The sequence below is a fragment of the Gossypium hirsutum genome, chromosome A09 (genome assembly GCF_007990345.1).
Source record: "Gossypium hirsutum isolate 1008001.06 chromosome A09, Gossypium_hirsutum_v2.1, whole genome shotgun sequence".
Taxonomy (NCBI): domain Eukaryota; kingdom Viridiplantae; phylum Streptophyta; class Magnoliopsida; order Malvales; family Malvaceae; genus Gossypium; species Gossypium hirsutum.
The window spans coordinates 78,918,395-79,033,620 of record NC_053432.1 but is presented as its reverse complement, the minus strand read 5'-3'; the positions used below and the strand labels follow the sequence as shown (position 1 = coordinate 79,033,620).

General features: G+C 33.1%; 11 protein-coding genes, 1 long non-coding RNA gene and 2 pseudogenes across 39 annotated transcripts; 7 read left to right on the top strand and 7 right to left on the bottom strand.

Moving 5' to 3' along the window:
- Positions 1–7,802: 7,802 nt before the first annotated feature.
- On the bottom strand, positions 7,803–8,688 carry LOC107930166 (60S acidic ribosomal protein P1). The gene is made up of 3 exons (XM_016861746.2): positions 8,519–8,688; positions 8,331–8,425; positions 7,803–8,228 (listed from the first exon to the last, which is right to left on the bottom strand). The coding sequence occupies exons 2-3, from the start codon at positions 8,397–8,399 to the stop codon at positions 7,959–7,961; spliced, it is 339 nt and encodes a 112-aa protein (XP_016717235.1). The 5' UTR covers positions 8,400–8,425; positions 8,519–8,688; the 3' UTR covers positions 7,803–7,958.
- Positions 8,689–10,722: 2,034 nt separating this feature from the next.
- LOC107930254 (serine/arginine-rich splicing factor SR34A) lies at positions 10,723–15,317 on the bottom strand. 14 transcript variants are annotated; one of them, XM_041076987.1, is made up of 14 exons: positions 15,058–15,280; positions 13,894–14,758; positions 13,685–13,807; positions 13,453–13,518; positions 13,295–13,369; positions 13,103–13,208; positions 12,963–13,009; positions 12,821–12,878; positions 12,346–12,395; positions 12,200–12,256; positions 11,623–11,690; positions 11,429–11,500; positions 11,268–11,322; positions 10,723–11,012 (listed from the first exon to the last, which is right to left on the bottom strand). In XM_041076987.1, the coding sequence occupies exons 3-14, from the start codon at positions 13,769–13,771 to the stop codon at positions 10,992–10,994; spliced, it is 762 nt and encodes a 253-aa protein (XP_040932921.1). In that variant the 5' UTR covers positions 13,772–13,807; positions 13,894–14,758; positions 15,058–15,280; the 3' UTR covers positions 10,723–10,991. The 14 variants fall into 14 exon arrangements, with proteins under 14 accessions (XP_040932921.1, XP_016717341.1, XP_040932927.1 ...); XM_016861852.2 differs by having other exon boundaries at positions 13,894–14,561; XM_041076993.1 differs by having other exon boundaries at positions 11,429–11,497; positions 13,894–14,561.
- Positions 15,318–18,985: 3,668 nt separating this feature from the next.
- On the bottom strand, positions 18,986–26,325 carry LOC107930270 (interaptin). 5 transcript variants are annotated; one of them, XM_016861880.2, is made up of 17 exons: positions 25,826–26,325; positions 25,285–25,351; positions 25,159–25,209; positions 24,846–25,077; positions 23,751–23,849; positions 23,584–23,639; positions 23,204–23,315; positions 22,455–22,634; positions 22,082–22,345; positions 21,514–21,714; positions 21,232–21,432; positions 21,025–21,150; positions 20,651–20,950; positions 20,453–20,551; positions 19,931–20,364; positions 19,782–19,836; positions 18,986–19,192 (listed from the first exon to the last, which is right to left on the bottom strand). In XM_016861880.2, the coding sequence occupies exons 3-16, from the start codon at positions 25,176–25,178 to the stop codon at positions 19,803–19,805; spliced, it is 2,358 nt and encodes a 785-aa protein (XP_016717369.2). In that variant the 5' UTR covers positions 25,179–25,209; positions 25,285–25,351; positions 25,826–26,325; the 3' UTR covers positions 18,986–19,192; positions 19,782–19,802. The 5 variants fall into 5 exon arrangements, 4 of the variants coding, with proteins under 4 accessions (XP_016717369.2, XP_016717371.2, XP_016717368.2 ...); XM_016861882.2 differs by having other exon boundaries at positions 24,846–25,001; positions 25,826–26,323; XR_005901321.1 differs by lacking the exon at positions 25,285–25,351 and having other exon boundaries at positions 19,560–19,836; positions 24,846–25,001.
- Positions 26,326–34,284: 7,959 nt separating this feature from the next.
- Positions 34,285–39,385, bottom strand: LOC107930278 (metal-nicotianamine transporter YSL3). Of its 4 annotated transcripts, none has more exons than XM_016861894.2 (10): positions 38,724–39,385; positions 38,555–38,617; positions 38,053–38,448; positions 37,766–37,938; positions 37,526–37,623; positions 37,269–37,403; positions 36,984–37,173; positions 36,789–36,903; positions 35,596–36,482; positions 34,285–34,751 (listed from the first exon to the last, which is right to left on the bottom strand). In XM_016861894.2, exons 3-10 carry the CDS (start codon positions 38,417–38,419, stop codon positions 34,494–34,496), a joined length of 2,223 nt encoding a protein of 740 aa, XP_016717383.2. In that variant the 5' UTR covers positions 38,420–38,448; positions 38,555–38,617; positions 38,724–39,385; the 3' UTR covers positions 34,285–34,493. The 4 variants fall into 4 exon arrangements, with proteins under 4 accessions (XP_016717383.2, XP_016717385.2, XP_040932919.1 ...); XM_016861896.2 differs by having other exon boundaries at positions 34,285–34,765; positions 38,724–39,304; XM_041076985.1 differs by having other exon boundaries at positions 34,609–34,768; positions 38,724–39,304.
- Positions 39,386–44,699: 5,314 nt separating this feature from the next.
- On the top strand, positions 44,700–46,126 carry LOC121206257 (uncharacterized). 2 transcript variants are annotated; one of them, XR_005901320.1, is made up of 3 exons: positions 44,700–45,116; positions 45,203–45,338; positions 45,695–46,126. It is a non-coding gene; the product is annotated as an uncharacterized lncRNA (long non-coding RNA). The 2 variants fall into 2 exon arrangements; XR_005901319.1 differs by having other exon boundaries at positions 45,203–46,126.
- Positions 46,127–62,127: 16,001 nt separating this feature from the next.
- Positions 62,128–66,159, top strand: LOC107930281 (outer mitochondrial transmembrane helix translocase). Its single transcript, XM_016861900.2, has 5 exons — positions 62,128–62,696; positions 63,945–64,245; positions 64,815–64,973; positions 65,131–65,426; positions 65,844–66,159. Exons 1-5 carry the CDS (start codon positions 62,487–62,489, stop codon positions 66,069–66,071), a joined length of 1,194 nt encoding a protein of 397 aa, XP_016717389.2. The 5' UTR covers positions 62,128–62,486; the 3' UTR covers positions 66,072–66,159.
- Positions 66,160–67,732: 1,573 nt separating this feature from the next.
- On the top strand, positions 67,733–73,307 carry LOC107930185 (vacuolar protein sorting-associated protein 26A). Of its 2 annotated transcripts, XM_016861770.2 has the most exons (11): positions 67,733–67,909; positions 68,002–68,076; positions 68,242–68,316; positions 68,432–68,504; positions 68,813–68,857; positions 69,640–69,751; positions 70,060–70,126; positions 71,126–71,170; positions 71,301–71,356; positions 72,619–72,794; positions 72,899–73,307. In XM_016861770.2, the coding sequence occupies exons 1-11, from the start codon at positions 67,907–67,909 to the stop codon at positions 73,078–73,080; spliced, it is 909 nt and encodes a 302-aa protein (XP_016717259.2). In that variant the 5' UTR covers positions 67,733–67,906; the 3' UTR covers positions 73,081–73,307. The 2 variants fall into 2 exon arrangements, with proteins under 2 accessions (XP_016717259.2, XP_040932918.1); XM_041076984.1 differs by lacking the exon at positions 67,733–67,909 and having other exon boundaries at positions 67,996–68,076; positions 68,422–68,504.
- Positions 73,308–73,739: 432 nt separating this feature from the next.
- LOC107930279 (molybdate-anion transporter) lies at positions 73,740–78,210 on the top strand. 2 transcript variants are annotated; one of them, XM_016861898.2, is made up of 9 exons: positions 73,740–73,908; positions 74,066–74,218; positions 75,574–75,718; positions 75,817–75,985; positions 76,390–76,660; positions 76,827–77,092; positions 77,178–77,393; positions 77,520–77,622; positions 77,818–78,210. In XM_016861898.2, exons 2-9 carry the CDS (start codon positions 74,068–74,070, stop codon positions 77,868–77,870), a joined length of 1,374 nt encoding a protein of 457 aa, XP_016717387.2. In that variant the 5' UTR covers positions 73,740–73,908; positions 74,066–74,067; the 3' UTR covers positions 77,871–78,210. The 2 variants fall into 2 exon arrangements, with proteins under 2 accessions (XP_016717387.2, XP_016717386.2); XM_016861897.2 differs by having other exon boundaries at positions 73,766–74,218.
- Positions 78,211–79,136: 926 nt separating this feature from the next.
- On the bottom strand, positions 79,137–88,181 carry LOC107930223 (MAG2-interacting protein 2-like; annotated as a pseudogene).
- A 2,105-nt stretch (positions 88,182–90,286) lies between these two features.
- On the top strand, positions 90,287–96,637 carry LOC107930167 (U-box domain-containing protein 44). Of its 2 annotated transcripts, XM_016861748.2 has the most exons (6): positions 90,287–90,560; positions 90,724–90,836; positions 91,258–92,630; positions 93,442–93,745; positions 94,169–94,662; positions 95,553–96,637. In XM_016861748.2, the coding sequence occupies exons 3-6, from the start codon at positions 91,398–91,400 to the stop codon at positions 96,555–96,557; spliced, it is 3,036 nt and encodes a 1,011-aa protein (XP_016717237.1). In that variant the 5' UTR covers positions 90,287–90,560; positions 90,724–90,836; positions 91,258–91,397; the 3' UTR covers positions 96,558–96,637. The 2 variants fall into 2 exon arrangements, with proteins under 2 accessions (XP_016717237.1, XP_016717236.1); XM_016861747.2 differs by lacking the exon at positions 90,724–90,836 and having other exon boundaries at positions 90,335–90,560.
- A 121-nt stretch (positions 96,638–96,758) lies between these two features.
- Positions 96,759–98,187, bottom strand: LOC107930168 (oligopeptide transporter 6-like; annotated as a pseudogene).
- A 377-nt stretch (positions 98,188–98,564) lies between these two features.
- On the bottom strand, positions 98,565–103,778 carry LOC107930274 (Werner syndrome ATP-dependent helicase homolog). 4 transcript variants are annotated; one of them, XM_016861886.2, is made up of 9 exons: positions 103,331–103,743; positions 103,121–103,249; positions 102,405–102,528; positions 100,822–101,249; positions 100,571–100,647; positions 100,289–100,424; positions 99,930–100,133; positions 99,630–99,655; positions 98,565–98,847 (listed from the first exon to the last, which is right to left on the bottom strand). In XM_016861886.2, the coding sequence occupies exons 1-9, from the start codon at positions 103,694–103,696 to the stop codon at positions 98,796–98,798; spliced, it is 1,542 nt and encodes a 513-aa protein (XP_016717375.1). In that variant the 5' UTR covers positions 103,697–103,743; the 3' UTR covers positions 98,565–98,795. The 4 variants fall into 4 exon arrangements, 3 of the variants coding, with proteins under 3 accessions (XP_016717375.1, XP_016717377.1, XP_016717378.1); XM_016861888.2 differs by lacking the exon at positions 99,630–99,655 and having other exon boundaries at positions 103,331–103,778; XM_016861889.2 differs by lacking the exons at positions 98,565–98,847; positions 99,630–99,655 and having other exon boundaries at positions 99,992–100,133; positions 100,543–100,647; positions 103,331–103,748.
- A 3,628-nt stretch (positions 103,779–107,406) lies between these two features.
- Positions 107,407–109,253, top strand: LOC107930179 (thylakoid lumenal 17.4 kDa protein, chloroplastic). Its single transcript, XM_016861762.2, has 4 exons — positions 107,407–107,672; positions 107,947–108,065; positions 108,367–108,613; positions 108,868–109,253. Exons 1-4 carry the CDS (start codon positions 107,510–107,512, stop codon positions 109,089–109,091), a joined length of 753 nt encoding a protein of 250 aa, XP_016717251.2. The 5' UTR covers positions 107,407–107,509; the 3' UTR covers positions 109,092–109,253.
- A 2,040-nt stretch (positions 109,254–111,293) lies between these two features.
- On the top strand, positions 111,294–115,009 carry LOC107930201 (glucan endo-1,3-beta-glucosidase). The gene is made up of 4 exons (XM_016861792.2): positions 111,294–111,566; positions 111,674–112,647; positions 114,059–114,377; positions 114,512–115,009. The coding sequence occupies exons 1-4, from the start codon at positions 111,353–111,355 to the stop codon at positions 114,532–114,534; spliced, it is 1,530 nt and encodes a 509-aa protein (XP_016717281.1). The 5' UTR covers positions 111,294–111,352; the 3' UTR covers positions 114,535–115,009.
- Positions 115,010–115,226: the final 217 nt, after the last annotated feature.

Sequence of the window (115,226 nt, the reverse complement as noted above, 5' to 3'; positions counted from 1 at the left end):
TAGCAACTAGCAAATCAAAGGTCTAGAATATAATAATAGTACATTGCTACTAATTGCATGCTTATGAACGATTTCAGATTGTCAAAGCTAATAAGCTGCAAAGCTGGTGTATTTTATGTTAATCAATTAAATTTTGAAAGGGGGGGGGTTATGTGTGTGAAAGGAGAGTTGTAAATGCTGAAATTCAAGAATTAATTTTGATTCATTATGTTTTGGGTCAACAGTAACCTAATGAACATTGTCATTATGATTAATTGCCACCACTACCATCCAGGCTTCATTTGGATCTTGACCTTCATGTCATTTTCTTTTTTTATCATTATAATGTTGGAGATGGGGAGATGTCATCTTTATTAGATTTCATAATGTTGGGTAGCACTTACCTGGAAAACTAGCTAGATACCATACCATGAATCTAAATCGTAAATTAAAAAAAATCATATGTACATCTTAAATTAATAAAACTAATTAATTTCATTGCTTCTCCCTGTACAGCGTTCGTGCAGTTTTATATTTTTTTCTACTCTGTTAAATATATATATAACCCATCGTGTTTCTTCGTCAGTTCTCATCCTTGATGCTTCCCTCCCATGTTTCTTCTTTGGTTCTAATTTTGTTTATGTTATTGTTTTTCTTTTTTCTTTTTAAAGATTCAGTCTTCCATGGAGTACGGCGGAGATTTTCAAATGCTGATTGTAAATTTAATGGGCGTGAATTTTGGACAAGAGATTTAATATGTATTACTACAAATCAAAATGAGTCAAAATCATGTTTAGATCCATACTTTATGTACCTTTCTTTTACTTTGTTTCACTTTGAATCTTGAAGATTGTTTTGAATCCTTGATCTCTTTTTTAAGTGATATATATATATTAGTTTAAACAAGATAAAGATATCGATGAAAGAGACGTTGCCTTGAGGAAGCTTTAAAAATTGAGGTTTTATGAAAAAAATGTTTAAATTTATTTTGATTCTTGGTTAAATAATTTTTATAGTACATGTATGAATACATTAATTGTAATTATAATTTTTTTAAAAAAAATTAAATTTATAAAAATGTATAAATTTATCGCCACATCATATCATCGAATCTATCAAACAATTCATTAAAATAATAATAAAAGTGAATAACTCAACACCACATCATATCATTGAATCTATCAAATAATTCGTTAAAATAATAACGAAAGTGAATAACTCAATTGAATAATTACACAGATGTAATCATATATAAATCTAATGCAACATTGTAATAGGCAAGTAATAGTTAATGAGTTATGGTAGGTTGTTACAAGTTATTTAAATTAATTTTTTTAAGTATAGGTTTGATTTAATTTGAAAATTGGATTTAATTTTTTTTTCCAAGCTTAATTTAATTTAAGAAAACTAAATCTGAGTCTGACCTCTATTTATATTTAAAATTTAAAATTAATTTTTATTTATAATTTTTTTAAAAACATATATATAATACATTAAATGTACTAAAAATATTAAAATAATTTTTTAACACATTAAAAATACATTAAAATATTTATATTAAAAAATACCACCATAAATATAATAAATGTTTTATTATATTAAAAATATATAAAATAAATATTTTATTGTATTAAATATATATTTTGGGTTATGTTATTTAGTTAGATAAGTTTCTTTTTAAGTTTTGGATAATAACTTTTAACTTTTTTTTGAGTTAGTTATTTAATATAAAAACAAAAACAAAAACATATAATTATTATTTGACATATATAATTAATATAATTTTTTTATAACAAAAGGTTAACTAAAATTTTTTAACTAAAGTCTGGCTCATATAAAAATTTAATTTTAAATTTTATTTAAATCCATTTCTCAAATATTATATTTTATCTAAATCCTCCTACTCTTCAAATTTATTTTCCAAACTGAGTGGACAACCGGAGAATGAATAAATTTCCTGCACTACAGGAAATATATAATCACTAAGTACGTAGTATCTTCATAATCGACAAGAAGCACCAGTTCCCAGCTCGCATCAACCGCAGATTCAATAAAGCGTAAAAGCTAATATTATCGCACCAAGGTTTCGAAACAGTTCAACCCATCGAACTGCGGCGCCACCTTTGGTGGCGGTGGTGTGTCCTTCACCTTTTGGTTTCGTTTCGCCGGCGTACTCCCGATCGACCTCCTAATCCCTGCGCCTCCGAATTCCTAAACAAGTTAAAAAAAAAAGAACCATCATGAAATAAGTAACAAACAACCAACTTCGTTATAAAATTCATATTGATTTGGGATCTGAAAACCGACTCATCAACCAAAAACAAAAAAATAATATAATTAAAAAAATTTACCTTGGCTTCTGAATGACGAGCAAAAGAATAAATCCCGGCAACAGCAATGGCAACAGCTGGGATGGCGGCATAGACTGTAGTGGAAGTCATTGATACGAAAGATTTGAGTTTCAAAAAGGAATGAAAAAGTAATAATGTAAATTTCTTTCTAAGCAAAGCGAATGAATGACGAAAGATTGGAAGGGATGGAATTATTTATATTTACGGAAATGGTATTTGAAGGGGTAATGTATTTACAGAAAGGAGGCGGCTTCGAATAGGATATAACAAACTAGTGGTTATTTTTTTATAATCTAAATATATATAAGAGAAAGAATCTGAATTTTAGTATCATTGTCCAAAATTCCACAAGATTTTTGTTGATGTCCGAATTTATCGCGATTTTTTTTTCGTTGGCCTAAAGCATGTTGGGAATAAATTTAACGAATTGAAAGTTGATTGCTTTCATTAAAAACTAAATATGCCGCTCAAAAAACTCACGTTTTGGTTAAAAGAATCAACCAAATGCTCTTTAATCATATTGGGTTTTTTAATTTAATTTTAAGTTTATATTGGGTTTGGCTCCAAAAATTAGCCTAAATTTTTGCTTAAATTTAGCTCTGATAAAAATACAAAACTCGAGTTTGACTTGCATTAAAAATTTATTTTATTTTTATATAAAAAGATTAAAATATATATAATACATCAAAAATATTAAGAACATTAAAATAAATCTTTCCTAATAAATTGAAAATAAATTTAAAAAGTCTTATTTAAATAAGGTGCTACTTAACAGGCAAATGTATCTAAAATAGTAACAAATTTAATAATAAAACAAAAGTTATACAATATCTTATCAATAACAACAAAATAGTAGCAACATAATAGTGGAATGGTAGCAAAATAGTTGGAAAACAACGGCATAATAACAATTTTTTTTTACAAATTCGGTTAGAGCTCGAGCCAAAAAAATATTATCTAATACTCGACCCATTTTCTAAATGAGTATTATTTTTTTGTCCAAACTCATTTTTTAGACCTATAATTTTTTCCCAAACCCTCCTACTATTTGGGCAAGCCTTCGGGCCAAGTCAGTAGCTCGACCTATAAATAAGTTTATTGAATTTGAAATCAATTATGAATTAAAAAAAACAAACACAACAAATAACCAAATATAAATAGAAAACCTTTTTTTTTATAAATTATAATAAAATTAGATATTTAAATTAACTTAAATTGTTTAACGGTTAACATTTTATGGCACCAATTGGAGCACCGGTGCAACCGGTCGGTCTAACCTTCGACAAGCATACTCATAGTTGAGTGGAGTACCTCTCCTCCAATGGATTTTGACATTTTTTGGGGTGTTCTCTTCTTACCACTTTGGGCATTCGCTTTCCCACCTTCACGAGGTCCCCTTCTTCGATTTCCAGAAAGTACCCTCCATCAGATTTAAATTAAGTTGCAACGGTACCATGAGTTGTGATGTTGACCTTGGCAAAGAATAGAGCATAGACGACACAATCAAGTTTTTCGCGCTTTTGATGACCTACTGATAGGTCCACTTCAGGCACCATTCTTTGGAAGGTGTTAACACCCACTGGTTTTCTTCGTCGATCTCAATCCTTATCATAAGGCTAATTGTGGTCAGACTCAAGATAAAGCAAGACCTTAAGCTAGGTGTGGTGACAATTGAATTATGGAGGGACCATTGTTTCAATTGACAATTTAAGTATAAGATCGCTATTTAAAATGAGCCATTTCGAATAAGTTTAAGCCTGGTGGGTAGCTCGCATAGGATGTGGACTAATACAAAAATAATAACCCCACCAAAATTAAAACCACTGATATCCAACATTTGTCATCCGAGCAGTCAAGTTCAAATAATTTATGACAGGTAAAGATGTTAATGAGTTACTGCAGGTCGAATTTGTCTCTCTAAGCATAGTTTAAATATATTTAATCTTTGCTCAAGCTCCGCCTAACTTATAATTTTATCTGAATCCTTTTATATTTACAAAAGGTTTATTTAAACTTATTTTCATATTATTTTTAAATTTTTTAAAAATGTATTTCTATTATTTTTAATTTAATTTTTATTTTTTTAAATTTTTTTATTTACTAAAATTTTTATATAACCATCTTAATATTATTTTAATGTTTACATTAAAATAATATTATACATTTAGTATAAAGTTATTTTTTAATATGTTATAAATTATATAATATGAAACACTATAAAACATATATTTTAAAGGATTGAATTTTTTTATTCAAAACCTTTGAAAATTTAAATGAACTTTCATGAATAAAATAAAAAATCACACCATATGAATTAAGAAACAATATACTTATACGCATTGGCACGACAAACAACAACCATTTGATTATAAATTACTTTTTACGCTTTGGTCAACTTTAAACTACAAATAATGATTTAACCTTTTGTTTTACGATTAAGTGATATTTACGGTCAAATTTTTTTATTTATTTTGAAACTTGGTAATTTTTTTTTTCAAATTGCTCCTTAAACTTAAATTTTGTTAAGTTATGATATGTTACACTTTAAAATTATGTCACAATAAATTTTTAAAAGCATTTGAAATTTTTAAAAAATTATCAAGTAATGATGTGACACTTGGGACTAGATTGAGAAAAGCTGCTAAATTTAGGGCTTAATGTTAATAAAAGAATCAAAGACCAAGAAAGAAAAAGTACCAAATTTAAGGGCTAAATATTATTTTATCCTTCTGTTTTTGCATTTTGGTGGGCAGTGGGCTGAGCTTGCCCCATGAAATTTTAAATCTTTCCTTCAGCTTTTACGAAGTTGGGATTTTTCTTCAGTTTCAACATGTAATAATGATAATATCAAGAAAGAAACAAAAGGACAGTTTTCTATTCGACTTGTCATGTCCATCAAAATTATTTACTAATATAGATATGTGTATATTTCATTTGACCATAAATTACTTTTTACGCTTTTACATTTTATACCTATAAAGATTAAATAGAACCCATGTTTGATGATCAAAGTATCCACGGTCTTAAATGAGTCACGTTGATTATGTTTATATAAGTAACTTGAAAGTTTAAGCAATGACATCTCCTTTATTGATCAGATTTTTATCTTTACTAATTTTAAAGATAAACAATTTAGATAAATTCATTTTTTTAGTATTTATTTAATAAGAAAATCGGTTTTTTTAAAGTATTTAGAGATTTAACTGAATGGCCGAATCAAAATATAAAACCCGAAAATTAAAATTTAAATGAATTTAACTTTTGAGATTTAAATAGGTTTTATGGTGTTTTAAATATATAATGAAATTGAATCATCCGAATGAATAATAAAAAAATCATCATTTTATAATTTATATCAACAAATATACAACGAGCTGAAATCCTTTCAGTATGGAATAATTGTCTCGAAACAGTGAACGCCATCAAGCTCCGGCGCAAACCTCGGCCGTAAACGTTGTTTTTGCGGTGTCTTAACAACGGATGACGACGACGACTTCGATAAATTGTTAAACTCTGTTGTCTCTTTCTTGTTCCCTTCTGAACAAGAAACTTCATTGGGCTTCGCTTTTTCAATCGGAGTCGAAGTCGCCGTGTACTTCTTCTGGCCGTGAGAATCAAACAAAAGGGCTTCGAACGAACTGAACATAGACATCATCATCGTAAACAACTAAGGTATTGATGTCGGGAAAAAAAGAAGAAGCGGCTATTTGGCAGTTAATAAGCTGTTTTGGAGAGCGAATTTAAAGGCTTTTGAAAGGGTATCGAAGAAATTGCGATGTGAGGAAGAAAGGGGAGGGGGATTTTTAATGGCGGAAAAGGAAGATGAGAAGAAGAAGAAAAAGACATATGGGATAAGAAACAAAAAAACGAGAATGATCTGGAAGGACGGTGAGTCGTCGAAGTCCAGTCCACGCGGCGATGCGGAAAGCTAGGATTAAATTCGGGAGGGTTTTTTTAGGACTAATCATGATTCTGTTGTCTGACGCGTACGTCAACGACGGATAGGTAATCTAAATCCTGATCGCTATTTTATTTTCAATCACATCGGTATTTACTTTTTTTTAGTGACCCCATATTTGTTTTTCTTTCATTTTTATCTTCATTTTACTTAATGAAATTATTATTATTTAGATTTAAATTTATTTCTTTTAAAAATGTAAAAAATCGTATCATTACATCAAATTGTATCACATATGTATTCATTTATCAGAGTGGAGGGTTCTGGAAGTTGGAATTCGAAACCTAGAAGTGACCAGAAACTACCGCAGTTAGCATATGCGTGATGCCGCCACTAATATATGCATATGGTACGGACCCATACTGTATGTTATTTTTACTAACGAAAGGAAAATAAATAGACAAATTATGTTATTTCCCAAAATTCCAGATCTCCAACATTACCAAGTGTGTATAATGAAGCGAAAACCTTAACATTACTATACAGACATAGGCTTGTCACTCAGAGGTAAGCATAAAGGTCCTGATCCATAAACTCTTAAAACAATTCACAACCAAATGCGGTGGCTGCTATGAAGCAGTCGATTGAAACTTAACAACTTGGCTGTCACTAGGTTTTTTAAGGAGATAGCTAATATTAAACAGGGTAGCAAGATGAGTGCAGAAGGTCCAAGGAGATGCACCCCAACGGAAAGTTAAAATTTAGTGGTTGAATGGAGAAAGAATAATGAATCAATTAGTGTAGGTTTTTTGCTTGAGAAAATTTGGAATGGTGCTAGAAAACGTTACTGCAGTGAAACCGATTATTGTTAGAATGGCACTAGCAAAGCTCAATCATCATGGAGTTAAAAAATGCATTATATGGAGTAGAGACAAAGGCATTAAGAAAATTATTAAATCTGATAATGATAGGATGCGCTGGTCAACACAAACTTTTTCCAAGGATATTCAGCAGATGAAATCTAACTTCAACTGAATCGGGATGAATGGATGGCATTGAGGCAGATGGTGGATAAGGGTGGCAGCTTTAAAGTAACTTAATAGAAATAGCCTGTACACAATAACTTAATATTCAACCAAACTATAGACACAAATGGGCTCACTTATCAAATACAGTTAATGACCCATGAGGATCATTCAAGCTGAAATGGGCTCATTGTGGCATTGGATCCGCATAGATACTCCAAACTCAAAATCCGGCAGTCACTGAAAACAACAATGTGAATAAAGAGATTTAACACAAAAATCAGAACCATTATCCCTGTCCCCATGGCTGCGCAATATGTGCCCACTATTTTCAGAATGCTTCAGAATCATCAAAATATGTAAAAGAACGACAAATACAAGGACCATAATGCAAATGAAAGTCTCAACATTAACCTACTTTGACATTACCATTGTCCTAAACAGCTTAATTACCAGCAAGATAAGTTACCATTCAACAGCAGTTTCATTACCCAGATAAAAATATTGAAACCTCATTGAAACAAAGAACAATTTCAATGGCAATATCAATTAAACCAAGTAAGATTAACCATGTAACTTCTTGAATCTCTGCAAAAGTTCTCAAATCCCAATACAAAAATTCAACTAATATTTAAAACGAGTCCTAAGTTTCCGCAATTTCAAACAACAAAACAAAAGAAATATCCGAACTGGGAAGAATTGTGTCTAGTCAAACAAGCTGAATCCCATGTCATCATCACTCTCTTCCTTCTCTTCTTCCTTTTTCTCCTCAACAGCCGGGGCAGCCGCAGCAGCACCACCGCCAGCTGCACCAGAAGCAGCAGCAACGGCAACAGGGGCAGCACCACCACCGGAGCCAACGCTGGTGATGAGATCATCGACGTTGACTTTCTCGAGGAGCTTGGCGAAAAGGCTTGGCCAGTAAGATTCAACGCTCAAGTTCGCTGCCTTCACCAATGTAGCAATCTTCTCGGCCTACAAAATATTTCTCAAAACGTAAACAAAACAGAAAAAAATAAAGAAACAACGAAATTAGTTACAAGAGGCAGGCAATGAAAATAAAATGTGGCGACGTACGGTGATTGAGATTCCATCGTCATGGAGAATCAACGCGGCGTAAGTACAGGCGAGTTCACCGGTGGCCATTGTGCTCGAGATTTTCAACACTAAATCTACGAATCAATCATATAAAAAAACATTATGCAGTCATTTAACCAAATAAAAACTTAAAAAAAACAGAGAGGAGAGGAAGAGAGGGAAACTACCTTGGCGCTAGGGTTTGGTATGCGTTGAGATCTCAGAGACTGGGGATTTAGGAGGCGGCTTAAATATATATGGAGTGAAAATCCAGATCTTGAGAGGTCTAGGGTTTTTGGTTGAGACAGTCGGCCAATGGGCTTTGATTTCGTTTTGGATCAGTTTTTTTCTTCAACTGATCATGGGCTAAATGGGCCTCGATTAAAATATTTAAAGATCTTTTCATCTAAAAATGTCATGTGTTGACACATTTTAATGGCCTTACTGTTTAGGTACCAAAAAGTGATGGAATTGAAGTTTTAAGTATCAATTAAGTAAAAAAAAAATGTATCAAGGTATAACTGGCCAAATTTAAAGGATAAATATATATTAGCCAATAATTTTTAACGAAAAATGCAGTTAAAAAGATGAGCTTAATTGATTTTCTAAATTTGTTGAATTGTGAATCAGTTAAGTTAGGGATTTAATTGAATTTTTTTATTTTTTTTCTTAGGCATTTTAGGGCTGTAAGATTTTTTTCAGCATTAAAATGTTGCAATTTAGTGGAAAAAAGGGGTCCTGGGTGTTCAAATTTTAGATTTGTATAATTCTTATAGCTTTTAATATATATACTTATAATTTTTACAATTTAAATTTTCTTTAAGTTTATAATATATCAAATGTAAAATTAAATTAAATAAATTTTGACAATTCTTTTAATGTGGCATTTGTGTTAGTTCATTTAATGTGGTATTTGAATTTGATAAAAATCAGTCAAATTTTGATTCCATTAGTTATATTAAACCTGACAAAGTCTTACCTATTTGAATTTTCAACATCCATAAAACTTTTTTTTTCCTTTTGCAACACAGTGTTCAAGCTGCATATTGTTTTTATTTTTTCTTTTGTAACACACGTTGATTTTGAGGTTAAGAAGGGAAACATCCCTTCTCCGCAGCTTTGGGTTTGGCTTTCATATTTGGGATTTTGATTCGTTCTCAGCAAATTGCTCTAATGCTTTTGATTTGGCGAAGATAACAAGAGGTAAAGGGAGTTCCCTTTTTTCATCTTGGATTCTTCTCAAAATATAAGAAAACGAGTTTATTTAACATATTTCATTAGGGGTGTGCAAAATTCGAGTAAAATCGAAAAAAATTGGTTAATAATTTTTTGAGATTTCGGTTAACGATTAATTTGGTTCGAAACCGGTCGATTAACAGAAAAAAATTAATAAATAAAATTATAATATATAAATAACTCACTATTCACTCAAACCCAACCCAAAATAAACCCAAATACCTAATCTAATATATATTAACCCAAGTACCCAACTCAAACCAATCATAAAAATTTCAAATAATTTAATAAATAAAACTAAAAATAAAAATAAAAACAAAAAAACAAAAAACTTATAATTTTATACAATTAATTCAGTTAATTCGATTAATTCGAGTAATTTAGGTAAATTTTATAATTATTTTAACCAAAAATTAAAAAACATATAATTTTTGGTTAATTCAGTTAACCAACTGAATTAACCGAAAAATTTTCGATTCGGTTAACGATTAAAAATTTTGAAAGGTCGATTAATTCGGTTAATATTATTTCGGATCAGTTAACCGATTAAACACCCCTACATGGCATTCAACTACAAAAGGCTATGGTGATCATCACATTTTCATTGGCTAACGCTACCACGTGGACAAAATATACAAAGTAATATAATACCAAAGTGGGCAACAGGATGAAAATATAAATACCAAATTGAGAAGTCCAAATTAAAAGAAAATGCATATTTAAATCTAAAAATCTTAACTTTCATAATTCAAATAAGTATAATCATCCACCAAATAATTAAAACATAATAAATAGAAACACTTCAGCCATATAATAAATATAGAAAATATTTATAATTTTAAGGTGATCAGGTTATATTAGCTATTTTTAATCTATAAAGTAAAATACATAGAAGCACCGTTGATATGCTGCAGGCTTAAGAAAATAACTAATGTTTTCTTATAAGTTATATCAATCAATAAAAGTTGCATCATTAAAAGAATTAAAAATCTCCGGCGTTAGGGTTTAATCCTAGTTTTGTTTTTTTTTTTTTTAAAAAAATCATTTACTAGTAAAAGCAACTGGAAATTTTTTCATTAACCAAAATATATTCGGATTTTCTATAATATATAAATATTCGGTTTCATGCAGAATAGATATCACCAAGGAAGTGCAGTTTCGCGGTCGAAAACCATGAAAAGATGAATAAAATTTGAAAAAAAAAAAAAGGTTACTATCAAAATGACAAAATGATCCAACTCAGTTCATCATCCAACAGTTCTATATAAATTCATGCAACATCACCACAAAGTCCATTAATACCTACATTGTCTTCATAGACAGTACCCAGCAATACTCTCCGTAGATAGGATGCAATCAACTTTCCCCTTATACTCAATTCAGCTTAGCCAAGCTGGATTTTGGACGTATATTGTTGTATGTGCATCAGTCGCTAACCGGTTGGGCCTGAAAATAAAATCGGTTGCATAAATAAGATTAAGAAGAGCACTCACAAACTTAGCCATCTGAAAAAGATCTAATTTACATTTCCCTATGGTAAAATCATATTCTGTCCTACTGTTACTAATGCACTAGTTTGACTGCTAACCTCATATACACCTTTATAAAAGCGCCACCAAGAGAAATCAACAATTTAGAGCGACAATGACAAAGACAGTCATGACCCATAGCATCAAATATCGGGAACCCAAATTAGCCTACCTTTTCAGGAGATCCTGACCTTGACCTTGACCTTGACTTTGATCTCGATCTTGCTCTGAATCAATGAATGAAAAATGGGAAAAACAAGGGAAGAGTTTCATAAAAGGTAAGAAAAACAGCAAAAATGAATAATAAAAGCAAAGAAGGTACCGGCAAGTTACCTGGGTGACTTCACAGGGGAGGCAGATCTGGATTTAACTGGAGATTTGGATGCAGACCGTTCCCTTGATCTACTGATTATGAGAAAGAGAATGGGTGAGGAAAAGATGGGAGGTTTGACGTCCATTTAATTATTTTTTCTGAAGGAAAAAAAATGAAGAATACTGAAAAGAGAAGAAAAAGATAGGATTTGTACCTCCGATCTCTTCTAACGCTGCGGCTTCTACTTCGGCTCCTGGATGGACTGCTCTCATATCTCTTCACCTATCCAAATAGATGAACAAATAAACCCCAAAGGTTTATCAAAATAAGAATTGATTTTGAAAATTCCAGATTGAAGACAAAATAAAAGAACAAGCAATATGCTCAGTTAGTGTTACTGGATCCAAATGTTTGAAATTGGGACAGTCACAATGCCAGAAATCCTTTGCAATTATAACTTAAGGGAATGTTCAGAAACAATAGGGTTCCTGGGAAAAATAGAGGGTACAGAATAATTACAGAAAAAGGAAATTTAGAGGGATGGCTGGACCACATTGATTCATGTTTTCACAACTTCAAGGTACAAGAATTAATCTCAGATGTGTGAATGTATAGATAGGAACTATAGCCTTGTAACTATTAGAAGGTTTCATGGAACAAGCAACATAGATAATGGAATAGTCCTTGTTTATAAAATTCTTCAGGATTAGCACCATTTAACAGCTTATAAAGAACGACGAGAATGTAACAAGGTATATAAGTAACAGTAGAATAATGCATAGCCAGGTTACCCGAATATAAGCCCTTGCCCAAGGATTTCTAAACTCGGTGTCATCAAGTTTGCGGATCTGTACCATGTTAGAACAAGTCAGTTCAATTATAAAAGCTGAAGAAGGATAAATTCACGGCAAGCGAAAATTCTCTCTAAACTACTTACGGCATATTTCATGTCATCATAATTGGTATAATCAACAATACCAAAAGTTCCTGAATGAACAGAGAGAGATAACAAATGAAAACTCATTCAAAATCATGAAGGCCTAAGAACTTGGTCAATTCGTTGAAAAATCATGAAGACATAAGAACTATTTCAACCAATTCAAAACATGAAGAGAACTCATAAATCAGAATCAGATGCTCCCTACAGGCATAGAAAGGGGAAGTGGCAGGAACAATTGATCTTTTAACTCTAAGCATCAGCCAGATTGAACATCAAAAACATCCATATAAGTGTGCCCTCATAAGGAGATAAGAATATGACATTGCAACATTCTAGAGCAAATTGAGATTGAAAAAGAAACAATTAGATGTGTGAATATCAGATTAAAAAAGAAAAACAAAAAGAAGAAACTGAGGGAGCAAAGTAAACTATGGACTGAAATGCTTCATTAATATGCATCCTTTGTTCGTACCATCACTGTCACGCGAAATTTCGGCAAAACACACATCACCAGCTTTTCGCATGTGATCCTGAGAAGAATATAGAAAATAGGTAAGAATTACAGAAGAACTAACAAAGTCTAAAAGCTTATTACAGTTTAAAAGTACTTGAACCTTCAAATCTTGCCAGGAAGCAGAAGAGGGGAGCCCACGGACAATAACTGCAGGCCCAACAAAATGCAGACAACCATATCTTAGCACATATAAAACCAGATAGGTAAATTAGGAATACACAGTTCAAATATTAGATGGACCTCGATATTCAGAATGTCGTGAGACGCCAAATTTAGCTGCACCCCCTCCATATCCACCCCGACGATCACTTGAGGATTGTCCTCTGCCACCATGAGCAAGCTCAACCTACATCGATTACAATGAAAAGCAAATCAAGAAAAAAGTTGTATGCCAATAAACTACACATCAAAATAACAATAGCTTATTATTACCCTCAAACGACAACCATCAAAGTTGTAACCATCTCGACCCCTAATTGCATCTTCAGCATCCCTTGAATTGTCAAACTATGAAACAAACAGAAATAGAAAGACATTGTTACAGTTTAGATACACATCCTCTGTGAAAAAATATAAGATGAGATATATACCTCAACAAAACAATAACATGGAGGGCGTGGCGGGATCTTCAATTCGATATCCAAAATACGACCATACTGTAAATGAGATATACGTGTTATAGAACAACACCAGTAATCAACCAAAAAGAAAATAGAATTTTCAATTACATTAACACTGCAGTCAATTAAAACACTTTAGGAAAATGTTATATCTGTCTCATATGATAAAAAGAATTGGCAGAAAAGAAAATTTGACGCCTACCTTGTAGAATAGATCTTCGACCTCCCATTCTCTGATATCAGAGGGTAGGTTGCCAACATAGATTGTGCGAGAGAAGCGACCACTCATTTTCAGTAATAGAAAAAAGTTAATAAAAATATCTCACTGCATGTGTAAAAATTGAACTAAATTAATAAAGAAAGAAAGTCCAGATTAAAATGTTAATTTAATTCTATCTGCATAGACATCACATTGTCATCAACATCTACTCTGAAGATAAGGACAAAAGGTTATTGCAAAACCAAAAACCAGCACTTCAAGAGAGCAATTCCTCAAACAGAGAGCTGTGCTCCACAAGCTCCATAGCTCATTTGCTCCAAAGATGCTCCACAAGGTATAAAATATTAGTAACTTAATTTGGTCTCCTCATCCTCCCATGAACATTTTGCCAGTGCTTCATAAGGAAGCAGCAATCGCCAATCATAAAATGAAACAAAACCAGAAACTCCACCATGATTTTCCAACTACCTTCCTATACCCCTATGTATGATTGCAAACTAAAAAGCATCAAGCTGACACCAAGTGAGCAATTCCTCCAACAGAGAGCGGTGCTCCACAAGCTCCATAGCTCATTTGCTCCAAAGATGCTCCACAAGGTATAAAATATTAGTAACTTAATTTGGTCTCCTCATCCTCCCATGAACATTTTGCCAGTGCTTCATAAGGAAGCAGCAATCGCCAATCATAAAATGAAACAAAACCAGAAACTCCACCATGATTTTCCAACTACCTTCCTATACCCCTATGTATGATTGCAAACTAAAAAGCATCAAGCTGACACCAAGTGAGCAATTCCTCCAACAGAGAGCGGTGCTCCACAAGCTCCATTGCCCATTTGCTCCAAAGAAGCTCCGCAAAGCTATAACAAGATTCGAAACTTAATTAGCCCTCCTCATCCACCCATGAACATTTTGCAAGAGCTTCACAAAGGGAGAAACAATCTCCAACTATTAGACAACCCAGAACCCAAGATTTCCACTCAGATTCTCTCACTCCCTTCCTATTTCCCCCTATGCATCATTGCAAAAGCTCCTAATTTATCCAAGCGCTTGTCATCTATCATAAACAAAGCATGCGTGTCACCAGATGAGGTAAGATTGTCAGACACATTATTTCATTTTATCTCATCCACTCTCTCTCTGATTCAACTACATTGAAGAAAAATTATCCCCGTGAAAATACATTGTTTTTCCTAGTCCCCCCCCCCGCCCCCTCTCTTTTTAAATCCAACCCCTATTACAGCAAGTATTTTTAACATATTATAATAATAATAATAATAATATCAAAATTAAACGATAATCCCCAAAAGAAATCAAGATAGAAACGTAAGCAATGGGGAGATGAAGACATTTTACCAAAGAATTGAAAGGTAGGAAAGGTGGAGGGGACCCGACGAGTGTCAATTACCGGAGTAAAAGCAGAGGTTGGCTGAGCCTTCTTAGGCCAATCTAACTCAGCAAACTAGCTAGGGTTCTTTGCTCTTCGTCCAGCGAGAATCTCAAATCCAGTCTGCGGATCTTCCGGTGGGTCTATTTCGAAAGCTCTTGTTTTTAAGTTGGAGAGCATCGAACCGGACCTGATTCAACGAGGCCCAATTGCAGAATGCGGCTTCTACAATTTAAACGGGCAATTACATTTTATAAATAATATAAAATTTTCATTTATTTTTAGCATTTTTATGAAAATTTTACATGCTTATAAATTAAAAAATATTTTTTTATAGTTTCAGAAAAATAAATTGTTAATTTTTTAGAATGTAATTCTAAAAAATTATAAAAATATTAAACTGTATTTAATTATAGTTCAATTAACTTTTTTTTGGTAAAAAAAATTAGATATTAACCATTAAATTAATGTATCATGTCATTAGTCCATTAAGAAGATACAAGTAATTAATAGATGGGTGACTAAAATATTATAACTCCATAATTTTAATAACTAAAATGTAATATTTAATAGTTGAGTATTAAAAAATAATTAAATTTGATGATTATTTTTATAGTTTATTTTTAAATTTTTAATAATGTAAAATAGATGAGTGACTAAAATATTATAATTCCATAATTTTAATAACTAAAATATAATATTTAATAATTGAGTATTAAAAAATATTTAAATTTGGGTAATTATTTTATAGTTTACCTTTAAATTTTTAATAATGTAAATAAATGAAGTTTTATACAATTACTAAAACCTCGTTACCTATAACTTGATAATACTAACTCTTAAAAAATTATTAAAATTATCTCAAAAAAGTACTGAAATCTCTTTAAAAACAATATTCAAGAATTCATCTCTTTAAAAAAAATTCAATAATTTTTTGTTTAACTAACAGCTGTCCAAATTTTATTAAGGTAATGTCGTTTTAGGTAGCTTTATTATAATTTTTTTTAAACATTAATATCATTATAGGTTGTTATCATATTTGTTTTTTTTATACAATACCTATAAATATTCATAATCCATTTCTAACTCATAAATAAGAGGTAATATGCTTCAGAGCACTTGAATCTACGTCCTCCTACACTAACAACAATATCGATACCAATCTTATTAAGTCTCAATCGACAAGTATAAAAAAATTTTAATTTGATAATTCCTATAATTTAGATTTATTCTTTTTATCACTCATCTCTTAAGTCTCTAATGAAATATTGATGTGAATCTTTTGTGCAGGTGATTAATATTTCCAATTTTTTTATATCATTTTATTATTCTTCTTTGACTCTAATTAGAGGTGTTCACAAGTCAAGTCGAGTTAGATTCAGGTTAGGTCCAAATAAAAATTTAGGTTCGTTTGCTAGGCCGGCCCAAAAAATAGGCATAAATTTTTACCCAAGCCCAGTCCGACTGTATTAATTTTTATATAATTTTTAAAAAAATATATAATACATCAAAAATGCTAAAAACATTAAAATAAATATTTCACAACAAATTAAAAATAAATTTTAAAAAATATATATACTTAAATAACACTGTGATAGATGCAACTTAACAGGCAAATGGTTCTAAAATAATAACAAAATTAACAAATGACTCTAAAATAATAACAAAATTAACAATAAACAAGTTTTATACAATATCCAAATAATAACAACATAATAGTAAAATGATAAAAAATAGGAAGAAAACAACAAGAAAATAGCATTAAAAAAAAGCAGATTTTTTTTTCATTTAGTGACTTCGGGCCAGGTTGAGCCCATACAAAAATGCATTACTCGAGGCTTAACCCATTTTTAAAACAGGTATTATTTTTTTTCAAACCTATTTTTTGAGCTTATATTTTTGCCAAAACCCTCCCATATTTTGAGCGAACCTTTAGGCCAAATCAAGTAGTCCGATCCATGAACAAGTCTAACTCTAACTAAAGCAATTTGGACTAAAAGAAAAATCAAAACCTTAAACTTTCTTATGTTTATTTTCTTCCATTCTTTCTTTCTTTTCTTTTCTTAACTTCTTGACTTTGATCGATTTACAAGTAAATGGGTTTCTTTTGGTTATCAAACTACTCGACCTTGTTTAATCCAATAGGTAAGTTAAAAAAGTGTTTAAGATTTTTGTTGGTTATTTAATAAGTGATTTTACTTTTTTTTAAAATTTTTTCTGTTAAGTAACTCGTAACATTTACAAAGAATAAGTGATATAAATCAAAGATAACATCAACAAAACATTTCTAAAGAACAAGAAACAATAATATGACCATTTCTTTGAACCGAGAAATCGTATCAAAAGAAAAGCACCAAATATCAACTAAAAAACCTAGAAAAATAAGATAAATCAATTTCTTCAAAAAGAAAATGATATCAAATTCCAAGGGCGCAACCATTTTATAAATTTCAGATGCGTGTGAGATTCACAACCATTTGGGATCAAAATTAAAGGCTTGAGATCCAAGGCAAAAAGGTGCTCTAAGCACTTAAGCTCTTTAACAAAGTGCCATTGTACTGGTGTGACATGCATGGATCAAAGTTGATATTTTTAAAATATGAAAAATCAGTCAATTTGCAATACATTTTTTATGGGATTTAAGTATTTTCAAGTTGAATAATGTTCATATTGATCAAAGAATTATCTCTCAGTTTCACAATGCATTTTTAAATTCTTTATTTTGAATTTGAAAACTTAAATTATAATCATTTTAGTTAAAATTATTTAAACAAAAATTTTGAACATGATTTAAAACAAGAATTATGAGTTTTAGACTTCGAATTAATGCTTAAATCATACTGGTGCAATTTTAAAATCTAATTTTGATCATATATAAACTGATAATATTTTTATTAACTCTTATATTTTAGGGTTTACTTTTTACGAATTTTAGAATATTTTCTTACATTACTTATTTTACTAGAATAGATATTATGCAAACATTCTTTTTAGGAGTCATTTGAAAAGCAAAATAAGGACTATGGTTTAAACTAAGTATTATTTCTCATAAAAAGAAAGCATTAAAAGGGTTCAAAATGTTTTTTTCTTTTGGAAAATAAAATCATGATTTCAAGTTAAGATTCACTCCATTATTTTTTCATCTATTAATATTTAATATAATGGATATTAACATTCAAATGTATAGAACCATAAAAATTAACTAGTAAATGATGATTAAACATGCATTAGATATTAATAAATAAAAAAAATAATCGAGTGAAACCAAACCCCTCACTACAAACTCAATTTTCTTTTTCAAAAAAATAAAGCAACAAATAATAATAAAATTTTTAAAATTAATTTTTTTTTAAATTACCAAAATATCTAAGTTGACTGATTTAGTTTATATATAAATAATTAAATTTAACCTCAAGTTTCAAATATTTCATACTTTGAAAAAACTAATTTTCTAAGTAATAAACTTTGAAAAATAAGCTTAAAAATATTTTTAAAATGCTCGTTAAACATTTAATTTTTTGACATGTTAATAATATGGATTTATTTCTTTTCTTTTAAGTGCAAGTCAATAATTAAAAATGAATTATTAAATTAAAGGTTTATATAATCTATTTGAAAGTTGAATCCAACTTACCCATCCAAGTTAAAAGATTTATATTTAATACTTGTATATTATAGAATAATAACTTAATATTATCCCTAGAATAGACGTATCAGTAACCGTACTTTCTAACCTAGATCTACAGTAAATCAACCGAGTTTGTTCTTTTTAAAGGTCTTCTTAGTTTATACTTGATCATTTGGATAGGCACAATAATCATTCTACATCCAACTATGGGGAGTCAAACATAAACTATAGGATATGAATATTTAAAAAAAAACCTGGAGCAACATAGGTTAAGCAGAAAAATCAGATCTACAGCTTGGAATAGGACAGGAACAGGCAGCAGTATAGTGTTATTCAACAATGGAGTGCCAAAAGGCTTAAAACAATTTAAATATTCAGCTTGTGTCCAAGATCAGTAGATACATTTTAACTACACATATGCTTGCAATCTCCATAATGCTTGATCCACAGCTGAATATTGCAGTTCGGCATATATCCTGCCAGAACAAAATTAAAATTGGTAAATCTCCAAATTATCAAGTTAAATAATGATACTACAAATTATTTGAAATTCAAGTATGCTTTACTGAAACTATATCAATTCGTTAAGGTTGAGTTAATTGTTAACCTGATGATCTTGCCGTAAATACCTGATTAGCCCCATACAATTCTATAATTGCTCATGGCAAAAATTATCTAATATCTCAGACAGGGTATGCTATATCTCCCATATTCACCCAATCTCAGGAGAAAAGGAGAAACATATTATCTAATGCAATAGTGCAGAATCTGAGCACTTCATTATATTAATGCTTCAAACTTAGCTTGTTGCAAAATTAAAATTGTTCGTAAATGCTAAATTACTTGGACTCAAGTGTGAAAGTTGGATAGAGGCATGTTCAATTCCTTCTAAGTTCCTCCATGTATTTGGAGGATCATATGTCTATACTCGTATCTTGAATGCATTGGATAACAGCATCAAACACCAGTATTTGAATAAAAATAAGAGTCAGAGCAACATAAGGAGGAAGACCAGTCGTAGAATAGGGAATGCAGGTATAGCACAATGGTTAAACAGTAGCTCACAATTGAGGTAAATGCACTTCACTATCTTCTTGAAGATAATGCAGCTCCGGTTGTCCTGCCATGTTACAAGACAATTAAACTCAATAAGCTTAAGCCACAAAAACATCCACTGATAAATGACCTTCAGCTATCTGCAGGATTTTACATACCTGCTCTGCTGTTTCCCGACAACATTTGAATTAGACCTTCCATGTCCAGATGCCATGCTTTCAACACTAGTCACACTTTGATCTTTAGATTGGCTCAAAATTTTTACATTGGAGAAACCTCTGGACACATCAACACAAATTCCATTGGGATGTTGATTTTGCATTACTAACTGCTGTCCATTAGATGCATTTTTAGTGATGCCTGCGTGCTCCTTGAAAAGGGCATTCTCTCTCACATGATTGGAATCAATTGATCGAAGTGCCTTCTTTAGCCGATTAGGCTGTGCAATTGGTGTAACAGAAACAGAAGGCAAAAAGGAGTATGAAGATGGAGCTTCAGCAGCTGCAGCAACTTTAGCAACAGCTGCAGTTGCTGCTATCATCTCCTGTGCTCCCTCTTGAAGCCGAATATAGTCACCCTCAATTACAAATAACTGAAATCATATAGCAATCAGATTATGAAACCTTCAGAAAGTATGATTCCCATGCCAACAAATATGTAAAAAGTTGCAAGAAACAAACCTTAGGGTGGCTAGCTACAAAGTCATCCAGTTTTCCATACTTTTTCTTGTAATCATGCCAGTGCAATGGTGAAAGCATCTTCCCCAGCCTATTTGGCAACTGCAATTGATTGATACAAGTCAAACCCCATTTGGGCAGGGTTTAATACCATAGGAGCTATGTTGACTATAAAGAAAATTTATTTGCATATCAACTAACAGTTGAGCTGATTCGAATTCTGCCACCAGTTGGGATTGTGCGAACTATGCATGCTAACAATGATCTTTCATCAAGCAGAGCAGTCTCAGAAGTCTTAGCTGATATCAAGATATTAGTCTGCCCAGTTGAAACTGACTTCTCAGGCATAATAGCATTAGCACCATTGCTGGTCGTTGTTCCCTTGAAATTAACAGAGTGCTCCGAAGAATCAGGAGAAGGGCTTGCAGCAGTACTTGCTTCTTCTGCTGATAGAACTTGGTCCTCAAAGACATGGTTATTCATGTTCGGAATATCCAGTTCCTATCCGGTTCAAATTTAAGTAGAGATTAGATCTGAGATATCCAACCACTTGAAGACTAGTCAGATTAACAAACCCGGGATTCACAGCTCTGTTCACGAGTGCCTAATGTCAATGCACCATGAAATTGTGAGGAAACCTGCTCCAAGCTTGGCACAGGTTGGGGGTCCACAATGAAACTTGATTTAATTGAATCAAGGACCTGCAAAGAATGGGGCAAGTTACAAGAATAAATGATGACAATACTAAGCATCGTGAATAGAACCTTCTTGGTTTAAAGAACCTGTGCTTTCACAGCAGATGATGATATCAAAGAATTGATGTCTGGCCCTTGGCTAATATGATTAAGATGGTCTGGACTAATGGCTTGTTCATTGACAGACATTTTATATTCGTACTTTAAGTCTGACCTCACAAAGCTTTGATCAGTTTGGGATGGTGGAACTTGATTCTGTGCAGATAGCTGGAAACCCTCTGGTGAAATCTGAAAAATATGAAGAAACACCCTTATATATAACAAAGAAAACCCTGTGAGAAAATTGACAATGCATTGGTTTGACCATACCTGTTGGTTCTGCCACTGTTGGGTGGATGAAATTGTTGGCATTGAGTACTGTCCAACTTGAGATGCCACAGAATGGGGAAAGCCCTGTTGATGCATGACAAATGAATGCAAAGCAGTCACCTGCCCAGGTGGGAGGTATGTAGGCATCCCCAGTAGAGATGATGGAGTAATTGGAATACTAGGATTATGGTCATTGTGATTCTGATAGCAAAAACAGTCATATAAGGGGAAGAAAAACTAATAGAAAGTGTTATAAACAAGACAGTTTGAAATAAAATAATCGACTATTTATCAAATAATAGCTCAGACTTTACAATTAAAATATTCTAAAATGAGATTACTAGCTCGATCTCAAACCAAATATTAGATGGAGTGTGGAAAGAGGAAGGGAGGGGAGGAGAAATCGTGACTTCAATATATCTAAAGATACAGTTATATCATATTGTTCCAATGAAATATATAACCATATAAAAAGCATACACCTATAATCACCATATAGATGGTTATAAATATTAAACTTCAGATTAAAACACAATCTATGACACATCAGAAAAGCCAGCATTCTTACCTCGGTTGGCGGATTACCATCTGAAGTAAACGATTTAACACTGTTAGATGCACCATTCGAAATGACCCAAGCATTATTTGTTGAAACACTTCCATTAGAATCCACTTGGTTTCCATTATTTTTACCAAACTGAGATAAATCTTTTGATTTTGCTTGGGATGCATGTGATTCATCTGTGTAAGAACTGTTCCTCTCTCTTGCATCAGCCAGTTCAAATTGAAGCTGATGTATTGTTTGTAAATGAAGTCTCTCCATCTCCGCAAGCTAAAACAACCAGAAACAAGGTCAATCTAAATTCACCCAAATTACATCAAATCTAATTTATTCAAGGAAAGAGAGGAAGGTGTAAGCATGAAACTAAAAGATCATCAACCTGTCTCTGACAGCCATGCCAGAGCTGGTCATATTGCTCTGTACATTCTCGCAGTTCAGCCTGTAAAGAGTGGTTCGTACTTGACTGTAAAGCATCCATCTCCTGGACACTAGAAATCCAAGTTTGAACCTCCCTCAATCTTTCATCCTTATAAAGAATGGTTTCTTGAGCAGCTCTATACTGAAAAATAAGACTACCATTAGGAAATGCAGCTTGATGTCTTCTAGCAATCAACAATACAGGTAATTGTAATTGTTGCATGGCTTCTTTTCGAACAGAGAAAGAAAAACATCACTCTTGTAAATTAAGTTAATATGAAAATAAGTAATTCTATTTGTTCCATTCAGTGTTGAGTTCTTTTCAACCAGGGGGGATGATGGATAAGATTCTTCCAAGTTCTGGAAGAATATATATTTTAGATGTATATTTAGGAAACAAAATTTAAATTATTAATGAACTCGTTTCTTTGGTTTATTTTGTCAGTCTTTATTTGAGTTAGGTACACTTTACTTTCTCATGAACTTAAAACCCGGTTTTATGGTAGGTCTATTATTTGGAGTTTAGGCTTCTACAATTAACATTCTTGACAATGAGAATTTTTACTTTCTAAAATTGAGATTGCTACAATCATAGAGTATTGTTACTTAGGGTTACTTGTTCTACTTCACATTGAAGCAGAATATTCACCCCTTAACTTCTGGGATTGAAAATTAAGAAAATGTGCATTAAAATCATGCAAATATATGGACCTGTTCCTGCAACTCCATAAGCTGCCTCTCTTTCTCTTCAACGTGCTCTTGAAGATCATGAATCTGTTTCAGGTGTCGTGCTCTCTCAGCTTCTGAATGATCACGTTCTCTTCTGCGGAAAGAAAAAGAACAGGAACCCATCTAAATTTAAGATAGTTCAAACCTATGCAGCAAGTTTAATGTATTAAAAAATAGTCACCAACAACAGCGGTTACAAATATACGCTAATATATTAAATCAACCTTAGAATAAGCTTAGAAACTTCTAATGGTGTTGGTGTCGCAGCAACTGGAATATAAATAAAACATTCACATCAATGGTACTGCTTTAAAGCTTATGTTTACAGTAAATAAAAAAGGACCAAAAAGACAAACACACACCTGAAAGTTGCCAGTTCCTTATTTTGCTCTCTTAGAAGGTCTTCCTTTGCCCATGCCTACCAATATAATACAAGGAGCACTAATTTAAACATGACTGATAAGACCACTCCTCATTTTGAAAGAAAAGAGATCCTCCAAAGCAAAGCAGAATGAACAAATCAGCAGACCTCTTCTTTTTCAACTTTGATGGCATGTAGTTCTCTATCTTTTTCTTCCATCCTCCTTTTCAATTCATTTGTGGTCTTCTCACTTTCATGGATTTGCTCCTAACACAAACAAAGTAAAAATCAGGTTGAAAGGGGCAAAAAGACAGCATCATTGTAGAATTTACTTGTAGCATGCATAGTTATTAATATTGTATGATACTCAATATTTATCTTACAATATGACTTGATTCCCTACAAAACTGACGCATATCTATACCGAAAAGTGGTTTTATTGTGAAAATCTTGGAGTATCTATTTATCAATACACAAGCGAACCAGTTTGTATAATATGAAACATATGATAACTTCGATATACATATGGTAAATTTGGACAAGCGCCAATTAAACATGATCAAACTTCAGACCCAATTACGTAAAAATGCAATTTTAATAGTTTTAACCACCCCCTCCCCCCCAAGGGAAAAAAAAAATTAAATATACTCTGAAAATTTTAAAATATAAAATATTAATGAGAAAGTTGAGAATTTCAAAGATAATCATATCTTTATTTATGCCACATTTTCACTCAATCTTGTATATAAGTCTAGTACTTTAATTTTTTATTATTTTTATACGTATATATGTTGTGCATAAGTCTAGTACTTTATAATAAGATTTAGATGTATAAGTTGTTTGAAATTGTTTACTATAACTTCAGAACAATACTCAATACCCAATTTTTGAAAATAAAATTTAGATTCACAATAAGTATTTCAATTTAACAATTATGGTAGCATGCTAAGAACAATTTCAAGTGTTGATGAATCTAATGGGTGTTTTAACGACCATTTCAAACAAGATATGTAGAATATGTAATATCGAAATATAATAACAGTACATCTAGGATTCAACAATTTTACTTGCTCACTTACTTCAACAATCAAAACATGACATACATTATGTTTATATCTTACACATGAAACTTAATTCTTTTATTTTTTCATAAATGAAAGATCATATAAAAATTTAAAGATGCAGCTAAAACTTGACTTATTTCTTTTCTCTGAAAGTTGAAGTTCAGAACAATAATATTACGAATCACATTCTAAAGCAAACCTCAAGCTTCACAGTAGCAGCGGCATGGGCCTCGATTTTAGCATCACAGCTGCTGTGCAAATCCAGGATCCTTGGTCTTGCAATTGCCTGAGCTCGGAGTTCAACCTCCATCCGTTGGAGCTCTTCTCTCTGTCTACTAACATTGTGAATCTGCTGCTGCAATATGTCATCACCCAAATTTCCATCAACCATAATCGAAAAAAAAGTCAACATCAGCAGGCTCTCTTCCATGCTGCACCTCAATAAGATTTCAACCATGTTTACTTTTCATCCTTCTAACAATATATTTTACTTTTAATATCATGAAACTTACCTCATATACGGTTCTCTCATCAGATTGTTCCACCTTTGATATTTCAAATTCCTGCATATTGCAAGAAATCTGAATAAAAGAAATCATCAACAGCACTGGTCCAATAATAATAATAGCAATTATAACCTTTCACAGCTTAATCAGCATTTAATTGATGCTCAATTCCGCCCTTCAAGGCTTGACATTTCTGACTCTACGGATGAAGCAAACACTTAAAACAGTTTAAACCAAATTCCGATTCCGAATTATTTAACCACCAATGAACCCTACCTTACTACCAAAGTGAATCATATAAAAATGGCATGATCCAAAAACCAAGCCCAAAATTATAAAAATGAGAAACTTGCGAGAAAAGGGGTAAAATATGTACTAGCTAATGATGAATGATAATCAAAGGGTATACCAATAAAGAGTAAACAAATAAATAGAGATAAAAGATAAGGAAAAAGAAACAGATAAACCCTAATTTTTTTGGCTCGTAGGGAACACTGAAGAATACCGTATACCAGTTGTTAAATTAAACTAGTGCAGGTATTTGTTCTTTTTTTTTCCAGTCTCAAAAAAATTACGAATTTCATACTCGAAAGAGAATTTATCCAAATTTCAAAATTTTCTCAGAAACCAAATAAAACCGGCAGCAAAAATTATCATGATTAGATGAATTCACCACTTCATCCCCGAGGTTCTGAACCACGTGAAGTTCGGAAACGGCACGCCACTCCTTCCGCGACGGAGATGTCATTGGCAGCGAACCACTCCGTCCGGCGGTGACACTAGCCGTGTCCATTGAATCAGAATGTCCGACAATGCTCCGACTCTTCCACTTCCTCTATCTTCGAAAAGCAGACCCAAAAGAAGAGGGGAAACAGAAGGAGAAAAAAAGCTAGTAGTTTTCGATCATGAAATTAACCAAAACTCAAGAACTGAAGAAATTTACAAGGAGGAGCTAAAATGGTTAAAGGAAGACAAAATGGGGGAAGACGGGGTGGGGGTTTAAGGATAGGAGGGTTTAAACGCCAATTGATAAGGGAAAGATGGTTGTTGAGTCTTTGTGAAATCTCGACCCAGTCTAGACTCCCGCCATTTATACGGCAACTCCATCAACAACATTATGGTTCCATCACGCTTTTCCGGTGGCGCGTGTTCTCCACATCACTGGTTTAGTCAAGATTTTTTTGACTGAAGCTTTGGGCACACCGACGTAACTAAGCCTCATGGACATGGAGGAGGCCCTTCAGTTTTGAGCTTAGTGGCCAAAACAGCCCATTGTTCTTAGAATTTTGGGCCTTTTTTTAACTATTACTTCTAATACCAAAACTATAAACCGTATATTATTATTCATATAATATAATGGGTATTTTACCAATAAAGGCCCATTTCCAACTTTTTTTACGAAAATGGGCCGATTTCTTAATTATTTATAGGAATAGGCCGAAAACTGGGAAATCGCGTCTACGTCAGCGCGAAGTCAGGGTATTTGCCAGCAAAGCACGTCCTTGAGGAAGCGCTTTGTCCACATCAGCACAAATTGCGTCCTTAGGGAAGCGTTTTCTGCTGATGTGGACAAAGCGCTTCCTCAGGGACGCGCTTTGCCCGTGTTTTTCAAACTGTCAAAAATTTGACCGTTGGGCGCCCAACGATAAAAAACATATATATATATATAAAAACCCCCCATCCCCTTGACTTTTTACACAAAAAAATCCTCCTATCCAAATTCTCTCAAATTCTCTCAAATTCTTCAAAAAATTCTCTCATATTCTCTCAAATTTTCTCAAAGCTCTCTTTAATTTTTGCAAAAAAGCTCTATTTAATTTTTTTTGAATAGTTGTATTTTAAATTAAATTTTTGCAATGGAAAGGGAATTAATTCATCTCGATAATAAACACATCTCCGTCGATCAAATGATGGTAAGTGATAATTTTAATATTTCAATAGTATTTAATATTTTTTTAATTTATGCAATTTTAATTAATTTTTCAATACAATTTAATATTTTTTTTCATTTATGCAAATTTAATTTTAATTTTATAATTTTTTATAACAGTCTGTAGATCGGGAGTTGCAATGCTATATTCGTAATACGTCTGGTCCTCCATCACCGTTGATAGAGGGTTACCTGCGGGACGCGAGTTTTTGGCACGTGGCCACGATAGGCCAGAGGTGCAAGTTGGACCCAAAACTAATCAGTGCGTTTATAGAGAGGTGGAAACTCGAGACGCACACTTTCCATCTTCCATGCGGAGAGTGTACTATCACTTTGGAAGACGTGGAGTTGCAATTGGAATTGCCGGTGGATGGGTACGTGGTCACTGGGTCTGCTTATTCTGCTGATTGTGGCGCCGTATGTTACGAGCTTTTGGGTGCTATTCCGGACAATATTAATGGAGGTCGGATCAAGATGGGCTAGTTACGAAACACATTTCTGGAGCCGGATAATGATTGGACTGAACTATAAAGAATATGATATGCTCGGGCATACATTCTTGAGATGATCAGAGGTTATCTAATGTCAGACTTGTCACGAAACCGCGTACATTTGAGATGACGCAGCAGATGGTGAACTTAGTTGGGGGTCTGCGTGTTAGCAACATTGTACCGGGAGATGTGCGGGGCGACGCGACCGAACAAAGCCAAAATAGGAGGTTCCCTATCACTACTGCAATCATGGGCATGGTTTCGCTTTTCATTTTTACGTCCTCGAGTGGACTAGCCATATACATTCCCACTTATAATAAGGTAAATTTTAAATTAGATTTTATAATTATTACGTAGATTTAAAACATAATTGTATGCTAAAAATTTATTTAATTAGGTGGAACCATTCGGCGAGTTATGTTGGAAAACCTACATCTCTTGCAGATATACGGCTTCTATTAGACCAACGGTCGGAAGCACAAGTAAGTTTTAAATAAAATATATATAGATAATAAAATACTTGTTTCGTATTTAGTATTTAATATTCAGTATTTAGTATTTAGTATTATGTATACAACTAATATTTTTATTATATTCATATAGTTTCAATGGACACCATACGAGGATCCGGCAATTTCGGCAGTAATTTCGGATGAATTATTTCAAAATCTGAACGTTTGGCACGTGAAGGTCCCATTGGTCAACTATGCTATCGTGGAGATCCACCAGTCAGATCGAGTATTACGGAAATTTGGCTTCCGACAGCTGATTCCCGTGGCACCTGAGGTGCTCGATGATAAGCACAAAATAGACTTACGGCAGTTGCATACGGATTGGCCGAGATTCCACTCAGCATATATTGAAATGTGAGAGAATCGGTATGATTATATACCTACTCGGGAACTGATCATCGTTCCTGAGTTAGCGTGCGTGCCGGAATACATGCCATGGTTTAGGATCCATAGAAAGCCATATTTACTGTCCGAAGAAGATAGGAGACGACAAATTCGTGTCCAAAAGGAACGACATGGCCTTTTAAATCCAAGAAGAAGGGATAACGACTCGGGCCCATCAACAATGCCCATACAATCAGTTGGCCCATCAATAGTGCCCACACAGTCACCGGGCCCAACACTTCAACCGACGACACCCATATCACAACCTATTCAGATTATGCCAGGCGCGTATCCTAGCTCTTATATATATCCTAACCCTTATATGTTTCCTTTTTCCAGTCCTATGGCAGGTTGGAATGCATGGCTCGGTTCATCTCTGTTCCCAATTACTCCGAATCAACTGCCAATCTATAGGCCGCCGTCGCACGAAGCGCTGTCGGGGAGCTCTTCTTTTTACCAATCCCCATTGCCTATGGGATTCAAACACCTCCGCCATGGGTGATGCAAACACATCCGCAATCATTATTCTATCAATGTGGCTCATCCTCCCAACACCCACAACTAGATCTCCAGCCGGATGAACCATAATCCCCACCAGAGCAACCAGAACCCTCTTCGGAACCTGAACCAAAGGGGAATCCAGCGCGTAACCGTCGATGACCCCCATGTGGCACTGATTCCAACCGACACCAACATTGATTTTTTTAATATACTTGTATAAACTTTTTTATATTCTTTCATTTAATAAAATAAATTTTTTTTAATATTTTAATTATAATTTACTCTTTTATATTTGTAATAAAATAAAAGTTGTTTTTAGTATTTTAATTATAATTTACTCTTTTATATTTGTAATAAAATAAATGATGTTTTGAATAAGGAAATATTTTTTATGTTTTCCATCATTTTAATAAAATGTAAATAATGCAACATAATTTTATTACAACAACTATCAACTATTCCGATTTGGATATAATCGAGTTGTATGGCCTGGGTTCCTACACCATCCGCACAACTTGTGTTGGTTGATTGTTTCTCGAATATCCATATTATTACGTATTCTAGTCGAGCAAGGTTGACCCTTTGGTTTACGATGCAAATCTCTATCCGATAACAACTTAAACGGAGCAAGCGATACAGACAGCCATTTACGTTCATCTGGGACCGGTGGGAATATGTGTCTCCATACGTTGTACATGTATTCTATTTTGTACACTTCGTCGACATAGCTCATGGGATCCAGACGGAGATTCTGACAAGCTGTAATTACATGAGCGTATGGATAACGAAGTGTGTCAAACCTCCCACAGTCGTAGGTCCTATTTGTCAAGTGTACACGATATTGGCCGCTAACAATACCTTGTTTGGTCTGTCAAACTCCGTCACACAAAACCATAGGTTGTCGCAATCATGACATACTGTGTGCATGGTGTTGGCCCGTGCCTTCGCCTTGTTAATTTCTTGCAATACCTTCGCACACCATACATGGCCTCTTTGCATTTCGCCTTTATACCTCGCTGCTCGCTTCGGAAATAGTGCTGCTAAACAAAAATACGTCTCTCCCATAACCGATGTTATCGGTAAATGACGCGTTCCTTTTAGAATAGAATTTATGCATTCAGCTAAGTTCGAGGTCATTTGACCATATCGTAGGCCGCTGCCGTATGCTTGTGTCCACTGTTCGAAAGGTATGTTACAGAGGTAGCCATGGCCTTCTTCATTAACTGAACGCAAAACTGCCAGCATCTCATGAAAAGGTCCTTATTTATCTCATACCCTGCGAATATAAGATGATAGCAAAAATTACATACCACTCTTCCATTCAGAATAAATTGAATATTACAAAAGAAATTATATTAGTAAAGATTAAATACTCATGTTGGTAACTTGTCGTCGTTCACTTGTAGATCGAAATTGCCCATAATAGTTTGATACAACGTGCCTTAGGCAATACCGATGGTGTGTGCGATGCCATAGGTTACCCTGACACTCAATTGAGGCTAGTATTCCGGTGCCCCGATTCGATATAACGCAGATGTTAGGTTGGGGACAAAAATGCCTCCTTAGCTTAGAAAGAAAAAATTCCTAGTCATCAACTCACTCTCCCGGTGTTATTGCAAACGCAATTGGAAGGATTCTCCCATTGCCATCTTGTGCCACAGCTAGCAGTAGTCGATGGGTATATCTACCATACATAAATGTACCGTCAATTTGTACCAACGCCTTGCAGTATAAAAATGCGTCTCGGTATTGCTTAAAGCTCCAGAAGAGACGCTTGAACACTTGGCATCCATGGAGCAATCGGTTGTTGTAGTACGCAGGTGTCGTTTCAAGGTCTGTTATGCAACCTAGGACATATTTGTCCAGCACCTGACACCACTGCCACAATTCATTATATGAAGCATCTCACCCACCATGCATTTTTCCCAATGCCTTTGGCTTAGCTATCCAAGCATTGCGGTAAGAGGGTGTGTACTTTAATTGGCTACGAATATTGACAATTAAGACCGGCACTGAAGTCCTGGGATCTGCCTTCATCATCGGTAGTATTAAGTCAGCTAACATATCTAAATCCATCTTTGGATGATCTTCTGAAACACCTATAAACAAAGTACGTTAAATAATACAACATTACGTAATGACAATATTATTCAGAAACCCTAGAATTTGAGTGAAACTGTACCGCCAACACATGTATGTAGACCTTTGTACTTTTTAATCTCCCACAAGTTTGTCTTTTTCCTTAACGAGACCATAATTTTCCATGAACATGTGTTGTTTTTCACTGTACACTTGGCCTCAAACTTATCGGTTTTGGATTTAACCATGCTATAGTTAACCCCGTCCATAATGCTATGTTGTTTCAATATACCTATAAAACTATCTTTATTGGAAAACACCTTACCAACTTCCAGTTCACCCGAATCCAATGATGAACTTGTACGGTCACGCCTTTTGTGTGATAAATCTGGAAACTCCAACGCATCATCTTGAAATAGATCGACATTATGCATGTGGGCTGGAGGCGAGTTGAATCGTGGATCTTCTTCTTATTCATCTGAACCACCTTCAACATCTTCGGGTATGGTTGGAGTAGACTCCGGTTCAGACAATAATGCAACTTTTGCACCATCGGGCCTGGGCTCTCGAGGTGGATCCACATCGAACTCATCATCCGACCCATCATCATCTGTAACGAACGAGGTTCCCTTGTCGGTGGACGTCGTTGGGAGTAAATAGTCCCTTCTTGTGGACGTTTCATAACGTCCCCAATCAGATGTTGATTGCCAACCACTAGTAGTTGATGCCGTTCCCCAGTATGTATTTCCAGTATCAAACGTCGACCCACCGAGGTGCATGTCCCATGCACTAACGGAGTCTCGGCCAGAGGTTGTGTATTCCATATTGTTACAAAACACGGACGCTTCCGTGTTTTGCCACCCACTAGCAGAGTCTCGGGTAGAGGACGTGTATTCCTCTTGAATAATAGTAGTGTTGAAGTCGCAAATGCATAATTTGACGATGTAAATTGTACATATAACTCGAGGTAGGGTGATCCACTAGCAAGATGAGCCTCCACCATTGCCTCCAAGCTACGAGGACCTTTGATGTCGAATGAGTCATATCTCACGGGATCAACCGAATCACAAAATCGATACTTAATAGACAAAACTTTTATTGGAGTCATTCCGAAGATTTTACGTCTAATTCTTTTTTTTCTGTCAAATCTATGTTCCGGTTAAAAACCAGTCGCGCTGTGTTCTCTGATAAAAAAACAACACCGTTCTCGGCGTCATGGACCTCACCATCATAGTAAATAACAGCACTAATACATTCACTCATCTTTAGTTTTTATTCTATTTTAACCTCAGTTTCTCTTGCTGTAACTTATGTAGCCTGAGAATGAAATTTGGCTCATTTATAGTCTAAGGCCAAATAGGAACTACTGTAGAAAAAGAGCGTGTCCACGTGGGAGCTTTTCTCAATAATTTTGCTGAAAGTGCATCTGCTTGAAGCGTTTTTGACACTATTTGTTCAGAAAGGTCATCTCACAATTATTTTTTTCAGATAGCACTGTATCAAAAGAGCGTCCATGTAGGAGCTTTTTCAGTACTTTTGCTGACAGTGCATCCTGCTTAAAGCGTTTTTTACACTATTTTTTAGAAACGTCATCTCAAAATTATTTTCTCAGATACCACTATAGAAAAAAAACGTCTACATTGGAGCATTTTTCAGTAATTTTGCTGACAGTGCATCCTGCTTAAAGCGTTTTGGATACTATTTCTTCAAAAACTTCTTCTTAAAATTTTTTTCTAGATACTACTGAAGAAAAAAAAACCAAAAATTTATTTTAAATACACTAATACATAATTTATATTGCATATATTTTTTTCCAAAACCCTAAACACAAATTTAATTACTTAACCATAAACCCGAATTTAATTTTTTTTAATTAATATTTAATTTAATTAATTAATCTTACATCCTAATTTAATTAATTAATCTTACACCCTAATTTAATTAATTAAACCCTTACAAAAACCATAAACCTTAAAAAAACCTAACCCTAAACCATAAAACCCCTAACCCACCCTAACCTTAACCTTAAAAAACCCTAGTCCCAACAGATGAAAAACACGGGCAAAGCGCGTCTCTGAGGAAGCTCCGATCTTCTGGTTGATTACTGGTCATGCTTTTTTCATTATTCATAGTTTTATTTTGTTTTTAATTTTAATCCATATTATGATGGTTTTTATCACAATTTCATAGTTTTATTTTATTTTGGGTATATGTAATATTTGTTGATATAAGCGTGCCCCAAATCTATTAGGATCTGTTCTCGAAAGATTTTTATCATGATAGATTATAGTGATGGTGATAGATTTAAGATGAGAATGATAAGTTATTTGAAACTTGACTTTTTGTGCATTGCCGATGTAGTAGGTCTCTTGGGGCTTTTGGTGATTATTTTTTGGCTGATTAATGTTCATCGTCAAGTTGATTTGATTATGGCAAGGTTAAGACACAAATTTCAGCATTCCAGTGTTGCACTTTCAGTCATTTTATCTCTCTCTCTTTTAATTATTCTAGAGAAATAGTTTATTCATGGTTTGTACTATATGACATGTCTTTGTATTCCTATTAATAATATTTTCTTTAAAAAATATATGTAGGGTAATATTTATATAAACTTTAATACATTAATATTTTATAATATTATATAAATTTCATATATATGTAGGGATATTCAAATTTCTGTTAAAATCGAATTAACTGGCTAAACCGATCTAATTCGATTAATCGATCGGTTAAACGATCTAATTCTGTCAGAAGTTGATTAATAATTTTTTTAAAAGATTAGTTATCAGTTAATTTAGTTCAAAATCAAGTAATTAACATAATTAACAAAATTTAACAATTAATATTACAAATTATATGTAGTTTTAATTCGAATAATTCGGTCAAATAAATATTATCAATTTATATATTGTTTTAACCAAAAAAAATTTAAAACATATAAATTTCAATTTGGTTATTTTTTTTAATTTCGATTCGGTTAATATTTAAAATATTAAAAAGATTAATTAATTCAACTAATACTAGTTCGGTTCGGTTATCTGTTTAAACACCTCTATACATATGTATATTATGTTTATGTTAAACAATTATTATTTTCAGAATTAAATTTAACAATAATAAAATCAATATAATTATATTTTTCATATATTTACGATCTTTCAAATTGATTTGGTGTTTCTATTATATCATTAAATATTTTATTTTTTAATACATATTAACAGCTCAAAGCACTGCAGAAAATCAAGTTTGAAACTTTGAATAGCTTAAATAGATGAGCTAGTTTAGGTTTTATCCAAAGTACCACAGGTTTCAGTAAAAATTATAAAACTTGAATACAACTTTAAAAAAAATTCCAAGTGTCAGTAATACAAAAAAAAAATCAAATGAATTCCACACAAACTCCGGTCTAACCTTACTTTTCTGTCATAGACTGAAATATACTTTTTAACTCCTAAATTTTAATCCCATCAATGAGAAAATTTTGTCCTTCCATTGTTTAATCTTCAGAACCAACCCCCCCCCCCCCAAAAAACAAAAAACAAAAACTCTAAATGGCACAAAAAACTGTGAATCTTCCAGTTGGATCTTAAATTCACGAGAAACCAAAAGCTTTTGCTGTTGACTTGAAGAAAATTCATTCCTCCTCCTGGTATAGTACACTTGCAGCATTGTTTCCTTTGCTAACAATTTCTGGATATGTAGCTGTTATTCACATTCTGCTATCCCCCCCCCAAAAAAAAAAAAGGTTTATGGTTTCAGAAATAATGCAAAAATAATCATAATGGCATGGCTTCAGACATAATACCAGTAATTGAAACAGTCCAACTGTACGGTCCGGTTTTTAGCCCTTATAAAGTATAAGCATATATAAGCAAAAAGGATTTTAGTACAACTTTAAGAAGATTGTATCTGGTGAAAATTCGATTTCAATATACACATGGGATTGGACATGCCTCCAGTTCCAGGTTAAAATGGTTCCATCGGATGGTCCGGTTTTTCAGCACCAACAGCTCTTAGAAGGTACCAGTATATATATAATCAAACAGAGTTCCATATATTTTGAAGTATGAACAAGACAATTAGAACAACTTTAAGAAAACTGTATCCAACAAGACAACCAATTTGTCTGAATGACAATACACAAAGGTACAAGTAACAGAATAGTTGCTTTGCTTGAATTCGGAACCCTTTATTGAATAGCTCTTTATTCTTCATCTAAGCTGGATTTTGTTACAACTGATATGCATGAGAACTAACTCTTTTCCTGAGGCTTCAAGCTCATATAATATAAGGTGTGTTACTTTAGAACAGCATAGATACATATCTAAAATGTTGTCTTTTACCTATTACTAGAAGACACAGATTGTCTATCGTCTATCGAACACTATACTGGTCAGAATTCATTTTTTTTTTTTGTTTCCAACTACAACAAAGTTTGTTTTTGTAAAATGTAACTAAATAGGCCTGCCAACTCTCTTATCTTTCTCTGTGTTATTAACATAGTCTATGTTGTTGCCAAGAATGTCATGCAGATTGGAGGACGAACCTTAAACAAAGCAAGGATTGATGAAGGAAGAAGCCACAGCCCATCTCCGCATATCAAGCCAGAAGCGACAGCAGGAACCATCAAACTGGCCTTCTTTCGATTTAGCTTGTGCCATGCAAAAACAGCCAAACTCCCCACACACATATCAATTGCAAAATAAGCACCAACAAGGAAAGGCACAGCCATTGCCATTGGAAGGGGAATCCATTTCCCGATATTCTTGGGAGAAAAATCTCTCAACAAGTTGGCTGCTATCGCAAAGGAAAAAAACCCATAGCAGAGCTGCAAACAATACTGGGGAAGGGCAGAGAAGCCTTGAACACCAAGAATTGCCATATTTCGGTAAATGAGAGCATATGGGGCTTTGTACTCACCATCAGGGTTCCCCAGATCAAAAGCTTTATAGAAGAGAAAGAATGTAAGAGGAGCTACAATGCAGCCGATGGCAGTCCCTATAGCCTGGCTGAGAAGCATGGATCTTGGAGAAGTGAGAGTTAGGTGACCGGTCTTGAAATCATGCATCAAATCAGATGAGATTGAAACAATGGATTTAATAAGACCACAGCCCACGAGTCCAGCAACCACACCATTTTCCTTTCCGGACAAGGCAGCAAGCACGAAGAGGGCTACTTTTCCGTAATTATAGGCCATGTTCATGTCAGTCAGACCAGCACCATAAGCATTGCAGAAGCTCAAAGAGGGTGCAAGAATATAAGCAACAACTACGTAATACCATTTCAGCTCGGGGAACATCTGAGGGATTACAATGACGGAAATGACAGAAAAAAAGGTGTATCCTGCACATGCTACCCAAATAGGAATGCTCTCTCTATTGAATAGTTCATTTCGATGAAGATCATCTGGAAGCTGTTTCTGGTTATCGGGAGCTGCATGACAAGTAAAGGAAGTTAGTGAAGCTGGTGTTCCCTAAGAAAGTTAATGAAGTTTTTATTCTCCAATGATCCATGAAAACATGATCACCCGTATCAGGTTTAGCACTCAAAAATCAAATGAACTCCATTTTACATGTCTTGTCATAAAAAAATGAACCATGAAAACAAAAGATCTGAATTGCTTAAGTACCCTTGTAAATCGAAAACAGTCCTTTCTAGTTCCATAGGAGATGGCGCAAGCAAAGTAACAAACTGGAGAGGAGCCAAAGAAAAGAACATTTTAGAAAGTAGCTAACTTACATGTTTTATGGTTGCTATTTTTCACTTTAGCGTGAATGTTTCTAGCAGTGAAGAACAGTATCTTCAGAAAATTATAGAGTCCATCCCCCAGGATCAAAGCAATAGAAATAAAAACCTGCATGATAAATGGAAACCAGTGAGAAATGCGTATCGATATTGGTGTCAAGATATTATTAAGAGAGAAGCTCTGCAAACCTTGTAACCATTTAGACTCTTCATGCTGCTTTCAGGTAATGTTGCAGGGAACCACTCTCCCTTGAGCCCACCGATCAGTGGCCACATTACTCCCCAAGAAAGCACCGCACCAAGGAGCAAAGATAAGTTTACTAGATGTGGACAGATCATTCCTGCTCCTATGTAAGTCATACTGAAATCAAAGTAAAATCTGCAAAATTGAAGTTCTTGAATCAATGATTATGGCAAGAGATGTATAGGTGGAAAGATGACAAACATAGACAATAAGAAAGCTGGATCCCGTACGAGTTTTTCCAGGCTTTCAAGCCAAATGTGGGAAACTGAGAAAATCCACATGAATCTCCACCTGCATAGAACCATTGGAAGAAAGCCCAGAGGAAACTAAATGAAAAGAATTTCAGAAACCCATGAACCTGCTTCCTGAAGATGAATCATTACAAGCTTGAGTTACGCCACACTCAAAACCTGTTTCATTTCTAACTAGAAAAGAAAAGAGTTCTGAACAGTAGATTCATAAAGAGTTCTGAACAGTAGATTCATACTTAGCATTTTTGTCTCCTTTGGGAGTATGAAACCCATTAATCAAAACAGCTGTAGCAGTTCCACTTGGGTAAGCTAATTTGTAGTCGATTATCATAATCTGAAATAACAAAAATTAGAATTAGAAAATTAAGACCCAGATTACCGACTAAGAGTCACTGATATCACAGCAGATGAACTATCATCAACCTATCTTGGAAACACAGAATAGAAAGGAAGGGAAGTAAAAGAAACATGCATACCTTTCTTAGAGGAACCAATGCCAGAAGCCCAACAAAGCAGCTCACAAAGAGAAACCCAGTCATCCAACCGATCCCAGGTTCCTTAATGCTCCCAGGATTATTACCTACGGCATCAACTCCTGCTTGTTCATATGTCTTCCTGTTTAAACCCAACAGATAAGATCCAAAACCACCTGCATTGAAAAATTGATGGAAAACAAAAAACAAGAAAATCAGGTGGATTGGTATCCAATTAATCAATAAACTCATCCAAAATGAAACCGGGAACTGATTGCAGACAACAATACCTCCAACAGCAATACTATAACAAGCAACTGCACAAGTCTGAATTATAGTATTCTCTTGTCTAGTGAATGGAGTTGAAACAAATCCAACCTTTTGCAGCAACTTTGTCCATGACCCGACCAATACAAAGGCAAGCAGAGCGGCCGAGACATTAAGGTTCGGAACTAGCCCAGTTGTGAGATTGAGCTTCATCACTATCACACTGTACATGATACCAATAAGAAGGCTAGCAATGAGTCCTCTAATTGTTATCTGTTTCGTCCAAGGTGCAATTCTCTTCAACTCTTCTTGCTCATCAATCCTCTCTTCTAAATCATCTTTCTCAACCCTTTCAATTTCTTTCATCTCCTCCATGTTCATGTTCCCCATTGATAAAATCTGGTTCTTGGCTTGCTAGTCTAATTCAACCATCAAAACTCATTTTTTTCAGGCCCAGTTCAAAGAGAAAACAAATACTACAATAAAATTACATGGACAACTCATGCAGCCACTGAAAGATCTTACCTTGATGATCAGCTTGTACTTCTTCTTGCCAAAGTTCAGCTCAGCAAACTTGTTTCATATTAACTAGAATTCATTAAACAATGTCAACTTGGGATTTCAGTTTTTGTTTTTCTTTGCTTAATCTAAGAACACGCCATAAAAGTGATAAATTACTGTACTCATTTCTCACCTTAAGAGTGTCCTTCCTCGAGTTGACCTGCAGAAAGCTCCAAATACAATGAAGAAAATATCCAAAAAATCTAAGTTTTGAGTATTTCAGTTCAATGGTCGAGGCAGCAGTAATAAACACCTCTAAAAGGACCACGAGCGAACCACACGCTTCGCGAAAAGCCAAAACGATAAATAAATTTAATTCAATGCAAAGATCAAAATCACAAAGAGCATTGAATTCCGCATCTGAAACAAGACCCTAACAATCTTCAAAACGGGTATCTCAAAATCAGCAATTCGAGACTTTTGGATTTGGCACGATTTGCAGAGTCTTATATTAAAGCGACCCACGGTTTACTAACCCCCACCAAAAGGAGTTTAAAGACTTTCAAGAACCGTTGCCTGTACTGCAAAGCAGTAGTACAAAGTTCGCTTTTGTAGTACATTCATTCGGTAGCCATTAAGTTTGATTCTTTACGTTGACTCCCATTAAGTTCAGCTACAAATTTGCAGAGAGAAGGACGTGTGGGATGGAAATGGAAAGGGAGGTCCTTTCAAAGAGATTCAACGGAACTAGTCCCACACCTTTGGCTTTGAAAGCGGCTCTACCATGGAAAAGCGGGTGGCCTTTATCAATTGGAATAATAATGGGTGACAAACATATTATTCACTTGAATAGTAATATATGTTTACAATATTAATAAATATAAAAAATTTTAAAAAGTTTTATTTATGATTTACCCACTAATTATAGTTATTTGTATATGGTTAGATACTTAATTTGGTAATTTTTTTTTGAAAAACAAAACCAAAATAATTACATTATACTACTAGAAGTAAATAAATCACTTGTTTTATTCTAACAAAAATTTAGTAATAACTCATAAGCCTCTTCGAAAATCAACAAAACTTCCTTACAGGTCAATTTAGCAAGCTCATCAGCCACTCAATTATCCTTCCTAAGAAAATACCTGAAAATCCATTGTTTTTGCTATTTTAACTGTTTGATTCTTTTAACCAAAGTTAAATTAGAAATAGTCTATCTTCAATGGCTTTGATCATCTTTAGGCTATCCGTATGGATTAATACTCTATCATATCCTCGTCCATGTAGAATAAGCAGTCCATCTAGAATAGCCCCAAAGCTCACGTCAAACATTGAACATTCCTCTAGATAATGATTATAACCCAAGATCCAATCCCCAACCTAATTTCGCAGAACTCCACTAGCAGATGTGAATCCTTTCTTGCCATTGGCTGCTCCATCAATATTTAAGTGAAACCAATTACCTAATAGATGATGATTAAGGGACAACTCATGCATTCTAAGCGAGTCCTTCTTGTGGGTATTATTATACTGTCTAGCCTAGCTATAGGAAACTTTTACGGTCTTAAAAGTACTCCAAGATAAACCTTGAAAAATAAATAAGTTTTTATTTTTCCAAATACGCCAAATGATCAAACCAAAAAAGTAAGACAAATTAACTCTTACGATAGACAATTCCAATTGTAAAGATAAGTTTGACTTTAACCACTTCAATGAATCATCGAAAAAAACTTATTTTGTTGATTTTCGGGCACTAAATGCAGCAAAACTTCCTTCGCAGGTGAACAATCTCTCAAAACAGGGAGAGTATCTTCCGAATCATGACCACAAAATGAACATGAACAGCCTAACCAATACCTCGCCTAACTTGTCCCACATTAGTAAGTAATCGTCTACCCTTTTAATTGTTACTAAGAGTTAAAACTTTTATTAAAGAGATTAAATAAAGGTTAAACTTTTCAAATAGATCAGCCAAGGCCAAACATTTTGAACACTTTCAAAATGTTTGACCGAGTAATCCTTAAAATGTTGGGCATTAATTCGAGCATTTAGATTTTTCATTTCAATACTTAAAACAAATTTAAACTCTTGAATCATAAGTTAGCTCGATATTTACTTAGAAGAAAATTTATTAAAATATATTTTAATATATAAAATAAGTTATATTATTACGAAAATATTTCTATCATTTGATATTTTTATATAAAATTAATAAAAACTTTATTATAGTAAGAATTGAAACATGACACAATAAATTTTAAATATTTAACTTTATCATTTCAATCTAAAGTTATTTAATTTTTATATAAAATTTTAATGAATACATTTATCCTAATCTAATTTAAATAATAACTTTGTCTTAATTATCAAGTATCACGTTTTTATCGACCAAGATTCATCTTTTTAAGATAATTGGAAGAAAAATCTAAATTGAAAAAAAATTAGAGATCAAAATGAAAAAACCAATATAATTCAATGGTAACATTGTAAATAAAGTAAAAATTTTACGAGGGTCAAAGAATCAGAAAAGGGGAAGCACCGTGAGAGATCGAGATTGAGATTGAAGTTGATTTTCTATTGGCGTCATAACAAAGCATGGCCTTAGATGTCTCTCAGAAGTGGGCTATTTTGTGATTCCAATAGTGTTATTGTCGAGCGTGGTTGCAACGCTCTCCCTAGAGAAACTGGGCTTCCTCTCGAATATTTATTGGTTGCGCTCCCATAGATGGCAGTATTCCCACGTTACCGTTAATAATGGGTAAACTATAAAGAAAATTTTTAAATAAATCTTTTTCATTTATTTCTTTCTATTTTTCTCTTTCTATTCTCTTCATTCAAAATAGTTAAATTCTGATGGATTGAGTCTTAATTCAATTGATATTGATATTATTGTTAGTATAAGAGATCGTGAGTTCAACTGTGTTAATAGCATTATCCTCCTATTTAACGATTGAGAAGAAACTATAGATAATTATAGACATTGTATAAAAAAAACAGATATTATAAGAACCTATAATAAAATTAATATTAAAAAGAATAGTTGAATACTGACACACTATAAACTCATTCTAATAGTATAATCTAATCATTCAATTTCAAAATATGCTTCCATATTTACACAGATACCTTTTTACTATTAAGATTTTTAAAAACTTACATAAACTCTTTTTGATAATCCAAACACGAAATCTTGTTTTTTTTTCTGATTTTTTTTACTTTTTTAGTTCAATTATAAAAAAAGGGGTTCTTTAATCTTTGTTTGTCCCATGTTTATGATAAAATTTAAATATATTGTTGGATTCCTTCTTTTATCTAGTAATCCGAATCAATACTTATGATTTTGGTGCCATATTTTCCTAAGTTTAGAATAATTGATGAGTTGAAAAAAGAGAGTAGGTATTTTCTAAAAAATTAAAGGCAGATTAGCAAAATAATAATTTTGAAAAGGGAGTTGAACAAACAACATAGAAAAATTAGGCTCAAATTGGTTTATGAATTTTTCATATTTTATATTATTTAAAGTATATTTTTTATTTTTAAAAATGGAAAACAGTAAATAAAAATTAAAAAAATATTTTTTAAATAATTAAAATGGATAAACAATTATGGTATTTATTTTCCTGGTGAGAATTAAAATAATTCTTACATTTATAGAAATTTAAAGTAAGGTAAGACATTTAATATTTAAAACTTGTTAAAAAAAACAATTTTTTGGTTTTATATGAGTTTAAACGCATACCAAATCACTGAAAAGGAGTTTGGTATACTGAAAGTTCTAACTTTCCAATAAATTTAATCTGTTTAAGGAAAAAAATTTAGATAGTAAATATTCATATTTTTTATTATATTTTTCATGTCATTTATGTTTAGAGTGTATGATAATCCTTCTCAACAATATTATCTTCAGGATTTGAGCTTAGACTTTTCCTTAAGAGTGCAATATGTCTTTCTATTACATCTAACTATTTAATAATTAAATATTCATGTTTTAATATGTGTATACTATGGATGAATTTTATCGTCTTACTTTTTGTTTCTTATGATTTATACCGATTTAATTCTATATTTTATTTATATTTATATTGCACTTATTAAAAATATATATATTACTTATGTCATATTGATTTTTTTATTCACAGCTTTCCAAAATTTGTCTTTAATTATTTTAAATATTTTAATTAATTAAATTTTATAAATTATTTCTTTCAAATTTCCATTTATAATAGTTTAAAAATAAAATTTAAAGTTTAATTCTTTTTTATCATTAAAAATCGCGACAAATTTAGTGGACGGTACTAAAAATTGGACTAGCGAGTAAGATTAAAGAACAATGGAATCCACTGGCGTGTAAAACATGCAAAAGAAGAAAGAATGTTAGAAAGACACGTGTCTCTCCTTAGGGTCGCCTGATGTGGAGAATCTATCATTAATCCTTGACCTTTTCCTCCTTTTAAAATTCAAATGATAGTTATATTCACCGAACAAGTGGTTGAAATAAATCTAGAATTAAACTCGATTTTTTTTGCTTTATTTATAGTATACTAATTTTATTTTCTATTACAAAAACTTTATCTTTCATTTTTGTTTGAATTCTAATTTCTTATAAAATATGCCCGCAATCCCAAATAGTCTATTTGATGCAAATTTTAATGGAAATAAAATAAATATTATTTCATCCACAAAAATAAAACACATAAATCTCTTTTAATGTGTGGAACTGATTATGAGTTAAGTCGGGTTAGATTTGAGTTGGATCAATATAAAATTTTAGGTTTATTTTTTAGGTTATTGTCTGGTTCAATCTAAAAAATGAATTTAAATTTTTGTCAAAGCCTGACCCAAATAAAAAAAATACTAAATTTAAAATTTTATATAAAAATAAAATTTTAAAAATATAATACATCAAATTTATTAAAATAAATATTTCCTAACAAGTTCGAAATACATTAAAAATTAGTTTTTATACTTAATACTAAAATAAATGCAACTTAACAAACAAATGTCTCTAAAATAGTAACAAAATTAATAATAAAATAAGAGTTATACAATATCTAAATAATAACAACAAAATAGTAACAATATAATAGTAAAATGACAACATAACAACAATAAAAAAAATTATGCAAATGCTAAAAAATCTTACCCGATGCCCTACCAGTTTAGAAAATGGACTTTATCATTTTATCTAAACCAATTTCTCATACCTATATTTTTGTCTAAACCCTCTTGCTTTTTAAGTGGGCTTGAGTGGATAGCTCGACCCATAATCAAGTCTAATTCACAATATTAGTAAAAGCTAATTTTTTTTAAAAATTTATTGTGATTTAAATTTTATTATGTATTAATGATTTACAATGTGTGTTATATATTTTTTTTGAAGAAAGCAACCGATACTATTTATTGATAGAAGAAGCATTAACAATGGTTACGGGCCTAAAAAGCAGGAAATTAAAGCTATCTAAAAATACTTGGCCACCCAAACGGTGCCTTGAAAATGTAAAAGTAAAATTGAAATAAAAAACTGTGCCTAATTGCTTTAGGACTAGTTTGGCAATGCTTTTGAAAAGTGCTTTTGAGAAGCGCTGTGGAAAAGTGCTTTTGAGAAGTGCTTTTGAAAAATTTGGTTTAAAATTTGAGTGTTTAGCATTGCTGTCAAAAAGTACTTTTGAGAAATAAAATGTGCATTTTAGACATGTTATTATCAAGTAACAAATATACATTTAAATAATATTTAAATTAGTTAATATTATTATATTTTAGTAAAAATATAAAAAATATATTATAATTTCTTGTTAATATTTTAATATATAAAATATAAATTTTAAATATTTTTAAGCAATAAATATTAATTATTTATAAAATTTAATTAGAGTATATAAACTATATTTTAAATATTTAAATATAACTATTAAATATTTATAATTAGTATTTTAAAAAAATATTTTTTATTTTTAATTAATGATTTTAACACATTTGTAATTAAGTACCAAGAAAAAAAAGAGAAGTACTCTATTATTGAAGGGGTGAAAAAGTAATTAAGCACTAAAAGTGCTTTTGGGAGAGGAAAAGCTAAAAATTTTAACTTCTCCGTTTCAGAAGTGCTTTTCAAAAGCACTTCTGAAAAGCTAAAAATTTCAGCCAAAAGCAGCTTGTTCTGCACAGCTTTTCTTCCAAAAGTGCTTTTGAGTCAGAAGTGTTTTTGAAAAGCAATGCAGAACTGGGCCTTAATGGTGAACTGAACAAGCAAAAGTAAAATGAAAAGACATAGCCTCTGTAACCCTTCTTCTCCCTTCTTCTTTTCTGTTGAAAGGAATACCCCTGTATCAGCCAATCAAGAGACCCATTTTCTCCCCAAATCAACCCTTCAAGAACCACAGTCTCTTTCAAAATCGCAAGTTCTTCGGGCAAACAAACACCACAGAGCCCGAACTCTACCTCTCTATCTAACTGTCAGGAGTACCATTTCTCCTCTCTTGATTTGCCAGGATCTCCACTATATGCAGCACCTCCTCTATCCAGAACCGAGGATGCTCGTAATGCCCTCATTCCTTTGCCATCACATGAGCAGCTTTGTTGGCCTCCCTTGGTGCATGTTTGAAACTCTAAAGTTGTAACTTCTCCCCTTAATTTCTTTAATCAAGTTACTAATACACGATCTATCTTCTTTCGCAGAGTTCAGTTTGCATATTACGGTTAGCGCATCCCCTTCTATGCATATGTCTTGGAACCCCATATCTTCAACCATAATAAAGGCTTGCAGACACGCCCTTGCCTCGACCATCACTGGGCCTGAAATGTTTTCCTATGGGTAGGTACAGGCTGCCATTATTAAACCTTCCTTGTTTTGTGCTATGATTCCTGAGATAAAATATCTTGTTATTTGATTAAAAGAAGCGTCAAAATTGATTTTTATGGTGTCATTGTCTGGTGGTTCCCAAACTGAATGTCTAACATCACATGTATTCTTTAATCTTCCCACCATAAGAGATGTTTCTGCATAGTAGGCCTTAATGAATCCCACAACTTCAGGTACTTGCTCTCGTTCACCATCATGATAGAGTTTGTTGCGATTATACCAAATTGCCCAATATGCGATAGATTTGATTTTACATGCTTCTGTGCTATAGTTTTCAAATTATGTTGCTAACCAATTTTTCCAACTAGACTCTTACATGTTGGACCTGTCACTCCTAAAACCCGCAAAACCTGCTGCGTGAAGGTGCAGGCTTTAAAGAGATGGTCCACCGATTCCTTCTCAGTTTGGCACACCGGGCATAAAGTGTTGACAACCAGATTACGGATTTTTAGATTATGTAAAGTATGTTGATAGTCATTATCAATTCTCCATATAAGAATGCGTATTTTACTTGGAATCTTGAGCTCCCAAAGTCTTGTAAAGAAAGTAGTAGGGATTTCATTATTTATTCTTGTACCCCCTTTGTAATAAGCCATCTGTAGCCACTTTTTGCTGTGTATATCCCAGAATTGTCACCTCGCCATACTGGTATATCCTGTAGACTACTGTTCACCAAAGGGATTGAGATAATGTTCTTTAGCTGCTCCTCTCTGAATAACGTGTGAATTATTTCTTGCTTCCAGGTATTAGTTTCCTTGTTAATTAAATCAGAAACTTGAGAGTACCTGATATCTATATTTTGACATTTTAATCTGCCATTGCCAGGTCCAGGAAGCCAGCTATCATTCCAAATATTGACTGATACCCCATTACCAATTCGCCATCCCATCCCTTCCTCGAGAAGATGTTTGGCTCCCTAAATACTGCGCCAGGTATACTAAGGGTAAGAACCTAACCATGCACTCATAAATCCTCGTTTGGGAAATACTTAGCTTTCATTACAAGCGCAAACAAATAATCGGGTTGCATAATAAGTTTCGACCCCTACTTCGTTAACAAGGCCAAATCGAATTTTGACAGATCTTTAAACCCTAACCCTCCATTCGCTTTGGGGATGCACAATTCACTCCATTTGCACCAGTGAATACATTTATTTGTTTTTGAATTATGACACCAAAATTTGCTCATTAAATTCTTGAGTTCTTGACAAAATGAAATTGGTAACTTAAAACATTATATTGTGTAGACTGGGATTGCTTGTAAAATAGATTTTAAAAATACCTCCTTACCTCCAGCCGATAATAATCTCATATTCCAATTACTCAACAACTTCACACATCGCTTTTTAATAGCCACAAAAGTGTGCTTTTTTTTATGGCCCACCATAGTTGGCAACCTCAAATAATTCTCCAAATTATTGGAAATTCTTACTTCTAAAATTCTTCCCACCTGAGCCTGTGTAGCCAAATCAACATTACCGCTGAAATAGATAAGAGACTTATCAAAATTGACCAATTACCCTGAAACCTTTTCATACTCTTGGATCACACGTTTCATACTATTTGCCCCTTCAACTGAAGCCTCTCCAAACAGTACACTATCGTTTGCAAAAAACAGATGTGACATCGAAACGTTTTCTCTTCCCATCTTTGTCTCAGAAAACCTCCTTTCCCATTTTGCAAGCACAATTAGCCTTGGAAATCCTTCCGCGCAAATGAGAAACAAATACGAACTTAATGGATCACATTGTCTTAGCCCTCGTTGAGGCCTGAATTCTTCTCCATTCTTCCCATTGATCACCACTGCATATACTACACTAGTAATGCATCTCATAATAAGTAAAATCCAATCCTCACAAAAGCCCATATTGCGCATCATTTTTTCTAAAAAACTCAATTCAATCCTGTCAAATGCTTTACTCATATCCAGTTTTAACGAGAAGTTTTTTTTCGATGTCCCTCTTCTTTTTTTGAAAGAATGCAAGATTTCATATGCCACAAATATGTTGTATGTGATTTGTCTTCCATGTACAAACGCCCCTTATGTACCATCAATACATAAATCAAGTACCTATCGAAAACGATTAACAAGAACTTTTGAAACAATTTTATAAATCATATTACAAAGACTAATAGGAATAAACTTGTTCATTGACTTTGGCGATTTCTCTTTAGAAATAAGGACGATGCTCGTATTATTTATCTCCTCTATGTTTCTTTGAACGTTATGAATGTCCAAGCAATGTCTAATAACTCCCTCTCCAACAATATGCCAGTATTTTTGATAGAAAATTACCGAAAATTCGTCCTGCCCTGGTGCCTTAAGGGGTGCTATGGATTTTACTGCCTTAACAACTTATTCTTCTTTAAAATCTTCCATTAAAATATCGTTGTGTTCATCCGTGATGTAAGGTAAAAAAGACTCAAGCAAACTATCACAATTACTTACTTGTTTAGATGAGAATAAATCTTTGAAGTACTTTGTAGCCAAATTAGATATTTCATCCTCATCAGTAACCAAGTTCCCAGCTTCATTTTCCCGCCCCTTAATCATGTTTTTCCTTCTTTGGTGTGTCGCACTATTGTGAAAGGATGCTGTATTCCTGTCTCCCATACGAAGCCAGTTCACTCTTGCCCTTTGGTCCCAGAAAACTCTTCTTTATTTGCTTCAAAATTCAATTCTAATTTAATCTCTATAATTTCCTCCAAAACTGCATCATTGATTTTGCTAGCATCTAGTTCCAGCAATCTGCCATTTAATATTTCTGTTTGTCAATCTTTTATCTTTTTCTCATTTTTTGCTCAAATACTCAAATTTGACCCCACTTTCTTCAGCTTCTCTAGCACATCCAGACTATTTGAATTCCATTCTCGTTTTAACCATTCTTCAAGTTCATCGTTCAAAATCCAGTTTGCATTAAAACGAAAATGCCACTGTTTTACCCCTTATTGTATACTCTCATCCCCAAATGTATCCACAACAACCGGATAGTGATTTGAAAAACTATGTTGTAAGTGGTTGACCTTATACCTTGGAAAAAGATCCCACTACTTTGTATTTGCTACTCCTCTATCTTAAAGGTGTGCATGGGTCGAGCTACCCTGCTCGACCCAAAGGCCTGCCCAAAAATAAGAGGGTTCGGGTAAAAATATAGGCTTGAAATATGGGTTTGGGTAAAAAAATATGGCCGGTTTAGAAAACGGGTTGGGCCTTGGGTAAAACTTTTTTGGCCTGGGCCTGGCCCGAATTATATGCTATATATATTTTTATTTTTAATCATATTTATATTTTATTTTTAATTTTAATATAACCACTTTTTATTATATTTTCAATTTGTGTATTCTTTTAAGAATTGTTTTAGTCTCATTTTTTTATTTGTTTCTTGTTTTAATATTTATTTTTATGTTTTTAAATGTATTTGATTTATTATATTTTAAAATTTTTTATTTAATGAAATAAGCTAAAAAAAAATTAATATGGGCTGGGCCTTGCAGGGCTCGGGCTTAACCATTTTATTTGGGGCCGGGCTTGGATAAATTTTTAGGCCCATATTTCGGGTCGGGCCTGGCATGTGTAACAGCCGGATTTAGACCCTAATCGGAATGGTGGTTTCGGGACCACGAATCCGAGTAAAAAATATATAAAAATTATTTTTTGTGTTTATTTTGTGTGAGTTTATATCTGTAAAATTTTCGTGATTTAATTTTGTCGTTTAGGTATCCGATTAAATATAAGGACTTAATCGTGTAAAATAAAAATTAGATGGTAACTTGTATAAGGGTCGAATTACTAATGGTTTTCTAATTTGGGGTATTTATGTTGAAATTATTCCATTAACATGATGTTTGGACGGTAATGGACATATGCTATATAATTTCATTATTATTTCATTAAGGATAATTAGGTAAATTAGTAATAAGTTAATATATATGTTAATATATCATAAAATAAAACTATGTATTCTTTATTCATTCTTTTTAACTGAAGCTAAAACAAAGAAAAAGAAAGAAGCCAAGCTAGGGTTCAGCATATATTCAAGCTCAATCAAGGTTCGTTTTTGTTCGGTTTTTGATAATTTTTACGTTTTTGAGATCGTTGCTTAGTAATCTTCAAGACCCATGCTTTAATTTTTGATTTTGATGAATATTTTGAGTTGTGCCATTGTTGATAGCTTGTGATTTTTGTTGTTTGATGATGAAATATGAAAGATATGTTTTAAATTAACCTATTTTCTATTGGATTTTTTGATGATTTTGAGTAATTAGGACTAAATTTCAAAAATAATAATTTTAGGGACTAAAATGTAAAATCAATGAAATATATGGGTTGGTATGAGTATGGGTAAAATTCGGCCCAACATGAGTATAAGGAAATTTTGCATATTTCGTATTTTGTGCAATAGGGACTAAATTGTAAAAATTGTAAATGTTAGGGGTAAATGGTAATTTTTCCTTTTATGTGTTTTTGGACTAAATTGAATGAAATATGTTTGAGTGAGCTTAATTTGAATATGTTTAGATCAAGAACCAAAGAAATTAAATTTGGAATGGGGGAAAACGAAAGTCGTCGACTAGCTGCCCTGTTCCGTTTTATAACGTCCGAGATAAGTTTATAAGAAAATAGACGTACTTAATTGTAATTAAATGTAAAGTATATATGATGATATGAAATATATGAATTAATATGTGCTAATTCCGAATATGTAAGCATGTGACTATGTTCGTGCAATCGTTTCGACCGAGTTACGACGTCCGAAAGCCCCATATGAACCTTAGGAATAGTTAGGATACATATGTTATGACATAGGATTCTGATATATGTGTGCGAGTAAGACCATGGCATCGATATGTGATTCCGATTTGTGTTTACGAGTAAGACCCTGTCTGGGACAGTGGCATCGATATGTGACTACATGTAAGACCATGTCAGGGACGTTGGCATTGTACGACTTGTGTGATTATCCGAGTGTCCTATCCAATTCCGAATAGTTCATTGGGAAAAGGTATAATAAGTTCGAATGTGTAAAACGAGCTATATGTCAAGTAAGGATTAACTTGTCACCTACTTGAGAAAAAGGTAAGTAAAAACCTTGGCTATTTGTTACGAATCCTGTAAGTGGAAATTAAGAAAATATGTGTATATGATATGTGTTTTTGTTTTGTGAATGAGTAGTAAGCATGTTATGATAGTTCTTATGTATATGTGTTCAAATGATAAGATACATATTCGGTTATATGGTTAATATATGTATATGAAATTATATTAAGCCATATGAGTTTTGTGGTTGTGTATGTGAACTAGGTGTATAATGAATATTTGGCTGTGAAGGTTAAATGTCAATATATAAATTTTGGCTATATAAACATTCGATCAAGGTGATAATATAAATGAAAATAATTTTATATGTTTATATATATATACTTGATATGAATATATGTATTTATAAACGATTGGATCTAAATGTGAAATGATAAAATAATTTGGTTCTTTTTAGTTAAATTGTTAACTCCATTGGGTTATTTATTTGCATATGACTTACTAAGTTGTGATAGCTTACTCTGTGTGTTGTGTTTAATCTGTTTTATAAATTTTGGAGTCAAGCTACAAGCTCAAGGACCGTCAGCCAAGTTCATCACACTATCTACTATTTTGGTACCTTATAAGCTAAACTTAAATTATGGCATGTATAGGCTGGCTTTGGGGTTAATTATTTTGAAAATGTTTGTATATTAGCCATGCGAAAATGGCTTAACTACCTTGCTTGATTTTGGTTTCGGTTTAGTTATAGTTTGAGTCTATTTTGGGTCAAGATGCCGTATGCTATGAACATTTATATGTGGTGCTATGTGATTGTATATTAAGGTTGGTTTGTGACTTAGTAAGTGACATGGTGGAATCGGTCATAAGCATGTTAAGTTAGTTTGGATGTGATTAAGTTAAGATGAAGTATACATATGTGAATTTGCTTTTTATGCTTTGGCTTAAGCTCGTATGTGCATAGATATAATACTTAGTGAGCTTAGATTTAAGTATTACCATTCGGTGATGAAAGGTAACAGGTATTAAATACATTTTAAAATTGTTTTCGTTAATTATTTGGCATGTACGCATAAGTTAAGTGTGGCCTTAAAATTTTGGATAAATGAGCATTAATTACATATATATATTGATAGTAGGTACGACCATGTTATATAGCACCAATGATGCATATGTGATTTTTATTTAAATTATGTACTATGAATTTTTTTAGTTTATATAGGAGAGTATGCAAAGGTTGTTATTTGTGATTTAATGGCAGGTTGATAATATAATGAATTTTGCATGATTTGATATTAAATTATCATTAGGGTTCTTTAAAGGGTTTATGCTAAATGGTAACATGTGTTTAAGCTCTATAACATATGTGCGTCATTTATGTAATGGTGATTTATTAACTTGAAATTATGACTTGCCTTATTGTTTTATTCGGTTATGTTTAGTTATACCTACTTCCATGTTTATATATATTTAATGGGTGTATTAGATAACCTTAATGTATGACCTATGAACAACATAATAATTAATAAAGTAATGCCACATAAATAAATAAAAAGGAAGGTAATGACATTTGTTTTAATTAATGTAAAATTTGTGTATACGCGCGATATTTATAAAACAAGTCTAATATTCAATAATAAAGTTATGGATGTGTTCCATGTTCTGTATATGTATAAAATGTTTAACTTATATATATATTGGGTTATATATTATTTATGCTGCGTTGTGCATGTTAAATTTTCTTTTAGATTTATTGAATTGAGTTATAAGCATATATGTGATCTGAATCTTGAATTGCAATTTATAATGAACATTTGTATGAATAATTGTATGATCGGTAATATCTCATAACCCTAATTCGGCGATGGATACGGGCTAAGGGTGTTACAACATGAGCCTAAAAAACAGGGCTTAAAAAACAGAACCGAACCCGGCCCAGCCCGACCCATGCACACCTTTACTCTGTCCAACCTTTCTCTAATATTGTTATCAACCAGAGGACCTCTCTCCCAAGTATACCACTGGCCAGAAAACCCCAAATCATATAACTCACAATATTCAAATGCCTCCCTGAATGTTGCCATTTGTCTTTCCTCTCAAATTCTCCCCCCTTTTTTCTCGAAAGAGAAAAGAATTTCATTAAAATCTCCGGTAATCAGCCATGGCTTGCTATTATCGCATTTCAGTAATCTTAACAGTTCCTAAGACTCTTTTCTTTCATTCTTCACTAGCGCTCCGTAAAATCCTGTAAATCTTCATGTAACCATCTTATCTTCATTCTCTACCTTTACATCAATATGAGATTTAGAAAAGCTTTTCATAGTTAAATTCAATCCCTCATTCCACCCTAATGATAACCCTCCTCTCGTGCCTACTACCACAACTTCGATACCATTCATAACACCACATTGCCTTCTTTTGATTCCATCAGTTTACTTGTGACCTTTGTTTCCATAAGAAACAAAATTTGGGGTCAAATATTTCTCAACTTGTTTTTGAGACATCGAACTGTTCATGGTTGCCCCAAATCACGAACGTTCCAGCCTAGAATTTTCATTGTGCCCGGTCAACCACTTTTTGAGTGGTTGCTAATATATTGTTCTTTATATCTCCCTCTGATATACCCTAATATCAGCCAGGAGTTCCCTTTCTGGATTAAACCTCTGCCTCTTTTTTCCATCCACAAATTCCACTGGTATGTCTTCCAACTCCTCTTCAATCTCTGTTCCCTCCAAATGCCTCGGACTACCTCGATATAACATCCTTAACCCGTATCCGTTGCAGAACAGGGTTTCAGAGCATTACTATCATTTGCATATCACTTAAAAAAAATTTTAAATACTTACCGATTCAATGCATCATATAAATAAATATATTACCATTCAATCAATAGTTTGGCACTTGTATAAGCATCAGACAGCAACATTGTTAGTATACTTGCACATATCTCATATAAATTCAACATTGATATATCTATTTTCTCGACATATCGCACTTGAGTTTAATAATAGTCTCAACTTACATGACTTCCTTGTATCAGCATATCAAAGATAATCATATATGTACATGTCATGAAGCATATCATGCTCTTACCGTTTCTTCATAAGCATGTATCATTCATTTCATTATATCAATATTTCATGCTCCATCATTTCCATATATTTTATGTATATTTATTCCGATAATAGCTTATATCTTAACATAAATTATATTCTATGTACTTATACTTATTTTGTTTATCTATCTTCATAATTATTTCATACAACTATTTTGTACATATATTTCCATATGACCAGTTCTTATAAACATTTCAAACAACCATTTCATAAAATCATTCGTCATCTGATACATATTACCTGAATATCAATTGTTCAACAGATGTCATAGCGTCTCCCATCCACGGTCTTATTTATCTTTGACATGATGCCATAGTGTCTTTCAACTATGGTCTTACTCATTTTCTGTCATGTTGCCATGATATCTTTCAACCATGGTCTTGTTCATTTCATATCACGTTGCCATGGTATCTTTCAACCATGGTCTTACACATTTTCTATTAGGTTGCCATGGTATCTTTCAACCATGGTCTTACACATTTCATATCAGGTTGCCATGGTATCTTTCAACCATAGTCTTACACATTTCATATCAGAGAGCACACTCTCGCGAACCTTATCCTTACAGTGGGATTACCAGTCCAGGCTAAATCCCCTGTAATATAAACTCATAGAGTATTGTCGGGATTACCAGTCCAGGCTAAATCCCTTGCAACGACAATTACTCTAATGAGCTTGGATCTGAATTACTAGTCCAGGCTAAATTCAGACCCTAATTCGGATTACCCGTCCGGGCTAAATCCATTTTACGCGTATTCTTCGGGAGGGCTATATCAGAATAGGATCACCCGTCCGGGCTAGATCCCTTTTACCGTCAATTCCTTTTCAAAGATCCATTGAATTTTCTTTTCATTCAACCGGGATTTCTTCCCCTTTTTATCAAATATATCAATGTTTCATCAATTTTTATACAATGAAAATTCAAATTATTTTCACATCAATAACATACATTTCAAGCATTTAAGAATATAATTCAAGTTACACTAACTTACCTAATTGCTTGTTTGTGTTTATAATTTCATTAATCCGATATTTTTTCTTTTCCACGATCAAGTCTCATATTTGAGTCGTCCGGATCTTTATAAATAAATTTGATCGTCATTTTCATTCATTTCATATTCTAATGCATTTAATTAATGCTCTAGGCAAAATTACCATTTTGCCCTTAAACTTTTAATTAATGATGATTTCATCCTTATGGTCAAGAAAATAAAATTCTTGCAATTTAATCCTTATTTTCAGCTATTATTCTCATATGTATTGATAACAGTCCATGAATTCTATAAAATATCAGAATTTTCCATAATTTTAACACTTTTCAATTTAATCCCTAAAACATGTTTTCCCCCGATCTTGAACTAAATTAATAATTTCATTCAATTTTGTAATTTAAATAAATAAATAATCCATTTCATGCAATTTGGTCATTTCTGACATCTTTTACAAAATTTCCCATAAAATTTTACTTTTATTCAATTTAGTCCCTGAGCCTAAAATATACAAATTAGCCATGCTAGATGAATATTCATAAATATTTTTCCTCCTCCTCCTCTCCATTCCACATCCTTAATGTAGATAACACACTTGTAAGTAACATTATCCATAATTTTATTATTTACTTTTATGAATATTCAAGCTGTCTATCTGCGTCATAGTCACTAAATTATTTATATCTAGAGATATAGAACTCCAAATTAAGTTCCACTAATCTTCCCTGAAACTAGACTTATATATCTTCTTACCATAAAATTTTCAGAATTTTTGGTTTAGCCAATAAGTACAGTTTATTCTTTAAAGGTACCCCTGTTCTACTGTCTGACAGTTCTGGCCCTTCTTCACTAAAAATTAATTATCTCCTCGTACAGAATTTGAATGATGTTCCTGTTTGTTTCTATTAAAAATAGACTAGTTCAGGATTCTAAACATATAAATTTAAGCCCATAATTATTTTTATCTAATTTTTTATGATTTTAAAAAGTCTGAACAGGGGAACCTGAAATCATTCTGACCTTGTCTCACAAAATTCATCATATCTCATGATTTACAATTCCATTGCTTACATCATTTCTCCTATAAGAAACTAGACTTAATAAGATTTAATTTAATATTTTATTCATCCTATAATTATATTTCTACAATTTTTTATGATTTTTCAAATTTAGACTACTGCTGCTGTCCAAAACTGTTTTAGTACAAGATATTAATTACCATGCTATAACACCTTTATTTTCTTTTTCTACACCATTTCTCATCACTTTCTCTTATTTTCTCTTCACTAACATATCAAGAACATAGGACCTTATGTAAGAAAACTCTACTATTACATTATTTCCATGCTTTGTCAATAATAACAAACTTAAAAACATATTGAAATCTTGATATACTTACCTTGTTCTATTGATACTAATCTTTAACTTGATTTCTCTCTCCTCCAGCTTCTATTTCTTGAATCCAACTTGATATTCTAACTCCCATGGTCTCCTTAACATTTTTCTCTCTTAGTAGCTATGGAAATTCTTTTGATTTCTAGGTGAAAATGGTGAATTTTTATGGAAGACCAAATTGTAAAGAAAAGAAATTTCTTTCTTTTCCTTCTCTTCTAACGTTGGTTGCATGCATGGAAAGATGATGAAATTCTTCATCTTTCCTTCCTTTTGTACTAAATAATTAATAATAAAATAATAATGAAACAATAATAAAATAATAAAATATCTCATTAAAATAATATATATCTAATTAAATAATCATAAAATATCATCAACATCATCATTACTTTCTAGATTTCTCTCTCTTCCAATTGAGCATTTTGCCCTTTATTATCTTTTAAAATTCCATCCTTGAGTCATCATTTAATTCGGCTAAATTACAATTTAGTCCCTCATAGTTCTTCACCTATTCAATTTGGTCCTAATTCATCCATTTTCCTTAGTTTCTAGATCATTCCACTCTTAAAATATTTACACTATTGGACTTTCAAAATTTTCATATTTACACTTTAGCCTCTCAAATTTTGAGTTTTTACTCTTGTGCAACAGAACTTTTCTCACTTTTACAATTTAGTCATTTCTTGAATTAATATATCATAATATACTTCTCAATATTGGCATAACTCAAAATTTTCCTTTTTGTCACTTTATTTCCTTATTTTACTATATCAAGGATAATATCTTACTGTAAAAATTTTCAGGGTATTACACTCGATCCCTTGTGTTTATATTTCGGATCTGTCGTGTAAAACGACCCAATGAATCTACTTCCCCATGAAACTCATTTTGTAGTTGTAACCTACACACCGAATCTTCTTACCTTTCTTTCCCCATCTATCTCCATATCATTCCATCTATCTGTTTCTGGCTCTTCTCTTAGCCGTTTGCTTACAACCTGACCTCCTCTTCTTGGCATGGCTCTCAGCGAAAAATCCCACCCAAACTCCACTCGCTGACTCTCTAATGTTAACTTGACTTCACAGTAACTCTCTCCATGACTAAGCCAGCCATAGATAAAGCAAAAAAGTGGCAACTTTTCATACTGAAATAAGCCATATATGAATTTATTCTGACCAATGCTGATTCATTTCTTCTTTTTTAAGCAGTAGACGGACATCAAGTAGAACCCTAATTCGCATTAATTTACTACCCCCTCTTGTTACCAACGATGTGTCATACTCCATAAATTTACCATCAAAGTCCCCAAGCAAGTGTGCTGTTCTCTTTGATGTTACACCAATTGGTAAATTGTGAACCTGGACCCAAAAGACCGTATGCCAAATAAGGATCGAATTTGGTTCTTCACCCCCTACTAATCTATGAAAAACAATGAGATGTCGGTTAAAAAACCATGGCCACCCATCCAAAACTTGCTTCAAATCAATCTCACAGTAAAATCGAAATAAGATCTTTTTATTCTCCACCTCTGTGATTGATACCCCTCTCAACGGATGCCATAAATCGGCCAGAGTATTTTTTAAGGATGGGAAATTCTCAACGCTATCCGTGAGGACTCTTACTACCAAACAAAGGTCATATAACTGCTCATTGGCATTATTTTCTCCCAAAACCACCATGGGGTCTTCCTCTTCGTCCATGATATTGAGACTGGCTAACTCAGTATCCGCCAAATCAACATTAGCCATGACAAACCTTCGTCTCCTAATGATCAATTCCCCTTCAAGCGACAACAAAACCCAAAAAACCCTAAAGATTTGATTTTCGTACGACAAGGCAAACTAAGAAAAACCCTAACTCGTGCTACAAGGTAGACTTATGTGTGTTATATTTTCAATATGTTGAAATAAATTATATGAATTGAAAATTTAACTCACTTCGTAACATTTCAAACTCTCTTTTCTATTATTGCAACTTCTTTTATACGAAAATAATTGGTTTTAATAAGTAATTCATTTACTTTCGTTGCATGTAATGGGAAAAAGAATAGTATTAATGATTGAAGTAGGTTTTTGTCATCATATTCAGACTTGAAAGTTGAGAAGATTCCACAAAAAGCAATTTCCAATCTTAATAATTCTAATTTTTTAATTGCGCCGTTTATGGGTTCAAAATCAACAATATCAGTTATCTTCTAATGGAAGTGCTTCCCTTTTCTGTACTTTATTCTTTTTGATGTTTAATCCTAAAATATTAAATATTGGTAGGATTGGACTGATCATGGGTCGGGTTATTCTGTTTGGTTTAAAGGTCCATTTAAAAAATGGGAAGTTTTGATAAAAATATAGGCTCGAAAAATTAGTATAGGCTCAAAAAATTAGGCTCATTTTTTAAACAGATTGGGCCTTAGGTAAATTTTTTTGGTTCGAACTTAACCTGGCCCAAATTTAAAAAAAAAACTTGTTGCTGTTTTTATTATTTTTGTTGCTGTTTTGTCATTGCTTTGGTGTCGTTTTGTTATTATATTGTTACTATTTTGTTATTGTTATTTAGATTGTTGGAAAATATTTATTTTAATCTTTTTAATGTGTTTGATGTAATATATTTTTTTAATTTTTTTATATAAAAAATTAATACGAGAGAGCCGAACCATATTTAGATTTTAGTATTTTTATCCCGATCGGATTTGGGCAAATATTAGATTCATTTTTTGGGCTGAGCCCATGACTATAAAATGGACCTAAAATTCTATTCTAACCTGGCCCATGATCCCTAGGTTGTACCCAATTGACCGACCTTAGTAGTCAAAATAGCTTAGACGCAGGCACGCAGCCTGGAGCTGTGGCCTAAACTTTTGAAGCCCAACAGTCTTATTTTTTCTTTTGGAAAAAAAAAAGAGGTTCAAAAGAATTGAAACACTATTAGGCCATATCAGTTGGAGGAAAGACAGGATGGTTCCTATCCTGCAACAAACAATCGTTGAACACATCTGGTAGATGATTCAGCACACACAGCCCTCCCACTGGCGAACGCCCCATCTTTGACAGATGATCAACACAAAAGTTTGCTCTCTATTAATATGTTTGAGTCTCACATTATCAGAATAATGTGTGGGAGAGTTAGTTATTTTGATTTATTTAAGTTATTCAATTCAGTGTTTTTTTACTCTTTTTCTTTATTATTATAAATCTTAAACTATTTATAAACCTTTCTCTAAATTCTTAAATCGAAAAATAATATGTAATTAAACGCTCTCGAATTTATATCTTCCTAATTGTTATAATAACAATAGTGTTAACTGAACTTTAATTAATAATTTTTTTTTGTAATTTGATTGAAGGAAAATATTTTTCTAACTTTCTTATCAATTTTAAATTTCCAAAAACATTTTATTTCATTAATATTGTTTGTTTTATTTGAATCATTAGCAATGGATGAAAGTGGAAGTTTATCAAAAGAGAGAATCGCCCGTAAGAAAAAGGACAAAACTACGTTGATTGTCTTCTATCAATTGAAGTTTTGTGCATTTCAAATGGTGGTAAAGTGAGTTCTCAGAGCTGTTTTATTTTTGTGGGGAATGTTGAGTTTTTCATCGTTGCCAACTCAACATCATCATCACATGGAAAATAATAGCAGATATAAATATTAAAATATTGTAGGTAAACTGCTTAATTGTTCACCTAACTTTTAGGATATTTTTATTTTGGTCACAAAAAAAAATCCTTTCAATTTCATCGTAGTCGTTAGAGAACGCTCTCATTTTAATCACCCAAGTATTAAATATCTGATGACAGTTGACTATATATGCGACATTATGTTTACACTTTTATTTTAATCACTTAACTTCTTGGCTGCTTTCATTTTAATCACTTCAAAAATATCAATTTTTAAGTATTGATATGGGTAAAAAGACTACCTCAAAGATTAAAATGAAAAGGCAGTAGAACCTACGATAATGTATTAAAATATTTCAAATTATAATTATTTACTTCATTGCGGAAAGATTTGAAAATTTTTTCAATATTGAAAATTTAAATTTCAAATCATCAAAATTAATTAAATAAATTGCTGAAATTTTTTTACCCATTGACAGTGTCAAATGATTTGTTACTATAATATTAAAATTAATCAAATTAATTAATTTAATTTCCCATGTAAAACTAAAAGTAAATAGAAAAAATTCCTACAATTAATTAAATTAATTTCTCATTGAATAAGCGATAAAAATAAAATTAATTAATTGAATTAATTGCAATAATTTTTATTTACTTTTAGCTTAGCATGTAATATTTAATATTATACAATAGAAAATAAGTTTTATAAACCATTATTAAATATTAATTATTTGAGTTAACTTCTTTAAGGATAATTGGAAACATAAAATAAAATTTTAAATTTTAAAAGGAGATTAAATTAAATAATTCTAATATTATACTAATAAATCATTCGACATTATGGAAAAATTTTAACAATTTATTTAATTGATTTTAATAAATTGAAATTTAAAATTTCAATATTTGAAAGAGAGGAATTAAATTTTTTTGGCAATGGAATAAACAAGTACAACTAGACAAATTTTTAATGCATTATTTTAGTTTCTATTGCTCTTTCACTTTAATCCTTAATTTTTTTATTCAAATCAGGATTTAAAAAAATAATTTTCTGTGACCAAAATAAAAATGATCTAAAAGTTGAGTCCTTAAAAAGAACATATAAATATGACGTGGCGTGGACATGATTTGATAAGTACAATCAATGGTTGTTACATTCAGGTGACTAAAATGAAAATTTATCTAATGACAATGATAAAATTGCAAAGATTTATTTTTAAGTGACGCAACGGGGTAGTATACCGAATATTATTATATAATATAAATTTAGGGGTGGATTGAAATTCAGGCTCCTTTTGGTTTGGCTTTTAAAGCCAGTGAGGTGCAGTTGGGGGGGAAAAATGGTGCCAATCTCACTGCTATGCTGTTTGGTTCAGCAAGTCAGTGCAGTGAGATTGCATCTCCACCACATTGCTCAGCTGAAAATCAGCTGGTGATTTCAGCAGCAATGGAGGTGCAGTGAGCTATTGGTACTTTAACTCTCCAAAAATACCCTTACTTTAACTCTCCATATCTTTCCTCCTTCTACCATGCTTCTCCTTCTTCAATTTGTGCAACCAGTTCACTTCATAAAGCTCCAGGTAAGTCATTCATCTCCTTCTTCAAACTTCTGCTGCTGCTGCTGCAACTTCTGCCATTTTCAACCATGTTTGGTTGTGGTTGTGGTTGTGGTAGTGGACTTTTTTGGACTTTTTAATTTGTGGACTTTTCAACCATTTTCAACTTCTGCCACTACCGATCTTCTGCAACTTATGCCATTTCTCTATAACAAAGGTGCACCGGAAACTTGAAGAAGATGATAGATGGACAGAACAAGAGATATATAATCGATATAATAGATGGACAGAACAAGATGATAGATGGACAGAAACTTGAAGAAGATGATAGAGGTGTTAACTTTGCAATACAACTACAACATTTCTATGATGGGTTGGATGGACAGAACAAGCGACAATTTGATTTTATAGCTAGAGGGAGTATTTGGTTAAAAATAGGAAGATAAATAATCGATATATTGGAAAATGTCAGCAAGAATGAGCTTACATGGGGCATAAACCAAGAGACATAAAACGCTAACCTAGCAGAATGTACACTCCAAAAGTAAACATCTTATAACCTGGAATTAGGAACATTAGATTTTGTTGAGCCTAATAAAGATGAACCAGAGGAGGAAAGTATGAATAATGCAGAACAAGAGAATAACGAGCTAGCCTTTCAACTTGACTGGTGGTGTAAAAGTAAAGAATATCCAAAACAGGTAATTCCAACCATAACTAAAATGGTTCATTTTATTATTAAAACACCTAAATTGGAATTGAAACCACTGCTTGAACACTTGAAGTATGAGATGTTTGGGAGAAAAGAACACCTTGCCAGTAATTACACACAAGGAGTATGTAAAAATAACTTTTTCGAAAAATATTAATAAATAATTTAAATTAATTATATAATTTATTAAAATATTAGAAGATATATTTAATATTTTATTAAATAAATTTATAAATTTACATATTTTAATAATTTTAAAAAATTAAAATAATTTAAAAAACTTCTATTATATATTCATTCTAATATGATGTCTTTAATAGTCATTTTTTATTCTCACCTCACCGCTACAGCTGCGTTTGAATCCAAACACACACTCCACCATTGTTTTTAATCTCACCGCTACAGTATCTAATCTCACTATTACAGTAATTAATCTCACCGCCACCACTGTTTTTAACCTCACCGGAGCTAAACACACCGCCATCCAAACTAAGCCTCAGTCAGGCTGGGTGTGGCCCAAAGTGCTTCCTTATTCACAAGCCGAAGGGCCTCAGAAAATCGATAAGCACTTGACGTCGAAGCGGAAACCTTTTTCAGTTTCGTCTTCTCTCCTGTTTAAGTTCAAAACCCTTGATTATTCGCAACTTCTACCTAATATTTTCTGATATAATAAAATAATTTTATATGCGAAAGATGGGTTCATCTTCGTCGGAGACGAAGCTACTGCAAGAATTGATCTTATACGCCGCCAGCGCTGCCCTTAGTTGCTTGGTCCTCTTCGCGGGGCTCCGACACCTCGACCCAAACCGGGAAGCTTCTAAAAAGGCTTTGGAGCACAAGAAAGAAATTGCCAAGCGTTTGGGTCGTCCTCTAATCAATACTAATCCCTACGAGGTACTTTTTCTTTTTGCGGTGACGAATTTAATTTTTTTTTTCAAAGTTGAATGTTTTCAAGCAGTTTTGTTGGAAGCTAGATTAACGGTGGGAATTAATTATCCATTCTTTTGTGAATGTTTATTATTTAGTGTTTTGGTTTAGGGTTTTGCTCGGTTGGAATCGAATCCGAGGCTAGAATTTGAAGTTCAAATTTGCATTTTCTTTTTGTACATAAATTAATGCCCTTTATCTGCATTTTGAACATTGAATTCATTAAAGCTTGCTAAAGGGATACCAGGGTTGCTTGCTTTGATTGTTGCCGCTTGGTTTTTTTGTTTTTCAAGTTGCTAAGGCTCCGTTTAGCATTGAGGTTGAAAAGTGTTTTTGAACCCAAACAATGATTTCGATTTTCAAGCCAAAAGTAATTGAAAGTAATGGTAAATAAAGAGCTCTTCAAACTAAATCATGTTTTAAACCGGGATTAACCCAAGCCAAATTTTTTAGCTTTTTGGCTTTTGCAAAAGTGCTTTTGGCCGAAATTATTTTCTTTTATCCTCCTTTTGTCGAAGAAGTCCAACACCATTTGACAGTAATTGTATACATTATCAAACTTTTCAAAAGCCTATTTTCACAACATTTTAACCGGCCTTAAGTCTGAATCATACTTGACTAAGGTCTCAAACAACGATCCTGTTGGCACAGCTTTTGGGGTTAAAAGCTGCGATTCACTGCAATGTAATAACCATACCACGGTGACCACCCAGTTCAACTGCTTAAACAGTGTAACACAGTAATTCCTACAACTAGCCTGGAATACATAAGTAAACTAAATGAACTTAGATTTCCTTCCATAACTTTACTCCTACCATCTGGGTTCCGGTTAGCAAAGAATTCATCCAGACTGATGGAGGTAGTTACTAATTATATTATAGGAGGCTGGAATACTACCTCATGATCTACTAGATTGTGTTTTTTCAGCAGTTGTTGCAGCCTCTTATTGTATTTCTGTTTGATTTTTGGAATTTTCTAGCTGTTTCCTTTTCATGTTTTCATATTATGTTCAACATCCTATGTATACCTGAGATTATCATATATAAGAAAGCATGCATACCACCATACTTTGTAAGTCATGCATGTTCAGTAGTTGTAGATAGAACTTGGTGGAATATCTGCTTTGTGATTTGGTATTAGAATAGAAGCAAGGGATCCTAGATGTTGATAGGTACGATGGTCTTCATGCTTATTCTTTTCTTTTTCATTTAATAGGATGTAATAGCATGTGATGTCATAAATCCTGATCACATTGACGTGGAATTTGAGTCTATTGGAGGATTAGAAGCCATCAAGCAAGCTCTGTATGAACTAGTGATACTTCCGTTACGGAGACCAGAGTTGTTTTCACATGGAAAGCTTCTTGGTCCTCAAAAAGGGGTTTTGTTATATGGACCCCCTGGTACTGGAAAGACCATGCTCGCTAAAGCCATTGCAAAGGAGTCTGGAGCTGTTTTTATCAATGTGAGGATATCAAATCTGATGAGCAAGTGGTTTGGTGATGCACAGAAACTTGGTAAAGTATTGATAATGTTTACTTTATCCATATTGATTCTAGAATTTTTTGCTTTTCTTTGGAATACATCCTATTGTAAGTGATCAAAATTGACTTTTTTTTAAATTGTTATATTGAGTTGTAACTTTTGTAGAAATGTGAGAAGATGCTTTATGTAGGTATATGACACTTTTTAAGAGAAAGGACAAAACTGGTTCAACCATCCTATATAAAAATTCATTACCCTGAAATTTATAATACAAACAAGAAAAAGTAGTTGTAAGCTTTCTTATTAATTAAACATCGTTGTGATGAGTTTGTTATATTGAGCTGTAACTTGTGTAGAAATGTGAGAAGATGCTTTATGTAGGTATATGACACCTTTTAAGGGAAAGGACAAAACTGGTTCAACCATCCTATATAAAAATTCATTACCCTGAAATTTATAATACAAACAAGAAAAAGTAGTTGTAAGCTTTCTTATCAATTAAACATCATTTTGATGAGTTTTTTTCTAATGGATGTATGGTCCCATGCAGTTCTATTTGTTTTATGTATCTAAGACTTTTAATCCTCTTCTACTTTTGCAGTGGCTGCAGTGTTTAGCTTGGCATATAAACTTCAGCCTGCCATCATATTTATTGACGAGGTCGATAGTTTTCTGGGACAGCGTCGTAATACAGATCATGAAGCAATGACGAACATGAAGACCGAGTTCATGGCTTTATGGGATGGTTTTACAACAGATCGTGAGTATTTTTGTACTGAAAAGCTGTCATATACTGTTGTCATTCCCATACAAAGTACTGTCTTTCAGTTTTTGTGATAAAGGGCTGTCTAAAGAATGTTATAGGAATTGTTTTCAAATTATAATATGGAATTGAATAGTGATACATTGTTGTGCAGAGAATGCCCGAGTTATGGTTCTTGCTGCAACAAATCGCCCATCAGAACTAGATGAAGCCATACTCAGGCGTCTTCCCCAGGCATTTGAGATTGGACTACCTGACCGCAGGGAGCGGGTTGAGATTCTGAAGGTGGTTTTGAAGGGTGAGAATATTGAAGAAAGCATCAACTTTGACTACATAGCCAGTTTGTGTGAAGGGTACACGGGGTCCGATATTCTCGAACTCTGCAAGAAAGCCGCATACTTTCCCATTAGGGACTTACTAGATGAGGAGAAGAAAGGAAAATCATCTGGAGTAAGTTCATTTCTTACGTGTCTCTCTGCGTCCATGTGTTGTTTTTCAGAGTGTATTGCTGAGCAAGCTATGTTACATGAACTTAGGTGTGAATGTCTAATATAGGTATATGTCCAACATGGGTAAGTTCCAACATTTTAAAGCTTTTCCATATATTTGGAGGGTCAATGGAGAGTCATATCCACGATCATATCCAAATATGTATCAGACACGAGTATTTTAAGTAAAATGAAGAGTCGGAGCAATATAGGAGATCTTTTTGTCGTCATAAACATTTTTGCCATGACATGAGTAAAACTTCTGTTTGCATGTAGAATCCATGAACTTCGATATCTTTCATATAGCCTTTGTATTTTTCTGTGATAGATATCATTGATTATTTATCTTATTAAGTTTCTTGACTTATTTGCTTTTCAGGATCCAAGGCCATTATCACAAGCTGATTTGGAGCGAGTTCTTGCCACATCAAAGAAAACCGGGGTTGCTGCAAATGAATATACCAGGTTAGATTCACAATTACCTGGATGGTCAAGGCAAAACCATAGTGAATCAGATGATTACCAGGTTCAGGCTGCCATTAATGAACTCTCCAAGCTTGTAGTTTCTCAAATTGTTAACCTTCAATCAGATTCTCAGGACACCTGAAATTCATCATCTTTATACTCAGAATCTTTTATGCAATCTGATGTTTTGTAATATTATTAATGCAATATAAATTTCAGAGTTTTCATTATTTTATTTTTATGAATATAAACTATGTTTGGTAGGTGTATTATTTTTTACACATGTTTTAGTATGTGTTAGCAACAAACTAATTTAATTGGTAAATTATAGTCATTTTCTTAAATTCTTTTTGGCAAAGGGAAGAAATTTTAAGTGTTGAAAAACTAAGTACTAAATTTATATTAGAAATTTATATTAAGTATTGAATATAATTACGCTGTTTGATATAAGTAAATATTGATTTTTAAAAGACTATTTATTTTTAATGTTAAACTTATTAATATAATATTTTATATTATTTTGGATAGTTATGGATGAAAATTAATTATGTTAATTTGGATATTTATTTTTTTAATAAAAAGGATAATTTATTTTAATTTTTAATAAAATAAAATAAATTTAGTATTTTCTATGTTAAATGATAAGTAGTTACATAAAATAATTTTATTTAACAATTTTTTTATTGAAAATTTCTTATGAAGTGAAAAAATTAAAATAATTATAAAAAATATTTAAAATATTAATTGTTGAAAATAAAATTTTAAAATGATTATCAAATACATTTAAATTTAAAAAGTTAAAAATTTTCATTTTCAATAAAATGAAAAATTTCATGATTTACTAAACACACTCTTTACTTTGAATTTTTTTTAATTTTTTTATTAAAGTTATTACTTATCCTTTTAATTTTAAGTTTAAAGTTTACTAATTATTTTTTATTTTATGTTTGACCGTTATAATACATAAGTAATAAATAAACTCATTATTATTATTATTATTATTATTATTATTATCAAAAAGGAAAATAATGTTGATTAACAACCGTGAATTTATATCTCAAATCATTAGCATTAGCCTCCCAAATGAAGATTATTACTGAGAACCTCATAACATAAAATTTGAAAGGTTAACAACTTTTGTGCTTTAAGAAAATTTAAGATTTAAAATTTTCGTTTAATCATTAAAATTATAAATATTTTATGTCAAAAAAAATTGTTCATTTGATATATTGATTAAATTGTTCCCATGTGATGTGAAATATAATTGATAAAAAATATATATTAAATGGTAAGTTTCATGAAAACTATTAATGATAATGATTATATTAAAATTTTAAAATTTAACTTTTACAACTAAATCTCCAATTTTACAAAAATACAGAGATTAAGAAATATATTTAACCTTTTTTTTATCTCACATATTTAACCTTTTAAAAATTATATTATATTTAAAGAGTATGAAAATGATATCTAACAAATATAGAACATTGCACATAAATTTTTAAATTTTCACCTGAAAAAACAAAAAAATAGTTATTTCATTTATATATATGAAATCATTTGAATAATGATTTTAAAAAAGTAATAGGATGAGCTGTAAAAATAGCTACTTAGGTTTAAATCACGTTTTGGTAAAATAATTTTTTATTATAAAATAATCAATAACATTATCTATTTATAATATTTATAAAATAATTAATAACATTATCTATTTATAATATTTTGGTCCTATTGACCGATCCGATTCATTTTCAACGACTATGCTTTTATCACTCAGGAGATACACACGTGACATCCCAGGAAAAGCACGTGACGGCTACTTGTACCGGACGCGCCCCGTTTTCGCTCTCGATTCGTTACTGTGAAAACTGAAAAACTTTTTTCTCAATGTCGATTCCCGTTACCGTCCTGGGATTCTCGCTTCTTGCTGCGGTTTGCCAGTTCCCACGTCAATCCCTAATATAACCGTAAATCAGCATGGTAAGATCTCACATTCAATTCCAATTAGATTCTAAACTGCTGCTTATTGAGAGCAATTGAAATTCTTTTTTCTTTCTTTTTTTTTGAATTAGAATTTCCTGATTGAAGCTTTCAAGCCTGCATGTTCTATCTCCATCAAATTTTCCGATGGAAAAACCCGCAAACGGGTATCTATCTTGATCATCTCGGTTCTAGTTTCGTTTGGATAGAAAATTGAATCTATCATTTCGTTTTCAACATTGATTGTTTATTTAATTTTTCACGAGCCATTGTGCTGGATCACTTTTTTTCTTTTCTTTTCTTTTCTCTTTTCTCTGTTTATGTATGATTAGGTCCCAATTAAAAGGGAAAATGGCCAAACGCTTTTGGCGCCGCTTTTCCGAAATCAAGAAAATATTGCTGGGAAGGTAGTTATCTAGTTTTTGTTCACTTTGAACATATTGAGGATCATAGCAATAGAATTTACGTCATATATTTATAACGTCAAATTTTGAAGAATTTTTTGTTCTTAGCCACCTTCAGATTACCATAGAACCACATCAAGGGAAGAGAATTGAACATAATGGTGTGAAAGTTGAGCTCCTTGGCCAAATAGGTTTGTTCTTACTTCTTGCTCCCTTTCACTGTCAGTCCACGTTTTAATTATAATTCTAGTCTAATGTAATAGCTGAATACAGACGTTTAAGAATTAAGAGTATCCTAATTTTTTACCCAGCTATGTTGTTTCGGTTTTTCATTTTTCTTGAAGTATTTTCTAATACTAAGTGTGTAGATGTAATTCTCCAAGTACAAAAATGAAAATAAAAATGAACTTACCTATATATTAAATCACATCTATATTTGACACTCACACTTAAGTCTGAGAAGATGAAATCAACACTAACTTTGGTTTTGCCATCCCAGAGATGTATCTTGACAGAGGCAACTTTTATGACTTTACCTCTCTTGGTGAGTATTTTCTGATTTTGCTTTTGCTTTTGCTCGCTCCGCCTGGAAACTGTTTAGATGTTCGTTAAGTGGGTGCGGGGTTGGGATGAATTTAAGATCTTAAAGAGTTCAATTCGTGCTTTGCGGTCTATGATTACCCCCTATTCTTCTTTCATACGTTTAGAGGCTCAAATTGTACGCAAAAAATTTCAGTTAAATTTTGCTATCGGTTCATATATTATGAGTAAGTTCTAGATTTAGTTTATATACTCTAATTTGATATTTGATATTTTTAATTTATTTACTTTTTAAATTTTAAAATTTCAGTCATATGCAAATGATAACGGTTAAATTTATTAAATTAAATTATGCTATTATCATTTGTTTAATGTTATATCAGCTTATTATTTCTGCATAATAACCACAAAAGGCATGTTATTTTAGTTAACGAATTTAACGGCTTCCATTTATGTTAAAATTGAAATTTTAAAATTCAAAAAAGTATATGAACTAGAAATGATCAAATTGAAGATTAATGATGAAATCCACAACTTATACATAGCACATGACTAATACCAGAATTTGACCCGATAGATTTAATTATTAACATTTGGATAGGGATTTCAAAATTTGGAAAATACATAGACTAAAAATTGATCAAGTTAGAATATAAGAATTAAATGCATAGCTCATGCATTATACGACTAATAGCATTTGATCAGAAATTTTTTTAAACTAAGTTGTTATTCTCTGTCGACTGGTTTGTATTTTTTTTACTATTTTTATATTCCTAAATTTTGCAGTACGTGAATTGGATGTTCCTGGAGATATATACGAGAGAACAACGTACCCATTTGAATTTTCTATGGTTGAAATGCCATATGAAACTTATAATGGTGTGAATGTGCGGCTTAGGTATGCTACCCTCTGCTTAAAATTTTTGAAAGTAAAATTTGTTCGTATTTCTTCTTGGCAGGGAGAGTTATGTTGATTACTAGAAGTTTGTTTGCTATACATATTTTTGAGGCTTAAAAACCAGTTTGATTTTCATGACGATAGATTTTGGGTACATACCTTAGTAGAGGTTGGGAGTTACTTGGATATGTATAATATCATATAGCTCTAGAACGCTTTTTAGTTTTTATTGGTCTGCTGATGAGGTTGGTGACGGGATGCTCTATAATCTGAGAATTCATAATAATAGTTTGATTTTTGCTTCTCAGGTATGTCTTGAAAGTAACAGTTAGTCGTAATTATGGTGGAAGCATAATCGAATACCTGAACTTCTTGGTAAGTCTTTTCATTACTCAACCTTTCTTCCTTTTCCTTATATTAATTTTGTCTTCTTTAAGCATAATGTTATTCAAAGTGTTCATACTCAACATTCTTATTATAAGAAAATTGTATTTAGGTTTAGGGACATTATCCTTTAAATATCTTTATAATATATCAAAATTCGGTCAAGTTTGATTAATATAGGTGTAGTGCAAAATATATAAGGTTGTAAGGTTATAAATGAATAGAGTTTGAATAAATGAACATTTGTTTATATTAGTTTATTTATTTTAAATTTTGTTCGTGTTCATTTATTTAAAAATGTGTTTTTTGTTCTTCTATTTAATTTTTTTTTTGGATTTAACTGTTCTTTCATTTAAGTTAAATAAATTTGTTCATTAACATAAATACATATAAGTTTATTTATAAACATAAATAAATTAAACAAGTTTTGTTTATATTTTGAATAATTTAATAAATGAACTTCAAAATGAAGAAAAAGAAAATTATTTATGAACTGAATGCTGTATTCGGCGGTAAAACATCAAGATTTGCTTTAAAATGATGAATACTTTTTGCCTTTAAATCTGACTCATATAAGAAGCCAACATCATTGTATTTGGCTTTTTAATTATTCTTTCAGGACATTTGTTGTATCCATCCTTGCATTTATGCCATGTTGGGTTATATATTTTACTATATGAATTAACAATAAATTAATTTTATTTGATAATATTTTATGTATTTATATGATTTGTTTTGAGTAAAAGGAAGGAAATTATTTTACTTAATATGAAGAGGAGTTATTTAGTATTTTTTAATTTCAAGTTTAAATTTATATTAATTATTTTTATATTGTAATAAACTATTTTAATAGTTATGTGATAATTAAGGTTTTTCTTAAATTAATACACTCGATTATCAAACACCGCATTAGTGCACCATATTGTGCCATTTATAATTGCCAGTGATGTACCGTTAGCAACTTCTTTTTCTTTTTGCTTGGCTTATCAGGTTCACAATTATTCTCCACCTCCATCAATCAACACTAGCATCAAGGTGAGCGACAATTGTCTTCATTACACTGATTCTCAAAAGCATTGTATTTTTTAATTCAATCAGCTGCCACCGACCACTAATTCATTTGATAATCATATTCAATTTTGACAAACATCAATCCCATTTGCAGATGGAAGTTGGAATTGAAGATTGCCTGCACATTGAATTTGAGTACAATAAAAGCAAGTAAGTTGAAACATCTATGGATTTTGCTAAAACCTGACATCTTAGGTCGTCTTAGAACAGTGCTGATACGGGGTTGCGCGCGGACCAAGATCGAGTTGTCAAGTCACGAGAAACTCCTACGAAAACCCTAAACAATTAGATCTGAAACGAAATAGAAAATTAAAAGATTAGATTTTTGAATTTTCAGATCTGAAATAAAATCCCCAAATCAGCAAAGAATCAAATTGAGAATAGAAATAAGTGTTAGGGTTCTTGAAACCCTCAAGGAGATTGTGATTCTGCCCAATTGAACACCAAGATAGTTTTCCTCAAATTTTGACAATCTAATTTCACCCAAAAAGAGTATGGAAAAACCCTAGAAATTGGGGATTTTTGGGCTGATTCCTTAAGATGGAAAAAGGCTGAAAACACAATAAGAACAGAAAATAGATTAGATAATGATTCAGCACAAGTAGAAATAAAGAAAGAATTGACAGTAAGAAATTAAAAGATAAGTCCTAAGAAGCCTTGAAATCTCGAAAGATCTCACAACTCCCTTCAAACGGCTCTAATCTCCCCTCCAAAGAATATCAATGGCAAGAAGAAGGTTGAAGATGGCTCCCACAATCACAAGATTGTTAAAACAACCTCTAAAGAAAACTCAAGAGAGAAATCTTGGAGAAAACTCAAAGAAAATTCTACTCTCAACAAATCTGAAATTTTAATAATAATGATAAGTGTTTAACAAGGTGGACAGCCATGCCTTTAAATAGGCCTTATAACTAGTTCTAATCTAATTAGAAAACTAAAATAAAAAAAACTCCTAATTATTTTAATATGGAAATTTGGTCAAAGGTCATTTTATCTGGGACTCTTGGACTGAATATTGATATAAAAATTTAAACTAAGTAAATAAATAAATAAATAAATAAAAATAAAAATAAAACTTTACAACTTGGGCCACTTTGACAATTTGGCCTGATTTTCAACTAAGTATGGATGGATTTCTTGATTGGGCTGGGAATTTGCTTATTGGGCCTCGCCTTCAAGAATTTGGGCTTTTGTGACTCGTATCAAGTGCATAGGTTTTAAGTTGATGTTAAAAAATATAAATACAATCTGTTTTTTAGTGGGTTAATTGGTTTTTGATATACTCGTGGGACAGGATATGCCATCGATTTTTTATTTCATAATAATAGGAAGCAATCTTCGTAGCTATTTTGTATCATGTAGGATTCAACTAGAAACTGAAGTAGTGGGGAATGGGAATCCAAACCACACAGGTATCATCTGAAAGATGTAATTATAGGGAAGATATATTATTTTCTGGTGAAGATAAAGATTAAGACTATGGATATTGAGATCAGGCGGCGAGAGTCAACAGTAACAGGAGCCACTAACCATGTTGAGACTGAAACACTAGCTAAATTTGAGTTGATGGATGGTGCTCCTGTCAGAGGTATGTTCATAACTTCAGTTTCTAACACCCTTTGTGCCTCATACCTGATACAACTAGCTCATATATAACTATTTAGTGCTAATAAAATGTGGTTGGTAATGAAGGTGAATCAATTCCAGTGAGGCTGTTTCTTAGTCCATATGAACTGACGCCAACACATCGCAACATTAACAACAAATTCAGTGTGAAGTACTACTTGAATCTTGTGCTGGTAGATGAGGAGGGTCTCCGCTATTTCAAACAGCAGCAAATCACTATCTACAGGCTGCCCTTGCAGGATACCTGATTATTTTAAACCCTCACATTTCATCAACTAATTTAAGTTGAGATGGTCTTATCATTATTTTTTCTTTCATTATATTTTTAATACATTAATTGTTACTATTCAAATATGCAAGCTCCATTCAGAAACCGTATTAAACTTGCATTGAATAATACAGATAAAAAAAGAAAAAACTAAATTGAAATCCCTTTGTAAATAGGTTTAATGACTAATATTTATTATTTTGATCATTCATTTGTGTATATTGTATATTCATATTATTTTTTTGTCATAATTGTATTTAACATTTACATTACTTTTATATAAAATTTAATTTATTATTTTCTTATAACATGTTTTATTTTTATTTAAAATTAAATTCCAACGCCCGAGAGTAGTAGAATCAACTTAAAAAAAGTATACAATCGGGTCAGACGATTATCCTATTTCTTGATGTTGCAATATCATTTTTAATAAATAATTTATATATTAAATGATATAAAATTCATATATTAAATGATATAAAATTCATATATTAAATGATATTTGATCAATTTTAACAATATTTGAACCATCGAATTGATCTGTTGGACTTAAAATCGGTCAACGCATTAATCCAGAAAACAATTTTCCGATAATCAGTACAAATCATTGAACCAGTCGAATGAATTACTTAATCGGTTTAAAAAACCTGGGCTAAAACTCAGTCTAAACCCCGCTCATACAAACCGGGCAGTTAGCCCCGTCCGGGATAAATTACTTTTATTGGTTTAAACGGCCAAAGTTTACTTTGGAAGTGTACATAACATAAGAAAACGGTATTTGGCTCGTGGCGAGGGCGAGTAACTAACTGTATGTATCTGTTTCTCTTTTAAAGCATTTAGAAAAATCCCTGTATGCAGAGGTCCACCCATAGCTTTGGCTTTAGAGCTATATATATAAATATCTCTGCGTCTTTCCTAAAAATACAAGAACTTGGAGTGTGTTGTCATTGAGTAGTAATTTGCAGCAATGGAGCTGTTTTACTTCATGGTGTTCGGGGCATTGTCAGCGGTGGTGGCAGCATTAGAGCTAAGCAAGAACAGCAAGGATCGAATCAACACATCCCCGGCTTTCAATTCCTTCAAGAACAATTACCTTGTTGTTTACTCTCTCATGATGGGTAATTCACTCCCCTCATTTTTATTTACCCAGATCTGATTTCCATTTCTATCGTTTAGATCTAATTTTTGTTTTACGTAAACATGGAATCTGATCGATTGCTGGTGATTTTTTTTGTGAATCCTGATGCCTATTCCTTAGATTTGCGTTTTCAAAGTGTGATTGTGCTGTTTTTTATTTTTTATTTTGTTAGTTGATAATGTTTTTGTTATTAATGACTGTTTTGAAAATAATTTACTGTTTTTCTTTGCTTTGGAAATGGAAAACGAGCTCATCATAAAAAGGAAAATGGAAAAAATGATACGTGCATTTGTTTTAGCTTGTTAAAGAAAAGGAAAGAGTATGAGAAAAATGACTTACATTAATTGATTTGTGGATTTTCCGTCCATTGCTGTTTTATATGGTTGAGATATTGGATCCGGGGATTTTTGTGGATTGGAGATATAGGTCGCTATTGCTTGTGTTTATGCCTTATGGTTCTGTATGGTTGATTGTGGGTTGTATAAAGGCACAACCTAAAATTTGAGGATCAAGTTCTCCATTGTTCTTGGATCCCAGAGTAGATGTTAATTGTTGCTGAGTTTAGTAACACTGAGTGGCCTGGTTGTCAAATCATGTATTCCTGTCGTGTTCTTGTATTTTTTTCGTGTCGTAATCTTGTTTATTTTATATTTATATAACTTTTGACAGGATAATTATGTTATATAGATTTTGACATTTTTTTGTATTAATGTTGCATTCGAGTTTGCTTTTTGTGTAGTATTGTGTTTCCTATAATGTTTTATTTATCTTTTCCATGTTGTGTTTGTATAATTGTTGCTGAGTTAGTAACACTGCTCGGCCTGGTTGGCAATTCAGGTATTCATGTCTTGTGCTTTTACTTTTTCGTGGCATAATTTTTTGAAATATTTTCTAGTTATATAGCTTTTGATTGGAATTTGTGTTTTATGGATTCAGACATTTCCATTTATTTATGTTGTATTTAAGTTTCTTTTTTGTGTAATATCGTGTTTAATTATTTTTTTCCATGTATTTGTGTCATGTCCAAATTGCCTAGTCTTTAGCTAGGAAAAGAGTAGCTAGGTGAAAGAAAAACAAGGTTGCATTAACTTCTTTAATTAGTTTCTTAGCATCTTGTTTAAATGCATCATAAGCATAATACTACTTATGGCTGGAGGTTTTTTTTTTTTTTAAAAGAAGAATTCCCTATATAGGTCTTTCACTCTCTAATCAGTTTTGGAGGTATGATCTTACCTGTAGATATTTGTTATGGTAATTGTAAAAGTTAGCCTTATATCATTGTCATTGGGGCATATGTCAATCTTGCTCATTTGATAAATGTTTACGTGTCAATAGCTGGAGATTGGCTGCAGGGTCCATATGTTTACTATCTTTACAGTACATATGGCTTTGGAAAAGGGGACATTGGACAGCTTTTTATTGCTGGTTTTGGATCCTCCATGTTGTTTGGGACAATTGTTGGATCTCTAGCTGACAAACAGTAAGTTTTTACTTGTGGCTTCTTCTGTAATTTTTTTCATACTTCATGGATTAAATAACTTGTCTTAATACAAAAACACCTTCATGTGTTTAATTCAGGGGCCGGAAGAGAGCATGTATTACTTACTGCATAACTTACATACTTAGCTGCATCACCAAGCATTCTCCCGAATACAGAATTTTGATGATAGGTCGAGTTTTGGGAGGTATCGCTACCTCTCTTCTGTTTTCAGCATTTGAGTCATGGCTTGTTGCTGAACATAATAAGGTGAGGCATTGCTTCTGTGCCCTTTTACTCTTAATGCATATCAGATCAGCTTACAATTTACATTATTGATGCTTTTGCTTCTGTGCCCTTCACTCTTTATTTCTAGTATTCTAGATGCTATATGCTGCTTCCTGTCTGGTTGTTTCACAATTTCCATCCTGCCATAGTTTGAAAAGAAAATGTTAAAAAATTTTAGTTTATATCCATCATATTGCACATGATGCAAGGGAAAATGCCAACTTTGTTTCCTGAATTTTCCATATTTTCCTGAAGATAGTAAGGCATGAACCATCTAGATCTGCTTAGCCACATTCTTCTAAGAGCCTTATCTGTTACAGTTGATGTTTATATCTCTTTTAAATTTAATCTTCTGCTGGCTATTCTGCTTCTTCTATTCATTGCAGAGGGGCTTTGAGCAACAATGGTTGTCACTAACATTTTCAAAGGCAATATTTCTTGGGAACGGTCTAATTGCTATTTTGTCTGGGTTGTTTGGGAACCTACTTGTTGATTCATTATCCCTTGGACCTGTGGCTCCTTTTGATGCTGCTGCATGCTTTCTTGCTATTGGGATGGCCATTATTTTTTCATCATGGACTGAAAATTTTGGAGACCCTTCAGAAAATAAAGACCTGCTTACCCAGTTCAGGGGCGCTGCTATAGCAATTGCTTCTGGTAGAGTTCAATATTTTACTTTAAATTCAATGCATTGATCGCATTGAAATGTTCCAAGCGAGATTGCTTCTCAATGCTTTGTTACTTGTTATCAGTTATCCTCTGTAATGCAATGCTTCTTTCTATTGTTTCCTTCTGGATCCCCTCAGTCTAATATGCTGTGCAGATGAAAAAATTGCTTTGCTGGGTGCCATCCAGTCTCTGTTTGAAGGTTCAATGTACACCTTTGTGTTCCTTTGGACCCCTGCCTTGAGCCCCAATGATGAGGAGATTCCTCATGGTTTTATTTTTGCCACGTTCATGTTGGCTTCAATGTTGGGAAGCTCCCTTGCCTCTCGATTGATGGCTCGCTCTGCACCCAGGGTAGAAAGCTACATGCAGATTGTTTTTGTGATTTCCTCTGCCTCTCTCCTGCTTCCCATTATAACCAATGTATGTTTCAACATCCCTCTATTTTTTTGTATGTTGTGCATGTATTGTTCTTAAATAACTTGTGACACGGGTGAATTTGCAACAGTTCTTGGTAGCACCTTCTAAAGTGAAAGGCGGAAGCATCTCGTTTGCAGGTTGTCTCCAACTTCTCGGCTTCTGTACTTTCGAGGCTTGTGTAGGGATATTCTGGCCGTCCATTATGAAAATGAGATCCCAATACATCCCAGAGGAGGCTAGGAGCACGATTATGAACTTTTTCCGTATTCCACTCAATATCTTTGTCTGCATCGTGCTGTATAATGTATGTTCTAGCCTTTTTCTATAATAGATTCATTTAATCATGTGACGTGCACAGACACATGCATGTCGGCAGGCATTGTTGGCTTTGATTCTGTTACCAACTAGCATATTGGTTTTGTCTCTGAAGGTTGACGCATTTCCCATCACCATTATGTTTGGTATGTGCTCGATTTTCCTCTTCGTGGCATCTATCTTGCAAAGACAGCTGATGGCAATTTCCGACAAACCAAGTACGTACAAATTTTATACCACACTTTTGCCCCTTAAATCAACAATAGAATTCTCAAAAGCCAAATTTACAGATTTTGTACAGCCTGCATCAACCCGAAACATTGTTCATTTTCCTGCCGTTGTTTCATGCATATTTGTGGCTGTTATGTTCTCAAACATTTGGTGTTTTTTCTTTTTCATAAAAAAACTTTCAGAGATGGAAAGTTGGACAGCAATGGACCCTGAGGCCGAGCCATTGAATGATTGAGTGATGTTGGGCGGGCCGTAGACCATCAAGGATTCTATCAAGGTTGAAAAAAAACACCGGTAACTTCATTCCTTATACTGTTGCAATTGATGGAGGATTGTAGTTTTTATTTTAATAGTAGAAGAGGTTACAATTTATATTATATATAAGAAAATAGTGGTCTGGCCAGTAATGAAATTGGGGCTATAAGGTCACTTTTAAGTATGGTTTTTGGCTCTGTCAGTTGATCAGTACAGTAATTAATCCATTTTTATATTTTGTATTATATGTTTTCCTTTTTGTTAGTGAAATTGCACCAACTTCACTATTTCCATTGAAATATAATATATTTTCTTTTGTCCTTTTAAGAGTAAAAAAACTCTTGTGAGCGATTTTAGGAGGTTGTCGAGTATTTTTCTTAATTATTCTATTATTATTTTATTACACTTAAAGATATATTTTATATTTTAAATCCATTTGTGGAGCTTTATACTTTCGTGGTTGTAGACAAAATAATAATCTTTATTATAAATGAAATTGTAAACTAATAATCCTAAAAATAAGAGATTATACTTATTATTATTATTTGCAAAATGGCATAAAAGAATCAAATGCTTTGTGACCCGAGAAACATGCCTGGGAGCCGAGAAATATAGTGATTATTGAATATAACTATATATTTACCATATAAATAAATAATGTTAATATCCAATTCGTATTTACCATGGAAATAAATAATATTCATAGGTTCAAATAACAGTTAATGTAATTATTTCACAACGAACATGGGAAAGCAGAGAACTGAAATATTATACAACAAAAAGCGGGAAAAAATGCAATCTAATTTTCAAGTAATAAAATTGTGGGTTCTCTAAGCTATGCTCAACCTCCACAAACATCACAGGCAAATCTCTCCAATTTCTCTCTTTTTTCCTATCCCAAAGTTTTATCGAAAACTCTTTATAAATATATATATTTTTTCAAATTGAGCCTAGTTTATAAATATGCAATTTGGTTCAAGTGTTGACAAAACCTTTTTACAAGACAAGCTTCTTTGGGGGAAAAAATTATCACCGTCCGAAAACTCATCTTAGATTCAAAGAACTTTTAACAAAAATATTAAACTCAAAAAACATACTTAAAAAAGACAATTAGAGCTTAATTTCAACATTCAAGATTTAACCTTGGTCGAATCCGATTGAGCATTTTTTTATTAGAGGTAGAAAATTGTGAAGGTTCAATCCCTGATGCCAGTCAGATTTGATTGATGCAATGCAGAGGATTTAATTGATTTGAACGTTTTCTTTACCAGGTTTGGTAACTGACCCATGTAAAATTTTTGTTTATATACAAAGTCTATCATATGGCATACAGAACTCATTTCTTTTTCTTATCTATTTGCTTTCGTTCTTAGAAAGTAATTACATGGCAGATTGAAATGAAACACCAAATTTGCTTCTCAAGCTTGAAAGTGTGCTTTTTAATGGTTCACAACAACTCAATTCCTCAAGGGCAAGCTAGTTGTGTTCAAGCACGCAGAGTTGACTCCAAAAATCTTCAAAGACTACCCTCTACGACATTGATGAAGCCAAGTGAAGCATTGGTGTGCATGAATTTTGTGACAAGAAATCCGGTCAGAATCGGCAGATCGGCTTTGACAAGCTTCTTGCAGAAGGAAATAAGATGTCTACCTCGTTGTGTCCAGGTTCATGGGTTCCTTTCTCTCTGAGGCCCGATAACTGTGCTTCCTCAAACCGGTGAGAGAAATTGCCTACTAAATAGCAGACATACAAGAAAACAGTGCCTAAGAAAGACTTGTTGATAACAGTTGATAGAACCCCAGATGACAGCACTAGCATTATGAACTCGTGGTCGCCACCAATCATGTCCGGCATACCTTCTTGTTTCAACTTGTTTGCAAGTGCATTCAAAGATTCCAACCACAACTCTCCGTAAGGCAGTAAGAGCATCATCTTTGAAGCCATACGACAATCCACTCCAAGTACAATGTCAGTCGAGCTCCTTGCATTGCCTTCATCAAGAAACACTCCACCGGACTTAGAAATTCTCAAGGTGCTTGAAAATCTTCAAGAAGGAACTTCCTGCAACCTCTCCCACCCCTCATCCCAATCATCAGTGCTCCAATCATTTTCTGCATCGGGTAATGCTGCAGAGGCTACCTCTTCTTTCTTAATCACAAAAGGCCTTCCCAGTCTTCCAAAATGGCTACCAAAACGCCGAAATGAGTATATCTGCATTGGCAACTCCACACAATTTCAAGAAGCAAGAAACTGCTGATTCAACATTCAAGAGGTCACCCGGGGAATTTTCAATACCAGGAGAGATGGCTGCTAGAAGCTGAGATGATTTAAGGGCAACTAATACTTCTGAAATAGCTCCAAAACCACAAATAGAAAAATATCATGGCACTGCAGAAAATGAAAATGTCAGCCGAAGTCACCAATTAAACCATGGTTCACACAGTCAATAATGGTGCTCCAGCCCTGACTAGGAGAAACAGAGTCCTCCATCACCGACCTCATTAAAACCTTTAAACAACTCATTAAGCAATTTTCAACCGAAATCTTCCATGAAGCATGTTTTTGCATTTCTCATTCAATCTGATCCAGAAATTCAAAAGGAAGATGATGCAGTCCTGCCATGTTGAGTTATCAGGTATATTCCCATAAGCACGACATGGAGGTATTTTTACAGTTAAAATATTGTTTCATAACGTCCAATGCCTCTGATGGTTCCAACATTTTGATATGTATTCTCCACAAGTCATACATCTGCTCAAGTTCACTAGTTCTTTTCTGAAAGTTTTCCGGGTTGTTAGTGCTAAACTCCGTTCTAACTCTATCCTTAAAATTTGTCAATACACACAGTACAAAATGTCTGTGGACATCCTGCCATGATATTAGACCCTCAGGCACTTCATCACATAGATGCTGACCAGAGTCATTACCATTTTAGGTCCAAAATCTAGCAGATTCAAACCACCTAATCCAGCAATATTGTGGAAATTTAGGTCCTTGACAAAGGAAATTCTTCTACATTCTTGCTTGATAACCTCACAATAATGAGATAACTCGAGCAAATGCATGTGGGCTGATGTGGGAGCATTATTGGAGAAGGTTCTTCACTTTCCTTAACTTCTTATAACAGTCAGAGAGGAGGCTATAAATGTAAGCAAGCTGCTGCTTATTGCAACCATCAACAGCAGGATATGCAATCAAGGATATCGTCTTGATGGTTCTAGCAGCATAACCAAGTATTTCTCCTCTAATTTCTGAGATCTCAGCCATGATATCATCATCGGTCCAAATCTCGGAAACGAGGATGGAAGTGCCAAAGTATTACAGTTCCCCCCAACCCCACCCCCCACCCCCCCCCCAAAAAAAAAAAAAACAAAAAACAAAAAGGTGGCATTTAATGGTTTAAGAAGGCATGCCACTGTAATCTACCTCACGAGTTCCAAAAAATATACATGCATGGCCGCATACCTCAGCTTGGTTCAAACCATAGGTATCGGCCAATTTCAACATATCCTTCAAAACAACACTCTCAATGTAGCTGACATGATCACACAAAAAACGTGCAGTTCCAACCCCAGGAATTACTTGCTCTAACAATCTAGAATGATCTGTTACATGCTTTTTTCTCTTCTAATTTCAGTTCCCATTCCTTCCAAAATGAGGACTGCACTCCATAAATCTTGTTTACGTCACCTAAAACAAGTAAAGGAGAAAAAGAATGGTAACATCATCACATGGAAGCAGCACCTGTAGGATGGTTTGAACAAAACTGTGCCGTCTTGTTTAAGCGGTCAACTACAGGAATAAACTCTAGTACCGGCATTATTCTTCTCTTTAAACTTCCTGAAGAGCAGCTCCCTCCTCTGAACGGCACCTTCACAATCAACACCAGTATTATGTAATGTGCTATATGTCGTTCTAACATTCTTGATACTACAAGTTTCTAGGTAGTTTTCCCTGGTTTTAAGCTGTTCTTCAATTAATTCTACCCCACTAAAAGCATCCACAAGATTCAGTAAGAAGGAGCAACCGATGACATCTTCCTCTTCAGTAACTGGTGGTTCTATAATGGATTTTACCAGAGAAGCAATCAAATCGTCTCTGGGAGCAAAATCATTCCTTGCCAACCAGGACAAAATAGTTATCACAACTTGCGTTCTTACACTTACATATTGCTTCCCAGGAATCATGCCAGAAGTAAATTTCTTACAGTGCTCTGGTTTTCTAGTTAATTCAAGCAACCATGGGAGTTGTACGGCAGCAAAAGATAAAATCTTCCCATTTTCTTGCAAAAGAAGCTCCCAATCCGTCCCATGCAAGACAGGACTTTTAGCAACTAGAGAAAGTATATTTTTAATACTATTTAAATGACTTCTTTTATCAACACTGCTAAACCCTTTAACCAGTACAGAAGAGTTTTTACGGTCAACAATATCTTGAATACTGTAGTCTGGAAGTGAGAAGACCGAGGAGCCTTGAACTGAGAAACTTGGACAATCAATTCCTGTCAACGTCATCAAAGTTTCACACTGCACTTGCATGTCTAAGTCTTTCCATGCATGGAGCAACTCACCAATTGATTCCTCATCGCAATGGCTCAAAGCAAAACCCAATAGCTGTTTTCGAGAACTTGTGTCCAAATTCCCGAGAGAAGGACCCCTTGCTATAGCAGCACATAAATCCCAAATAATACCATAACCTCTTTTGGCCAGAACAAGGCAGAGATCATAGGCCAACTGCAGATCACCGGTAACTGCAGCTTCTCTAGCAATAGCTTCCTGAACACCTGATATTTCATCCAAGGAACTCAACCCTAGAAGTTTTGCAACCTCAATTAGTTCATCAACATGTAGATAAGCTTCAGCTTTATTTCTGATTGCCATTTTAATAATTTCCATTGGATCTTTTATTTGCTGGAATTGCATAGGCAGAAGAGTCACTCCTAGGTTTGGAAGTTTAACAGTAAGTGCATCAATAAAATCAGCCTCCGCTTTAACATTTCTGCTACTTGGAAATAAATTCAAGCAATCCTTAGCCTTCCAGATCTGGAACAAGTTACAGCAACATAATCAATATTTCAGTTTTTGAACAAAAAAACAAAGAGAAAAATCAGAATATTTCATTTACTTTGACATCATTGAACCACAAGTGTGAATTTATGTTATCATCAGCTTGTGGTTAAAATAAAAGTTAAAATCAGATCAACAGGGAATCTATTGATTTTAATGATCGTAAAACAAAATTATACATGACACAACTTCAACCATTAGAAGGAAGCTTCCAGGATTATACACCTATTAAGCCATTCTTGTATATCCAAAACCATAATAGACCATGATCTGACAGAAAACTTACTTCTGAGCCAGCCAGACTTGAAGCTGAGAAAAAAAACTCCCTTGCAGCTTGAATAACAAGATTCTCCGCTTTCTCTGTTGCTAAGGCAACTGAACTTGTACCCTTTAAGTAACTTCTAGCCAGAGAAAACTTCTCTGCTTTTAACAGTCCTCCACAAAATTCAGTTAACAAATATTCGAGGTCCAGAAATGTAAAGGCCTCCTCATGCAAGCACTGCATATCATGCCACAAGTCTGCCCACTCATTATCTGATCGGCCAGGCCGTTGGCGAATAAATTTTGAAAGTATGAGGCGGATAATCTGTTTTACACCCTTTTCACCTGAATGGGCTTCTAAGAAATAACTCATTGGTTTTGGTACCTGTAAAGAAAATCACCTCATATTCTAAGTCTACGCATAATATTCATGGATAAATACCTTGAATTGATGTTTAAAAGGGAAAAAATTCTGGAAAAAATTCTATGTCATAAAAGCATAGAAAAGCAAAGACAAACCTGGTAAAAAGCCAAAAGACTCCCTGCTTCAATATGTCCTTCTGCCACTTTGCACCTTTGATCAAGGTTGCCAATAAATATTCCAGAATCTGTATTAATTGTAAGTGGAGCATAAACAATCAGGGTTACCAACTGATGCCTACAAATATAAAGGGTATGAAGTCAAAGAAGCTGGGAGTCTATGGAGAGATGTTAAAAGAAATCAAACCCTTAAAACAGTAAGGATCAAAAGGAGGAGAAAGACAAAACCATCACAGTTGCCTCTACTAAGATTTTAATTCATTCAATGCTCTGTATCTCCCTTACAGTCCTAAATTAAACCTTATATAAGGTTATACCTAACTAAAAAACTTTTAAATACCCCTACAGTAGGATAACCTGTCTCCACAAAATGTAACGGCATTACCAAGAAGAAATAAAATCGATAATTCATTCCAAGTCCTTTCACACCTAAATAAATATTGTGAAATGAAACAGATTAATAATGAAAAACAACAGAGCGCAATGTATAATACTTTGAGCAAGTTGGGTTCATTTGAGGCAGAATCTACCTTGATTATGTGGAAGCTTTGACAATATAGCAGCCATGGTACTCCACCTATCTGTGACTGTAAATAAATATAGGCATTGCAAAGCACAATCTACAACTTCAACCTCATCCTTGAAGAAGCCACTGCTTTGGAGCTCCCTGCAACCTTCCTCAATGACCATCAAGCATACATCTAATTTATTTACCAAAGACATCTCCTTCAGCCATCTAACCAGGAATGACTCACTCCTAGTACGATCTACCTGAGAATGGCCATCTGCAATCTGCTCTTGGGTAGCCAAGGAAACCCTGCGGGACCTTTTTTGCATAAATGGAATTGCCTTATTCCACAATGATTCAACCACATTTTCCTCTCTGCATCCGTCAAGCATTGTCCTAAATTTCTCGTAGTCAGATAATTGTTCCCATGCAACAAGACTCATACTGGTACTAATTTCAGCATCATTCTCATTAGCATAAACCAACTGGTGCAGATATGAGATATCCTCATGAAACTGCTTTAACTCATTGACACCTTTCTGACAAGCAAAGCCAACCAAACTGAGGCAGTTGTCCAGCAACCCACTGTAGGAATCAATATCTCTAGCTCTATGTTTATACCAAAATGCAAGTTCAGCAGTTGAAGGCCAAAAAGATCCTAGCAACTGCTTGACAATAGGTTCAGTTCTAATTTGATTATCAATATCCTGGTTCTCGGGTAAGTTACTAATAAAACAAATCATCTTATCACATTCAACCCAATCTTCCTCCCTGATAAAAAATCTTGGAGGAAACCTCCCAGGAAGAAGCTGCACATATGTTCGCACAGGTATTGTTTCAGGAATTGCATCCAAAATATCTAACATGAAGGGAGCCAGCGAATAAGGATGACGCTTGAACAGGAGGTTTAAAGCCCCAATTTTTCCACTTTCAGCAAGTGCAATTGCAGATTCATCAATTGGCATAACCCGGAATTTGCTATATTCTTGAACAGAAAACCTAAAAACCCCCATGCCATTAAGTGATCAATCAATAGAAACAATCAGAAAGTAGTAACCGCTATACAGCCAAAACTAAAAGTGGCAGAAGTAACTACTAAAAGCTGGAAAGCACAATACCTGCCCATGTTTATCCCAAGAAATGTTTCCAACCTGTCACTGAATTGCAACAGCTGAAGTCTAGCCAAACGGAAATCCCAAATCTCACCAAATTTTTGGTTGTTTTGTTCGGAAAATTTGTAAAAGTTAGTTAACTGCAGCCCATAAGCAAGTAAAGCCTTCACCGCTTCTTCTGATGGTCCAACTTTATCAACACACTCTGAAAGCACAAAAGCTTTATCTTTAATGTTTGACAAGAATGTATTCAAGTCATTTATTCCTTGGTTAGAACACAACCACTGGGACTTCAGAACTTCATCCCCATCCAACTGATAACGATCAGAAAATTCCAAAGCAGCTTGATGCTTGGAATTACCAATTAGAATCTTATACATTTCAGGAACAGATCTCTCTGATAGTGATACCAAATTCCAACGCATTCTAGAAATGTCAGGTTGATTGGATCTGTCTTCAGGAGTTTGCTCTCCATGATGCAAATCATCTGTCCTTCTATTACTATTAGATGAATCAAACCTATCTTCAGATGAGAACCCCTCTAAAAGAAAAATATTTCCTTCAAACTTCTGCACCCTTTCTAAAACAGGCATAGAATATAAAGGTTCATTCTCTATTAGTTTCAGACCACTAACAATGTCAAGCATCGCGACAAAGCCACTTTGTTTAGCAAGAGTGAGAACGTGATCAGACCACCAAGTAAAATCTACAATGTCAACTAAGATATCTGTGCATGCATTTAAAGGTCTATCAGAGTTAGTTCTTGCTTGGAAAGCAAAATTTGTAACTGAATAGGTTTCTTTATCCAGCTTAAATATATGCAAACAACCATTCATATCTAAAGCGGCAATATAATCCCCTTTGGGTGAGATAGACACCTTTGGGTAGGCCAGATGACCTGCATAACCTTTTCGCTCAAAGTAAAGGCCCTTAAATTGAGTAGAGGCTATCGGTTCCAGAACCAAATTCTGATGTTTACGCCACAGAGAAATATGACAGGATTCTGGAAAGAAACATACAAAGAACCATTAAAATTGAAACTCCAAAAGTTAATTATCGCAACACTTGATCTGCTCATCTTGATCCTTTATTCCACGAAACTAACAGATGTTTCATTGATTCAGTCAAATATTCACATGCAAATCCTAGAACATTGAGTCATGCAACATAACTATATAGACTGTTCAAATTTAAGTCAAGGGAGATGAAGTGTTGAACCATACCAGATTTCCCACTAGCAGTGATTGAGCCAACAACAAGAAGCAAGGAAAGTTCTGGATAATAGTCAAAGCAGAAAACATTCTGAGGGAATTGCCTTTTTAAAGCTAAGCCACTTTCGTTCACAGAAGAAATAGAGGCACTTGACTCTTGACTGATCTCAATATGATGAAAAGCTCCATCAGATGTCAGAACAGTGAAGCTACACCAGAAAACAAGTCCCTCAATTACATGCATGAAATAATTCTATACCTTTTATGGTATTTATAATCATGTATTTAGAAACATGGTTACCCAATCATGAATCAAGGTTGTTACAGAAGTTTAAAACCAGAAAGAAAACTAACAAGAAGTAAAAATGGAGAAAAAAAGCTTACAAGAAAGATTGTTGTACTTCAAAATCATTCTCTGCAAGCAGTCCTATTACTGTTGAAGATATTTTTAAATGCCTCTTTGTAATCCTTGTTATCTCTTCACCATTTGCCTTGATAAAATATATTACATCAGCATCATCAACGATTCCAAGAATATCATGAGATTCAGACCAAGCTCCACACGCATACAAAACAAGGCTGCTGTCTGATGCAAGGAACCCAAGTTGAAAACAGTTACAAAAGTAAAAACTGTTAGGAGCAGGTACTATATATAATTCAAAAACCTAACTTTAACTGATAAGAACACTTTTATCAGCCTCAAACCATATCCAAGGATGAGAGGAACCCTAACAAGAACTCTTTCTTGTAGTCATAAAAATCTCTAATTAAAAACTAAATTTCTTTCCCTGAGCCTATTATCTTAGGTATTGATTAGCCAATGAATTCAAATATATGTTCATTAGAGAAACAATTGAACATAAATATAAAGTAAATCTTACTAGTAAAAATGCCACACGGCTCCTGATAATCATCTTCCTTCCGCAAGATAGTGACTTGATTTCCAGAAGCCACAGCGACACGCTCACCTCTTGGGGATATAAATAAAGATACCGGTTTTCTCATTTTCTTCGGATTCTTGAATCTAATCCATTTCTCTTTAAGCTGACTTACACCTTCATTCAATAACAGCCTCGCCAGAAATTTCTTTTTTTAAATATCTTAATAGTTCCATTGTGATAAAAAGTAACTAATTATATCACAATTGAATTAATATATATGCATAAAAGAAGCGCTTGAATCTAGCATACCTCGAGCGGAAAGAAATGATAAGAACCCGCCTTTATCGGCTCCATTTGACTGAATTTAGGGAAAAAAATCAAATAAATTGTAAACTGAGTTGATTTATGAAATGAATGAAAAGTTAAATCAAAGAGAATACCTGTTGAAGAAAAAGAGGGAGGCAATCGGAAGAGAAAGGCCTCGAGGCGTGACGACGTTCTTCGTAAAGCACTTCTCGCACTTCTCCCGCGGATTCCGCCATAGCCAGCGACCGCCTCTGTTACTTGAATCGAATATTTCAATTCATGAAGAAAGAAGAATGATGATTTGAAAAGAGAGAAAAACGAAACAAACAAACAAAAACGTTGTAAAATGGATGTAAGCAATTGTCGGGCGTCTACTAAATGGGCCAAGGGAGGTTTCTTTTCCAACATAGGCTTGGCCTGCAAGAAGGGACGAAACCGAAGGTGCAAGCACGGGACCTTCTCTACATTTAAATTCAAATTTCTCCTAAATTCATTAATTTGTAGTCCTGAAAAAAACTTGTATTTTAGTTCTTTTTATAATTTTTTTTAATTTCAATATCAATTTGTTTTTCAAAATAAAATTTTTCATTTTAATCTTCCAAAATTTTATAATTTTATTTCAATTCTTACTCAAAATTATTACAAGCTAGCAAAATATTATTATATCCCCATTTTTAGTTTTTTTTTTCATTTTTCTTTCAAATAAAAATAAAGTTTTCAATTATAATTTTCAATACTCTATTGCCCATACTAAAAGTTTGTGGCTTCGTGGCTGCGCACCATTGCATCCAAATTTGTATTAACCTAACCATATTGATTATATCTAAATTTGACTAAAGAATAAAATGTCTTCACTTGATGAAGAGATAGATTAAACTATATTTTAACTGGTTTGAATCAATCAAACTTTGGAACTTATATGACCCATTCCAGTTCTCACGTACACTAACTATACACGAGCCTCGCTATATCAAATTTTTATTAATATCTTGAATTTCCTCTTTTTTCCAATCTAAATTATTTTTTCTCTTTTTCTTTTTTCAATTTGAATTTATGAAAGACAATTTTTTATGCTAAATAGCTATTTACAGAGAAATTGTTTTTATATTATTCATTGACTTTTTGAATTTTACAAATAAAACTAAAGGATGGAATATAATTCAATGTGTTTGATAAGCCTAAATATAGTATACTAAAATAGTTTAGTATTTCATACATTAAGTTTTTTAAGTAGTTTTAAAAAATTGATATGTGTTTTTTTTAATATTTATTTTTTAAAATATTTTACTATATCTTTATATAACATCTGTCGACTTCTTAATTTTACTTGTGGAAATTTATGTTTACATACTAACCCTAAAAATACAAAACAATAGACAAATGCATGCATATTAAGTATAACTTTTTATTATCTTAATTTGTATAGCACGATGATTAAAGCTTTTGTCAGACCCCCATTTAACACGAGATTAAATCATTAGAGGTGTGCAAATTTCGGGTAAAATCAATTTAACTAATCGAATCGAATTAATTCGGTTAATCGGTCACATAATCGAATTAATTCAGTCGGAGGTTGGTTAATAATTTTTTAAAAATTTGGTTAACGGTTAATTCGGTTCGAAATCAATTAATTAACCGAAGTTAATAAATAATATTATAAGATATAAGTATTAGCCCAAGTTTTTTCGGTTAATTTTTGATATGTTCTATACTTGTTTTAACTAAAATTTTAAAAATATATATAAATTCGGTTAATCAACTGAATTAACTGAAAAAGTTCGGTTCGGTTAAATTTTTTTTGAAAAAATTCAATTCAATTAACGGTTAAGAGTTTAAAAATGTCAACTAATTCAGTTAATGCTAGTTCAGGTCTGGTAATCAATTGAAACCCCTACAAATCATATGTACTCAATCTTCCACCTCTAATATAGTATTAAAAAAAGTAAAAGATGATATTGATTTTTTTTTTAAATCTTTTTTTCATTCAAACTATCCATAATAATTATTAAAAAAACTGAATTTAATATTACAAGTAATACTAGCTCAATAATTTTACAAAGAAATCTAATATTTTTATTATAAAATGTTTCGATATTATACCTTTTAATTTTTTATAAAATACCTTTATAAATAAAGTATATATTTAGATGTTTTGTTCGTTTGTGATGTGTATTAATCTGATTGGATTTTATTGTTGTTTGGAGACATTTTTATAATTGTAATATTCTTTTAACTTTAAATTAAAAAATTCCACTATTTTTAATATATATATACACACGTTATATAAATAGAGATAACTTGAAATTTACCGTTATGTTGGCGCCATTTCCACCTTAACGTCTTTTCCACTGCAAGTTCAGATCCCATACTCCTAGGAATGGCCCCGTTTCGTGCAGCTGCGACTTTAACTGCGTTAAGTGTCCAATCAAATTAAATTTATTTCACGCTTCGTGACGTGGCATAATCGGGTTTCTCTTATTTACGAATCTATCATAGACCGTATCGCAAAATAATCAGCTGGAGCTAATACAATTGACTTGTCAACGATCTCCATATTTTAAGGACAAAAAAACACTGGTCTGAATACAAGACTTGAGGAATTATGTAAAATATATATTTATTATATGTATACAAATTACAGGAGAAGGGCTCTGTTTCTAGGGAGAAGCTCTCCAAAGCCGCATTTTTTCCTGGCTGCGATTAACTTTCCCGGAAAATTCGAGAGGTTTTCTCGCAAATAAAACTTGACCCAAAAGTAAGAGATGCGTTGACTTACTGTATCCAGGTTAGCCACCGCTTCTTTCTATGTTTCTCTGCTATCTCTGCTAAGTGTTAACATGTCCAGTGATGTTAATGACTTGAGAAAGAGTTGTTTTGCTTCTTGTATTTTGTTTGATTGCTGAGAAAAAATTGAGAACAAAATGCTTTTTTATTGGTATGTTTTTCAGCTAGTTTCTGCTAATGAATGGAAATGAATGCTTTAAATGAATCAAGCCTTTGCATCTCATATCTCCCCGTTAGATGCTGATTGACTCAAGAAATTTTGATTTTCTTGCAAAAGGTTTGTTTACTCTCGTTGAGGTCGGACCTCGACAACTCCTATATTGTCCCCTATCAGAGTTTTGTGTATTGTGCTGCCCGAACAGGCAAAAGCTATAGTCACCGAAGAGTGAGGACATGATTGCTGAAAAGCAGGCTCCCTCAAGATCTCTATAAGCTAGAGATCTTGAGTTCAAGCCTATGAGGTTGCTTTTCTATAACCATACTTCCTCCTGTGAACCCCCTATGGCTGTTAGCAGAGCCGAGGCACATAAACAATTCTAATAGTTGATTTCATCTCTCTAATTTGAGTTCTTCACAGATTTAACCAAATTCATCTTTTAGTTCTTCACAGATTTAACCAAATCCATCTTTTCTTTTCTTTTTTTTTTTAAATTTAATTAACGGTATCTGATTTATAATTCTATAAAATTGAGTTGCAGAGGTTGGTCTTACCAATTCCAATGACCTGAATTCCACCGTACTCTGGGACTCTACATGGATATCAAACAGCGTCAGAACTGAAGATCTCTTCTGTGATTGTCTTGTTGTTTGTGTTTTTTTTTTTTTTGAACGTTGAAAGATGGAAAAAGACATGACTACAACAACTAAATCAATGGTTTCACTACCTGAGTTGTTCTCTCAGACCACAGTTGCAATACTTGATTGCATTCAAGCTGCCAAGGCTGTCGTCACACAGACCGAGAATTTCAAGAAATTCTCAAATTTCATGGAGAAGATCACACTCATCTTAAAAGATTTGTCAAAATCAAATGTAGATGATTCTGAGAGCTTAAGAAATGGTCTAGATATTGTGAACTTGGAGATTAAAGTTGTGAATCAGCTAGCTCTCGAGTGTGGAAGTAGAAACAAGAGTTATCTCTTGATCAACTGTAGGAAAATCTTGAAGCAATTAGAGAACAGCACGAAAGAGATTTCTCGAGCACTAAATCGTATCCCTTTGGCCCGTTTGGATGATCTGAGAATTATTAATAAGATTACCAGGTTGTGCAAGGATATGGTGGAAGCTGAATATACTCCCAGTGTAAAGGAGATTACAGTTTTGGAGATGATTGAGTCTTGTTTACAAGAGAGGAATGTTGATAGATGTTATGCAAATGATTTGTTTGTTTTAATTGCTAAGAGAGTTGGGGTTCCTGATGAAAACTTGGCCATGAAAAAGGAACTCGAAGAATTCAAGGCCGAAATACAAGAATCAAAACTTGGAATCAGCATGGCTGAATCTAGAAGAATGGAACAGATTATTGAGTTGCTTGAAATGGCTGATGTTATGACATCCTATGAGGAGAAAGCCAAGCGGTATGAAAACGAGCGGGACTCACTTGGTACTCAACCTTTGCAGGCTCTCCAGTCATTTTATTGCCCGATCACCATGGATGTCATGGTGGATCCGGTGGAGATTTCATCAGGTCGGACATTTGAAAGAAGTGCCATCGAGAGATGGTTTGCAGACGGACATAAGGACTGTCCATCAACCTCAATACAATTGGATTCATTGGTTTTACAGCCTAACAGAACTCTTAGACAAACAATTGAAGAATGGAAATACAGGAACAAGATGATCACCATTGTTTCTATCAAACCTAAACTTCAGTCAAATGATGAACACGAAGTGCTTCAATCTCTATGTGAGCTGCAGGATCTATGCAGGGAACGGGAGCTACACTGTGAGTGGGTGACATTTGAGGGTTATATACCAATTCTCAGCGGACTTCTTAGTGCAAAAAATCGTGAAGTAAGAACACAGGCTCTAGCCATTCTCTGCAATCTTGCTAAAGACAGTCATGATAACAAGGTACTTCTAGTTTTACTTCTTTCATATTTACTCCAATCTATTTACTTGGGAATAAACTACATAAACTTGGTTAGAAACTGAGGATATTAAAATGTTACTTTTTCTGTTTGTTTTGTTTAGGTAAAAATTGTTGGGTTATGCTTGCTATGAGATTTTGTCCACTTTGGAGTTCTAAAAACCATTTTTTCACAAATTAGTCTTTTGAGAAAAAGCATCTCAATAGGAGAATAATAGCCCTTACATAAAAGTCAGGATCCATTAGTAGACGTGGGATTGTTATCCCCCTAACACTAGCCGTAGACAAAATGTGGATGTGTTTTTGTCGAGGGGTGGTAATGGTATGGAATCATAATGGATTCTCAAAGACAGCGTTATTATACTGTCCTGCTATTAGGTATTGTTTGCTTTGGATGCCTAAAACACATCCTCATCGTTTTATCCTTTGCAAAAAAAGCGTATCTATAGTGTAAGGGGGACCCTCCCTTACTTATAATGCCGTAGTCCAACTCTTGACTATTTGATATTGAATTGTGTTCCCCCTTATCAGAGTTCTTTGACAAAGCTTCTTGCACATTGCCTTTACAGATGAGACTGACTTCCAATTTAAATCAACCACGGCTTAGACTAGTTGATTCATATAGCCGTCCTCAAGAAATAAGATCCAGCAAGATTAGGGCTCAAATCCCAGTATTTACAATGCCAAGCTGCAACTTCATTTATACTACAAAAAAACTGACCTCCAATTGAACTTTCACAAGCAATTTAATGTAAAATATATATATTTCTCAAACTGATCTTGTTAACTTTCCAGGAAAGAATTGCAAAAGAAGATGATGCACTTAAATCCATTGTCCGCTCACTTGCTCGCCAAATAAAGGAAAGCAAGTTGGCCTTAGAGTTGTTATTGCAATTATCAAGAAGCAGTGTAGTGCGAGATGTCATTGGAACCATTCAAGGCTGTATATTTCTTGTAGTTAATATGCTAAACAGTGATGATGCTCAAGCTTCTAGAGACTCAAAAGTGCTTTTGGACAATCTTTCTTTCCTTGATAACAATGTTATAGAGATGGCTAAGGCAAATTTCTTCAAACCTTTATTGCACCTTCTTTCTTCAGGTATGTTCTCCATAACGACCTCTTGCCTCACTATAATTGGCTATGTACCCTGATTTGGTTTGGTGTCGGATGTGAGTTTGTGTCTAATATGAGTGTGTTCAATATTTACCAAGATTTTTTTATATATTAGACACAAAGTATATGAAGAATCTGGAAAACGTAATTGATTGAAAAAAAATTAAGCAGGTCAAAGTGCTTGTAAAGGTGTGGCACTATACTGATCACCTGTGTTCAATGCAAGGTATTGGGATATGACCTTCAAGGATTCTCCAAATACATGGAAGAATTTTGAAAAATCTGATCATACTTGTTTTGGACACGTACCCATATTCAAAACTTACGTCCCAGTCTGAGTGACACAAGTGGTCAAAGTTGATAGCAGAGTGTCTTGAGTTTTTGAAGTCACAATCTGGTTTGATGCAGGACCAGATGATGTGAGGTTTCTGATGGCTAAGACATTGTCTGAAATTGACTTAACTGATCATCATAAACTATCCCTAGTTAAAGATGGGGGAGCACTAGGACCTCTTCTTCAGTTACTCTCTCATGAAGATCTAGGGATGAAAACAGTGGCAGTAAAAGCCCTTCAGAATCTGTCGAGCTTGCCCCAAAATGGGTTGCAGATGATCAAAGAAGGTGCAGTTGGACCATTATTTGAAATCCTTTATTGCCATAGCTTGTCATCCCCAAGTTTGCGTGAACAGGTTGCAGTTGTAATCATGCACCTTGCCAAATCAACTAATAGCCCAGCAGCTGACGATGAGAAAATCTCATTGCTGGAATCTGGTGAAGATATCTTTAAGTTATTTTCATTGATTTCTTTCACGGGACCCAACATTCAAAGAAACATTCTTGAAGCTTTTTGTGCAGTGTGCTGGTCATCTTCAGGTTCAGAAATCAGAGCAAAGTTGAGACAGGTATGCATGCATCTGAGCTGTCCCAATTCAATGTTATCATGTTCAAGAGTTAGTTTCGGGGTCTGACACAGTATACTAAAAATTTTCATATGTTTAGAGGATTATATACATATTTGTGTCTGCATATGACACGGTCTGTAAGTGGAAAATCTTGAGTAGCATAGGCTTCAATACATAACATTGGAAAATCCTCTCTGAAATACACTTGGATAACTAGTTTGTGTAAGGAAACCATTCTTAGAACTTGGATAAATGACCTTGTGTTAGGCATTTTGAGACTTTGAAGAATGCATCTAACAGCTCCCATCTGAAAATCTTGAGGGATGCCATTAAATTTGGAGAATTATATCTGTATTTATGTCTGATGACACAGTATGAAATGAAAATCGAGTAACATAGGCTTCATAACGTGGAAAATATTCTCTGCAGTACACTTAGATAAGTTTGCCTGAGGAATCCATTCTTACAACTTGGATAAATGTGATTATGTTAGGCATTTTGAGGCTTTTGAGATTGCATAAGACACCTCCCCTCTGCAAATCTTGTGGAAATGCCAGTAAAATTGGAGAATTATATCGATTCTTGTGTCTGAATAGAACACTGTATGGAAATGAAAAATCTGAGAAACATGGGCTCCAAACATGACATGAAAACAGTTCACTTGGAAAACTAGTTTGCATAAGGAAACCATTCTTAGAACTTGGATAAATGTGCTTATGTTAGGCACTTTCAGACTTTTAAGATTCCACCAAATACCTCCCCTCTGCAAATCTTGAGGGAAAGCTATTAACTCATCTTCTACTTCACTTTTTTTTTTTGGTGGTTTCACTAAGAAATCAGGAATTTATATCTAATATTTTATTTTATTCAAATGTTTTTTTGATCATCAGCTCCCTGCTGTCCAAGTGTTGGTTCAATTATGTGAGGTAACCAACCAAATGGTGAGGGTGAGAGCAAGTGCAGTGAAGTTATTCTATTGCTTGACAATAGATGGTGATGACATCAGTTTCCAGGACCATGTGGGTCAGAGATGCATTGATACATTGCTAAAGATCATAAAATCTCCAACTGATGAAGAAGAGGCCGCTGCAGCTATGGGTATCATCTCGAATCTTCCCAAGGACTTACAGATAACTCAATGGCTTCTAGATTCCGGGGCACTGGATATAATAATCTTTGCTTTCATAACTGGTAGAAACCGAAATGCCTTGAGCAAGGAGCATGGAATAGAGGATGCTGTTAGAGCCCTTTGTCGTTTCACTGTTTCAACAAATAAAGAATGTCAGAAAAAGGTTGCTGAAACTGGTGTTATTCTGGAATTGACAAAATTACTAGTTTCAGGCACTCCTTTAACAAAACAATATGCAGCGGTGTCACTTAAACAGTTTTCAGAAAGTTCCACCGCAATGAGCCAGCCATTAAAGAAAACGAGAGCTTTCATTTGCTGCTTTGCTGCATCAGAAACAGGCTGCCAAGTACACCGGGGTATATGTACAGTTGAGTCTTCATTTTGCATTTTAGAGGCCAATGCTGTGGAGCCACTCGTTCGGATGCTTGAGGAGGGACATTTTGGAGCTGCCGAAGCTTCTTTAGATGCCCTGTTGACGTTGATTGACAATGAAAGATTGCAAAATGGTTGCAAAGTGCTTGACCAAGTAAATGCCATTCCTCCAATTATAAAACTACTGAGTTCAACTTCAACCAAATTGCAGGAAAAAGCATTGGGAGCTCTAGAAAGGATATTTCGGTTGCCTGAGATGAAGCAGAGATACGCGACATTGGCTCAAATGCCGATCGTCGATATAACTCAAAGGGGAAGCAGTGGAATGAAATCAATGGCTGCCAAAGTCCTTGCCCAGTTGAATGTTCTAGGTGAACAGTCTTCATATTTCTAAATCTGAGATATGATCCAATGCCTGTAATTTTCAAATAAATATCTATTTTTACACTGGTGAAAAGAACTCCAATTTTCTTCTCTTTTTTCTTTAATTTTAAAAACCAATCAATTGATCCTGTCTGGTAATCAATTTGATTTCGGAAAAATAAAGAATACTGCACATTAATTACAAAGGTAATTTATCAAAAGAATTCCAGAAGCATTATTTACATTATTTACAAGAGATTAGTTCAAAGTTGTAACATGTAATATTAGGTAACCGGACAGCCGTCAGCCTGAACACCATTTGCAGTTGGAATCCCCACCATTGAAGACCAATGCTCCTCGCTTGCAGTGTAAGGAATAGCAACAGTCATAAATGTGGTCCCAGCTTCAAGACCGCCCGAGAGGACATACTTGTAACATCACCAATCCGGTCGGTATTTGAAAATGACGTATCCAGAAACGAAGCTAATGATAAACCGACTTCTGAAGTTCACTGTGGTGGCCGGTGGCATCAGAGCTGTTGAACCTAAGAGGACAGGCATGTGTTTAAGATGGATCCATTGCTTATTGGGGTACGCGTTGTGTGCTAGCCATACTAGGAGAGGTGCCACTGCTCCACTAAGAAGTAAGAACGAACCAATTGACATTACTGTATTCACCTTTGGTTCTGAATATTCTACGGGGTCCAACGAACCCCCATATGACCGACACATCAAAGAAGACGCGGTCCATCAGGCAAGTCCATGGACTGTCAGGTGGCAACAATGAGGTATCACAAAGATGGGGAATCTTTCCATGAGCCACCATAGAATTATGGTGCACACCAAAACTGCCACAAGTGTTCCCACCACCTGCAATGCCAAATTATATGTCGACATTATCAATTTACATTTTCAAGAGATCGATTGTTTTCAGGATTGTAAACAGAGAACTGACCTGTGCCATGAACATTGATTGAGGTGGAATTTTCATGTAATGACCGATCTTGAAGTCCGACAAAAAGGTTGGAGCTTGAGTCATGCTAATGTATTCATACACCTTGAAGCACATATTCGCAACCAGCAGCTCTGGGCACAAATATCCAATCACATATTCGGTAAAAATGTTCAAACCTGACGCCTGCAGAGGCACAAAAACACACAAAAACCATGGTACGTACAAATTACGAATCGGAAATTTCTTCCAACCTGATTTATGGTAGCAGCAATAATACCAATTGGAAGGATGAAGAAAAATGGAATGGCACAAGCTACTAACACACCCCACCTTGGCAACTGAAGTGACTCGTTGTAGTATTGGCAAGTGAACAGAACAAGGCTGATATTCGAGACAAGGATGACAACAAACCACCATTTCGAAACAAACATGTACGTCATAAGCTTCATGTGAATATCCATCTTCTTATCACCTTTAAAAGCAGTCTTTGTTTGTCTCCATAGGTCTCTGCATGTAGCAGCAGAAAATGAGAAAAAGAAACTGAGATTTATATAACGTTTTCATGCCATGTCAAGGTCGAAGCCTCTTTACCTTTCATGGAAAATAGTAGCAGTTAACGTAGCGAATCCGAAGTGCTGAGATGAACTCCCCTGTTCTGCCGATTAACCACTTCGTTAAGATGAAACATGGGATTAACAGTGCTCAAGATGTCATATGATTCACCGCTTGACTTGAAAAGTACACTGGAAAAGATGGGGAAGTTCTTCACTTTGAAGACATCGAACCGATACGAGACTGGTATCGTGACATAAATCACGAGTATAAAATAAATTTTCTTTTTTCTTTTTTTAAATTGATCCGCACATCCCTCAAATCTACTAAAATTTGGTACAAATACTCCATAATTTTTTAAACAATTACATAATCTTTTATTCAATTTCTAATTATTTAATTCTACTATCATATTATATTTATAATTTAATTTAAATTATGCACGTTAAATTTTAAATTAATTAAAGTTATGTAACTATTTGTTCAATAAAAAGCTTAAACCTTAATATACATTAAAACCAACATTCTCATGTATAAAATAAATTAAAAAATCATTCTCACTTGATATAATAAAAATATCATATCCAAAACTTTGTTAAATATTAATCACACACGATATTAAAAAGACTACTTAAATTTTAAGTAATATAAATGAATCCCTGTACTTACTCTAATACTATCAAGTATTACATAAAAATCTTGATAATATATGCTGATATATCATAAATGATAGTATTGTTTTTCCAAGATCCAAATCATTCCTTCAATTTGCAGACATTGATGAACTTCTGAACAGCATTGTGGTACTGGGTTCCCTGTAATAAAACCAAACCAACTGTTTATAACTTAAACGCATAAAAGATTTACCTATACATCGGTAAAAACATAATTTCTCAACAGATCAACAGTTTTGAAACAAAATGTATATCATAGGATCATAGTGTTCTAAGTTCAAGTGCAGGCTATCTGATATATAAGGCATAGAAGCAGAAACAGCATGGTTTCAGAAACTTCGAGGGCTTTCTCATTGAAAAATAGAGAGCTGATGCTCTTACAAATGCAGATAATGACAATTTACTTAGAGAAATAACCGCAAAGATCTCAAGGGACTACCTCTTCTGCTTTTGTGACATTTCATTGGGATGGTGATGGTGCTCAGGACATCTGTTGTTAGGGATCATCACAAAAGCAATCCACTAGATCTCTGTCACTAACATTTTATTTTTCTTGACGTACTCATTTTCAACACCCGTATCTAATAAATCTTAGAATATGGACGTAGGGATATGACCCTCAAAATATACGAAAAAAGATAGAAATGGATATACTCATGTCAAACACATACAAATATCCGAAACTCACACCAAAATCTGATCAACATAGCTCTAAATAACCCTTTCCCCACATTAGCACTGAACAGATCAACCCTAAACTCACAATTACTGTTTTTAGTCAACATGACCATGCCTTAAGTCTAGAGAGGCTGCAGTGAACAGGTCACAAGCAGCCAAACTAGCCCTTTGAAATAAGGGACCAAAACGAGGGCAAACGATATGGTAAATCTACCACAGATTATTTTTGCCAAACTAAAACCTACCTGACACTTTGAAGGATTTGGCATAACTGTCACTGAAGCATTAATCTGGGGCAAGTTAGATCTTCGAAAGTCCAAACTTCAAATAACCCGATCCAATGTGTATGGATGCAATGTTGGGCATTCAGAAAATAACATCCTTAAGTGATTTAATCATCTCAAGAACAAGGCTATTTGATGTGGCTTGAGTAATTTAAATTGGGGTGGCTAAAATAGATATCCAAGATTCAAGCCTTATAATGTGTTTTCTGTGTTGGAAAAGAAACTCATTTCAAGGATCAAGGAAAAGAGGAAATAAACTACCTCCCAATAAAGTTGGTTGCAGTCCATGCATTGCCAAAATTCTAAATTCTTGTCAAACAAGCAGTTCGGAATTTTTTGGAAGCCCTTTGCAGCTTCAATGGCCTCTTCTACTGTCAGCGGCTTTTGTATAAATCTCCCATTGCATTTTGTGCACCTCGACATCAGCTGATCCTCATTAATTTTCAATTGGAAAACCTCAATTACCTACAAAACAATTAAGATATTTTAGGCCTGTACAGTACATTTTATTATTATATTTTTATTTTCACCTTCATAAACCTCCTTATTTTTTGGTCTCCAAATACCAATATGAACTTGCAGGATCACAAATCTCCTTACAAGTATGACTGCAAACACACCTCAAGTAGCTGTTCGTTTTTCAGAAGATTATTCACCCTATATATCTGATTCTTTATCAGATACTGGTGTCTCAATAGCTTGGCATCTCGGGTTAAAAGCACCCTCTTCTCCTTGTATGCTTGATCTATTAGCTCCCTAAAGGCACATAAAGTTTGACAAAAAAGTTAATGCTCTCATTGCTAATATATATTCAGAAAAAATGGTACCAATATAAACATTCAGAATTATGAAACAAAGATAAACAGAAATATACATCTTCCAAACTTTGATGAGAGGACAACCTGGGTTCTGGTTTTCTGGAATGTGGAACTGCAGCATCTACACCAACACAACGAAGATGTTTTGCCAAGCCTTCAACCTAAATAAGTACCATGTTATACTCCCACCAACAACAGTATAAACAGTAATAGCATAGTCTTTAAATTCTCCGGTAGTGTTGTTTCAAAGGATTCCTAGAATAAAACTAAATTGCTGATGGAAAAAGAGAGAATTGCATTGCAGACTACATTGAGCAAATAAACAATTTGCTTACCATCACGTCACACAAAAACTTAGGGCATCCATCACCCCCCAAGGAAATATCCCATGGTGGGGGGCCTTGCCAATCACCATAATTCTCTAGCTGCTTTTCTTCACAAACAACCACTGAAGACCGTCTTTTTCCTTTCCTTCTGGAAGCTTTTGGATTTCTATCAGATTCCCGCAAGAAAAGTTTTTCACCATATTTTCTTACAATCTTCCAGAGAGATTCATCCATAGGCTTGGTTTTTCTTATGACCTCGACTCCCCTGGCTATTCTTTCACATTCTTCAGAAGAAGCAGTAGCTTGGACGATATCCAGTGCATTGCAAAATTTTCTCCCAACAAGCTTATTCTCACAACCAGGCATCTCAAGAATACCCTTCAATCCTAAACTAACATTAGATTGATGTTGTTCGTTGACATGATTACACAAAGGCCCTGTGATAAAAGGTGGTCCAGATGTTTTCAACCTAACTCATAAGATAATTCAGTGAAACTGGATAAGCAAATAAGAATCTCATGTGATAATGATAAGAAATGCCTTGTTCATAAAGACATTCAAGTAATAAAACATGATTTTCCACTGAAAAGCTCAATAAATGGAAGGACATTGTCCAAACAGCAAGTGGAACCTTAATAATGCAAGGTACAGGATACACATTATGGCAGTAGCAAATACAAATAAAAATCCATCTGGAGAGGAAAGAAAGTTAGGCGCAGAGCTTTGGAAAAAAAATGGGAAAAGAAAAGTTGGCTAAACTATAACATGATAGGAACATATTTTAATTTGCTTAATTGAAACATTATTGCAAAAGCAGCAGTATTGGGAGACAATTTTTGTTTGCATGGTGGCTTCGAATATACCATCTATAGATAGAATGCTAAAACAAAATGAACAAAACATATTAAAAAATAAATATAAATATTGTTTAGACCTTGCCCTTATTACTGTGTGACATTTTACTTTTCATCGACCAATTCATAGTTGGAGAAAAAGGTTCCAGAAAGGTTATACTGAGAGATGTTAAGGGTTTATGGCTGCTTTTGAAAAAATGTCCAACCGTCATGAAACAACATAACTCCTAAGACAACAATCCTGCAAAATATCTTAAAACTTTCTGTATGCTTTACAGTTTTGCATACTTATCATAATCATACGGTAAGATTCAATATCCATCACATCAATGCAGAAATTTGATTATATAGCATCTTTTAGCTTCCTATTTGCAAAACCAAATTATACAATAGGACGTGTGGAAAAGTAATATAGAAACCATAAATGCATTAAAACAATTCCCAGCAGCAGCAAATAATGTAATACCAGAAACTATATGAATAAAGTAATGAAAGGTTACAAAGGGTAACAAACTAAAATGCTACGTAGTTTATCAATATATGCACATGCTCATTTTCTAAAAGATAGCTATCACAGGCTTGACCTAAATACTTTAGAGACTAAACTCGGATGGAACACTATGTCTAGCTTTCTTAAACATTGAATAGCTGGGAAGATGAACAAACATTTCAAAAAGACAGAAATCCTATCCTATTAGCACAAGGAAACTAATGACAAACTACACATTTCAAATTCACCTTCTTTGATAACCTTGGCCTGGAAGATTTTGAATATTCCAAGCAAGCAGTGTGCATCTGTAGCTGCATATCTTATCTGCTCTTCTGTAAGAGGACGATGTGACCAATCACTACATTGAAGTTCCTAGAAAAGATTCGAGTATATTAACAAATTGCCACATAATCCTATAGGAACTACAGAACCTGACAAGTGCCTTTCTGAAGTTAGTGGTTAATTCAACTTAACCAATAGAAGGAGAGAGTGTGAGAGACTTCTAAGCCTAACCAACAAAAGGGAAAGAAAAAAATGGAAACAAATTTTTTCCACCATTTAAGATTAAGTAGAAAACTTACATCATTCTGATCTTTCTGCTTCTTTACGTGAATTGAAACGGAAAATATATATCATTCTTCTATAAGTAAAAACCAGCGTGTTTGAAGAGTTATATAGCGAATCAGATATTATCCTTTTCATTTATTATCATCAAAATTTCTTGATACCATTTCTAGGATAATATTTACTCGTAACTATACTGGGGTGAGCTAGTAAGCACCCACTAAAACATAGATATTACGGTGGCATTTAATCATAATTAAAGCAAGAAAATATGGAAATATCCTGCATTTTTCAAACACGCACACGAACCAATAGAATTCTGAATTCCCAACCTAACAAATATTACCAAAAAAGTAACTATAGAAAATTAATGAAAACTTGGTTGCTTAAAAACCCATACCTTTGAAAGATGAAGACCCAAAATTTCTTCACATATTGCTGACAAGCTCTTTGTATCCTTTGATATTTTCTTCCCTTGTTTATGTTGCAAAAACTTGTATATGTTTGTGATGTCCATATAGGGCTCCACCTATTTACCATTGTTAGACAAAGCCTTACCACATTTTTACAGTGAATTTTTTATTGAACAAATTTGAAAAGAAAAACTTACTTTATCAAAGCCAGGATTGCCTCCTTGAGCACGAAAAGTTGACGACAAATAAATCAAATCTTGCTTGAACTTAAACCCTAATTTCAAAATATCTGGTGAGACAAGCACGTCCTTTATCCATTCCCATATCGAAGGTAGGGGAAGAGAGGAGAGGTCCAGCAAGAAGACAACCGACTCGTCCCATCCGGCAGAGTCATCTCCGATTTGACACGCGAGTTGGAGGAGGGTGACTGTGGGGAAAGTGGACCGTTGTGACCGAACCGGCTTCCATTCGGCATCGAGTCCGACGACTGTGGATTTAGACAGGGTGCGAGTCAGGTGAGTGAACTCGGACGAGTCGATCGACGAAACTATGTGGATATCCATATTGTAAGAGAAATTTCCAGTTGGATTTGTGCAAATTTAAATGGGATTTACTTTTTTCTGAGCCTTTCTTCACCTTTTTTTGGGCCATTGTAAATTACATTTGGGCTTTGCTTTATTTAGCATTCAAATCTTGCTAATTATAAGATGGTGATGCTGATGTGATGCAAAAATTTTACAATTATTTTATTGTAGACTATAATTTAGCAATTCTTTTTCTAAAGCGAGTTTTTATTTAAATATTTTTTCTCAAATTATAATTTTTTATTACATTTTGAAATATTTTTTAATATTTAATTAACTCGACACCTATAAATGTTGAAATCCATATAAATATAAATAAATCAAACCTCAATTCTTATAGTTGTCAAAGTTAAGCATTGATTTCAAATATTCATATTGAATCTAATTTATTATGATCATGGTACCCATGAATGGAAAAACACAGCTGAGATTTTTGCTGACTTTAAACATTAAAACTAGAAAAACCCTAAATTCAAACACTTAAATTTGAAGAATAATTTCTTATCATTTTACCCAAAATATTACAAATGTAAGTTTTTTTTATGATTTGTACATTATTTACAAAGGAACACAAAAACTAATAATTCCTAGCTATATGTTTTGATCCCATTGAGATCAGTAATCAGTGAAAGATGCATGCAATGCACTTTATTGTCGATTTTTTTGGTATTTATATCTTTTAATCATGTATGGCGTGTAAAAATTTTGACATATTTTTTAATATTATTGGTGTGTATAACTTCAGGTGACGGTTAATCAATTAGTGCTTTCAAACATAAAATTTTATTCCGCATCCTATCAAAATTATTTTACTTCTCAAATATTATACCATTATTTCTTCTATATTATTGTCGCTTCACTTATATAAAAAAATGAAAAATAGGCGTCTCATACTTCTATCTTTCAATCAAGGCAAACATAATCTTTGGCACACACTAAAACTTACTCATTTGAGATGTTGTATGTAAATAAGCCATCATATCTGTTCTTTTAATTTTACTGCCTAATACTTAATTTTTTGGATTACGGTGAACTTGAACATCTCTATCTTTTATATATAGCATGTGATTTCACCATGTCTGTGGCAATATATCATCAAGGAAATTTGGGTTAAGTAAGAAAATTGGATACATTATCTAGTTGGTCACTTAAATTTTAAAGTGTTTTTCTTTTTAGTCATCCAAAATAAAATTTTTATAATTTGGTCACTCAATTTTTAAGATATTTTCATTTTAATTACCCAAGTTTTAAAGTGTTTTCCTTTTAGTCACCCAAAATAAAATTTTCATAATTTGGTCACTCAATTTTTAAGGTATTTTCATTTTAATTACCCAAGTTTTAAATCTCTAATGACAATTAACTTTACACGTTATGTGTGCCAAGGCGACAAGAAAAGTGATATATTGTCAAATTTTTGTTATTTAATATATTTTGAGTTTCTTTTCTAATAAAAACTAATTGATTTTGTTAAATGTATTAGAAATGATGGAGCTATTGAAATTTATTTATTTACTAATTTAAATGAAAACACTACAAATTGTTTATTTTTAAAATTTATTCACAATTCTCCTCACTCGAAAAAATTAAATTACACAAAAAAATAAAAGTATAGGATAGAAAGTAGAGGAAAACAAAAAGAGAAGCAGTGGTAAAAAAAAGTTAAAAAATATAAAATAAAAAATTAAGCTGTTTAAAACGAAAAAAATATAAGGATTAATTGTATAAATTAACTTAAAATTTATATATGTATTTTTATTGGGCTAACCTAAAATTTATATTTAATATTATTTTTATAAAAAACCCACGAACATGCAACACAAAAAGAATATTAGAAATAGACATACGTGGGTGAAAATTTCAAAAAAAAATATTAATAATATATGAAAGAAAATACTATCGACGGTTAAATGGCTAAAAAGAATGTGAGTAGTTTCTTTAAAAAATATCTTTCTAATTTTAAAATAATAAAAGACATAAATATTTTTATAATAAAAACATTTTTATTTTAAGATTTGAGCTTCTTCTTTTTTTTCTAAATTTCAGAGGAGGGAAGAAAGATATTCAGAAATCTTAACTATGAAATCTCGACTAATAACATTGAAATTCCAAATTATCTAAAAGAAAGAAGAAATAAAAACACTGGAGTTTATATAAAACTTCGTTAAATTTTCAAACAAGAGAACAAAAATAATAAGTCGATTCAGATTCATCAAGTGGATAAAATTCAATGAAATAATTTTGAGTTTTAACAGACACCCATTAATAACAAAAGCGCAATTGAACAATCTTAGAGAACGAAAAATAAAAGAGAAAAAACACCAGAAAATTCATATAAAAATTCATAATAAAAATCATTAAACACATAGAGAAAGAAAGATTTAGACGGGAAGATTAGCGACATCATTGGCAGGGGCGTGATTGTTGACGGCCCTAGAGATAACAGATGATGAAACGGAATTGAAGCTCGAAAACATGAGAGGGCGATCATGCGCTTCTGAATCTTCAGCATCATCAGAAGTTGAAAGGTTTATGCAAGCGAATCGTTCCAGCGATACAAAGAAGGCTTGGGCAACGCTGGTCCCCAACCACGACAAGAACCCGCCTTGATTGTTATCCATTCTTTTTTTGTTCTTAAAAATAAAAAGATTATTTGATTGATTTGGGAGTTTTGGTGTTTCGATTGGCCTATTGTTTGTCACTTTTTACAGCGAGAAATCAAACTGCGAGGTCTTTGAAATTCAAAGCCATAACCATAAAGCATTGAGGAGGAAGCGATGGTCAAAGCCTCAAAGGCACAATAAGGGAAAATGAAACAAATTTACCTCTAAATATTTATTACCATTTTGTCATTCTTTGCTATTTTTTAATGATTTTTACGATATAATTAGTAAATGGAATGAATGCTTTTGTTTGGAAAGCATCAGTTTTATAACTTATATTTATTGATTAAAATTGTAACTTTTAATAAAAAAATTATATTCTGAAAATAGGAAAACTCTTCTTTTTTAAGATTCTAATTTTGATCTGTAGAAAATTTTTTCATTACATCAAACTAGATGCATTAAAACTTGAAAAAAATTTAACTGTATTTTAACAAAAAAATTATTTATACCTATACTTTTTTTTAAGTCATGAATTGAGTTGCTATTATTATTTTTCGATAATTAAAATAAATTATATTATTTAAATATTTTTTATTTTTTTATTTTTAAAAAATTAAGAAAAATTTTGGATGTAGTTGATTTTGAACTTATAATATCTACATCAATTAAATATTTAATTTTTACTTTTTTTATTAATCATATGTTTAGCTATTTATTTTTTTAATTTAACTTTATTTAGTTTTTTTAACACAATGTTATATTTTGCATGTGAATTAATGATTTAAAAAGAAAATTTGAAATGTTTAATTTTAATTGGTCGGTTTATAAATTTAATAATAGTATTAATATTGCGTATTATAATAAAATTCATATTAATAATTTAAGTATCATATTGAATATTTTTAAAGTAAAAGCACCAAATTTGATATTTTATAAAAATACAAATATAAAAATGGAATATGTATTGATAGTTTAAATACTACCTTAAATATTTTTAAAATATAAATATCATATTAAATATTTTTTGAAAATACATTTACTGACATTATCCCTTTTAAGTAAATTTAGTCTTAAATCGGATTAAACACATCAATGTCTATTGGATGCGAAATCCAACGTGTCATGCCAGGTAAGATAGACGTATGAACCTGCTGCAACTAGAACCATCGTCAATGGATAAGCTCTCAAAATGGAGATAAAAGAGACAGAAAAATATATACCCTCAAAAATGATGACCCTTTTAACTCCACTCTCCCATAACTCTTTATCCTCTCCACAATTATCAACGAAACGCCATGGTTGTCCTCTTCATCAACCCCATGTACCTCTCAGAATCACCTGTTCTTCTTCTGGTATGGCCCTTGCTTTTTTTTTTCTTTCTTAAACTGCTTCCAAATTCTTTTTCCTCTTTTCATCTTTTTGAATGTTTGGAATATGGATTCGAGCTTGAAAGTAATTCGCATTATGTGGGTAAATCTCAATTGTCGGTGATGTCTTCAGTTCAAGTCATGTTTTGGGGTTTATGTTGTTGAGTTATTGTCTGGAACTTTAATGGGGGAAGCCATGTTTAGCTTTGTGTTTTCTCTTCAATTACTAAGGCTGATATGTTTTCTTCCATGGAAGCAGCTAGCAAACGTGTTCCCAAATCCGAGGAATCTCCCTTTAAGGAACTGAGGACTGTAGCTTGTGGCCTTCTTGCTGTATGTACCGTTGCCACTGCCTCGCCTGTAATTGCTGCCAATCAGGTTGAAAACCTTCACCACTCCTTCTGGGTTAAGAATTGCCAGGAACACATAAATTGTTGCAGGGTAGCTGTTTGTATCTTAGCCTGAAAGAAGAAATAATGGAATTGTTACGTAAATTAGCCTAGTTAATTCAATCAAACTGTCTATCCAAGTTGCCTTAGGTCATTTAGTAACTGGCTTGCTCGGGTAAGGATGACTATGGGGATTGGGGAATAAATGTTCCCATATCAATCTGACGATTCAAACTAACACTGTCAAAAGGCTACTAAAAATGTCTAATTACTAAAGCATTGTCATGCAGAGGCTTCCTCCGTTGTCAACGGAGCCAAACCGATGCGAGCGTGCATTCGTTGGTAACACCATAGGTCAGGCAAATGGTGTGTACGATAAGCCGCTCGATCTACGCTTCTGCGATTACACTAACGAGAAATCGAACCTGAAGGGGAAATCTCTTGCGGCTGCACTTATGTCGGATGCTAAGTTTGATGGTGCAGACATGTCTGAAGCTGTGATGTCAAAGGCTTATGCTGTTGGAGCTAGCTTCAAAGGTAAATCTTCTTTATGTTTTGCATTTTCCGCAATCATACATCTTATCGTAACTCAGTGTTTTTGAGACAATTATATTTAGATACAGATATATGAGTATGATCCTCAAAATACATGAAAACATTTAGAAAAAATTAAGCATACACGTACCGAGTAAATGTGTGTATTCAACACACATCCAAGTTGGAGTACTGGAAATCATGGTGAATAAGTTTAGCATAAAAATGGGAAATGATTCAAAATATATCGAACACAGGTACAGACTTCTCGAATGCGGTTTTAGATCGAGTTAATTTCGGAAAAGCGAATCTGCAAGGAGCTATATTCAAGAACACAGTGTTATCTGGTTCAACATTCGACAATGCGCAGCTTGAAGATGCAGTTTTCGAAGATACCATCATCGGTTACATTGATCTTCAGAAGCTTTGTACCAACACAAGCATCAGTGTTGAAGGAAGAGTTGAGTTGGGTTGCCGATGACTGATTTATATACCCATATATATTCCATGTTCTTACTTTTTTTTTCTTTTCTAATTTTCATGTTGAGATTAAAAATGGTACTGGAAAACAGTTATTTCTGGTTTCGCTGCGTCTTTTATCTGCTTTGGGCTGCAAATGAAACAGATCGAAAATTTGTGGAAAGGAATTTGGGTCAATCGGCGCTCAGGCTGATGTCTGATTTGAAAGTTTGCTTTATTATTTAAAGGCATAATGACTATTTAAAAGAAAATTTCTATATATTTTTCATTTTTACTCCCAAACTTGCATTATTTAGTAAAATCTCAAAATTAATAGAAAATTTTACTTTTGTTGATGTGGCATGTAAGTAGATGTCATATCAGTAGTTAATTAAATTTTTAAATTTAAAAAATTCAAAACTATATTTAAAAAATATATATCAATAAAAGTTATAAAAAAAATTAATTGTATTGAATCAAAGTTTATATATCAAATTACACATTAGATCAAAATTCGTATATAAATTTAAAATTTATACCTATATAAACTATAACAAATATAGCAATTTATACTTGAAATTTTGAGAAAGGGGATTAAAAGCCATCTAAAATAAACAAGAAACCATTTCTTCTATTAAGGCATTATTGGTGTTATCTGCTTAGGCTCCCTTTAGATAGGCGGTGTGTTAACCTTTGGTAATATTAAAAACAACAGTGAGGTTAAGATTAATTACTATAATTGTGAGGTAAAAGATAAAAAATTTTATCGCAACATAGTTACCACTCATCCAAAGGGGGCCTTGGTCGAAAGAAGTTTCTCCCTATTACATGCAATACTCTTAAATAAAATAATAATAAAAAAAGATGAATTTGTTTTTCATGTTTAGTAGGGGAGAAGAAAAGAAGAAAGAAATTGAGAAAAAATTGTGGGAAAAAGGATTGAGAGCAACTAAAATTGTAAAAATAAAAAATGGAAGTGTTAGATTTAGGGTTTGTTTTTTTATGTATCCTGTAGAATGTATATTTGGGGCTAATTCTATAATAAATGCTTTCAAGTTACTTTGTCATGCAATTTTGTGCATTTGATTTTATAGGCAATTAATGTTTATTTTCTTATTTAGTTCTAATTTTTATATTTATTTTGATTAAGTTCTTTATTCAAATATTTTAACATGGTAATTTTGCAGTACCAATCCTTCAATTTTACACAACATTTGTTATTACACATTAAATTTTTAACTTAAGATTATTTAAAAAGCTTAAAATTTTATTAAGCTTATATTTATATTCATTTCTATATTTTGATATTTTTAATTTATGCATTTTATATATTTTTATTTTACTATTTTTAAAAAATAGTTTTAAAATTATTTAACAATAGTTGAATTATTTTTTTTCAAAGCACGTTTAATAAAATAATAAATAAAATATTAATTTTTCATATTTTTAAGTTTTACAAATTTTTTATATTTTTAATATAATTATATTTTCAATAAATTTAAGAAAAATATAATTTAAATTTAAATTTCATTATTTAATATAAAATATAGTATAAAAACAATTTAGTTTTAATATTAATACAATTTTCATTTTTTAATTATAATTTTAACACAAATCTAATTTTAATTTATATTTTATTATGTAATTTATATATACTTTTTAATATTTTTAATAATTTATCATATATATGTTTAGTCTAATTTCCTCCATAATCCTTTTACATTCTCATTCATCACTATAGCTGCATTTTAGTTAAAATACATATAATTTTTAATGTCGTTATTACAACATCTAATTCCATCACTAGAACACCTAGTTTCACTACTATCTAGTTTTAATCTTATTAGAGGTATTTCAAATCTCAAATAAATTTTAAGGATGACTAAATAGCAAAAGCTGCATATATTGAAAACTGTGCGAAAACTAATTGGATTCTCAATGGCTATTTGAAGCTGTATGATATTCTTTATGCTGTAGCCAGCATGAATATGAAACCAGCACCTTCCATTTTAAGCTTAAATAAGGAACTCAACATTAATTTATCTTTTAACAATACCTTCTCCAGGATGGAAGAAAAGATTATTCCTTACCATCATGAACTAAAGTAAGATCTGATCCTTAATTTATCTACTTGTCCCCAATGAGAGAATTTCACTTCTACATGATCCTTAATTATATTTATGCTATAAAAAATAGAAAAATCTGAGTAGTTAGTAACGTAAGATCGTAGGATCCAAAGTTAGATCTTAAAGCAAGCACAAACGATAAAGTTTAATTGCCAACATGCTTCATGTCGCACTTCCAAACCCCAATCACAAAGTAAAGCATCTAAAACTTCTTTTCTTCAGCCATGTTGGTCTTGTTCCCCCATTGCACCAACGATCACCGTCTTCTCTAACCCACCAAAAGCTAGCCATGGCGAAACAATTCATCCCATTGTCTTCTTCAATATTGGTCGCTGTAATTTCGCTTTTTCTTGTATCAACGCTCGTTCCAGGTACCAAAAAGTTATATCATTTTCATCCATTTTCAAAGATTTTGTGTTATTATATATGTGTAAGCCTGTTAGGTAATTGTTGCTTTTTTTTTTCTCTCCTTATCTAGGAGTTGGGTCCATTGGCGTGAACTATGGCACCGTCGCGAACAATCTTCCCCCACCACCGCAAGTGGCGCATTTCCTTTTGGAGTCCACCGTTATCAACCGCGTTAAGCTCTACGACGCCAACCCTGATATCCTTAAAGCATTTGCTCACACCGGCATTGCTGTAACGGTCACTGTTCCAAATGATCAAATTCCTCGACTTACAAAGCTGAATTTTGCTCGACAATGGGTGGAAGATAATGTTCAACCTTATACACCAGCCACTAATATAGTTCGTATTTTAGTCGGCAATGAAGTGATAACGACGGCGGACAAAATGCTCATCGGAAACCTTGTTCCGGCGATGCAAACCCTCCACACTGCCCTTGTGGCGGCTTCATTAGACCGGAGAATCCAAGTCTCGACGCCTCATTCTTTAGGCGTTCTCTCGAATTCAAGCCCACCGTCGTCCGGAAAGTTTCGACTGGGCTACGACATTCATGTGTTGAAGCCATTGCTTAGCTTCCTTAGAGCTACAAAATCACCATTTATGATAAACCCGTATCCGTTTTTCGGTTGCTCGCCCGATACGCTTGATTACGCACTGTTTAGGCCAAATGCCGGAGTGTTGGACGAAAACACGGGGTTGCTTTATACGAACATGTTGGATGCTCAATTAGATGCGGTGTTTTTGGCCATGAAAGTCCTGGGATTTGATGATCTGGAGATTGTGATAGCCGAAACGGGTTGGCCATCGATGGGGGATTCGACCCAAGTTGGCGTTGATGCAAATGTTGCAAGCGAATACAATGGTAATCTGAAGCGGCACGTATCGTCGGGTGCCGGCACACCATTAATGCCAAACCGGACTTTCGAGACCTACATTTTTGCGCTTTTCAATGAAGATCTTAAGCCTGGCCCGACATCCGAGAGGAACTTCGGTCTCTTCCAACCAGACATGACCCCGGTTTACGATATTGGGATCTTAAGGCCCACGGTAACTTCTACAACCCACCTTTTGAATTTCAACGTTACATATCAATATACCCATATTGATATGCTTCAATATCAATATTGTTATACTCAATTTTCTTTCCCTTAAAAATGATTTGTTTCTATTTAGTTAACTTGAATTTATGGTGTTTAAAGGTAAGTCAGATCAAATTCATGATATTAGTATTACCTATAATTGTTCAAGCTTAGTTTAGATATTAAATTTGGTCCAAAAACTATGCGTATTTCTAAAGTATATAATGATAATTAATTTACCCATATTTTTTAAATAAATTATTTTATTTAATATTTAATTATATATATCTTTAACTATCACCACATCTATTTTTATTAATTTTCTAAATGTAAATTTAATTTTTAATAATTACATTATAATATATATTTAATTTTCGTATTATATAAATTACATAATATATACAGAAAGGGCTTGGGCTCTATCCCTGCCAAAGCCAAAATGATAAAACATATTTTGGGTGGACCCTAGACGCTCTCGATAAATTCTATGAACTCTTTTGGATTTTTTTCGAGGTTGAGAGACAAAACCTTGGGGAGAGGTGAAGCTAGAAAATTTTTTTAAAATGGCCGAAATTAAATTGTAATTTTTACGATAGTAAAAATGCAATTTCATCATTTTAATAGCCTCTATTTTTATAATTTTTAAATGATTGAATAAAAAATTTATCTTTTTTAAAGGGGCCAAAGTGCATTTTATCTTTACTGATTTAAATTTTTAAATTTTTTAAAGGATTTAAATGATTTTTTTTCCATTTTAAGGCGTCGGTGACCCTGCTAGCCCCCTGATTTCGCCTTTGACCCCAAGATTAAAATTGAGTACAGACACCCCGAGCACAATGCCTCCATTGTTTTAGGTCTCGGTTGGCTGCTTAGAGGACGACACTTCAAATACTTCTTCTAATAAGAGAGTCGATTCCTCTTCAACAAAAACTGATATATTATAAAGCAAAAATAATCGAGTCAAATCAAGCTTGAGTTTTAAATATTGAAGTCAAACTAAAATGATATTTTATACATACCTAATTATTTAACCTAAGCTTGTTTTTTTAAGTATAATATTTTTATTTAAACTCTTTTAAATTTTGGATAAGCATTTGGCATAATAATACAGGTAAACTGTAAAAAACAATCTGTTATATTTGTTTAAATTTACATTTTGATCGATAATTCTCACTAACCTCCTCAATTTATAACAATTTAGTCACTTTTTTTTTTCGCTATTATAATATTTCAACAAAACTCAACTATATATTTTTTCTTTATAATTTTTTTTTACATAAAGTTTAGTGGGTGCCATACTTTAGTTAAGATAACATGGATTGGTTATAATAATGATTAATGAATTTGATCTGTTGATGTCATGTGGTTGGGATTGACAGGCTAGATCATCGATTCCAAACAACCCAACCCCAGTGCCGAGGGTCGCACCTTCAAATCCGACGCCAAGATCGTCTAAGAGGAAACAATGGTGTCTTCCCAAAACAGGCGCCGATGACAACGCTTTGCAAAGGAACATTGATTATGTTTGCGGCTTGGGTTTGGACTGTGGACCCATTCAACAACATGGTGCTTGCTTCCTCCCTAACACTGTTCGAGCCCATGCCGCTTTCGCCATGAATCTTTACTATCAATCCACCGGAAACAACGACTCCGACTGCGATTTCGACCAAACCGGAGCCATCACCAACGTTGATCCGAGTAATTTAACCCGCAATCATTATTTTGCAATTTTAACTCTAGTTGTTAATCATAAATAAACGTGAACATTAATCAGTTTTGTGAAACGTTCTTTTGATCCTTTTCGGTGGGTTTTTTTCCCCTCCTTTTTGCAGGCTATGGAAAATGCCAGTACTGACACTTTGTGCTGCAAATCCAACGGATCAAGACATGGAACTCTGAATGATTCAGTTTTCAATTTTGTTTCATTTTTAGTTTCTGTAGTTTCGGACAAGGAAACAAAAACAGGAGGAGTGGTCTGGTATGTATTATAGGCATGTGGGTGCATGCATCGTCACGTGAAAGAAACATAGGGGATTAATCTTTATGAATATAAAATATATTTTGGGTTTTACTTTCTAGAGCCCAAACCTCCATTTCTCCTACTCGTTGTCCAACACAAAGTGGCATGCATGATCACATCTTCATTCGTGATGGTATTTATGCTTAATTATTAATTACATTCCAGATTTATACGATTTTTTCTTACAAGCTCAAAGATATACATATATGTGTCTCTGTGTTAAATCCGTATGCTTCAATCTGAAATATTATGTTTTATAGTATATTTTTTGTGCCATTCGAACTCTAACATAGTTTAATAGAGAATTACTTTTGAAATAATTTTTATAGGATTTATACTTGTTTAATATGATGGTTGCATTTTATATTTTATTCATGTATATTAAGTTTCACTAAATTGAAATTCGTTTAATTATTTGCTGCATAAAGTATTTCAATTTTTTTAAATATTTTAATTATTAAATATTTATTAAATAAAAAAATATTTTCAGTTACTATGATAAAAACATTAAATATGTTTAAAACGTT

Coding starts and splice junctions, on each gene's coding strand:
- LOC107930278 (XM_016861894.2), bottom strand. CDS start 38,419: ATGGGGAACATGAACATGGAGGAGATGAAAGAAATTGAAAGGGTTGAG. Junction 37,624..37,765: donor CATTGGTTCCTCTAAGAAAG/GTATGCATGTTT, acceptor TTGTTATTTCAG/ATTATGATAATCGACTACAA. Junction 34,752..35,595: donor CAATCCTTGCTTTGTTTAAG/GTTCGTCCTCCA, acceptor TGTGAATAACAG/CTACATATCCAGAAATTGTT.
- LOC107930167 (XM_016861748.2), top strand. CDS start 91,398: ATGGAAAAAGACATGACTACAACAACTAAATCAATGGTTTCACTACCT. Junction 93,746..94,168: donor ATTGCACCTTCTTTCTTCAG/GTATGTTCTCCA, acceptor GGTTTGATGCAG/GACCAGATGATGTGAGGTTT. Junction 94,663..95,552: donor TCAGAGCAAAGTTGAGACAG/GTATGCATGCAT, acceptor TTTGATCATCAG/CTCCCTGCTGTCCAAGTGTT.
- LOC107930281 (XM_016861900.2), top strand. CDS start 62,487: ATGCGAAAGATGGGTTCATCTTCGTCGGAGACGAAGCTACTGCAAGAA. Junction 62,697..63,944: donor TCAATACTAATCCCTACGAG/GTACTTTTTCTT, acceptor TTCATTTAATAG/GATGTAATAGCATGTGATGT. Junction 65,427..65,843: donor AGAAAGGAAAATCATCTGGA/GTAAGTTCATTT, acceptor TTTGCTTTTCAG/GATCCAAGGCCATTATCACA.
- LOC107930185 (XM_016861770.2), top strand. Junction 68,505..68,812: donor TGAGCTCCTTGGCCAAATAG/GTTTGTTCTTAC, acceptor TTGCCATCCCAG/AGATGTATCTTGACAGAGGC. Junction 70,127..71,125: donor TCGAATACCTGAACTTCTTG/GTAAGTCTTTTC, acceptor TTGGCTTATCAG/GTTCACAATTATTCTCCACC.
- LOC107930274 (XM_016861886.2), bottom strand. CDS start 103,696: ATGGATATCCACATAGTTTCGTCGATCGACTCGTCCGAGTTCACTCAC. Junction 100,425..100,570: donor TCCAGAAAACCAGAACCCAG/GTTGTCCTCTCA, acceptor ATGTGCCTTTAG/GGAGCTAATAGATCAAGCAT. Junction 98,848..99,629: donor CAAATCCTTCAAAGTGTCAG/GTAGGTTTTAGT, acceptor GTTTTATTACAG/GGAACCCAGTACCACAATGC.
- LOC107930166 (XM_016861746.2), bottom strand. CDS start 8,399: ATGGCCACCGGTGAACTCGCCTGTACTTACGCCGCGTTGATTCTCCAT. Junction 8,229..8,330: donor ACGATGGAATCTCAATCACC/GTACGTCGCCAC, acceptor AATATTTTGTAG/GCCGAGAAGATTGCTACATT.
- LOC107930179 (XM_016861762.2), top strand. CDS start 107,510: ATGGAGATAAAAGAGACAGAAAAATATATACCCTCAAAAATGATGACC. Junction 107,673..107,946: donor AATCACCTGTTCTTCTTCTG/GTATGGCCCTTG, acceptor CCATGGAAGCAG/CTAGCAAACGTGTTCCCAAA. Junction 108,614..108,867: donor TGTTGGAGCTAGCTTCAAAG/GTAAATCTTCTT, acceptor TATCGAACACAG/GTACAGACTTCTCGAATGCG.
- LOC107930270 (XM_016861878.2), bottom strand. CDS start 25,945: ATGGACACGGCTAGTGTCACCGCCGGACGGAGTGGTTCGCTGCCAATG. Junction 22,635..23,203: donor TTATGGAGTTGCAGGAACAG/GTCCATATATTT, acceptor CTTATTTTTCAG/TATAGAGCTGCTCAAGAAAC. Junction 21,151..21,231: donor CATCTGCTGTGAAAGCACAG/GTTCTTTAAACC, acceptor CATTCTTTGCAG/GTCCTTGATTCAATTAAATC.
- LOC107930279 (XM_016861898.2), top strand. CDS start 74,068: ATGGAGCTGTTTTACTTCATGGTGTTCGGGGCATTGTCAGCGGTGGTG. Junction 75,719..75,816: donor GGATCTCTAGCTGACAAACA/GTAAGTTTTTAC, acceptor TGTTTAATTCAG/GGGCCGGAAGAGAGCATGTA. Junction 75,986..76,389: donor TTGTTGCTGAACATAATAAG/GTGAGGCATTGC, acceptor TATTCATTGCAG/AGGGGCTTTGAGCAACAATG.
- LOC107930254 (XM_016861857.2), bottom strand. CDS start 13,771: ATGAGTGGTCGCTTCTCTCGCACAATCTATGTTGGCAACCTACCCTCT. Junction 13,010..13,102: donor ACGACATTCTGAATATCGAG/GTCCATCTAATA, acceptor TTGGGCCTGCAG/TTATTGTCCGTGGGCTCCCC. Junction 11,501..11,622: donor AGCGTTAGAAGAGATCGGAG/GTACAAATCCTA, acceptor TCTCATAATCAG/TAGATCAAGGGAACGGTCTG.
- LOC107930201 (XM_016861792.2), top strand. CDS start 111,353: ATGCTTCATGTCGCACTTCCAAACCCCAATCACAAAGTAAAGCATCTA. Junction 111,567..111,673: donor TGTATCAACGCTCGTTCCAG/GTACCAAAAAGT, acceptor CTCCTTATCTAG/GAGTTGGGTCCATTGGCGTG. Junction 112,648..114,058: donor TTGGGATCTTAAGGCCCACG/GTAACTTCTACA, acceptor TGGGATTGACAG/GCTAGATCATCGATTCCAAA.